Source organism: Cibotium barometz, chromosome 60, assembly GCF_041138505.1.
Source record: "Cibotium barometz isolate CiBa-2024 chromosome 60, ASM4113850v1, whole genome shotgun sequence".
Lineage (NCBI taxonomy): Eukaryota > Viridiplantae > Streptophyta > Polypodiopsida > Cyatheales > Cibotiaceae > Cibotium > Cibotium barometz.
Genome location: NC_141105.1, coordinates 37,382,044 through 37,526,222, shown reverse-complemented (window position 1 = coordinate 37,526,222; position 144,179 = coordinate 37,382,044). Strand labels below are relative to the sequence as shown.

Sequence of the window (144,179 nt, the reverse complement as noted above, 5' to 3'; positions counted from 1 at the left end):
CACCTTGCTTCCACATTTGGGTGAATATTTGATTCATTTTCCCCATCAGGCTCAGGGTCAGTTTCTTCGCTACTTTCAATGTCGGTGGAGTTTGCCACTTTCTCGCCATCAGCAGGGGTCAAGTGCATAACACCTATCATGTTTATTGGCACTAACGGTGGCATATCTTGCCCCTCAGGTGTTACCCAACTTGTGCCTCTATTTCCCCATGTGTCTATGGTTGCCGCTAGGTGTACCCAATCCACGTTATCCGACTCAGTCATACCCGGTAGGACATCCATATAAGGAGAATCTTTCCCATCATCAGTCTCTTTTTTGCATGTATAGCAATACCTTAATGGGGCGGAGTGAACAGTGGTATCCGATCGATTATCAATGATAACCTTGCTTCCTAAAGGATGTGCACGACCATTCTCAAGATCAACTCGAATGACAGAGTCCTGGAATTGTAGGTAGACATGGTTTTTCAACCAGTCATGCACCATTTGTGCTTCCCTCATGAAAGGACGTCCTAAGATCATTTGATATGACATAGGATGCTTGGAGAAATCCATTACAATGAAGGTATGTTTTACCTTGTATCCCAGGACCTTGATCTTAAGGTCCCTTAACATTCCAATAGGTTTAGCTATGGTTCCGTTTGCCATCTTAACCACTATGTTTGTGACTTCGAGGTGAGGCCTTCCCATAGATTCCCAACAGTTTTTAGTCACAATGCTCACTCCAGCACCACCATCAAGGATTCCCTTTAGAGTTAATCCCTTGGTAGTAATGGGGAGAGTTGCATTAGATTCGTCCCCTTCAAAGTACTGTCCCAACTTGTTAACAGGTATTTCAACGACCGAGTTTTCATCTAGGCTGGGTTGTAGATCCCAATGTTCCCCTTCATCTTGAAGCGTGTCGGCGGGTCTATCCATATTTGCAAATTGTGGTAACCCCGCCTTTAGTTCTCCATTGAGAAATGCCCGAAGAGCTAAGAATAGCTCAGGATCTCCGTATAATTTGGATATGATCATGGTTCTGATCTCAGAGGACATGAAATCCATTAGCTTAGACACATTCAACGGTACTTTTTGAGACATCGCCCCTTGACTAGGGACTGGTGAAGATGGAATCACTTCCTCTTCGACGGGGTCAGGCATTCCCTCACTAAACATTCTTTCCAAGCAGGAAGGGTGTTCGCCCACTTCCTGATGTCCTATCCTCACTTTCTTCCCGAATGATGCTAGGTATAGCTAACGGTTTATGGTTCCTGTGAGGCTGAACTTGCGTAGGAAACACTGTGTCTGGAATTTTGACTTTTCTCAGGTTTGGCTCCAGTTCTCTTTGTGTTTCTTCCACCAAACCCCTTAAGTGTTGCACTTGTTCAATCTCCTCAACTGGGTTTGGGTAAGTTCAAATCTTTTTCTTGAGGGTTTTTGGCCCACGTGGCTTGTCTTTGGGAGTCTCAGTCAGTTTGGGTGGTCGAGAGGGCATTAACTGACTTGGTTGTGGGGCCGAGGAAGTTTCCTGCTGTTTTCCCTTATTTAGGTACTCGCTTGATTCTCCTTCATTGAGCTCCCGAGTGGGTTCCTCCCTTAAGGTAGTGGCTTTGGTCCCCATGGTTTCTATTGAATCAGAATCATCTTCAGGATCATTCATATACACGGGGTCGTCTCCTGTCCCTATGTTGGTCTTTGAACTAGGCTTGGAGCTCGTGGCATTAAGCGATCTCTTCCGCCGTGTTTTCTTTTTCTTTGCCTGAGCGATTGATGCAGTATCCCTCTCTTCAAGAATGTAGTTTTGATTTTGAAGCATTGACCGTGTAACTACATTCGCGGGTACAACGGGTGTGGTTCCTCGTGCTTGGTTGGTGACCTCAACCAAATTCAATGGCGTAATCTTGGGTGCATTAGGATTATGTGGACATTGAGCGATCAAATGATCTATGCCACAACGATTACATGTAAGTACCGGCATTCCCGATGTGCTCCCTTGATTTGGTTGCATTTGAGTAGCGATCTTCTGTAGCCTATTAGGGCACTCTGCTACACAATGCGGTCCACCACACAATCGTAGCATTGAAGAGGTGGTCTCCTCGCCAAGGTATTAAGGTTTTGCCCTCTTGTGGCGAGAGCAGCCGCTTGATATACAGGCTTGACTTGCCCAAAATGATCCTCCATGTAGTACTGGGGAATCATTTCAAACGTATCAATCCCGTATGGAGCAGTGGGGTCTATCTCCTCTTCATAATCCCCACACGCACTATGTGACTCACAACCCATCTGGTTTATTGGGGTAATCCTTGGTGGATGTGGAGGTTGTGGTCCTAGCACTGGCGGTGGTAACGGCACAGACTGGACTACATTCGGATTCCTTGGAACTATGTGCTGTGACGGTTGCTCGACAGGTTGTGCAGGCATTAGCGCGGGTACTTGAGGTGTGTTTGACCAAGCTAGTGGTGCCTGGTTTGCCAACATTTGCTTAAGTACTAGGCAATCCTTAGATTGATGGCCGCACTTACCACATGCATTACAATTCCCATTGAATTTGACTCTGAATGTGGGACATTCACTCGTGCTATGTGGTCCTAAGCACACCGAACACCATTGTTGCTCTCTCCTTGGGTACATATGGCTATTCTGAGGAGCTCGATTACCCCTTGGAGAGCCTTAGTAAGGTCGGTCACAGACATTTCAGATATCTTGGGCTCCTTGGAAATAGGTTTTACTGTCATTGGCTCGTACCCAGATACTTGTGAACTAACGGATTTTGTTTCTGAAGACACCTTTTTACCTGCAATCATCAAGTTGTCTTCTAACTGGATTGCATTGGCAGTGACTGCTTCCCACGTTGTAAGACCTCTAATGACTAGGCCATTGTAAATGTCCTCGTGGCGCAATCCTCGGATGAATCTATCGAGGAGTTGGTTGTTATTGAAGCGTTCATCAGGAGTGCAGCGAGAATTTAGATGCTTCAATCGACTTATAAAGTCTCTCATTGACTCCCCTTCCTCGCGTTCAGCTTTTTGAAGTTGAGATGCTACTCCCCAAAGCACACCCTCACGTATGTATTCTTTCAAGAACAATCTCTTGAGAGTGGGGTAGTGAGTGCGCTCTTCAACCCTTAAGGTTCGATACCAATCTCCGGCCTTCCCACTCAAGGTTAAGCCTAAGGCTTTACACTTATGCAACTCATTGTGCTCTTCCAAGGAATCACACACGTGTTCAAAGACTTCAATGTGCTTCCTAACATCCTCGTTACCACTGAAGTTTTGAGTGAGCTTAGCCACTTGTACGGCCTTGCTTCTAGGTTCTCTCTCAGGCATGCCCCGCATGTTTTCCGCAATGGATCGTCCGATCGTCTGAGCAAACGCTGCGAGATCACCTAGGTGAGCAGGCATAACTGGTGGAGGCACTTCTGGGATAGCTTGGCTGATAGGAGTTGGCGTTGGTGGGTGGTTGCAAGATCAGGGTGCCCAGTTTTGTCCACTCAGGCACCTTGTAAACAATTAAAAAACAGGCATTTGTTTACCTTTAGTGGATAATCTCTCCTAGTAAATGAAGGAATTTTGTTTCAAGTTCTTTTGTTGAAACATCATATTCAAAGTTGGAAATATAGCTGCATAATTTGATTAACCATTAGATAGTCAAAAGTCCTCATTTTCTTAGGTACAAAGTCAATGTATACACCCTGTCCCAAATTTGAACTAATTCCATAAAATGCTAATATCTTTTACATATAAACTCATATGAGATTCCCACTTTGTACCTTATATCTTCACATAATATGGAGCTTAACTTGATTTTTTGAGAAAATTTTAAGATATTTGTCTATTTTCTTTAAATATTTCAAGGTCTTTAAAGTGTTATAATATACGCCACTTTTTGTACCCACAATAGCTACCACTTAAAATCCTCAATCTTGTAGATCAAAAGAGTGGGTAGATACTAAGACATTCGTAGAATGTGGTGGTTAGTAAAAATAGCAAATCCAATGGTTGGATTTTTAATGATCTCTTTTTCAAAATTCTTCCAGACTATCAGAAGGCCTGCAAATATTAATAATCTAATTAGTAAAATTACATTTTTGATGTGAATCATCTAAAACCTATAGGGACTAGTGTACTTCTAATGGTGCATCTATGGAAAAATAAGTTGGATCACTCTAAGTATGGAAAGATCATTTGTTTATCATTTCATCATATTTTTGATTAATTTTGATTAATTGGATAAATTTATATTAATTTAAGTTATATTGGGTTAATTTAAGGGCAAGCGTATTTTCTATGATTTGCTTAATCTCATTTTAAGTACCTTGCCCCCCCAAAATTTTCTCTCCAAGCATTGTCCCAGTCCAGCATAAACTGGATAAAACTGGATACCCTGATCTTGCAACAACCCTGGTCTGAGTAAGTTGGCAAACGACGTAGGATATGATATGTGACTAGGCCTAGCTCCCCTTGGATAATGGTTATGATAAGGTGGTCGTGGAGCATACGCCATTGGCATACTAAAAGGCGTAGGAGCTACCTGAGCATGAGTAGCGATAGGTACGTAGGGTCGATAGGCACTGGCACGCACTGTTGTAGGTACTGTTCCACTAGGTAGTGGCGTCGTACTAACTACAGTGGTAACAGGTGCGCTTTCTGTCATGCTCATCATTGGGGTAGGCATTGTGGATTCCCTAATGGAAAGTTGAGCCAAGGTTGGAAAGCTAAAGTTACTGCTCGTGCGCTCAACCTGCATTGAGACTCCAGGCGAAACAACATACGAAGGGTCTATGGGACTCACCGAGGGAGTCTCCCAATTGTGATAGGGTTGGTTGTTTGGCCTTGCCTGTATCCAAAAATCTCATAGGGCCAGTGGAAACTAAGTTCACTCCCCTATTTTGCCTCTCAATTTGGATAATTCTATGAATAACCTCACATATCATTTGCTGTTGCTCTTCTAGATTAGTGGCGCTAGATGTAGATCGTAGGACTTCTAACCAACCCACATGGTATGTGTAACCCGTGTATAGGTCCGTTAGAGTCTCTGTGTGTAGATCATATTCCCAATTTTCATTGAGAAATATCCCATCCAGACTTGGTGTGCCAAACGGTTCTCTTGAAGTGGACGCAATGTCACTTCTTAAGGGTTGGCTTCTAGGGACCTCTACTTTAGGAAGAGCATCGGAATGTGGTAGCTCAGTAGGGCCCTCATTAAACGAAGTGGGTAGAATATCCACATGGGTTCTCTTGAAGTGGACGCAATGTCACTTCTTAAGGGTTGGCTTCTAGGGACCTCTACTTTAGGAAGAGCATCGGAATGTGGTAGCTCAGTAGGGCCCTCATTAAACGAAGTGGGTAGAATATCCACATGGACACTCTTTGGGAAGGTAGGGTCCACATAAGTTGTGAATGGCGAATCTACTACCCCTCCTTCCTCATTTACTTCGCTTGTCGCATGCTCAGAGCGTGTAGCTCAGAGCGTGTAGCTCTACTAAAGGTCTCTATTGGACGACTAAACATGCTAGATCCGGGTTGTGGGGCCCACACTGGCATGTTTTGGCTTGTCTCCTCAGGGTTCTTGGTAGGGTGTCCTTCCATGGCTTCTGAGTCAGAGGACAAGTCACTATCCACTATTCGTGGATCTTGGGTTGCACTCCCTTGGGTTCCAGGCCAAGATGCCAATGTGGAGGGATTGTTTGAGCCTGCTTAGACTGAAACGCTTTCTAGTGGCTCGGACTCCAGCACCCGACCAGAGCGTAGATGCATGTGACGTGGATACCCTACGTGCGTTGGTAACTACCCTTGAAACTCACACAAGTGGTTTCTTAGGTGTTTCGCACCCCGTTTTTACTTGTTTTTGTGTTGTTTTTAACCCGTTTTTGACCCCCTTACTTACGGTCGAACTTGGACTAGGGCGTGTGATAGCTCGAAACGAGCGTATCATTCAAAGGGTCCTAGTGTGCTTTACAGCACCGTGTTCGCCTATCTAGAGCTCCTGTAGTCCTCAAAACAGTCCGTTTCCCTTGGGGGGAAGGGGCAAAAGCCTATTTGCTTGTGGAGGAAAGGGTGAGGGCTTTATCCCACATGCTCACTTTACTCCTTGTGGAGGAAAGGGTGAGGGCTTTATCCCACATGCTCACTTTACTCCTTGGGGAGTGGGCTACATATAGGGCACGACTTCCCATAAGCTCTCACTTGAAAGAAAGCTATGGAGGCTCACTCTCCTATATATATATCAAAAGTCCGAGACCGAGACCGGGGCCGGGGCCGGGGTCGTGGGTCGTGGGTCGATTGGGGTTCTTTCTTTTCAAAATTTTTTTCTCCAATTAGAAAATCTTTCCTCTCTTCCTCTCCACACGTTTCGTTCTTTCTTTAAAAATAAAATTTAATTTTTTTGTTTTTTATTTTTTGAAATTTTTTTTTAAAATTTTTATTTTCAGATCATGGATTAGGACCACCAGATGCGGTATGGACTGGAACTCACGACAATACACCTTGTTGGTAAATTCTACTCACCTTATATTTTCTACTTAGAAAAATGGAATTGTGTTAAACCTGCAACAGCAAAGTTTTAACAGTCTCTCTCACTCACTCCCCCCCCCTCTCTCTCTCTCTCTCTCTCTCTCTCTCTCTCTCTCTCTCTCTCTCTCTCTCTCTCTCTCTCTCTCTCTCCCTCTGAGGATCTCTCTGCTTTAGCTTCTTCCTCTGCTTATAGCTATGGAGCCTTTGCAATCTGTGTGTGTAGCCCCTTGTGAAGCTAGAAAACGAAAGGTTGATTTACACATTCGTATTCCTGAAGAGTATGGCAGCTCTAAAAAAACCCATCCTACTGATGCACAATCTGTCCAAGCTCGTAGGATAACTAAGGAAAAAAATGTAGATCTTTGGGTTGATGGGCATCTCTATCCAGTTGACCCTCCATTAAGAGTAAATCCTCCTTTCCGCAATTTATCATCTTTTATGCAATTTGTTGGTGAAGGAGAGCTTGGCTTGTTAGGATACTACAGAAGATTAACTACAAGTGGAGCTTGGCAAACCCATATTCTCCAATCTCAATTGCAAACATCATAATTCAGCCTTTTACAATGTCAAGAAGGACTTAAAACATCATCAGAGAAAATGAAAGAGATCCTCGCAAAGAATGTGGAGAAGGATGCAAAGATTCAAAGGCTAGAGAAACTTATCAAACGACTCAAAGCAACGCCAAATGGTGCTCCTCCGTAAATGCAAAAAGACATTGGCTGGTATAGAATCTCTTACGTTTAAAGGTGGAGCACGGAAGAAAGGATTCGTACAACAAAGTAAGTAACATAAACTTTCATTATGCACTCAATGATTTAAACAAAATAGTCATGATTTGTGTTCTACCAGGAATTTTCTACAAGAGGTGTGTGGTTCTAATGAAGAGGGATGGAAGGATTTGGTCAAAGCCATTCTGAATACCAAGGATATTCTCTCAATTATTACTGACCCTCATCATCCTAAAATACGCCAAGCTATTGTCAGCAATGTGGTGAGCGAGATTACCACCTCCATCGATTCTTCATTAATTCAACATGCTTGTGATACGGCTGGAATCAGCATGAAAGGGTATCAAGCAATCCGTCAGGTTGTAAAAGATGCATTTCTAAGACAAGGAATCACTGGCACTTTATTTCCTACACTCAAGGTGATTCACAATGTCAAGCGTATCAATAATGATGATGTGCAGCGAGCTATAGGACATTTTTATCGCGTTGAGGACACACTAACATTAGACACAGGGTCGAGCAGAAAGAAAATCAAGACAACAAGTATAGAATTTCACTATGATGTTTACAATAACATCTTTGTTCATACTTAGAGACTGCAACAAGCTATGGTGAAGTTCTATGGTCTTTCACCAGAAGGTGAGAACTTGCAATTGCTACTATTCATGTTTTTCAGTAGAAAATGAAGACGATTATTTTGTTTTGAATATTGTAAATTACCGTTTATTTGCAGTTTTGGGGAGCACACTTTCATTTGTGCCCAAGCTAGATGAGTGCCAAATTGTGAAAGGTCGGAAGCTGGAACGTATGAGCATTACGCTCATGAATGAGACCATGATCTGTGCATTGGAAAAGACTACCAAACCAAGTTTTAGTATGCAATCTGAGAACGAGGTCTGGTGGCTTGGTGCATTTAAGGTATCGAAGGAGACACATATGCTTTTGCATCCATCTTTGGTAGTGCAGACGCATGTACAAAATAGAGCATGCCTTCAAGAACCTGAAAGACACTGTAGAATCTACTACATTGCACTTGTACACATCACCTTGATGTGACCCCTCATTAACCTCCCAACCCTCTCCTAGTAATTCTTGAATGAGGTCAGATCGTACCTCCTTACAAATATACATTGTTTTTGTTTGGTGCATTGGCATGGAATTGAACATGTGCACAAAAACATATAAAGGACAAAACCAATTAAGCCCTATTGACCTAGATGCCTTTGAAAACTTGAGTGATGTCTTGATATCACTTACCATCTTAAACTTTAAGCATAAGATGGTCCAAGCATCAGGTTTGGGCCATTCGGGATTGTTAAGAGGGGGGTTGGGGATCTCTTCTAGCTTGCCAAATAAACGTGGTTTTTTATCTACAAAATATGATTGAGAAAAGAAAAAGATATTGTTATGTACAAGATCACTTGGGCTTTGAGATATAAACATTTCCTCTCCAATGGATGCATGCATAGCATAGAAAACTCCAGTGAGGCTTTGGAGTGGTTGTTCCTCAACATAATTAGAGGGGAAAATATCTACAGAGAGACATAAGAAAATGGAGAATCATAAGAAAATTTGAAACAAAAAATCCAATATTAGGATGTTGTTAAAGCTGTGTTTATGTTACACTGACAATTTGAAGGAAACCTTGGTCGTTGGCCTTGAATGTACAGGTCTCCAATGGTATACACATGTTGCACTATGGCAACCAGTCCTTCCTTCTTAGTATGCTTGAAGCTTTGTAGTCACCCCTTCCAATGATGTAGCATATTCCCTAGTTGACGCACTCGATGTGGTCCCTTAGAGCTTGGCTGCATGTAGACCCAAGCCCTAACCCTGAATCTTGTTGGAGCCCAAACTCCATTCTCATCTCTTGTGCTATGCAGCACAAGCTCTTCCACCTTCTCCCTAGTTCTTCTCATATTACTAGAAGAGGCCATGGTGGTAAGAAAAGAGAAGAAAGGAAAAGAAAAGCTTATTTTACGACAGGGGAGTGGAGAGGAGAGAAAGTTCAGGGTTTTCAGTGCAGCAATGGAAAGCTTAAAAGAGGGTTAGAGTTTGAGAATAGGCTTCCTGAACCTAGAGTGGACTAAAGAGGGATAGAGTTTCTCTAGCAATGGAGAGGGAGGGAGCTTGAGAGAGAGAGAGGGAGGGAGATTGAGAGGGAGGGAGCTTGAGAAGGAGGGAGAGCTTGAGAGGGATGGAGTTTCTGCAATAATGGAGAGCTTAGAAAAGGAAGAAAGAGGGAGAGGGAGCTTGAGACTGAGAGAGCTTGAGAGTTATGGAGTTTTTGCACAGCAAATGGAGAGCTTAGAAGAGGAAGAAAGAGGTTCAAAATGAGCTTCCAAACCTAGAGTATGTTGGGGGGAAGTTTGAGAGGGAAAACACACTTTTGGGAAAAAAAATTAAAAATTTTTAAATTTTTAGGGTTTTTAATCTACGCGATTCTAGGTGGAGGGACCTCTAAATTTGGGCCCAAGAGGTAGGGGGACAAGAGTAGTAATTAGGCCCCATTAGCAAACCAAAGCCTAGGCCCCCTAGGGTCAAAGAAGTCAAAAATGTGCACCCAGCCCTCTTCCTATTGGTCCATTCCTAATCAAAAGTTAATCCAAGAGGCCCTCTTTGGGAACAAATGGTCTTAGCCTTAATGTTTGCTTTGAATAAATTCTGCCCCTACCTCTTGCCCAAGCAATTTGTGGTGATCATTGGAGAGCCAACGTTCCCTTATGTAATGTAGCACATGGACACTTCTACCAGGATAGCAAAGTGGGTAGTTCAGATTCAGGAGTGTGATTACACTTTTACCATTGAAGATAGCACTTGGGCATGCCTGGCTGATGTCCTCACACATAGATATCATGAGAAAAAGCTTATTCCAAATCCAAAAGAACCCCCCCTAAGCCTTCCACCACAAGAAAATTTAGAGGATGCTTACACTCTTCATTTTGATGGAGCTTTTAGGAGGAAAACAGGTCAAGCTACAAGTGGTGTCATAGTTCATGATCCTCAAGGGGATGTCTTTCTCAAACAAGGAGAAGTTTTGAAAGGGATAAATTCCAACAACAAAGCAAAATATGCCACTCTTGTCATGGGTCGCAAATTATGCTTGTATCATGGGGTTAAAAGGTTAAATATTAAAGGTGATGCACTATTGTTAATTAAACAAATTCAAGGCACTTGGGCATGTAAAAATTCCAGTTTAAATTCTTGAGAAATTCTTGGCTACGACAAGTGAGGAAGCTCATTCAGGAATTTGATGTTATACAAGTCAGTCATGTGACCAATGAATAGAAACAAAGAGGCAGATGCACTAGCCAATAAATAACAGGCTAGAAATACCTTTTTTGGGAGCCGACAGATTTCAAGAACCCTTAGTGGAAGGGCCGGATCGCCTTCAAGAGATCATACAATTTTTGGAGCTAGGGGAAAGCCCAACTCACATGACAAAGGAGAAAAAACAGTGGCTAGCAAGGAAGGCAGTCAAGTATAGACTCATTAATGGTGAATTATACTGCAAGGGTAAGGATTTCATTCTAATAAGGGTACCAAGTTCTTGGGAAATTGTTGCGTGACGAGTGGTGATCAAGGCAAGGATGCAACACAAAGATGGAAGCAAGAAAACAAGAGACTTGACATTCTTATTTAGGGCTCTTGTAGAGAGTTCCAAGTTATAGGAGTGTGGGAGTGGGCTTGAGAATAATCCCACATGGGAAGTTTTGGGAGTTTTAGGAGTTTTAGTATAAATAGTGGCTCATTTGAGAGCTCACACACACTTTGGGCTAAGTTCATGCAAGAGCTCCTTTGAAAGAGCTACTCTCAAGACTCTTCTCTCACCCCATCTACATCTTTGTATGAGATAAATCTCTTCATTGAATCAATAGCAATGTCATGAGTTTTTCTCATCCTCTTCTCTAATCATTTTACTCTTATGCATGCTTTTAGTATTTCATTTTTGTGTATGTGGGCTGATTTGAAGCTTTCATGGAAGCTTGATGCTTGAGTGTGTGCATGCTTGTAGGAAGATAGGAGTGGAGTGAGGTCTTTCTCTTTGCTTGTGTGCATAGTGATTGTGTTCCTCTTGCTTGTATTTGTGAATGAATGGCTGTGTAGGAGTGAGGGCAAGTTGAGCTTGTGTGTGTGCTTAATCTAGTGTCATGTGATGGTAGCCATAGGCATCTCTCCTTTAGAGGATAAGCTTTCGTGCACCTAACCGGGTTGAGTCCCTAGCACGAAAGGAGTGCTTGCATTCCATTGGAGCTAGGCATTACCTCTATTCGCCTGTATTGCATGGTAGGGAGATAAGGGTCTTTCCAGAAATTGATCTATTTTAAGGAGTTGTCATGATGGAGTATGTGGTGGCCATTTTGCAGAGGATATCACAAGTAGGAAGATTTTAATGGCAAGTTACACTTGGCCTAGCCTACACAGGGATGTTCAGCATTGGTGCAGGGCTTGTAAGGCTTACTAGCTTGCAAGGGATCAGAGACTCACTTATGAGCCATGGAATTTCATATTCTCTTTTGGTCCATTTGAGAAATGGGAAATTGATGCCATTGGTCCCCTCCTAAGAACCCAGTCAAGGAAAGTTTAAACCCGATGGGGGGTAGAAGTGAAAAGATGCAGGGGGGAAGAGAGCTTGAGCTCTTGCAAGCACACACACACTCACAAAACCCTAATAGAGAACACACAAGGTGAGAGGCTAAAAATCTTCTTCTCTACTCAACACTCAACACACCATATACAAGAATAAGAGTACTCATAATATGAAAGGTACTCAACCAATATATACACGGGTTCTCTATAGTGTGAACCCGACTAAATGAGCTGGCGCTATAACTATGCCAGTCTCTAGAATGGCTGTCACACAGCCTGTCATCCCACTGGCCGCATATCACCCAAGATCTCACCAACCATGCCAGTGGTGTAAGTGTGGGGCCTATCCCCCAGGCAGATCATCAGTGTCCACCGCCTCACTAGACGAGCTCGATATCTCAACACTCCCCCTCGAGCTCAACTCCATCTCATGTACACCAAGTGAAGCCCTGAATCTGCGGAGCTTCTCTGTACCCAATGCTTTGGTGAAGATGTCAGCTACCTAATCCTCTGTGCTGACATAAACAAGGTCAAGATCTCCTGCCAAGACCTTCTCTCTGACGAAGTGGTAGTGGACCTCTATGTGCTTCGTACGAGCATGAAAGACTGGCCAACTGTATACTGCTAATGTTGTCACAGAAAATGACAACTTGTCTATCCACTGATAGACCCAAATCTGCAAGTAGCTTTCTCAACCAAGCTACCTCACATGCTGCCATAGCAGCTCCTCTGTACTCGGCCTCTGTACTGGATAGAGCAACCGTAGGCTACTTCTTGCTGCTCCAAGTCACAGCAGCACTCCCCAAAGAAAACATGAATCCATTGGTAGATCTTCTATCTGAGATACTACCAGCCCAATCAGCATCTGTGTACCCATGTACACATATCTCTGTCCCAGTCTCATAGAATAGTCCACAATGCAAAGTAGACCTCACATACCTCAGTATGCGTCTCACTGCATCCAAATGCGGTTTTGCATAAACTGACTCACCAACCCAACAGCATAGCTCAAATCTGGTCTGGTGATCGTCATGTAGATCAAACTTCCTACTATGCGCATATACATAGTAGGATCCTCCAAGATCTCTCCTGAATCTGCACTCAACTTGCCATTCTGATCCAATGGCACAGAAATAGGCTTACAGCCTGTCATACCATACTTGGACAACATGTCCAAGCCATACTGTCTCTGCAGTAATCCAATACCATGTGGTGACCTAATCACCTCAATGCCCAAGAAATATCTGAGCTCCCCCAGATCCTTCATCTCGAACTTCTGTCTAAGCAAGATCTCGAACTTCTGTCTAAGCAAGATCTTTACATCAAAGATCTCTGCATCATGGTCCCCCGTAATGATCAAGTCATCTACATAGATGACAACAAGCACAACTCCTCTATCACCATGTCTCACATAGAGCGAGAAATCTACATTGGCTACATGAAAGCCAATAGTGACAAGATATTCAGAAATCTTGTCAAACCATGCTCTTGGTGCTTGCTTTAAGCCATACAAGGCTTTCTTCAACCTGCAAACATGCTCGAGGTGACCCACATCCTCATAACCAGGTGGCTGCAACATATACACCTCTTCTTGCAAATCCCCATGCAAGAATGCATTCTTTACATCCATCTGATGTAAAGACCATTGCTTTGATGCAGCCACTGCTATCACAACTCTCACCGTTGCCATCTTGGCAACTGGGCTGAAAGTTTCCTCATAGTCAATCCCATATGTCTGCGCATATCCTTTGGCTACCAATCTAGCCTTGTACCTGTTTATGCTTCCATCACTGTTATGTTTAACTTTGTACACCCACTTGCATCCAATGGCTTTCTTGCCTTCAGGCAATTGCACTAAATCCCAGGTTTCATTTCCATATAGTGCATCCATCTCCTCATCCATAGCTTTCTCCCAACACATTTCCAATAGCCTCATCAATGCATGTGGGCTCTACAACCTGCACAACCTTTGCCATATATGCATAGTGATGTGCCACATAACCATCATATGTAAATCTCTGCACAGGGTTCTTCACTCTCCCTAATCTTCGTAGCTTTTCATTCATGGCTTCCATAGCCTTCTTTACACCAGGTGTTCTCATAGCTGGGATCCCAAGCTCCTCATCAAGGCTCATATCTGAGCCACTAGACTCTCCATCAACATGAGAATGCCCTGCAAAAATGTCAAGCATACCAAGGGGCTCAACCACTTTCTCTTTTCCTTTACATGATGTACTAATCACATTTGCAGGACTGGTATTATGACGCAGCAGCCTACCACTCCATGGTTTATCAATAGACCCACTAGATGAGGACTCTCCTGGTCCACTCAAAGACTGTGATTGCTGACCTGCATTCTGTGCAACCACACTTCCACTCACATCAGCCCCAACAGCTTCTTTTTCAGCAGCATACCAGCTGCTCATCTCATCAAAGACAACATCCCTGCTTACCCTCAACTCACGTGTAGCAGGGTTATAACATCTGTATCCCTTTTGCTCAAGGGAATATCCAATAAACACACATTTTTCAGCTTTTGGATCCAGCTTAGTTCTTAGCTCATCTGGCACATGCACATATGCAATACATCCAAAGACTTTCAGATGAGACAAATCTAGTTTTCTGCCACCTCTCCTCTGGAGTTACATCATGTATGGCTGCAGTTGGAGTCCTGTTCATGATGTATACTGCTGTAGAAATAGCCTCAGCCCAATAGCTATGCGGCATATTTTTCTCTTCCATCAATGCTCGCGCAATCTCAGCAATGTGCTTGTTTTTCCGCTCAGCAACTCCATTTTGCTGTGGAGTGTATCTGCATGTAAACTGTCTCCGAATACCATTCTTCTTCAAGAATTCAGAGAACTCATTGGAGAAGTACTCTCCCCCTCCATCTGACCTTAGGCACTTTACATATTTCCCTGTTTGCTTTTCAACCAAAACTCTGCAATTCTGAAAGTGAGTGAACACCTCACTCTTCTCCTTCATGAAATATACCCACACTTTCCTCGTGTGGTCATCAATGAAAGTCACATAATACCTGCAGCCTCCCATAGATATGGTCTTCGTAGGACCCCATACATCTGAATGCACAACATCTAATGTATTTCTGCTCACATATCTGTTACATGGAAACCACATGCTTTGTTTGCTTCCCAAATTGGCATGCTTCACATACTTTTTACATACCTTCCACTTTAAATTTTGGCAGCCCTGTCACAATTCCTTTTGTCTGCATAGACTTCAATCTCTGCACATTTACATGTCCAATCCTTTTATGCCACATGTCTGTGTCTGCAACAATTCCTGAACCATTTGCAAACATCGCAGCACTCATTTCACGCATGTCTACATTCAACGTAAACATTCTGCCCACTCTGTTGCCTTTTGCAACCAACCTGCACTTGTCTTTAAAATCTTCAACATAACACCCATCAGGGTTAAACCGAACCTGCAAACCCTGCTCAATCATCTGGCCAACTGAAACCAGATTCTTTGTTATGTTCGGAACGTGAAGTACATCTGCAAGGTACTTCACTTTGCCATCCTGCATAGACAATGACACATCTCCAACATGGGCAATTGGATGAGCAATGTCATCCCCTGTTTCCACAAAACCTGGTCTTTCCGGGTTTTTCATCTCCTTGAACCACTCCCCATGACTCGTCATGTGGTTCGAAGCGCCTGAATCCACATACCATACATTATCTTTTTGTGCTGCTTCAACATTTTCAGACATGGCATTCATGACATACTGCATAATAAACAACCTTTCATTATCCTCATTATTTCTGCTTGAGGATGCATAGTTGTTTTGCTGCACTTTCCCATTTTGCATGTCAGCCTGCTTCTTATAACATTCTGCCTGCACATGTCCAGGCTTACCACAATAATAGCATTCACGTGCATCATTATATTGCCTTTGCCAATTTTCACGGCCTCTTTGACTCCCCCTGCCTCTGAATTTGCCTCTTCCACCTGCGTGTTGTTGTTGTTGTTGTTGATTCTGGGACTGTTGTTGTTGCTGCTACTGCTGGCCATAATTCTGATTACCTGTTCGGCCACCTCCTTGATCGCGTCCATGGCCTCCTCTACCTCGTCCTCTTCCTAAACTCGTGTAGAAGGCCTGTTGCTCTGAACTGTTTTTGCTTTGTGAATACTGTTGGTCTTCACTCAAGCTCTTCTCTTCGATAATCAGCATAGACACCAAATCTATAAAGTTGGGAATGTTTTTCCGAGTCTGAATGCACGTCTTGAATGCCTTGTATTGTGGCCCGAGACCACGTAGACAGACTTCCACCTTATCATCATCATGTACTGACACACCAATAGATGCAAGGGATTCCACAATACCCTTTATCTTCAGCGCATAATCATTCACAGACATGCTCTTTTTCTCCACAGTATGAAGTTCATTCTTCAATTGTATCTTACGTGGCTTGGTATTTGTTTCATAGAGCTTTACCAAGGTGTCCCACACCTCCTTAGGGGACTTGGCATCCTGAATGTGCCCAATCATGGTGTCCTGTATACTAATGGAGAGCCAATACATAACCTTCCTGGCTCCTTGGTTCCAGTCTTTAAACTCTTTCACATCTGCAGCAGTCAGATTTATATCCGGTATCTCCAGTGCCTCTTCATGCTCACCTTCTATGTAGTCCCAATAGCCTTTTCCCATCAGGAAATTCGTCAACCTGAACCTCCAAGCATGGAAGTTATTCTTATCAAGCTTCTCAGCCATAATCTGAGTTATCCCATCATTTGACATCTTGCCAAACACACAATTTTACCAGAAACTGCACTCTGGTTTTTCTGCACAAACTGCTGTATTTTTACACAGCGGTACTGTAGTACTCTCAAATGTCACAACCAGTGACTTCAATGTGCATACATACACCCAATGGCAACTGTAGACCTCTTTGCAGCACCCACAGTGTCTGCACAGTCAATCTGTCTTCCTACAGTTCTCAAAACAGAGTTCTGCAGAGAATCGATGACTTACCCGCAGTGCTCGAAATCGCCTGCTTTCTGAAAAACGGAGGTCCAGACGCGCCCGAAACGCGTTTTTGGCCCAGAAAACTTCGTCCGATAGGACAGATTAGTAGCCCTATAGCTTTACTCCCGCGAAGAAAGCTCCTCAATCAGAGATCGTTGCCGGTGCCTCCCGTAGAGCTCCCAACAAGGGTGTAGTCACCAACACAAATAGGGAAGAGTAGTTGCAGCTCTTACCCTCGTACCGCTTCCTGTGGTTCTCTTGCTTGCAGCTCAGCCCTTAGCACGAACCAAGCTCTGATACCATGAAAAGATGCAGGGGGGAAGAGAGCTTGAGCTCTTGCAAGCATACACACACTCACAAAACCCTAATAGAGAACACACAAGGTGAGAGGCTGAAAATCTTCTTCTTCTCTACTCAACACTCAACACACCATATACAAGAATAAGAGTACTCATAATATGAAAGGTACTCAACCAATACATACACAGGTTCTCTATAGTGTGAACCCGACTAAATGAACTGGCGCTATAACTATGCCAGTCTCTAGAATGGCTGTCACACAGCCTGTCATCCCACTGGCCGCATATCACCCAAGATCTCACCAACCATGCCAGTGGTGTAAGTGTGGGGCCTATCACCTAGGCAGGTCATCAGTGTCCACCGCCTCACTAGACGAGCTCGATATCTCAACAAGAAGCATCTAGCACTAGGAGAATAACCGCTAAGGATGTTGGTAAGTTTGTATTTGATAAATATGCTATAGGTTTGGAACACCCTTGGAGCTAGTATTTGATCATGGACTAGGGTTCAAGGAAAATATTCTTTAGGAAATTTTGGAGACATTGAAGATCAAACATAGGTATTCCACCCCTTACTATCCGGAATGAAATGGTTTGGTGGAGAAAATTAATGGAGTTTTGTGCAAGATAATTACCAAGCAGGTGGAGAACAGACCAAGGGGCAAGCACTTGATGGCAGCCTTATGGGTTTACAGAACTTCATTCAAAGCAGCCATGCAATTTACACATTTTTACCTAGTATATGGCCAAGAGGCCTTACTGCCTCTAGAAGTGGAGATTACTGCCTCTAGAAGTGGAGATTCCAAGCCTCAGGGTCTTGGTGAGGAGCCAAGTTGATCCACAAGAGAAGTTTAAGGAATTTCTACTAGACCTATAAAGTCTTGAGTTTGATAGGGATCAAGCAATTAACTTCTACATGGAGCATGCCACCAGAAAGAGAGACAAATTCAACAAGGCCCTCAAAGACAAAGGTTTGAAGGAAGGTATGCTAGTCTTGAGGTATGAGAGTAGATTGGATAATAGGTTTGATGTAAGGCCCTTTCATTATCCACACTAAAAGTTTTTAAATGGAAAATTTTTTCTAGAGGTGGGAAGGCCCTTTCATTATCCACAACAAAAGGTTTCAAATGGCAATTATAGATTGCAAGATTTGTCTAGCAAAATGCACAAAACCCAGGTCAATGGCTAAAGGCTCAAGCCGTACTTCCAAAGGGTTCAGTTCATGAGAAGGCTACATTGGCTTGTTTTGTAAGATTCCTTCCTCCAACTTTTGAGATGTGCAGGTGTAAGAACCTCCCCTTCTCTGATCTTATAATTATTCCCCTCTCTGAAATAAAAGAAATATCCTGTTTTACCTTGTTTTGGCCTGGAGAGAGAGAAAATGTCTAGAGGAGGGAGGTAATTCAAAATTGAGATATTTTTGGATATAAAAATCCTCCTAGTGTCTAAAATGGTTTCCCCTCAAACATAAATTCAAAAAGAACTTTCCAATGTGTAATTGGAATTAATTGAAAATAGGTATAAAGGACCTTAGCCTAAAGGTCCAAATTTTCAAAAAAATTTGGATTATGTTACAATTAAGGTTCCTATGGACCAATAAGATTAATCCAAATGTAGGGAGGAGATAAATTGAAGAATAAATGAAAAACTCCCCAAAATGAGTAAATGCTCACATAAGATGAAGAGTGGACTAAGGAGGACCAAAGAAAAGAATTAAAAAATTGAATTTTGACACCTCACTGTGGGGATCTCCCCTCATGTAGTAGGTGCCTTTTTATCATCATTACCCCCAATTTTCAATCAATAAAATGAGATATTTTCTACTCTCCTCTCTCCTGTTTCAAAACTAGATCCAAAAAGTAAGCTGAACTGACCCAAAAATGGTCAAAAATTGACCAAGCTTATATGAAAAATTCTAGAATCAGTTTGCTTGGTTAGAGGCTCACTTTTTCCTATAAATAGAAGCCTCCCCCTTTGTAAAAGCTAAATGGTGTTTTATACACTGTTACTCTACTCCTGTCCTCCTAAGAGCCATCTACATTGAATTTTTTAATAATTCAATTGTTTTGGCCTAATCCTCTCTAAAGTGAATTGGTGGCCACTATTGCTTCAAACAATAGTAGAACCCTCAATCTCTCAAGCCAAAGGAGAGCTTACAAGCTCCATGTAAGCTGATTTTCTTACTTTGTTTACAAATTTTAATGAAAAATCTATGGTTTTCTTGATTTTTATGAATTGCAGATGATTGAATTAAATTCAAATGCTATGCCTTTGATGAAAAGGCCACCCCCTTGCCTTCTTTACATTCCAACCCTTCTTAATCCTAGAAAGATTAACTAAGTGATTAATTAAACTCTTCTTATTGTTTACTCTCTTGAATTTAGACAATTGTATAGATTAGAGTTCTACAATTCTAAATTGGGTTAATTAAGTTAATTATAGAAAGATAAAAATGAGAAATGGTCAGCCATACAAAGGAGGTTATGGCAAAATTTTCTAGAATTTTGTGAAAAAGAAAGTTTGTTTTTATGTTATTCCAAAAGAGTAATTCCCACCATTTTTGCATCTAAAAGAAATATTCTAATTACTCCATGTACATATTCACCTATGAATATGCATGGATATCACTGATATTAATTATTAAATTTGATTTCTATGCATAGAAAGATGCATAATGGAATTTTTTTATTATAAAAGTGCTATTCTTATTAAATTTTATTTTTATGCATAGAAAGATGCATAAAGAAAATTTTTATTACAAAAGTGTTATTGTTATTAAATTGGATTTCTATGCATAGAAAGATGCACAATGGAAATGTTTTTATTATAAAAGTGTTATTCTTATTAAATTTGATTTCTATGCATAGAAAGATGCATAATGGAAATATAAAAGTGTTATTCTTATTAAATTTGATTTTTTATGCATAGAAAGATGCATAAAGGAAGTTTTTTATTACAAAAGTGTTATTCTTATTAAATTTGATTTCTATGTATAAAAAGATGCATAATGGAAATTTTTTTATTATAAAAGTGTTATTCTTATTAAATTTAATTTCTATGCATAAAAAGATGTATAAAGAAATTTTTTATTAATATAAAAGTGTTATTCTTATTAAATTTGATTTCTATGCATAGAAAGATGCATAATGGAAAATTTTTTATTATAAAAGTGTTATTCTTATTAAATTTGATTTCTATGTATAGAAAGATGCATATAGGAATTTGTTTATTATAAAAGTGTTATTCTTATTAAATTTGATTTTTATTCATAGAAAGATGCATAAAGGAATTTTTTTATTACAAAAGTGTTATTCTTATTAAATTTGATTTTTATGCATAGAAAGATGCATAAAGGAATTTTTTTAAAATAAAAGTGTTATTCCCATTGAAGTTGATTTTTATGCATAAATACATGCATAAAAGGATTTTTTTAAAGTGTTATTCCCATTGAAGTTGATTTTTATGCGTAAATAGATGCATAAAGAATTTTTAGAATTCTCTTAAATTCTATGTTTAAATTCTATGAGTATTTGGTAAATGAATAATTAAATACTCTAAGAGAGAAATTTCTATCGTTTTATATTCACACGGATTATAAAAAGAAAATTCAGGAAATCTATTGAGATAGAAATATTCAGATAAATGATTAATTTATTCCTCATTGGAATTCGTAACTAATTTAGAAATCAGTTAAGTGAATATTCAAAGAAAGAAATTCAGTAAAATAGTAACTGAATTATCAAACCTTTTCGAGAAAGATAGTTCAGGAAAAATCTTATCCGACTCGAACCTTGAATCAAACTATGACCAAAACCAAACTCTTTCGTCAGTTTCGAGGAAAGAAGGTGTGACCAGTTTAGAAAAATACACTCAAAACTCCCGCCAAATCTGAAACTAAGTTTGAGACGCTTCGAATTGATATGTGGATCAAGGATATAGAATTCAAGGAATTCTGGTATGAAATTCAGAATTCCGATCAAGAAGTTTTGGGGATAGTGATTCTAGAAATACTCCTTGTATTCAAAAGAAAATCAAACTGAAAACTTGCATAGAAATGAGATGTGATGTGAACAGATGTCATGTGAATCAGATAGATGTGAATGAATAGATGAGATGTAATGTGATGTGAAACGGGATGTGATGTGAAACGGGATGTGAATGAATGAGATGTGATGTCATGGAAATCGGGATGTAAATGAATGATATGGGATGTAAATGGATGTGAATGTGTATGTAAAAATGGATGTGAATGTGTGTGTGAAGAATGAATATGAATGTGTATGTGAAAATGGATGTGAATGTGTATGTGAAAATGGATGTGAATGTGTATGTGAAGAATGAATACGGATGTGTATGTGAAGAATGGATGTGTATGTGAAGAATGAATATGGATGTGTATGTGAAGAATGGATGTGCATGTGTATATGAAAATGGATGTAAATATGTATGTGAAGAATGGATATGGATGTGTATGTGATGAAAATGGATGTGAATATGTATGTGAAGAATGGATGTGGATGTTTATGTGATGAAAATGGATGTGAATGTGTATGTGAAGAATGGATATGGATGTGTTTGTAAAAATGGATGTGAATGTGTATGTGAAGAATGGATATGGATGTGTATGTGAAGAATGGATGTAAATATGTATGTGAAGAATGGATGTGGATGAGTATGTGAAAGAATGGATGTGTATGTATGTGAAGAATGGATGTGGCTGTGTATGTGAAAATGGATATGAATGTGTATGTGAAGAATGGATGTGAATGTGTATGTGAAGAAAGAATATGGATGTGTATGTGAAAAATGGATGTGAATGTGTGAATGTGTATGTGAAGAATGGATGTTGATGTGTATGTGAAGAATGGATGTGGATGATGATATGAATGAATGAATGTGATGTGATGGACGTGAATAGATGTGATGTGAATTAGGATATGAATGAATGAGATGTGATGTCATGTGAATCGGGATGTGAGTGAATGAGATGTGGGGGAGCGAGGTCACTAGAGATTCCCACCTTGTGTGGCTGGTGGGTGACCATGAGTAGAGTTAGAGGAGTAGGAGGATTAAATTTGATTTCTATGCATAGAAAGATGCATAATGAAATTTTTTTAATTATAAAAGTATTATTCTTATTAAATTTGATTTCTATGCATAGAAAGATGCATAATGGATTTTTTTGATTATAAAAGTGTTATTCTTATTAAATTTGATTTTTATGCATAGAAAGATGCATAAAGGAAGTTTTTTTATTACAAACGTGTTATTCTTATTAAATTTTATTTCTATGCATAGAAAGATTCAAAATAGAATTTTTTTATTATAAAAGTGTTATTCTTATTAAATTTGATTTCTATGCATAGAAAGATGCATAAAGGAAATTTTTTAATTATAAAAGTGTTATTCTTATTAAATTTAATTTCTAAGCATAGAAAGATGCATAATGAAATTTTTTTATTAAAAAAGTGTTATTCTAATTAAATTTGATTTCTATGCATAGAAAGATGCATACATGAATTTTTTTAATTATGAAAGTGTTATTCTTATTAAATTTGATTTTTATGCATAGAAAGATGCATAATGAAATTTTTTATTAAAAAAAGTATTATTCTTATTAAATTTGATTTTTATGCATAGAAAGATGCATAAAGGAATTTTTTTATTACAAAAGTGTTATTCTTATTAAATTTGATTTTTATGCATAAAAAGATGCATAAAGGAAATTTTTTAATTATAAAAGCATTATTCTTTTAAAAATTGATTTTTATGCATAAATAGATGCATAAAGAAATTCTTTTTATTTTAAAAGTGTTATTCCTATTGAATTTGATTTTATGCATGAATAGATGCATAAAAGGATTTTTTTTATAAAGTGTTATTCCCATTGAAGTTGATTTTTATGCATAAAAGGATTTTTTTTATAAAAGTGTTATTCCCATTGATATTGATTTTTATGCATAAATAGATGCATAAAGAATTTTTATATCAAAATTAGAATTCTCTTAAATTCTATGTTTAAATCCTATGAGTATTTGATAAATGAATAATTAAATACTCTAAGAGAGAAATTTCTATCGTTTTATATTTACATGGATTGTAAAAAGAAAATTCAAGAAAACTATCGAGATCGAAATATTCAGATAAATGATTAATTTATTCCTCACTGGAATTCGTAACTAATTTAGAAATCAGTTAAGTGAATATTCAAAGAAAGAAATTCAGTAAAATAGTAACTGAATTATCAAACCTTTTTGAGAAAGATAGTTCAGGAGAAATCTTATCCGACTCGAACCTTGAATCAGACTATGACCAAAACTAAACTCTTTCATCAGTTTTGAGAACAGAAGGTGTGACCAGTTTAGAAAAATACACTCAAAACTCTCGCCAAATCTGAAACTAAGTTTGAGACCCTTCAAATTGATATGTGGATCAAGGTTATAGAATTCGAGGAATTCTGGTATGAAATTTAGAATTCTGATCAAGAAGTTTTGGGGATACTGATTCAAGAAATACTCCTTGTATTCAAAAGAAAATCAAACTGAAAACTTCCATAGAAATGAGATGTGATGTGATGAGATGTCATGTGAATCAGATAGATGTGAATGAATGGATGAGATGTAATGTGATGTGAAATGAGATGTGAATGAATGAGATGTGATGTCATGGGAATCGGGATGCAAATGAATGATATGGGATGTGAATGGATGTGAATGTGTATGTGAAAATGGATGTGAATGTGTATGTGAAGAATGAATATAGATGTGTATGTGAAGAATGGATGTGAATGTGTATGTGAAAATGGATGTGAATGTGTATGTGAAAATGGATGTGGATGTGTATGTGAAGAATGGATGTGAATGTGTATGTGAAAATGGATGTGAATATGTATGTGAAGAATGGATGTGGATGTGTATGTGATGAAAATGGATGTGAATACATATGTGAAGAATGGATGTGGATGTGTATGTGATGAAAATGGATGTGAATGTGTATGTGAAAATGGATGTGAATGTGTATGTGATAAATGGATGTGAATGTGTATGTGAAGAATGGATATGGATGTGTATGTGAAGAATGAATGTGAATGTGTATGTGAAGAATGGATGTGGATGAGTATGTGAAAGAATGGATGTGTACGTATGTGAAGAATGGATGTGGTATGTGATGAAAATGGATGTGAATGTGTATGTAAAAATGGATGTGAATGTGTATGTGAAGAATGGATATGGATGTGTATGTGAAAAATGGATGTGAATGTGTATGTGAAGAATGGATATGGATGTGTATGTGAAAAATGGATGTGAATGTGTATGTGAAAATGGATGTGAATGTGTATGAGAAGAATGGATATGGATGTGTATGAGAAGAATGGATGTGCATGTGTATGTGAAGAATGGATGTGGATGTGTATGTGAAGATGTGAATCGGGATGTGAATGAATGAGATGTGGTCATGTGAATCGGGATGTGAGTGAATGAGATGTGATGTAAATTGGGATAGATGTGATATGTGATGTGAATGAATATGATGTGATGAGATGTGGATATGGGTAGATGCGAGTGGACAAGATCTGATGCGGATAAATGAGGAAAGATGTGATGAGATGGAAAATGATGTGATGAGAATGAGAATACATATGAAATAAATGAGGATTAGTTCGCTATAGAAACTGTATTTATGACCTGTTTTTAAATGACTGTTTTATGTCAAGAATGTTGGGGAAGCATTTTGACCGTCTTGTGAATGAGGTCGTGGAGACCTAACTGATAAAGTTGCAACAGCTAACGGAGAGTCAACGGAGGACGTCTCGCGTTAAGTAAACTGGAAACTATGAAATTGGATCTCGTTGGTTGACTAGCCAGTCTTCAACGGAGAGTCCCGACAATGACACTTGATTGGAAAAGAATGGAACTAGATTTTTTTTTAGTTATGATATTTTGTAATCAATGTATTGGTGTGATATTTGGTTACTCTTCCATGTTTTGAAAGAGGAGTGTGTGCATACGAGGTGTGCGTGCGTGACTGTATTGGAAAGCTAACGTTAAGAATGGCTTTTCAATTATGGGTGTGTGAGTAACTGAATATTCCACCAAGTACAGTGGTTGGGCAGTCGGCTAACCCATGGGATTGGATGGGGTTAGGCTGGAACGGTAGAAGTTTTATAAATTAAATAATAAAAGGGTAATCTCGATAGGAGTTTGTTTAGGATGCGATCAGTAACTTAGAAACCTGGACAATCTGCTTTAAGAGATCAGATCAACGATTGTGCCTCACTTGAGGGGGGGGAGAAGCGTTGGTTTCTATAAATCAAGTATAAAGATTGTTCCTCCTTCAAGTTAGTCATCCGGGTGAAGGATAGCCTAGGCTCTTGACCCCGTTAGATAAAGTTTTGTTAGAAGATTTTCATGGAGGAATCACCTATGCTTTCTCGGCGAGAAACGTTTTTCTCGAGTTCGGTTTTGAAAGAGCCGCCGAACTAGTCCCTTACCCGGACATTCATGGGCGAGGCCCCGAGGGGGGAGCTCTACCCTGCACGTGAGGGGCCGAGGTCTTGACCATCCTCGGTTTGATTTAAATGGTGAGCTCGGTGTACGGTGGATGAGGGACCATACATTCACTCACATCCCATATCATTCATTTACATCCTGATTCACATGACATCACATCTCATCCATTCATTCACATTTATCTGATTCACATCACATCACATCTCATCCATTCATTCACATTTATCTGATTCACATCACATCACATCACATCTATTCACATCACATTCTCATCTATTCACATCACATCACATTACATTACATCTATTCACCTCACATTCTCATCACCTCTATTCACATCACATCCATCCATCCATCCATTCATTCACATCTATCTGATTCACATCACATCTCATCACATCTATTCACATCACATCTATTCACCTCACATTCTCATCACCTCTATTCACATCACATCCATCCATCCATTCATTCACATCTATCTGATTCACATCACATCTCATCACATCTATTCACCTCACATCTCATCACATCTATTCACCTCACATTCTCATCACCTCTATTCACATCACATCCATCCATCCATTCATTCACCTCACATTCTCATCACCTCTATTCACATCACATCCATCCATCCATTCATTCACCTCTATCTGATTCACATCACATCTCATCACATCTATTCACCTCACATTCTCATCACCTCTATTCACATCAAATCCATCCATCCATTCATTCACATCTATTTGATTCACACCACATCTCACCACATCTATTCACCTCACATTCTCATCACCTCTATTCACATCACATCCATTCATTCACATCTATTCACCTCACATTCTCATCACCTCTATTCACATCACATCCATCCATCCATTCATTCACATCTATCTGATTCACACCACATCTCACCACATCTATTCACCTCACATTCTCATCACCTCTATTCACATCACATCCATCCATTCATTCACATCTATCTGATTCACACCACATCTCACCACATCTATTCACCTCACATTCTCATCACCTCTATTCACATCACATCCATCCATTCATTCACATCTATCTGGTTCACATCACATCTCATCACATCTATTCACCTCACATTCTCATCACCTCTATTCACCTCACATTCTCATCACCTCTATTCACATCACATCCATCTATCCATTCGTTCACATCTATCTGGTTCACATCACATCTCATCACATCTATTCACCTCACATTCTCATCACCTCTATTCACATCACATCCATCCATCCATTCGTTCACATCTATCTGATTCACATCACATCTCATCACATCTATTCACCTCACATTCTCATCACCTCTATTCACATCACATCCATCCATCCATCCATTCATTCACATCTATCTGATTCACAGCACATCCCATCACATCTATTCACCTACATTCTCATCACCTCTATTCACATCACATCCGTCCATTCATTCATTCCCATCTATTCATAGAACTTAAGCATAGATTTTAACAAAATTCTAAATTTGATATAAAAATTCTTTATGCATCTAATTATGCATAAAAATCAACTTTAATGAGAATAACACTTTTGAAATAAAAATAATTCCTTTATGCATCTTTCTATGCATAAAATCAAATTTAATGAGAATAACACTTTTGAAATAAAAATAAATCCTTTATGCATCTTTCTATGCATAAAATCAATTTTAATGAGAATAACACTTTTGAAATAAAAATAAATCCTTTATGCATCTTTCTATGCAAAAAATCAAATTTAATGAGAATAACACTTTTGAAATAAATGCAAAAAATCAAATTTAATGAGAATAATACTTTTGAAATAAAAATAAATCCTTTATGCATCTTTCTATGCATAAAATCAATTTTAATGAGAATAACACTTTTGAAATAAAAATAAATCCTTTATGCATCTTTCTATGCATAAAATCAATTTTAATGAGAATAACACTTTTATAATAAAAATTTCCATTATGCATCTTTCTATGCATATAATTTTAATGAAAACAACACTTTTATAATAAAAATTTCCATTATGCATCTTTCTATGCATAGAAATTAAATTCAATGAAAACAATACTTTTATAATAAAAATATCCATTATGCAACTTTCTATGCATAGAAATTAATTTTAATAATTAATATCAATAATATCCATGCATATTCATAAGTGAATATGTACATGGAGTAAATTAGAATATTTCTTTTAGAATGCACAAACGGTGGGAATTACTCTTTTGGAATAACATAAAAATAAACTTTCTTTTCCACAAAATTCTAGAAAATTTTACCATAACCTCCTTTGTATGGCTGACCATTTCTCATTTTTAACATTCTATTTTCAATTTAAATTAACCCCAATCAGATGTAAAGGACTCTAATCCACTCAATTTTCACTTTCCAAGAGAGTAAACAATAAGAAAAGTTTAATTTTCAATTTAAATTAACCCCAATCAGATGTAAAGGACTCTAATCCACTCAATTTTCACTTTCCAAGAGAGTAAACAATAAGAAAAGTTTAATTAATCTTTTTGTCAAACATTCTAGGATAAAGAAAGGCTGAATTGTAAGGAAGAGAAGGGGATGGCCTTTTCATCAAGGCACAACATCAGAATTTACATTAATCATTTAGAAAACAAGAAAAATCAAGAAAACCATAGATTTAAATTTAAAAAGTAAGAAAAATTTAGCTTACATAGAGTTGTAAGCTTACATAGAGTTGTAAGCTTTCCTTTGGCTTGAGGGATTAAGGGATTGAGGGTTCTACTCTTGTTTGATGCAAGAGTGGCCACCAATTACTTTGGAGAGGATTAAGCCAAAAACAATTGAATTATCAAGAACATTCAATGTAATTGGCTCTGAGTATAGGAGTAGAGTAACAGTGCATAAACACCATTAACCTTTTATAAAGGGGAGGCTTCTATTTATAGGAAAAAGTGAGCCTCTAACCAAGAAAACTGATTCTAGAATTTTCCAAATCAATTTGGTCAATTTTTGACCATTTTTAGGTCAGTTTAGCTTACTTTTTGGATCTAGTTGAAACAGGAGAGAGGAGAGATGAAAATATCTCAATATTTTTGAGTTTAAAAACTCCTCTACACATGTGAAATAGGTGCCTCCTTCATGAGAGGAGATCCCCACACTGAGGTGTCAAAAATACATCATTTCATCTAAATATCTCTTCTTTTTTAACTAATAAACCTTGTCCTTAGTCAACTCTTCATCTTATGTGAGCATTTACTCTTTTTTGGGAGATTTTCTTTTATTCTTCAATTTATCTCCTCCCTACATTTGGACTAATCTTATTGGTCCATAGGAATCTTAATTGGAGCATAAATAAATTTTTTTTGAAAATCTGGACCCTTAGGCTAAGGTCCTTTTTACCTATTTTCAATTAATTCCAATTGTAAATTGGAAAGCTCTTTTTGAATTTCTCATTCAGGGGAAACCATTTTAGACACTAGGAGGATTTTTATATCAAAAAATATCTCAATTTTGAATTACCTCCCTCAAGAAATTTTCTCTCGCTAGGCCAAAATAGGGTAAAACAAGATCTTTCTTTTATTTCAGAGAGAGGGGAATAATTATAAGATCACAAGGGGAGGTACACCTGCACACCTTAAAAGATGGAGGAATCTTACAAACCTCCTCCCATGTGTCCTCTTGCTTCCTTCTATCCTTAAGCACCTCTAAATTAATCATCAGGATATCACATTCAAGACTCTTGCTGACCATAACAGACTCAAAGTTGACTATCCTCTGTTTGTGTTGACTTGGCTAGCTGATTCTGACATAAATTATTTAGATAATCATACCTTCTCACTTCTATGTTTGCAGAAACTCCCAAACCCAGCAAATAGTTAAGCCACACTAGGATTCAACTCTCTCGACACTCAACAGATCTTAGCTGACCTTGTGCTGCCCACTGAACCTCTGACTCAGCAGTCGAAATCAGCACTCGCTCACTCAGCAAAATCTCACTTGAATCAAGATCCTCCTCTGACACGTCCTCTGGCTTTCTCCCACCCTCAAGCACCTTTAAAATGATCAAGATATCACATTCAAGGCTCTCTAGTGACCACAACAGGCTCATAGTTGCTAAATATCCTCTATCTATGCAGACTCAACTAGCTAATTCCAACATAACTGATTCAGATGATCAGACGACCTACTCACTCCTATGTTTGTAGACACTCCCAAATCCACCAAACACTCTAGCCACACCAAGATTCACCTCTCTGGATTGGCAAGGGAGGGTGCTACTAGGGTTTGTTGCTACTCAAGCGTGCTTGGGGTGGCAGCACTTTGGTAGTTATAGGGCTCAGGTAACTCTTCCCATCTTGCGGTGTAGTAGAGAACTTTCATGAGGATCATGGCAATGTGGGGGTATCCATCACGTTCATTTCCAAAAAGTCAGAAAAGGCCTTTGATGGTAATGGTCTCTTAGTCCAGCCTTTGCTTCTTGGGGTTAGGAGAGTTGGCAAGGGAGGGTGCTACTAGGGTTTGTTGCTACTTAAGCGTGCTTGGGGTGGCAGCACTTTGGTAGTTGTAGGGCTCGGGCAACTCTTCCCATCTTGCGGTGTAGTAGAGAACTTTCATGAGGATCATGGCTGCTCCGAACGCGCATGCTGTGGAGTTCATGATGGAAATGGTCAGCCCAGATTATTGGTAGACCTTGCTTGAGGCAAGCAAGCAGAAAGAGGTTGCACTTGTTATACATGTCCATCTGTTTTGGAGGTTGGTCAGCATGGTGAGAGCACGGGTTGGGGTGAACAGACCAGGTCGAATAATGTCCTCCCATTTTACTTCATCTTTGTTGACTGGGCCCCTGATAATATCTTTGACCATTCTTATGCTCTGCTCATCTTTTGGTAAGGCTCTGTAGTGCAAGGCAGGTGCAAGGCTTCATGGACAACAAGGGCCAAGGTTAAGTCAACACTTGTAGCATCATGGACTATGCCAGTGTTGAGGTGGGTGTTGTAAGAGAAGATGAATCTAAACCAAGTGCTGAGGTCAGGGCCCCAAGCCTGAAGAGCTACCAACCCATCAAGTCTGAGTTTGTGCAGGTGTCCATAGGAATGTGGTAGGACTCCTTGGTGTAGTAGGTAAGCTTCTGCTCCATCTTCCTGTAAGATTAGATACAACTATGAATCACGTGGCCACTAACTTCTCGGAGTAGCTCCACTCCTAGTGGGGAGAAGTCGGTATAAAAATTTGTGGCCACAATTCATTCCCTTATGAGGAGGATGAGGCTCTCTCTCATGGTACCTAGGGGAGTCATCAAAGCTCCTACGGATGTAAATAGAGAAACCCAAATTTTTCATAATTCTAACCATTAGTTAATTACAGATTTTATACTTGCTTAAAAATTCAGCCCAACAAAGCTAAATAAAAATGATAACTTACATGTAAAAAGATATTATCATTAGTGGTGGATAACAAAACAAACCAAAAATGGCCCCATCAAAACTACGTAGTCTTGCACATAAGAGTCCATCCCATCAAATCTCTTGCATGTGAAACCCAAGTTAAACCAAAATGAGCCCTCATAATGATCTCATAATCAACCCGAGATAGGAGATGTATCAGGATCAGAGATGTTTGGTATGTGGATTCTGGCACCTCATATTCCAAGATCTTGGACCTTGGTGGCCTTCCTCTTCTTGGTGGGTGTGAGGAGCACAATATTTGAAGAGGTTTTAGATGCCATGTGGTAGCAGCAGTAGTGTGGAGGATTCAGAGGGCTAGAAGGTAGGGAGGATTCATGATAAATTGGCAAGAGTTTGGCTAGCTAGAGAGGGAATACTAGAAAATGAGAGAGGGCCCCTTTGTTTTTATAGTATTTACCTAGAAACACACGTACATAGGTGGGTACGTACATTCATAGACCATTCTTGGAAACATGCATATGCTGAATGGTGTACGTGCATTCTCATCTTTGAACATGCGTGCTAAGATGTGAACGTGCAAGTGCATGTGCAAAACCGAGGAAAAGTGTGTGCATAATGAGTATGTGCATGCACGAAAACGTGCATGCGCAAATGAGTATGTGCATGTGCCCAATGAGAACGTGCATACGCAGATGAGTATCAGCGTATACGAATAAGAGCGTGGAAACATGCATACATAGATGAGAACGTGCGTAGATGAGTATGTGCATGCATAAATGAGAAGGAATATCTTATCCAAGGTATGTTTGGAGATGGTCATGGGGCTCCATGAATTGGTCAATATTTGCCTTACCCTTTGCTAGGTTACACCTGGGTTTCCGTGTTATTGGTAGCCTTGGGTTGGCATTGCCATCTCTCCTTATGTAGTTGTCCCCTCCCACGATGCCAACATTCAGTCGGGGGGTTAACATACTAATAAATTTTTTTGAGCTAATATGCACCCAAAACGTTTTTTTGTGATTAATTAATTAGTTGGTGTGTACAAACCTTGGGTTCAACGCACCAAAATTTTGTTATGTTTGTTAAGGTTTTTTGTAAGGTCAAAAATGGAAATGGTGTTGGGTCCACATGCTTTCTATTTTTGCTTTCTTTCTATCTATGTTAGCCTCCATTACTTTATATTTTTAAAGGTTGATGTCCTCCATAATGTTTCTTTTTTTTTTGGGCTCATGATGTCCTCCATAATCTTTCTTTTTTGGGCTCACGATTTTCTTTAAAAAGGCAAAAGGGCTCATTCTTTTTCACTTCAAGGGGAGAGGTAGGGAGAGAGGGATACCTTAAGGTATAGGGTATGTATTAATTAAAGCTTTGGCAATAGAAAATGTAAATTTTGTCACCATAGACTTTAAAAGGTTTGCAACCTTATAAAGAGGTTTGAGTGAATATGCACCACCTAAAAAGAATTAATTAATGTTATCAAGCTGACGTATACATGAGTGAGAGAGAGAGAGAGGGTTTTGCAAATTGACTTGCGATGGATCCGCTGGTGGGCTTGATCAGCACCCTCTTGCTCCTCTTCCTCGTTCCCTTGCTTCTCTTCAGTCGCCGCCGCCACCGCCATGCCGCCCAACAAGACACACGCGAGGTTAGCCCGAATCTTTCTTCTTGCTTATGCTTAAAACATTTTCCAATTCATTAATCATACGCTGCACTGCCAATTTGTATCAAATCGTCAAATTTCCCCCCGTTCCCTCCCCAACCCCCATCCGGCGCCGCGGAACACCATCCTCTCCTGCAAAAATTGTTCATATCTTTGCCGCCAATTCGCATCTTATTCCATGCTCTTGTGCCTACCCTTTTGAAAATATCTTGTTTGGCTCAGTTCTCTGGTTTTTGGTTTTAACCTATTTGCATAAGTATACATGCAAGTGTGTGCTTTGAAAATCTTTTATGTAATTTTAATATCATAAAATATCAATGACCTAAGCCCTTCTATGAGTGCATAATCTGGTTAATGCCTTTTTGTCACAAGTTTATGAGGGAAGGGGAATGTTGCGACCTCAGACCTTAACTTTCAAACCAACCAGACAACACTTGCTAGAGAGATTAACTTAAGAACCCAGAGATCAGCAGCCACACGGTATCACCTATCCAACCATAGCTGTGGTAGCTCAGGACCTGTGGCCTTCACATCTCTAAACCATCTTTCACTTAGGCAAACCACCTTACATGTTCCATACCATGCACGATAGCCACCACCAACAGAGTTCGGCAATCCACAACCCAATTTATGGGCTAGATTTTTAGTCCCAGATCGCATACAAGATGCATGCCACCGGTGTATACATTAGTTCAACTCTCCATGTATTCAAGGGGCGTTATGGGCAAATTAGTTCACTTATTTAGACCCTTGGCCATATCGATAGCACAGAAATATTAATCCTCTTCATAGGTTGATTGCTAACTCTTTGTTACTCCCAGCAGTGATGTGACAGGGAAAGGACAGGCAGCATGGAAGTAAAAACTGGCATTATGGCAGGGGAGGAATAGCCTGTAGTTTTTCATCATTTGTTTTCCAAGTGCGAAACTTTAGAATCAATGTTCTAACTCATCAGTATCTGTGATGTGTATTGGCCAGCGCATGACTTCTTATTCAATTTGATGGATTAGTTCATGTATTTTAACATGATATATATGTTTGATAATGTGTGAATCTTGGCCATTTGTATGTTCAAATTTGAGCAAGAATCACAACTATCAACTCAGTTTGATGCCTCTAGAGGAGCGCTAAGCTGAGTCACATCCACTCCTATAGCTTCAAATATATTTTAACCTTTGCAATTTGAATAGGTTGGTGTAAGGCCTGTTTTTTAAAGTGCAAGTGAATAACAGAAATGAAGCAGCAACAGAAGGCTTGTAGTAATTCACTAGCTCATACAGATACCTTAACTACTGCAAACTATATTACTTTTAAATGGCGTTTGTACAAGCCTGCCATAAACTATGGCTGAAGGTGGAGATTGAAAATAAAGAACTTGCATAGGTCTCTGTAAACCTCTGTTAACAAATGAATGCTGGCTGCTGCAACTGAAGGGGAACCGATCTTGCTACGGTTTTGCTGATGTTCTGGGGCCTGAAGGAATGGCTGGACAGCAAGGGCTGAAATCAACAACGGAGCTGTTGAAGAAAAGAAGCAGGGGAGGCTTTCAATAAGTGGGCATTCTGCAAGTTGGCTGCATATGCACTGGTCGGGCTGCTAATGACATACTTTTTGCTTATGCTAAGGTTTAACACTGCTGCTTTGAACAGTCCCCATTCACATTGACGGGAACATGAAAAACAAGCTAGAAACTATCATTGAACAAGAAATCGAGATGTCAGTTGTGATGGTATGTTTTGTAACATGCAGAAGCTTCGGGGTTGAATCGGTAACTTTAATGCTCAGAATTCAGCAATCTTTCATGATGAAAATAACGCACAAAACTGAAGTAGATGTGCAGAAGAGAGAGAGAGAGAGAGAGAGAGAGAGAGAGAGAGAGAGTAGGAGAGGACACAATATTGGGTCCCAAATACCCTATGTAGTGCCCCCACCACGAATGGTGTATTTGCTTTATTAGAATGATGCAAATCAGAAAATAAAGACTGAACTTTGACCTGTTTTGGCTGAGGTAAAACCCCTGCCCTTGACCTTCAGCTTTCACCCTTTGTGTTAGCTTCTCCCTTGGCTGTCTGGGCCCTTGAGATGCTTCAGCACTTTGTGATTGATGAGATGGAATGAATGAAATCATGGCTGACCTTTTACACCCTCTCAGGTACCCAGTTGGCCCAGCAGCATGAAGTTTGGTGGCAGCATTAAATGCTCACGACTTGTGAAAAATAGCAATAAAATGTTTTAAATGCCTTCATACTATGCAAGTGGGCTGGCCACTCTACGCATAGGCTATTGGCTGCTGGGCAGCCTTTGTGGGCTCCCGGCTGTCCCACACCTGGCCGACAGCCCTTGTAGGGCCTGGGGCCAGTCGGCTGGCTGCCTACTGGCCATAGGGCTGGCCGACAGTCCCTTCCAGTCCAACACATGGCTGGTAGGCATAGCCGGGGCCCTCGTGGCCCCTTGGGGGTGGTTCTACACCTCCCCCATGCCCACACTAATGGTCTTGGGGTAGCCCTATGGGATGGCCCCATCTCTACATGCAAAACCTACATGCCTACATAGAGGTATGGCATCCAGTAGCATACCAGATACACATAACAACTAACATCATCCGAGAGGGAGACTCACAGTGCAGATTGGCACTGCTTCATGTGCAGGACAATGCACACTTGACCTTGGACGCATACAGTGGAACCCTGGCTGACTCGTCCCGAACTAGGCTCACATGGGACCAGTTTCCACTCCAGGTCCTGCACCTTCTTGTTCAGATATGTCCACGTGGCATCCGAGTGTGGAATGCACGTGACATCCCCTTTTGCTTAACTTGACGGAAGCTGCATAGCCTCCAAATAGTCCGTCAATAAAGCCGGATAGCCGTCGAAGAACTCTTTGTCAGGCCATACCGCTTCATGGGTCCCTCGGTCCTGAAACTTTGTGAGGAACTGTCTTTGTCTTTGACCTGAGCCATGCTTGAAGCGGTGCAAAAGGATTTGTTCTGGAACCATCACTTCAGCTTCATCAATGATATCTGGTTCTGCTTCGTCTTTCACTTCTGAAGGGATTGGACCTGTGTCACCAATTGGCCGACCATTTGGTCCATCTCCAGTTTTTGCGTCTCGTTCACTTGAGGCCAGGCCGGTGTCTCGTGTGAAGAGGCCAGTATTTTGCTGACATGGACGGGAGCCAGACTGGTGCCACCCGTGTGTTAGCAGGATGGTGTCGTATGGACGGGAGCCAGACCAGTGCCACCCGTGTATGACCTGGACTGTGTTCGACCCATGGGATTGTCACACCATGGAAGAGCCAGTATTCGTGCCGTGTTTTGCCTATGGGACTGTCACACCATAGGGAGACTCGTGCCTGGAACTGTGTCTTACCTATGGGACTGTGACTCCATAGGAAAACCAGGTTTTTATGTTTTTATGTCGTGCCAGTTTTGTGCCGACAGATATTTTGTACTTGTTCCATGAACGGGAGATATGTCCATGTTACTATTTGCACATGCATACATATTTTGCATGTTTGAAACTGTTTTCGCATGACATGTATTTGTGTGTTTGCCTGCTTGACGTGTTACTTACTGAGCGGGGACACCTGTCGTGAAGTCTGCTCTGTATTCTGACGAGTTTTGGTGCATGTGAACAGGTGGTAAGTATGTTGCACACGTTGTTTTTATTATTTTATTTCTAACCTCTTATTTTATAAGGTTAGGTGTTCACATTTATTTAAAAGTGGGCACCCCCTTTGGGCACCCACTTAGGGGCCAAGGTGGGGAGCCCCACTTTTAAGTGAGTGTGGGGGTGGGCATGGTCACCTACCCACACTAGTCCCCCCACATGCATGCGTGGAATTCACTAGAGAAGACTCCACTTTAATTTTATTAAATCGCTTCCATCCTTCAAACGTGGACACACCACCCGACGGATCATTTCAACCTTGCGCTCGTTCTCTAACCGGCGACCATTCCTTTGCGCATGTTTTCTTCTCCATCAGTGCTGGCGACTCCACAGGCTAGAGTGGCTGCGCATGCCTTTTCACTGGCGATTGCTGCGCATGTGCTACTATAGGCGGCTGTACCTCCAGAGACTGTAGGCGACCCTTAGCCAATAGCTGCCACCTGCGCTTCAGTCCTGCTACAGCCGGCTGTTTGGCCATATTCTCTTCCGGTCATAGCCAGGCGACTGTATACTGCAGCCAGGCCATTACAGCAGCACAGAGGCGACTGTTTCTACTCAGCGTGCTGCCTCTGCTCCTACAGGCGACAGAATAACCGCTGGCTGCGCTGCTTGTTCCTTTTTGCAGGCCATCGTGGGTCACCTCTCCAGCTAGCATCGCATCTTTTCTTCAGCAGACTGCACCCGTTTGCCCACAGCATAGTAGGCGGCTGCACACAAGTGGCTGTGCACAGCAGCCAGTCAGCAAGTCATTACTTCTTCTCCAGGCGACTGTACTCTACATGTTGCACTTCCTTTTCAAAGGCGGCGTCTTCCGTCTTCAAGTGGCTACAACTGGTGTTTTTTCTCTCATGTAACTGTACACATGAGTATTGGACTTCCTCAGCCATCCACAAGTAAGTGAATTTCAGATTTTAGTAAAGTATTTTGTATTTAAATCTGATAAGGGGTTCCCGACTCCCTCTACGGCCACACCCGTTCGGTGCCGGGTTGTCCAAGCTCTATTGGAGAACCTCGGTCCAAAGGTGCTGAGATCGGGAGAGCCAGGCGTTAGTACGAGAGCGCCTGTTTGTGCGTGGTCTCGGAACACCAGTGAGGCGCTCTCCGCGGAGTCCAGTGAAAGCACAGGACCGTAGAGATTGGACCACACTAGTGGTCGTTCTGCTTCAAGCTTCTACATCGAAATTCGACTTCGAGCCTATTTGTTTGGTACTGTTTTCATATGTACATGGACATTATCTGGTTCTTGGAACCCATGGAGCATTGTATTTATTAAATACTCCCAATAAATATATCATATATTGAGGGGGATCGGCCCGTTCCGGCCCCAGTGCTGGTGTCCATCTTTCCATTTCATTTCATTTAAATTTCAAGTTGTATTAAGTTGTCCATTTCAAATTTGTGGTTTTAAAGTTGTGCTATTAAGCGTGTGGGTGTCCAACGGAGTCTTTCCCACTCGACGGGATCGGTTTCAACCTGCATACGGTTTTAGCCAACTGACACGGAACACATCATGTATAGTCCAGCTCGGAGGCAGCTTCAACTTCATTGAAACCTCGTTAATCTTTCTCTGGATGGGAAAAGGTCCGAAGCTCTTGAATGATAGCTTTGGGCATCGCTTGCCCACCTGTTTCAATCTTTACTTCATGATCTAAAGATAAACCCAATCTCCTTTTGAGAACTTCATATCCCTTCAGTCTTTGTTGGCCTGTCAAGTGTAGGCCTCTTGTGCTTTAGCCAACCTGTCTTTCACTGACTCCAAAATCTCCTGGTAAGACTCCGGCATTTTATTCGCTTCAAATACTGAAGACGAGATTCTCGTCAATAGCAACTGGAATGGTCTTCTAAACACTGCTTCGTATGGAGTTTGGCCAATTGGTTGTAGATTTATGTCTGGTCATCAGTTTGTGGGTGAAATGTACTGGAAAAATTCAATTTAGTACCAAAGTTATCAAACAATGTCCTTAAAAAATGATTGGTAAACTTGGCATCTCGGTTTGACACTATGGTTCTAGGGATCCCACCAATCGGGTACCGATGTTGAATAAACAAATGGGCAACATTCTCGGCGGTTACATTGGCCCTGCAAGGAATAAGCATAACAAATTTGCTAAATCTATCAACAATAGTCAAGCATTGAGTATTATGATGCTTATCTAGACTGGGAGGTAGATTCGTGACAAAATCCATGGATATATCTTGGAAAGGTTCTTCAGGAATCGAAGAAGATAGGGTTGTTATAGCCTTTACCCCATGAGGAGCTTTCACTTTCTGACAAATGTCACATTGTTGCACATGTGTAAACACATTTCGCCTCATTCTTGGCCAATAATAATGCCTTTCTAACTTCTCCAGAGTCGAATTCATGCTCCGATGACCACCAGCGATGGCGTCATGGGCATCATGGAGAAGAGCTGCCCTGAACGACTTCATGACACAAAGTCGGCCGAAAAGCCAACCTTCGCGTATCAAAAAGTGGCATGGTCCTGTGGTCTCCAATTCCTGTTCCCACTGTGTGCCGAATTCCTTGGAATCTGAGTACGTGTGCTTCATGTCATCTAGTCCTGTACTAGCGAGGTCGAGTCTAGTGGGCTGAATCAAAGTCACTTATCCCTTCCTGCTCTCAAAGCATCGGCTACTGGGTTGGCCTTTCCTGGAAGGTACTCGATCATACCACCAAATTGCTAGAAGATCTGGCTCTAACGGTGCTGTCGGTCACTCCATTGTGTACTCGGCATTGTTTGAAGCCAACGTAATGCCTGATGGTCAGTGCGAACCTCAAATTCACGGCCATAAAGGAAATGTTTCCAATGTTTCCAACGTTTCAAGGCCTGAATGACTGCGAGGAGTTCTCGATCGTAGACCGAGTAATTCTTTTCTATAGGCAGTAACTTACACATGTAAGCTACTGGACTCCTAAAATTTAAGAGAGTTGCTATTTTTGGCCTGACTTCGATGGAAATTCTGTTCACGTCATTACATCTGGAATTGAGCAGATACCAAGAGTTGGCAAAGTGCCTATGACAGAATGTCTACCAGTTGGGATATTTTTAGAGAGAAAGTTTATGGAAGGATCCATCTCTTAGATTGCGACATGTGGCAAGAAAGTGGACCACCAAAGTGAGACAAGTGGCTTGACACTTGTTAGAAAGTGGATCAAAGTGAGACAAGTGGCCTCGCACTTGTCACTTCAGCTATTGTGTGGCTCTCCACTTGTCATTGTAGCCTTCTCTTGCCATTTTAGCTCATGGGAGGCCCAAATCTATAAAGTGGAGCCCTCTCTCTTCATTAATAGAGGCTCTCTTGCTGCACACTAGCCTCTACCACCGTTACAGGCTGCCCTAATGATGGCTACTCTCTTTCTCTCTCTCTTGAAGGCTGCCCATGAAGAATACGGGCTGTTGGGGACTGTTTTGGAGGCTTCCATCGTGAAGAAATACTGAAGGCAAGGGTATTTAATCATTTATTATGATTTCTAGTCATTGTACTTGTTGTACCAGCCTTTGTACCTGTTGTACCAGCCATTGTATTGGATGTACCAGCTTCTGTACTTGCTATACTAGCCATTGTACCTGCTGTACTAGTCACTGTACATGCTGCGCCAGCATTTGTACTTGCTATACCTGCTGTACCAACCATCGTACCTGCAGTACCAGCCATCGTACCGGCAGTACCAGCCATTGTACCTGCTGTATCGGCTGAATGGAGTTGTACTTGCTGTACCAGCTCTATTGCATGAAGACCCGTGGTTTTTGGGGAAGAATCAGTACCCACACGGAGGTATATGGATTATATTGTTGGCTCGGCATTTCTACAGCCTATGTTCCGGCTTGGTTGCCTCGTGTTGGGCTGTGTTATGGCATTTGTATATGGATAATCCGGCATCTCCCGTGGGGAGAGTAAGGCCCTCAAAGCTTGTACATGAAATTATTCTCCTTGGGTAATAAAATACTTCAAGGGGGGGGTTGGCCCATTCCGGCCTCTATGCGGTGTCACCATTTTCAGCATTTGTGGATGTTTTGTCCAGCTTTTATGTTTAAATGTTTAAATGTTTTAATATGCATTGATGGTATCAACAAGTGTGTCAAAGGCCCTAGTCCCCTGGGCACCGCCGCGAGATACAGCACTTTACTGTCCTTCTTTCTGTACCGGCTGCTGGTGTTGAAACAGGCTGCCTACAAACAGGTGAAACCCTTCCCTGCTGCTACTGAACTGGACGTTTTCATCTGTAGTGTTCCTCTGCGTTTTATCACGAGTTGCTGCTGCTGGTCCATGGTGCATATATCTGCATTTTTCACCACAGCTTACTTCAGCGTTTTTACATCAGCAACCATGAGGACACAAGTGCTTACATTAGCGCTCACATCTCAGCCCTACATCAGGGATACATTAGCGCTTACTTCTTAGCCCTACATTAGGCATATATCGGCACTTACATCAGGCTTACTTCGGGATTGTCATCTGCGTTTTTTGGGACAGATTTTTTTTCATCGATCCCTATCACATCATATCATTCCCACATCAAATCACATCCAATTGCATCATCCACACGTCATCCACATCAAATCACATCCAATTGCATCATCCACACATCAATCCACATCATCCATACATCCATCCACACCAACCCACACCAATCCACATCATCCATACATCAATCCACACATCATATCATTCCCACATCAAATCACATCCAATCGCATCATCCACACATCAATCCACATCATCCATACATCCATCCACACCAATCCACATCATCCATACATCCATCCACATCAATCCACCTTCTCTGCTCGTTCGGAGTCTCACATAGAGCTCCCGTAGTGGACTTCATCTTTTATATACATATCACCATTGCATGCGGTGTAATTTGCTCTGATCTTTCATATATTTGATCCTTTGGTCTCTTTTGCCCTCACATGGTATTAGAGCTATCGTGAGCAAAAGGATTGAAGACCTCGAGAGTACATAGCATGGATCGTCTACCCTCGATTCTGGAGAACCAGCCTTTCATACCAGATATTGACTCTCCTTATTCTGATATAGATCACACGGAGGATGGGACTCCTCATTCATTGGAGAGCCCTGTTCGAGGTCTTTCATTGGGAGATGACCAGCCATAGCCACCAACAGAGAAACTGACAGACTTCAGCCCTCTTCTCATATCCACAACTTCATCGTCTCTCCTTTTCTTCTTTCTCCCAGTTGCATACACGATTCCCCTCATAACTACATTTCACGTTCTCTCTTTCAAAAGATGCCCGTTTAATGCCACCAGCCACTTCCCATAAATAAGCCATGAGTTGTACAACCGTTATGACCAAAAAAGGATAACACCCAAACGACTATGACAAAAAGGTAACAAGCAAATGACGCCCTCAACAGCGAACTATCTTCCTAGCCTCTGGATCCCATAGTCTGAAACCCATCTCACCAGGTTCTCCATAGCCTAGAAATATACATTTCTTTGACTTTGGTGCCAGCTTATCTCTAAACTCTTTAGGAATGTGGCAAAAGGCTTTGCCGCCAAAGACTCTAAGATGCTTGTAAGAGGGTGGCTTCCCAGACCATACCTCTTTGGCAACCCTCGACTCTAACTTCTTGTTAGGTGACCTGTTAATTAGATGAACCACTGTGGCTAATGCTTTTGCCCAAAACCCATTAGGCAAACCAGCATTTGACAACATGCTTCTGATATTTTCCTGTATGGTTCTATCCATCCCCTCTGAGACACCATTTTGGGGTGGATTGTATGGAGCGGTGAACTCCCTCTTAATCCCCTTTGCATCATCAGCCGTTACTTCCAGAGGAGGGTACATGCCCACAGCCAGTGTGCCAGTATTGGACCCAGGTATTCAGCCTCAATTAGAGAGCTCTACTTCTCATTCTAGTCGACAAACTGGACTTCGGTATGGGACTTTTTCTCAGGTCGCTCGGAGATCCATCATCATCCCTGTCGGTGACCGTGTCAGGTTCGTATGTGCCTTTTAGTACGTATGTTCCTAACTCTACCTGGGTATCTTCTTCTGTAGCACAGGTTCAACAAACGGTACCATCAACTACCCTCAATCCCTGGCATTTTGTGAACCCACCAAACAGAGGAGGGTCTAGGAGTATAATTCACTCTCCGACTTCTGGTGTTCAAGGAGGTAACATTGTTTTCTCCTCTGGTTCACTTTTTGTTCCTACTTCTAATGTGTTATGGAAAACTGCTCAAATTCAAACACAAAACCCTCCTTCCCAACCCATATCTCTTCCTACTTGTGTTGGCATGCAGTCGTCACTGCCTGCACCTCCTTTGGGTCTTGAGTATGGGTTCTACCCATCCTAGTTATCTTTCAGCATTATGCTCTCTGGCACTGCGGTACCACCTAGCATTCCGGGGTATCAGGTGGTTTACCGACCCATCTCTGGCACTAGTGTTTTTCCCAATTATGTGCCCTCTCCAGGGTTTCTGACCATCAAAGTTGCTGAATATCGGCACCTTAACGCCGAGTATGCCACTACTGGTTCTGCCAAGTCCCAGGAAGATTAGGTTATCACTTTACTAAACAAGTTGCTGCCTAGCTTCTTTACTTTTGTCACACAAACCATTAGTTTAGAACCTATGCCTAACCTATATGAGTGTGAGTGCCAACTCTTGCGCTTTGCTTGGTTGCATGACCAATTTCATCGCAAGAAGTCATCCTCTTCCTCCACTCAAGAGGGGGCCCTTGTGTCCAATGCCACCTCTACTCAAAAAGGACAGCAAGGGAAAGGGAACAACAACTTAGGAAATCAAGGCCACAAACCTCCCGGCAACAATACTGATTCCAAAAATCCTGCCTCAACACCCACTCCCCACTGGCAAAATATTCCCAAAAAGAATAGATTTTGCACTTATTGCCAAATGCTTGGACATTTTGATGATGAGTGTGTTTTTAAAGCCAAGGAAAATAGAGGCAACACCTCCAACCCCACTACCTCCACCCGCCAAACCTACCAAGGTGGTAGCAATGCCCCAAATTGGAGATCCAGAGGGGGTAGTAATCCAGCACCTACTCTGCCAGGCTCCCCTCCAAGGAACCAGCAACAAGGAAATGGTTCTACTTGGCTGCATTCCTCTCAGCGGCGATCCACTAGTCGGGTTGCTCAAGCCCCACCTTCCCAGTCAGTTTCTTTCGCCACCCCTGAAGAGATGTCTGACTGGTCTTCCCTTACACCTCATCCCGGCCCCTCGGCCAATATTGCTTAGGTCACATTTAAGGTTGATTCTAGCCACTACTCTAGAAAGAAGAAACAAAGGCCTAAACAAGGCCATCCGTGGGGGAAAGCCTCTGCCTTCATTCAGATCTATCAGTTACCTGACAATCCTTATGTGCCAATCATTGAGGCCCATCCAACTCTTCCTTGTGGTCATCCTGTCACTTGGGTAGTTGACAGTGGAGCTACTCACCATATGGCACGCAATGCTGACATTTTCATCTCTCAACGTTGTCACATGCACTTTGCACTCAGTGCATGGTGACAAACTGGCTCATCATCAGCAGTGCAACAGTTGTACAGTATTAGAACCCAGTAGGATGATATTTGTCGTACGCCGTGACCCCATGGTACATCCTCAGTCTAGGATAAGTCAGGCACGAGCTACGTAGGTCATTCCTCAGCCTTAGCGGGTCAGTCAGTCAGTCAAGTCCCTTAACCCACTTGGAGAGAATCATTCATGCATGTAGAGTCAGTAGAAGCCTTAGGGTTTGCATCAGAAAGCACTCTGCATCCTTCATAATATGCATTCATATGCCTGTGCATCATTTAGAACATCCCAGAAGCCTTAGGGAATTTACTAGGATTTATCTGGTATTTTTTTCATATTTTCTGGTATTTATTTAGCATTTATTGTCATTTATAAATATAAACTTTATTAAATGACCAACCAACTTGACCAACCTCTAGTTAGTATAAATAGGCTTGCATAGGGCTTAGTTTCTCATTTAGTCTTCAGTGTGCTAAGAGCTTTCCTCCTCAGCCCTAGGAGTTCCCTTGCCTTCAGCACTAGACTAGTCTCATCCAGCCCTTGGAGAGCTTGAGTTTGCTTCAGCCAACCTTGGTTCTCCAACGCATGCTATTCAGCAGTCCCTACAGCCATAAGCGCATCAGATCAGCCCCAAATCAGCATAAGATACCTGCGTTTTCTGCATGTGAACAGTTGCCTGCTTTCAGCATCTATTCAGGCCAGAATTCAGTCTACAGCCCTGTGTTTTCTGTCCAGCATCAGCATTCAGCTTGCGTTTTCTGTCCAGCATCAGCATTCAGCCTGCGTTTCAGTCCAGCATCATCCCTACAGGTCTGCGTTTCAGTCTACAGCAGTCCCCATTCCCACAACATGCTACTCATCGTGCTTCGAGAATCCTCGGGTTGATTCATTTTGACTTGAGTGGCCAATCCCCAACCCCTTCCTTGAATGGATCTCTCTACTACATGCTGATTGTTGATGATTATTCAAGGTACATGTGGGTATATTTCCTAAAGCATAAATCTGACGCTTTCCAATACTTTTCCACATGAGTTCGGTTAGTCACTAATCAAATGGGCGTCTCAATTGGGATTGCTCGTAGTGACAATGGTGGTGAATTTATCTCCCATCAATTTACTAAGTTCTGTTCACATGGGACCAAGCAAGTGTCCCATGTGAAAGGGCCAGTCTTTTGGTGTTACATGGACAGGAGCCAGATTAGTGCCACCCGTGTGTGACCAGTGTTGCGTCACATGGACGAGAACCAGTTTCGTGCCACCCGTGTGTGACTTGCTTTGTGCTGTATGGATGGGAGCCTGTTGGTGCCACCCATGTATGGCCAGGATGGCGTCTTACCTACGGGACTTTCACTCCATAGGAAGACCAGGACTTATCTTTATATTTCTGTCATGCCAGTTTTGTGCCCGACAGGAACTTCTTGTAGTACAAGTTTCATGAAAGGGAGATTTCGTCCATTATATGTGCACATGCATTTATGCCTGCATGCATAAATTTGTTTTTGCACGACTTGTTTGTGTGTGTCTGCCTGTTATGCTATGCCAATACACTAGACGGGGACGCCCCCAGTGTACCGTGGAGTGCTGTTTGTTGTCTCAGTGGTGTGGCGTGTGAACACCTAGGTGGTAAGTATTTTCATTTTGACCCTTTTAAAAGATAAAATCCATAAACTATGGTAAACCTTAATATTTATAAGGTAATGTGTTCACACACATTTTAAAAAGGGACTGGACATTTTCTTTTGAGGGTGCCCATAGTATTAAAAGTGGTTTTAAGGTTTTATAACCTTTAAAAAAAAGGTATTGCATGGGTTATTAACTTTTTAGCCCCACGTGGGTGGTGGCTGGACTTGCCCTCCATCACCTGCTCTTTCTCTCTCCATCGCCTGGTTCTCTCCATCCTCTTGGTACTCGCCGGCTGCCCCTATTGTACCTGCAGCACTTGCAAACTGAACCGGCTGCCCTATTGTACCTGCAGCTGTACTTGTCTGCAGGGCAGCACCCGCTCGCCGTACTTGCAGTTGTACCTGCCTGTAGGGTTGCACACGTGTCTGTACCTGCTGCACACATACCCGCCTGTTGTACCTGCTGTAATAGCTGTACCAGTAGCACCCATTGTACTTGCAGACCGTACAGTACCTGCTGCCTAAACATCAACTGTACTTGCTGCCCATACAAATTCAGTTTTCAGCCCTGCCGCTCCTGGCTTGTGTACACCTGGTGATGTTGATTTACTTGCATATGGTGTTGCAAATGGTGTTATCTACAGCCTATTAGTTGTACAAACTGCTACTAATGAAACCAAAGAACGAGGCTCCAAAATAGAGGAAGGACTCTTCCATTGTTTTATCTGCAACCAGCTACTCCAGGTGCTATGTTTAAATTTATGCAAAATTTAACTTTTAAAATTAAGTTTGAAGTTCTACAAGTTTTGTGTAGTGCAGGAACAGAGAATTTCTTCTTCATTTCCATTCCTTGGAAATTTTCTTGTTGGTTTGTTTTCCCCGAAGTGTGCGTGCTAACCGCGCCCTCAGGTTCAGAGGGCTAGTGAAGGTTAGCACAAAAACATAGGGGAAAAACCGGGTGCAAAGCTTATCTGGGAGAATCGGGAAACGTTTCCTCTGTGGTGTACCACTTTGCCTGCGTTAGTATGGGCGTGCTTGTTTGTGCACGGTCCTGGAAGACCAGTGAAAGGCAGGTGTGCACCCAGTGAAGGTGGGAATGAGCCTGTGATTTGAATCTACTCCTACCAACACATCTTTATCGACTTGAACCAGTTTGTTTGGTTGTTTTCACTCCTTGGTGGAGAAATTTGGCCTATCAGGCCCGTGACACTTGCACATATAAATACTCCAAGAAATACAAAATGTATTGAGGGGGGGGTCGGTCCTTTGCGGCTCCAGTGCTGGTGTCATGTGTATTTTCAGTATTTCCAGTATTTATGTTGCTGATGTTGTTTCCATTGTTTAATATCAGTTAAATTAAGTGTTCTAAATATGTGTATATTGTCTTCTGATCCGTAGGCCTCCTTTAGGAAGCGGTCACATTGGTATCAGAGCCCAATCGTCTCTCTTCCTGAAGAGGAGACACGAAGTTTTGAGATCGGAAGCAAGTACGAACACTTGACTCAATGGACAGCCAAGGCAACCCATTGGAAGTGCCGAATTCGAGGGGCCAATCAAGTGCTTCATTGGATTACGATGCATTGCATGGAAGGCATAAGTCTCTAGAGAGAGTCTATGACAGTGCATTCATGGGACAGCCATCACATGGTAAAGAACCCATGCATGAGGAGAGCCCAATGCATTGAGGGCTGAGTCGGAGCACATGAAGAGGCTCTTGCAGGCAAAAGAGCAAGAGCTGAAATTCTTGCATGAAGACTCCCATGTACAAAGTGTCATAGAAGCCAAGAAAGCTGATGCTATGGGACATGACTTTTGAGTCTATGGCTCGAGAAGTGGGCAAAAAGCCAAGGGAGTTGGCACTCTCTTATCTTATCCGAAAGGGTGACCTACAAGAGGAAGAGGATGGATAGCTTATGTTCAAGAATCCACCCCGTTTGAAGCATGGAGACCCAGCCTCTCAAAGGCTGAGATCATTTTTGCATAAAAAAGCAGTATCGGTCACTTCTCGCCATGCATCCACTCCTCATGGCACAGGAGGAAACAGATTCATGCATGCTGAAGGCCATATGGATTCCAAGTATGTACATCATGGGGACAGTGGTCGGCATGCAAGCCAAAAGACCTTGCCTATTGAGTTGTCTCATGGCGAGACAAGGCATCTTTCAACGAGGTTACACGCAGTGGGGCCACAAGAACCAAAGATCCATGTCACTTTGGCTTAGTGAAACACCTAAGATTGCCCTTGAAGCTCATGCAGAGAGAGCTGCCCCGTTGGACAAGGGCAAGAGAAAGAGGCAAGAACTTGAGTCTCATGCCAAAAAGCTCAAGGAGTTCAAGGCAGGGAACAAGTTAGTGACGTTTGGTGCGGGAGTTTGATGCCTCTAAGGTGTTTGCTTTTGTGGCTCAGTTTGATATTGCATTTAGTGAAGAGGACTTCACTGAGAAGTCCAAGATCCGTCATGCAAGCATGTTTTTGAAGGGGATAGCTGTCCATTGGTGGATCACTGAGAAGACCACCAAAGACCCCATTTGCACTTGGAAAGAGTTTAAGGATAGATTTTATGCCCAATTCTTGCCACCAAATGCAGAGCATACACTCACCTTAAAGTGGGATAGACTTGATCAAAAGGATAATGAGAGTGTGCAGCAGTGTGTGGGCAAATTTTGGAAAGTTTTGCCGGAGGTTACTTCTTTCATGCAACTCTTCAAGGATGAAAAGAAAAGAAAGTTTCGTTCTGGGTTGCAACCAGCCTATCGTTCGGGCATTGAATTGCACCCGAAACACACTTTACAACAGCTTATAGCATCTGCTCTTGCTACGGAGCAATTGGTGCTCAAAATCAAGCAAGATCAAGGTGGTTCCAAGGGCAAAGAGAAGGCTGTCCCAAACCTGCAAAAAGGTGGACAGCCACCTAAAAAGAGCTTTCGGGAAGTCCAGAACGGAGGTAAAGTTGAAAATACCACTTCCAAGGATCATGGGCCAAAGAAGAATAAATTTGGCTTGACTCCCGAGCAAAGGGAGCAATATGCAAAGGAGGGGAAATGCTTTTCTTGTGGCAATAAAGAGCATATGTTTAGGCAACGCCCCAACCGCAACAAAAGCATGAGGACAAGCAACCCAAAGTAAATGTGCATGCAGTTCTCGATGTGCAGGGAAACACGAAGCATGATGGTAAAGAGAGGATGGTATGCAAAGCATGGGGTCAAATTAAGGATCAGCCCGCTCTATTTATGTTTGATGATTGTGCAACAGATAATTTTATCTCTACCCAGATGGCAGCCGCCTTGGGCATTGATGAAGTTGAGTACATGGGGCCTCAAATTGAAGCAGAAGCTGCTTTGTTGGTAAAGAGGTGCAGGTTACCCCACTTATTGGGAAGTTGCGCATACATATTCAGGGTTATCTTGATCATGAGCATCTCTTGGTTGCTCCACTTAATGGATGTGATGTATTGCTTGGTAAGCCATGGCATCATAGGCTTGAGCCCTGCAAAGAGTACAAGGCAAACAGAATTTCCTTTATGCATAAAGGCCACATGCATGTTATCGATGCTGGCAAGGAAGGGGATTCTATTCCAGTTGTATCTCACATCCAAATTAATAAAGCAATGAAAAAGAGTCTTTCAGCGTACTTGGTTTTTGTTTGTGATAACATTGAACCAAGTCTTGAAAATGTGGATGTTTTGACTCAGGATAGGTTGAATTTTCTTCATGCGTACAAAGATTGTTTTGTTGATGCATTGCTAGGTGAACTACTTGCTCAAAGGCTCGAGGATCATCGCATAGATCTTGTGCCAGGTAGTTCTCCACCTAACAAACCCGCATATTGTGTGAGTGCCGCACAACAAGAAGAGATTACGAAGCAGGTTAATGAGCTCTTGGAGAAAGGTTTGGTTCAGCCAAGCTCCTCACCTTTTTGATATCCCGTGCTTCTTGTACAAAAGAAAGATGGGTCATTCCGCATGTGTGTGGATTATAGAGCTCTAAATAAGCACACCATCAAGAACAGATTTCCAATCCCGCGCATTGATGACATCTTGGATAAGCTTGATGCCTTGGCTTGTTTCATCCGTATTGATTTGAAGAGTGGTTATCACCAGATACGAGTGGTGTCAGAGGATGTCCACAAAATTGCATTCAGGACAGCTTTTGGATTGTATGAGTTTTTGGTGATGCCTTTTGGTCTCACCAATGCCCGAGCCACATTCAATCGTATGATGGATAGGATATTCCGACCCCATCGAAAATTCACAGGTGTATTCTTTGATGACATCTTGGTTTTCTCCAAGAATGAGCAAGAGCATAGGACTCATTTGGCTACAGTGTTTGAGGAGTTGTGGAAGCATAAACTCTTCATTAATGCCAAGAAAAGTGAGTTCTTTCTTTCAGAGATACACTATTTGGGCCACATTGTATCCAAGGATGGTGTAAGAATGGATCCTGCCAAGATTGAAACCATGTGAAATTGGCCAGAGTTGCAAAATGTACATGAGGTACGTAGCTGTATGGGATTATGTTCATATTATAGGTGCTTCATAAGGCATTTTGCTATGATTGCTACGCCTTTACATGATCTCACAAAGAAGAAAGCCACTTTTAAATGGACTTCAAAGGAACAACATGCCTTTTTGCAACTCAAGAATGCTATCATATGTGGACTCGTCTTGATTGTTCTCGACTTGCAAAAGCCATTCACGGTGGAATGTGATGCATGTGGGAATTGTATAGGGGCTGTCGTAAATCAAGAAGGTCATGCAGTTGCATATGAGAGCCGTCGATTGCATGATGCCGAGCTTTATATGGACATCTATGAAAAAGAGCTCTTGGCTGTAATTTATGCCTTACAAATATGGAAGCATTATCTTCTTGGGGCTGAATTTATAGTCAAGACAGATCATCAAAGCTTGAGATATTTTCTATCTCAAACAAAGCTTTCGGAGAAGCAGTTGAGAATGGCAAACTTCCTTTCCATGTTTCATTTTCAGATTGTACATACTCCGGGAAAGAAGAATGTAGTGGCAGATACATTGTCCAGGAGGCCTTATGTGGCTGCAGTTTCAGTGGCCTCTCATGGGGACTTATTTACTATGCGAGATTTATATCATTTGGATGCTGATTTTTGCCATATATGGACTGATTTGATAGCTGGTTACTCACATGCCTCTTATGTGATCAAAGAGGGTTATCTTATGAAGGATAACTGCTTATGTGTGGTGAAAGATATGCGTCCAAAGGTTATGGAGGAATGTCACGCTCCACCTTATGCTGGTCATAGAGGTATCATGCCTACTACACGCATGATTGAGAGATTTCTTTTGGCCAAGCATGCGTAAAGACATTGAGGCATATGTACGAGCATGTCTTACTTGCCAAAAGGTGAAATTTGACAGGCAAAAGCCTCTAGGTTTGCTTCAGCCATTGCCTATTCCCTCGTAGCCATGGGAAAGCATTACTATGGACTTCATTATGGATTTACCTAGATCCCAGCATGGGAATGATGCTATTTGGACCATTGTGGACAGGTTTAGCAAGCAAGCTCACTTCTTGCCTATCAAGAAAACCATTAAAGTTGATCATATGGTGAAGCTTTTTCTTGCTCACATATTCAAGCATCATGGTTTGCCAAAATCCATCATTGGGGATAGAGATCCCAAGACTACGAGCCTCATTTGGAGGGCTTTATTTGATAACATGGGCACTAAGCTTGAGTTTTCATCAACTTATCACCCCCAAACGGATGGCCAAAGTGAAGCTGCAAATTCAGCCGTGTTGGATTTATTGAAGTGTTATGTCGCAGATCAAAAGACTGTGTGGGAGAAGTATCTTCCACTTGTAGAGTTTGCCTACAACAACACAGTTCATACCTCCACGGGGAAGGCCTCGTTTGAGATTATTTATGGCAGAGTGGTCTTCCCACCCATCCTTCGTACAAAGGATGAGATTTTTGCCAGCTGATGAGTATGTGCGTGACTTGGATGTAGCCTTTGCTTAGGTGCGAACAGCCATTGTAAGGTCACAAGGCAAGCATAAGAGGGCTGCTGACAAGCATAGAAGAGACATGCAAGTCAAGGAAGGAGATTGGGTATTGTTGAAATTTGAGAAAGCTAGTCTTTGGAAGAGGCTAGGTGTCACCATTTGGCCACCTGAATGGTTCACTCTTGCTTTCACACTATGTACATATTGGATTGGTGTCCATGGCTTATGGAATGTGCCTATGCATGTGATTGACACGTGTCATGCTGTATAGTTGGATATGATATTCCGCTGGGACTTGACGTATCATGCTCGGAATATCTGGAGGACTTGGCTTTCCGCTGGGACTTGTGCCTTTGTGTACATGCCCAGAAACGCCTGGAGGATTGGCTTTCCACTGGGTTTGGTATCGCATATACTTGCCTGGAAACGCCTGGTCTTATATGGTTTCATGAACGGAAATTGCTCATGCCAATGTTGCATTGCATAGCATCTTTATGTGCTTGCTTGCAATTGAAATTGCATTCTGTTTTCATGCTTGCTTACCAATGTGTAGTTCCGGGTAAGGGGACGCCCGCCCGTGAACCGTGCGTGTGAAACTGTCTGCTGACATGGTTGTGTGGCATGTGAACAGGTGGTAAGTATTACCCAATCTAGGCTCAAATAGCCCTTAGGACTTAGCCAATATTTATAAGTGAGTGCGTTCCCACTTCATTAAAGTTTGGGCGCCCAAAAGTCACTTATAAATTATGACCGCTTCCAAGTTCACACTCACTGAAGTCCCGAGACGGACAAGACTCAATGTCCAGGACCTGATCCTCCCTTTTTACTCATAAATGGGCATCTCCCCATGTCCCTTCACTTGATTGGACCCCAATTCACTTACTTATTAAGAGAAAATTCGTGTTTCTCTTCATGAGGATTTTTGGAGGTTGAAAACTTTGTTCTCTCCATTTCGAAGCTCTCCATAGCCATACCCAACTTGCTAGGGTGTTTTCCAAGCTTCCAAGAGTGTTTCCAAGTGCTAATCACTCTCCTACTCACTCCCAATGACTGAAATTCAGCAAAACAGCTCTCATTTTTGCTGTAATTTTTGGTCTTTTTGCTGAAAATCCTAATTTCAGCCTTCCTTTCTCAAGTTGAACCATAGGGGAAGCTTTCCCAGGGTTCCCTTCATCCTCTTGAAGACTTTTGTTGCGAAGGATTGCGGCAAATCGAAGATATCAACACTTCTAAAGCTTCCAACGTGAAGGCTTCCGCTTGCAACAACTTCTATGAAGACTGGTAAGCTAATTGGACAATGTGTTGTCATCACTTATTCAGTAGAAGGGCAGGACTCCTTGTTTAGCCGCCCTGTGTAGTATTTCTCTTGTACTATGTGTAGTATTTCTCTTGTCCTATGTGCTCTTGAAGATGTTGCTACCTTGCTTGGTAGAACATAGAGCCAATGGTAGAGAATATGGGCACTGAAGTCGGGCCGGGCATCAAGGCAGCTCCTTGGTGATCTACATCGACATACCATTGTTTTCTAAATGCTGAATTTCATATGCATTGGCATGGAGGATTTGGCAATGGATGCCCGTGAAGCTATGTATTGAATTTCTCCAATAGTAATACAATTTACTCAAGGGAGGGGTCGGCCGTTCCGGCTCATTGTACGTCTCTTGTCAATTCAGCAATTTACTTCTTGTATTTGAGCAAGTGTCCTTCAAATATTAGTGTAAAGTGTATTGATTAGCATTGTGTTCAACCAAGTTACACTAGGACGAGAGGGATCGTGTCCAAAGCTTTGTACTCGATATTACGGACCCTTCAAAGTGGTTGACAAGATCAACGAAGTGTCCTTCAGGCTTGCTTTACCCAGCCATTGGAAGATTCACAATGCTTTTCATGTGAGTCTTTTGCGGAAGTATGTGGAGCGAGATCGAGAGGAGCCTGTCACAGAAGATCCGCCAGAAGTTGATAAGCTTGAGGAGATCCTTCAGCCAGAGCATATTGTATTTCACAAGGAGAGAAAGTAACCACATGGGAAGCTTTCCAGGAGATACCTTGTGAAATTTAAAAATTATTTGCCAATTGATGCAAAGTGGGTAGACGAGGATTATTTTGCTGACTACCCTCAGCTTTTGCAGGCATATCTCGAGGCTTTTCAGTTGAGGACAATTGTTTAGAAGCCCGGGGGGATGTCACCATTTGGTTCATCTCCATTTTTGGAGCCACTTCTACGGGACTGTCACTCCATAGAGTGGCCAGATTTGTGCCATGTTCACATGGGACCAAGATAGTGTCCCATGTGAAAGGGCTAGTCTTTTGGTGTCACATGAACGGGAGCCAGATTAGTGCCACCCGTGTGTGACCAGTGCTACATCACATGGACGGGAACTAGTTTTGTGCCACCCGTGTGTGACATGCTTCGTGCTGTATGGACGGGAGCCTGTTGGTGCCACCCGTGTATGGCCAGATGGCGGCTTACCTATGGGACTGTCACTCCATAGGAAGACCAGGACATATCTTTATATTTCTGTCATGCCAGTTTTGTGCCCGATAGGAATTTCTTGTACAAGTTTCATGAAAGGGAGATTTCGTCCATTATATGTGCACATGCATTTATGCCTGCATGCATAATTTTTTTTTTTGCATGACTTGTTTGCGTGTGTCTGCCTGTTATGCCATACCAGTACACTGGATGGGGACGCCCCCACCAGTGTATCGTGGAGTGCTGTTTGCTGACTCAGTGGTGTGGCGTGTGAACAGGTGGTAAGTATTTTCATTTTGGCCCTTTTAAAAGGTAAAATCCATAAACTATGGTAAACCTTAATATTTATAAGGTAATGTGTATACACACATTTCAAAAAGGGGCTGTACATTTTCTTTTGAGGGTGCCCATACTATTAAAATTGGTTTTAAGGTTTTATAACCTTTAAAAAAAAGGTATTGCATGGGTTATTAACTTTTTAGCCCCATGTGGGTGGTGGTTGGACTTGCCCTCCATCGCCTGCTCTCTCTCTCTCCATCGCTTGGTTCTCTCCATCCTCTTGGTACTCGCCGGCTGCCCCTATTGTACCTGCAGCACCTGCAAACTGAACCGGCTGCCCCTATTGTACCTACAGCTGTACTTGTCTGCAGGGCAGCACCTGCCTGCTGTACTTGCAGATGTACCTGCAGCTGTACTTGTCTGCAGGGCAGCACCTGCCTGCTGTACTTGTCTGCAGGGCAGCACCTGCCTGCTGTACTTGCAGATGTACCTGCCTGCAAGGCTGCACATGTGCCTGTACCCGCTGCATATATACCCGCCTACTGTACCTGTTGTAATAGCTATACCAGCAGCACCCATTGTACCTGCAGACCGTACAATACTTGCTGCCTAAACATCAACTGTACCTGCTGCCCATACAAATTTAGTTTTCAGCCCTGCTGCTCCTGGCTTGTGTACACCTGGTGATGTTGATTTACTTGCATATGGTGTTGCAAATGGTGTTATCTACAGCCTATTAGTTGTACAAACTGTTGCTAATGAAACCAAAGAACGAGGCTCCAAAATAGAGGAAGGACTCTTCCATTGTTTTATCTACAACCAGCTACTCTAGGTGCTATGTTTAAATTTATGTAAAATTTAACTTTTAAAATTAAGTTTCAAGTTCTACAAATTTTGTGTAGTGTAGGAACATAGAATTTCTTCTTCATTTCCATTCCTTGGAAATTTTCTTGTTGGTTTGTTTTCCCCTAAGTGTGCGTGCTAATCGTGCCCTTAGGTTTAGAGGGCCAGTAAAGGTTAGCACAAAAACCTAGGGGAAAAACCGGGTGCAAAGCTTATCTGGGAGAAACGGGAAACGTTCCCTCTGCGGTGTACCACTTTGCCTGCGTTAGTACGGGCATGCCTATTTGTGCACGGTCCCGGAAGACTAGTGAAAGGCAGGTGTGCACCTTGTGAAGGTGGGAATGAGCCTGTGATTTGAGGCCACTCCGACCAACACATCTTCATCGACTTGAACCAGTTTGTTTGGTTGTTTTCACTCCATGGTGGAGAAATTTGGCCTATCAGGCCCGTGACACTTGTACATATAAATACTCCAAGAAATACAAAATGTATCGAGGGGGGGTCAACCTTTCGGCCCTTTTCGGCCCCAGTAATGGTGTCATGTGTATTTTCAGTATTTCTAGTATTTATGTTGCTGATGTTGTTTCCATTGTTTAATATCAGTTAAATTAAGTGTTCTAAATATGTGTATATTGTCTTCCGATGTGTAGGCCTCCTGTAGGGAGCGGTCACACCAACTCTCCCTCACAAAATGGAGTGGTTGAACGCAAGAACCGAACTGTGATGATGGATATGGCATGTGCCATGCTTTTTGTCGCTGAGCTGCCTGAACGCCTCTGGTCAGAATTGGTCAACACTGCGGTGTACCTTCTGAACCATTGCCCCATGGTTGCTGTTCCCCACAGGACTCCGTTTGAGGCATTTTTGGGCGAAAAGCCAACCGTTTCCCATTTTCGTGTCTTTGGGTGTCGTGCATACACCCACACTCCGAATGATACAAGGGGCAAGCTTGAGCCAAGGAGTGAGTTGCTCATTTTTGTGGGCTACTCTTCTGAATCAAAGGCTTACAAAGTTTTTGATCCATGATCAAACAAAGTTTTCGTTCGTCGAGACGACGTCTTTGATGAGCGAGACTTACTTCGCCTTCCGTTGCCCATACCAACTGAACAAGAATCTCAGACTGTGCCAAATGAACCCCATCAGTCACCTACAACTTCACCTCTTGAGGAGGCTTCCTCCTCCCGACAACCACCCCTTTACCTCGCTGGTGGTATCAACAAACCATGCGTGATTTGGCATGCTTCTCCTTGATATCCCTTTGGGGACGATCCTCGTCGGTCCACTGGTGGATTCACTCCTCGTGTCTCATTCGTCTCTGTTTTTTCCGTAGACTATGTGGCGCATGATGAGCCAACATCGTGGAAAGATGCTATCAAACTTCCATCCTGGAAACAGGCTATGGAACTAGAACTCGAAAGCATTGACCGTAATGGCACATGGTCCCTTGTGGATCGCCCTTTTTATAAGGTCATTGGAACCAAATGGATCTTCCGCACCAAATTTAAAGCCGATGGTACCTTGGACAAATACAAAGCCTGGCTTGTTGTGCAAGGCTTTTGCCAAAAAGAAGGCATTGATTTCGACAAGACCTTTGCACCCACTGCTCGAATGACGAGAATCCATCTTTTACTTAATCTGGTTGCTCACCACAAATGGTGTTTATCAGATGGATGTTAAGAGTGCCTTTTTAAATGGCATTCTCAAAGAGGAGGTCTACGTTGACCAACCTCCGGGTTTCCCGCTCCCCGGCCTTGTGTCACAAACCCCTATATTCTAGGGACATGCGGATGCGTGTCAGGCCTAGAAGCATGCGGATGCATGTATGTATTATACCTGGGCATGTGTATGGATCATATGAGTGGATGCATATGAGTCCAAGGACATGGCAGGACATTTGTGGACTTTCGGGCGGTGCCCGTGTGGATTCCGGCCATGCACACATGGTGTGTTATGATGGCAGGCGGAATATTTTCAAGTACAAGAATGATGATAGGTGGTTCTCCAAGTTTACATGTGCACAATGCATAAATGATGCATGCCATAACTTTATTTTACTTTGTGTGACATTGTCTTGCTGCCTGGACAATGCTTGTTATTTTGGCTTGTGAAGTCCGAGGGACCGGGGACGCCTGGGCACCTTGTGGACACGTGTGTGCACTCCTGTTTGGGCCTAAAACTGTGGGCTTATGGGTTTTGCAGGTGGTTAGTGCGTCCACACTCAATTTACAGCTTAGTTGGAGCTTTGGGAGTTGCTACAGGGCTGGTTGCTTGCTTCCCGGACTCACACAAGCTTGGATAACGATCCCCACACTCTTCTAAAGGGCTGGTTGGTAAATTTCAGACCTGCAATTTCTGGTTATTGCGAGTTTTGGGCTGGTTACAGGTGTCCAAAATCAACTTGGACAGTACAGGACAGCTCTAGGGATCTCCACAGGGCTGTAGGACCCTTTACAGGTGGAATTCTCGCGATAGAAAGTTGCTGTTTTGGACTGGTTATTGCACAAAACAGGCCGGACAGCAATGGAATATGTGAGCATGGATGTGTCTCAAGGTTTCCTGGTATAACAGGTGCTTAGGGCAAGCATTGGGGACACTTGCTCGCGGAGAACACAGGTTTCTGGATCAGTTTCTCGCGTGGAAATAGGGCCTAAAGATCCATTTACATCTTGTGCAGGGCGGAGTACCTGTGAGGATTGTGATACTCTTGTGCAGGGCGGATGTACCTGTGTATAGGGCGGATGTACCTATAGATTCTCTTGTTTGAAATGTATTCATTCATGATGTATTTGGAAGAATCAGGTGCAGGCTGGTGGTGAATCCCCAGGCACCCGTAATCTTGTACTTTGCAGACTCTTTTGGTAATATAACCTAAAGGGGGGGGGGTCAGCCTATCATCGGCCCCTTTATGTGGTGTACTGTCAATTTCAGCTTTGTGGTTGTAATGCTCAAGTTTTAAGTGCTCAGAATCTTGTTCACAATTCCAATACACGTATCCGCCTCCCGTTACATTGGTATCAGAGCTCAGTTTTTCCCCTCATTGGAAAACGGTCTGAGGCTTGGAATCATAAGTGGTGACCTGATTTGAGTGTCATGGACAGCCACATTTCTGACAGTGTGGAGAACACACAGGACCGTGAATTTCATGGTACAAGGGATGCAAGAGATGCTGCAGGCAATGATGTCTATGGAGATGCAGGTACTCATGACACTATGCATTCTGATTTGGAATCTTTGAGGCGTCAAGTGCGACGCTATAGGGCTGAAACCGAAGAGCTTAGGTCATTGAAAAATGACCCGGATGTACAAAAGGTGTTGGCTGCGAAGGCAAAGGCTTCGGTCCATGAAGTCACTTTTGAAGCAATTGCAAAGGAAATGGATGTTGAGAAACCCCGAGAGCTTGCACTTGCATACCTAATGGTTAAGGGTGATGTATACACTGAAGCAGATGGTAGTTTGGCTTTCAAGAAGCCACCCCTCATGGCTGCCCGTGGTGATGCACATGATGCACAACAAGCAGAAAGAGCACAGCAAGTGCCAAATGTTGAAAGGACAAGAGTCCCTGGTGCTAGGCTTGATGCAGGTCAAGAGAAGAGTAAGGATGAGGGATCCTCTACTCATTCCCGCTTTGCTCCAAGAAGACATATCCGTTCTCGTGTTGAGCTTTCCACTCATTTGGAGAGTGTGGCTCAAGAGAGAACGAAGAGGGATTGTGAATCTTCATCGCGGCATCATCATCATGCAGATGAACAGGATGTACATAGGGATGCATATAGAAGGAAGAAGCCTCGAGAGTTCAAGTCCGGTGACAAGGATGTAAAGTTTGAAAACTTTCAGGGACGGATGGACTCTACCAAAGCACTTGCTTTCATTAGACAGTTTGAGATAGCTTTTTGCAATGAAGACTTTTCGGAAAAGTCTATGCTCAGGCATGTGGGAATGCATCTCAAGGATACGGCAAGTGATTGGTGGCTTGCAAAAATACTTGATGGAAGTGCTGCCCCAACTTGGTCTTCTTTCAAAATTCAGTTTTATGATCAATTCTTACCACCAAACTTTGCAAAGGGTGTACGCAAGGAGTGGGATTGGCTGTCCCAAGATGAGGGAGAGTCCGTTGCTTCATACATAGCAAAGTTTTGGAAAATCCTTCTCAAGGTTACTCCCTTTATGAATATTGGAGAGGACGAGAAGAAGAGAAAGTTTGAATCGGGGCTCCATCACATCATTCAACAAAGCTTGGGAGTGTACCCAAATAAGACCATACAAGAGCTTATACACTCAGCCATGATTGCGGAGAACTTGCACATAAAAGCACCCACAAATAAGCCATTTGCAGGTCAAAACAAGAGCAAATTCAGGGCTGGTTATGACCAGAAAAAGGGTGGACAGCCACCTAAGAATGCTCCCAAAGATGGCCGAGATGCAAAGGATGACTCCGAAAAGAAGCCGGGGGGTAAACGCCACAATTTTGGGCTCTCAAAACAGCAATTGGAAGAGTACAGGAAGGCTGGAAAATGCTTTAAGTGTGGCAGTAAAGATCATATATATCCTAAATGCCCACAGAATCCTAAGAATACTGAGCCTAATGTGGAAAAGCCTCTTGTGAATGTTGTACCCGATGTGCAGGGTAATACAGGGCATGAGCCCAAGAGTAGAGTCATATGCAAGGCTTGGGGCAAATTGAAGGATCAGCCCGCTTTGTTTCTTTTTGATGATGCTTCCACAGATAACTTTATATCCGTACAGATGGTTGACGCCATAGGTCTCAATGTGGAAGACATTGGAATGCAAATGAATGCAGATGCCGCCTTTGAGGGCAAACAGGTTGATGTAACTCCGGTCATTGGTAAGCTCCGTGTACATATACAGGACTACCTCGACCATGAGAGCTTTTTAGTGGCTCCTCTTACAGGTTGTGATGTTTTGTTGGGGATGCCCTGGCATCACCGTTTAGAGCCTATTAAGGCTTACAAAGAGAAGAAAATCAGCTTTGTACATAGAGGTCGTGAGCACTCTATAGATGCTGGTACTACTGGAAGTACCATACCTCTTGTAAGCCATGTACAAATTAATAAGACAATAAAGAAATCAGCTTGTTCTTACTTGGTTTTTGTACGTGATACCATTGAACATTCTAGTGTTGATGTTAGTGCATTAGATCAAGACAAGCTTAACTTTTTGAATGAGTTCAAAGATTGTTTTGCAAATGCTTTGCCAGCAAGGTTGCCACCAGAGAGGCCGGAAGATCATTGCATAGATCTAATTCCCGGTAGCTCTCCACCTAATAGGCCACCATATAGGGTGAGTGCTAGTCAACAAGAAGAGATTATGGCACAGGTGAATGAACTTTTGGAAAAGGGTTTGATTTGACCTAGTTCCTCGCCATATTGCTCGCCGGTACTTCTTGTTCAAAAGAAGGATGGTACTTACAGGATGTGTGTTGATTACCGTGCCCTCAATAAGATAACCATCAAGAATCGGTTTCTGATTCTGCGCATTGATGACATCTTGGACAAGCTTGAAGGTTCGGCATGTTTCAGCCGAATAGACCTCAAGAGTGGGTATCATCAAGTGAGAGTGGCACCTCAAGATGTACACAAGACTGCATTTAGGACAGCCTTTGGTCTTTATGAGTTTTTGGTGGTGCCTTTTGGCCTTACAAATGCACCCGCTACCTTCAACAGGATGATGGACAGGGTGTTCAGAAAGCATAGAAAGTTCACGGGTATATTCTTTGATGACATAATTGTATTCTCAAAGAATGAAGCCCAACATCGTGAGCACCTGGCTATTGTATTTAAAGAGCTTAAGGAAAATTAGCTCTACATAAATGCAAAAAAGAGTGAATTCTTCCTCCCAGACATTCACTATCTTGGTCACATTGTATCAAAGGATGTTGTGCGCATGGAGCCCGCAAAGATACAAGCCATGCAAGAATGGCCAGAGCTGAAATCAGTCCATGAAGTGAGGAGCTTCCTTGGTTTATGTGCTTACTACATGAGGTTCGTCAAGCATTTTTCTTTCATTGCCGCTCCGTTACATGACTTAACGAAGAAGAAAGCAATCTTTAAATGGACACAAGAAGAGAGAGATGCCTTTCAAAAGTTGAAGAGTGCAATCATCTCGGGACCGGTACTCATTATTCCGGATTTGCACAAACCTTTTGTGGTGGAATGTGATGCATGTGGGGACTGCATAGGGGCTGTTTTGAACCAAGAAGGACATGCCATTGCCTATGAGAGCAGACGCTTGCAACATGCAGAGCTTCACTTACAGGTTTATGAGAAGGAGTTGTTGGCTGTAATTCATGCCCTTACTATTTGGAAACACTATCTTTTAGGGGCTGATTTTATGGTCAAAACTGATCATCAAAGTTTGAGATACTTTTTGACTCAAAGTAAGCTCTCAGAGAAGCATATGAGATGGGCAAATTTCCTCTCAATGTTTCATTTTCAGATTTTACACACTCCAGGGAAAAAGAATGTGGTGGCAGATGCCTTATCTAGACAACCACAGGTTCATGCTATTACAGTTGCATACCATGAGGACTTATCGGATATGCGTAATACTTATCATCTGGATGAGGATTTTGCACATGTATGGGCTAAATTACAAGAGGGTATTGCTGTCCCATCTTATGTCATGAGAGATGGATATCTCATGATGCAAAATCGTATGTGTGTGGTAAAGAACCTTCGCCATAAGGTTATGGATGAGTGCCATGCTCCTCCATATGCAGGTCATAGAGGTATTTTGGCCACAGCACAAGCTTTGGAGAGGTATTTCTTTTGGCCAGATATTCGCAAGGATAGTGAAGCATATGTACGTGAATGTATGGTATGTCAAAAGGTCAAATTTGATCGACATAAAACACCTGGATTGCTTCAGCCTTTGCCTATACCAAATGAACCATGGGAAAGCATTGCTATGTATTTCATTATGGATTTGCCAAGGACGCCACAGGGAAATGATGCTATTTGGACCATCATTGACAGGTTTAGCAAGCAGGCACATTTCATTCCCGTGCGCAAGACAATAAAGCCAGATCATATGGCTAGGATGTTTTTGGCACAGATATTCAAACACCATGGCATGCCAAATCTATTGTGGGGGATAGAGATCCTAGAACCACAAGCTTATTTTGGCGCGCATTGTTTGACAATATGGGTACAAAGCTGAACTTCTCATCAGCTTACCATCCACAGACAGATGGGCAAAGTGAAATAGCAAATTCAACCGTTCTCGACTTGCTGAAATCTTATGTATCCGACCGCAAATCGGATTGGGAGAAGTATTTACCACTTGTGGAGTTTGCCTACAACAATACGGTACATACTTCTACGGGCAAGGCGCCCTTTGAGATTATCTATGGCAAGGTGGTACTACCACCCATCCTTCGTACAAAGGATGAGATTTTTGCAGCAGATGAGTATGTCAGAGACTTGGATATTGCATTTGCACAGGTACGGACAGCCATAGAGAGGTCTCAAACCAAGATTAAAAAGGCAGCTGATAAGCATAGAAGGGATGTACAATTCAAACAAGGTGATTGGGTCTTGTTGAAATTTGAAAAGGCACGCCTTCGGAAGAGGCCAGGGAAAGAGGGAAAGTATCCTAAACTTTCCAACAGGTACTATGGACCTTTTCAGATCTTGGAGAAGATCAATGATGTTGCATTTCGGCTTGTACTCCCAGATCATTGGAACATGCATAATGCTTTTCATGTGAGCCTATTGAGGCCTTATGTGGGACCGACACCGTTTGAGCGGGTTTTGGAAGACCCACCCGAGGTGGATGAGCTGGAAGAGATTCTTCAACCTGAACAGATTGTTTTTCACAAGGAACGAAAGCTTGCGGGAGGCAAACTTGTTCGTAGGTACCTTGTGAAGTTCAAGAATTATTCAGCTTTGGATGTGAAATGGATGGATGAGGCCTACTTCGAGGATTACCCAGATCTTTTGAGGGCCTATCTGGAGGCTTTTCAGTTGCGGTCAACTGATTAGAAGCCGGGGGGATGTCACAAACCCCTATATTCTAGGGACATGCGGATGCGTGTCAGGCCTAGAAGCATGCGGATGCATGTATGTATTATACCTGGGCATGTGTATGGATCATATGAGTGGATGCATATGAGTCCAAGGACATGGCAGGACATTTGTGGACTTTCGGGCGGTGCCCGTGTGGATTCCGGCCATGCACACATGGTGTGTTATGATGGCAGGCGGAATATTTTCAAGTACAAGATGATAGGTGGTTCTCCAAGTTTACATGTGCACAATGCATAAATGATGCATGCCATAACTTTATTTTACTTTGTGTGACATTGTCTGAAACTCGCACGCAGGTGCCCGGGGGACTAGGGCCTTTTACACACTTGTTGATACCATCAATGCATATTAAAACACTTAAACATGGCCACAGCCTTAACACATATCCATCATCTTTTTGCATAAAACATAAAAGCTGGACAAAACATCCACAAATGCTGAAAATGGAGCTTGCACACGTGACACCGCATAGAGGCTGGAATGGGCCGACCCCCCCCTTTGGAGTATTTTATTACCCAAGGAGAATAATATCATGTACAAGCTTTGAGGGCCTTACTCTCCCCACGGGAGATGCCGGATTATCCATATACAAATGCCATAACACAGCCCAACACGAGGCAACCAAGCCGGAACATAGGCTGTAGAAATGCCGAGCCAACAATATAATCCATATACCTCCGTGTGGGTACTGATTCTTCCCCAAAAACCACGGGTCTTCATGCAATAGAAAGGGTACAGCAAGTACAACTCTCCATTCAGTCGGTACAACAGGTACAATGGTTGGTACAGCAAGTACAGAAGCTGGTACAGCCAATACAAGGGCTGGTACAGCAGGTACAGTGGCTGATACAGCCGGTACGGTGGCTGATACAGCAAGTACAGCAAGTACAGAAGCTGGTACAGCTGGTACAATGGGTGGTACATCAAGTACAGAAGTTGGTACAGCCAATACAAGGGCTGGTACAGCAGGTACAGTGGTTGGTACAGCCGGTATGGTGGCTGGTACAGCTGGTACGGTGGCTGGTACAGCAAGTACAAAAGCTGGTACAGTCGGTACAATGGGTGGTACAACAAGTACAGAAGCTGGTACAGCCAGTACAAGGGCTGGTACAGCAAGTACAACAAGTACAAATGTTGGTACAACAAGTACAATGGCTAGAAATCATAATAAATGATTAAATACCCTTGCCTTCAGTATTTCTTCGCGATGGAAGCCTCCAAAACAATCCCCAACAGCCGGTATTCTTCATGGGCAGCCTTCAAGTGTGAGAGAAAGAGAGTAGCCATCATTAGGGCAACCTGTAACGGTGGTAGAGGCTAGTGTGGAGCAAGAGAGCCTCCATTAATGAAGAGAGAGGGCTCCAATTTATAGAGTTGGGCCTCCCATGAGCTAAAATGGCAAGAGAAGGCTACGATGACAAGTGGAGAGCCACACAATAGCTGAAGTGACAAGTGTGAGGCCACTTGTCTTACTTTGATCCACTTTCTAACAAATGTCAGGCCACTTGTCTCACTTTGGTCCACCTCCTTGCCACATGTCCCAATCTAAGAGATGGGTCCTTCCATAAACTTTATCTCTAAAAATATCCCAACTGGTAGACATTCTATCATAGGCACTTTGCCAACTCTTGGTATCTGCTCAATTCCAGATGTAATGACGTGAACAGAATTTCCATCTGAGTCAGGCCAAAAATAGCAACTCTCCTAAATTTTAGGAGTGTGGTCCTTTGTATTCTAGGATAATCCCCCATTCCCAAAGCTTGTACTTTCCAAATATTTAAACATCCTGGAGTCCACCAGACCCCTTTCAGATTGGGAAATGTCCAGGCTGGTGACATCCTCCCTAGCTTCTTAAAAGTTGTCCGCAACTTTGAGCTTCAAGCCATATATTCAAGATATAATCATGTCCCATCGATTGGGCGAGACGACACAGCCTCAAAAATCCAATATAACTGAAGAATCCATGTCCCAAAGAAATGGGCGAGACTAAATAAGTCTCCATAATACCAATATCAAAATCATGTCCCAAGATAAATGGGCGAGACAAAAACAGTTCCATAAGTCCAGATATCATAATCATGTCCCAAGATAAATGGGCGAGACAAATCAGTCCCATAAGTCCAGATATCATAATCCATGTCCCAAGTAAATGGGCGAGACAAAACAGTCCCATAAGTCCAGATATCATAATCCATGTCCCAACTTCCAAGTAAATGGGCGAGACAAAATAAGTCTCCTGCCAACAAGACATCGGTCCACATGACCCTTGGCATAGACATAAGTCGCGTCATGTCCACTTTACCACTTGCACTCCGTGTTGGTACTCTGACCACACCTTGGATGAGAGGTGGGCTCAAGTAACAAGATAAAACAATCACTCGCAGGCATAGATAACCTGGTGTTCCATAAGTATTTCTGCTACACATAGTTTATAGGCATTTCGGCCACCAACTCACACTACCCTCTCAAGTGCCCATGTTCCCTTCCATCTGCTCTCTATTGTTCCACCCACACATGGTAGAAACAATCTTCAAGAGAGCACGTAGGACAAGAGAACACTACACAGGGTATGTTGTGCTTGTCATCACTACCCTTTGAAGTGCCCATGTTCCCTTCCATCTGCTCTCTATTGTTCCACCCTCACATGGTAGAAACAATCTTCAAGAGAGCACGTAGGACAAGAGAACACTACATAGGGTATGTTGTGCTTGTCACTACCCTTTGAAGTGCCCATGTTCCCTTCCATCTGCTCTCTATTGTTCCACCCACACATGGTAGAAACAATCTTCAAGAGAGCACGTAGGACAAGAGAACACTACACAGGGTATGTGAACAATGAGTTTCATAAGTCCAATGCATCCCAAATAAAGGGAACCAAAAAGAATAATCCATCCCAGTAAAAGGGAGCCATAAACATAATCCATAAACCTGAGGATGGATCCAAATTCCTAGAAAAGAAGTCCAAGAATCCATAGACCTGTATACCATAATCCTTGTATACCATAACTCTTATCACATACTCTGTGCTAACCACACACCTTGGAGTAGAGGTGGACTTTATCCATAAAAGCATCATATCCATGAGATATCCAAAGATTTCTTCTCTATAAACTCGGACAGATTCGTCCATAGAAATTGCTTGTGAAGCCCAATATCTATATAAATCTCGTCCAAGAAAGAGATCTCCATCCCAATAAAGGGAGCCATAAACAATGTTTTCCCTGAAACCATCTCAAGGCAAACAATAACACCTTTCTCCTTGCATAGCTATACAAGGGTTAGTGAACATCAAAAACACTTCATAGCAAAAGCACTAACTTTGCAAACTCAAAGTATACTTAGCTTTTCTTTGCCAGGTTGGTCATGAAGCCAAAAGAATTATCTCATCTCCATATCCTTAAGATATCCTGAGATATATCTCCATATAGCTTGCTTGTAAGCTTGATAATATAATCCACAATATCCATATACTAAACGTGTGCACATAAAGCCAACTCCATACTTCCAAGATAAATTTTGTGAATTCATAAATCCTTAGACCAAGCTGTCTATTGTTCATGCTCTTGCTTCATAGGCTATGAAGCGGTTGGCCATGCTTAACAGCAATGATGGTAAGTGTGGTCCCCACTTGAGATCTTTTCTCTTCCTTATTGATAGAAGGAAGCCTCCGCTTCCAAGAAAGCCTATGCTCTGATACCAATGAAACTCGCACGCAGGTGCCCGGGGGACTAGGGCCTTTTACACACTTGTTGATACCATCAATGCATATTAAAACACTTAAACATGGCCACAGCCTTAACACATATCCATCATCTTTTTGCATAAAACATAAAAGCTGGACAAAACATCCACAAATGCTGAAAATGGAGCTTGCACACATGACACCGCATAGAGGCTGGAATGGGCCGACCCCCCCCTTGGAGTATTTTATTACCCAAGGAGAATAATATCATGTACAAGCTTTGAGGGCCTTACTCTCCCCACGGGAGATGCCGGATTATCCATATACAAATGCCATAACACAGCCCAACACGAGGCAACCAAGCCGGAACATAGGCTGTAGAAATGCCGAGCCAACAATATAATCCATATACCTCCGTGTGGGTACTGATTCTTCCCCAAAAACCACGGGTCTTCATGCAATAGAAAGGGTACAGCAAGTACAACTCTCCATTCAGCCGGTACAGCAGGTACAATGGTTGGTACAACAAGTACAGAAGCTGGTACAGCCAATACAAGGGCTGGTACAGCAGGTACAGTGGCTGATACAGCCGGTACGGTGGCTGATACAGCAAGTACAGCAAGTACAGAAGCTGGTACAGCCGGTACAATGGGTGGTACATCAAGTACAGAAGTTGGTACAGCCAATACAAGGGCTGGTACAGCAGGTACAATGGTTGGTACAGCCGGTATGGTGGCTGGTACAGCTGGTACGGTGGCTGGTACAGCAGGTACAGCAAGTACAAAAGCTGGTACAGTCGGTACAATGGGTGGTACAATAAGTACAAAAGCTGGTACAGCCAGTACAAGGCTGGTACAGCAAGTACAGCAAGTACAAATGCTGGTACAACAAGTACAATGGCTAGAAATCATAATAAATGATTAAATACCCTTGCCTTCAGTATTTCTTCGCGATGGAAGCCTCCAAAACAATCCCCAACAGCCGGTATTCTTCATGGGCAGCCTTCAAGTGTGAGAGAAAGAGAGTAGCCATCATTAGGGCAACCTGTAACGGTGGTAGAGGCTAGTGTGGAGCAAGAGAGCCTCCATTAATGAAGAGAGAGGGCTCCAATTTATAGATTTGGGCCTCCCATGAGCTAAAATGGCAAGAGAAGGCTACGATGACAAGTGGAGAGCCACACAATAGCTGAAGTGACAAGTGTGAGGCCACTTGTCTTACTTTGATCCACTTTCTAACAAATGTCAGGCCACTTGTCTCACTTTGGTCCACCTCCTTGCCACATGTCCCAATCTAAGAGATGGGTCCTTCCATAAACTTTATCTCTAAAAATATCCCAACTGGTAGACATTCTGTCATAGGCACTTTGCCAACTCTTGGTATCTGCTCAATTCCAGATGTAATGACGCGAACAGAATTTCCATCGGAGTCAGGCCAAAATAGCAACTCTCCTAAATTTTAGGAGTGTGGTCCTTTGTATTCTAGGATAATCCTCCATTCCCAAAGCTTGTACTTTCCAAATATTTAAACATCCTGGAGTCCACCAGACCCCTTTCAGACTGGGAAATGTCCAGGCTGGTGACATTGTCTTGCTGCCTGGACAATGCTTGTTATTTTGGCTTGTGAAGTCCGAGGGACCGGGGACGCCCGGGCACCTTGTGGACACGTGTGTGCACTCCTGTTTGGGCCTAAAACTGTGGGCTTATGGGTTTTGCAGGTGGTAAGTGCGTCCACACTCAATTTACAGCTTATTTCATTTACTACTAAAGTTTATTGGTTTGCAGGTCCACACTCATTAATAAGTGGCTGGACAACGTATAATGCGTTCGCATTTGGTTGGACCAAAATTAATGAAGTCCGGACAGCTTATGGCCATTTCTCATTTGGTTGGACCTAAACTTATACAAACAGGACAAATGGAGCACTATGGGCTGGACACCTACCTGGACACCTTATGGGGACACATGTCAGCCTGTATGTGTACCCACCAAGCCCCTTAGGTGGCACTGGAAAAAGGCGCCTCCCTCAAGAGGCCTTTTGGGCTGTTTTATCCATTATTCAACACATTGGAGAGCTGGTTGGAGCTTTGGGAGTTGCTACAGGGCTGGTTGCTTGCTTCCCGGACTCACACAAGCTTGGATAACGATCCCCACACTCTTCTAAAGGGCTGGTTGGTAAATTTCAGACCTGCAATTTTTGGTTATTGCGAGTTTTGGGCTGGTTACAAGTGTCCAAAATCAACTTGGACAGTACAGGACAGCTCTAGGGACCTTTACAGGGCTGTAGGACCCTTTACAGATGGAATTCTCGCGATAGAAAGTTGCTGTTTTGGACTGGTTATTGCACAAAACAGGCCGGACAGCAATGGAATATGTGAGCATGGATGTGTCTCAAGGTTTCCTGGTATAACAGGTGCTTAGGGCAAGCATTGGGGACACTTGCTCGCGGAGAACACAGGTTTCTGGATCAGTTTCTCGCGTGGAAATAGGGCCATTTACATCTTGTGCAGGGCGGAGTACCTGTGAGGATTGTGATACTCTTGTGTAGGGCGGATGTACCTGTGAAGAGGCTTGTGCAGGGCGGATGTACCTGTGTATAGGGTGGATGTACCTACAGATTCTCTTGTTTGAAATGTATTCATTCATGATGTATTTGGAAGAATCAGGTGCAGGCTGGTGGTGAATCCCCAGGCACCTGTAATCTTGTACTTTGCAGACTCTTTTGGTAATATAACCTAAAGGGGGGGGGGGGGGGTCAGCCTATCATCGGCCCCTTTATGTGGTGTACTGTCAATTTCAGCTTTGTGGTTGTAATGCTCAAGTGTTAAGTGCTCAGAATCTTGTTCACATTTATACGATTCCAATACACGTATCCGCCTCCCGTTACACCTTGAGGACAAAGTCTTTCGCTTACATAAAGCTCTTTATGGGCTTAAGCAAGCACCCCGGGCGTGGTATCATCGCATCGACAAATTTTTTCACAGCCAAGGTTTTCAACCATCTCACTGTGACCCCAATATCTACATTTACACTGATCAAGGGATGGTTTGCTACCTAGTACTTTATGTCGATGACCTCATTATTTCAGGTTCTCATCAAGCCAAAATGGCTGATATCATGGCACAGCTCAGACGAACTTTTGAGATGACTGATCTCGGTCTTCTCTCATATTTCCTTGGCATGGAGGTGATGTTTTCGTGTCTCAACAGAAGTAGTGTCTCCAACTTATTACTTCCTACTCTTCTGATGGTGCTATCCCAATGGCTACTCCATGGGATCCCACCGTTAAACTGTCAAAGGAAGTGGACCCACCTCCACATGAAGAGCGAGCCTACCGACAAGTGGTTGGGAAACTTTTTTGGCTCACAAATTCTCGTCCTGATATCTCCTATTGCACATCCATTTTAAGTCAGTATTTCAATGCTCCTAAGGGGCCACATTGGAGTTCAGCAATGAGGGTTGTTCGCTATCTAGCAGGTACCTATTTGTATGGACTTCACTACAGTCGTGGGATCACCCTGCGTGGTTACATGGACTCCGATTGGGTTGGTGATCTCGATTCCCGACGTTCTCATGGTGGTTATTTGTACTCCCTCGGATCTGCCCCTTTCTCTTGGTCTAGCAAAAAATAGGATACCGTTGCTGGTTCTTTCGCAGAAGCTGAGTAACGGGCCCTCGATGACGCCACCACTGAGGCTATGTATCTTCGTCAGCTTCTTTTTGACATGCGCGTCCCCATTGACACCGCCTCTATCATCTTCGTCGACAGTCGAGCGCGATTCCCTTGTTGGCGACCCAATTTTTTCTAACCGTACCAAGCATGTGGGTGTCCATTTTCATTTTACGAGGGAACAGGTTGAGCTTGGTACCATCCGACTCCAGTACATTCCCACGGCAGACAACCATGCAGACATCCTTACGAAGTCCGTCAACCGCCCCATTCTCGAGCGTCTTCGCAATCAGATCGACATCGGTCCACCACCATCATCCTCCGCACATTGAGAGGGGGATCTTTCCTCCCTTCATATTTATCATTTTTGTATTGGGCACATGAGTCAATGAAAACCCCATGAGGGCACGGCTCATGTGAAAACCAACTGCATTGCATTTTTTTCCCATCCTGCATTCCCTTTGCACAGCATTCTGTTTTTTGTGTTTGGGGCGCATGTATGAATGAAAACCCAAAAATGGGCATTCATGCATGTGAAAACCTCTTGCATTGTGGCATTCTTCTAGTACCTCCCAATCCCAGAAGCCTCTACTCCGGTCTCAAATCACATGAATCCTCATCTTCGACAACGAAATCTGTTTTTCCCCCTCATCTTCTCTCATGATCCCTTTTGGTCTGAGAGGGTGTGAAAATATACCCAAAAAGGGTATTTAACCCAGCCCAAAAAGGGCCACTTTTTCTTTTATATTATTTATCTGCTGGCTGATTGCTTATGCTGGCCGACCAGCATCCTGCCCTCATATAAATATGAGGCGCCTCCTAAAGCTCTCCACCAACTCACGATTACTCATCGGCTGGGCGTCTACTCCAGGACTGCTCATCAGCATTTTACTCTCCCTTCTCCTGCTGGATTGATCGCCCAACAGCATTCTGTTTTTTGTGTTTGGGGCGCATGTATGAATGAAAACGAAGCCTCTACTCCGGTCTCAAATCACATGAATCACATGAATCCTCATCTTCGACAACTAAATCTGTTTTTCCCCCTCATCTTCTCTCATGATCCCTTTTTGGTTTGAGAGGGGGTGTGTGAAAATATACCCAAAAAGGGTATTTAACCCAGCCCAAAAAGGGCCACTTTTTCTTTTATATTATTTATCTGCTGGCTGATTGCTTATGCTGGCCGACCAGCATCCTGCCCTCATATAAATATGAGGCGCCTCCTAAAGCTCTCCACCAACTCACGATTACTCATCGGCTGGGCGTCTACTCCAGGACTGCTCATCAGCATTTTACTCTCCTTCTCCTGTTGGATTGATCGCCCACTTCAAGACAGCACTTCAGCGTCATTCTGTATCGGCTGCTGGTGTTGGAACAGGTCGCCTACAAACAGGTGGAACCCTTCCCTACTGCTGTTGAACTGGACGTTTTCTTCTGCAGTGTTCTTTTGCGTTTTATCACGAGTTGCTAATGCCGGTCCATGGTGCATATATCTGCGTTTTTCACCACAGCTTACTGCAGCGTTTTTACATCAGCAGCCATCAGGACACAAGCGCTTACATCTCAGCCCTACGTCAGGGATACATGAGCGCTTACTTCTTAGCCCTACATTAGGCATATATCGGCGCTTACATCAGGCTTACTTCGGGATTGTCATCTGCATTTTTTGGGACAGCAGCCTTCTCTTTGCTCGTTCAGAGTCTCACATAGAGCTCCTGTACTGGACTTCATCTTTTATATACATATCACCATTGCATGCTGTGTGATTTGCTCTGATCTTTCATATATTTGGTCCTTTGGTCTCTTTTGCCCTCACATGGGCTGCTAATGCCGTACTTTTTGCTTATGCTAAGGTTTAATAGTGCTGCTTTGAACAATCCTTATTCACATTGATGGGAATATGAAAAACAAGCTAGAAACTATCATTGAACAAGAAATCGAGATGTGAGTTGTGACGGTATGTATCACCATTGGTTGACAGAGGATTGATTGACCAAATCGAGCTTGTTGATCAGCCACACCATCATCCCAATCAGCCCCAACATTGCCATCCTTTGATGCATACCAAGCACTCATTTCCATAGTCACAGGGAATGGGCATTTTTAGACTCGGGAATGTTGGGGATGGCAGCATCTTCTCATTCCCATCCCCGTCCCATGTCAATGTATAGTCACAGGGAATGGCCATGTAGGCGTTCTTAATGAAGGCCAAGGTCATCCATTACTTGTTACTGGCAATGGGTGCTGCCTTGTCCTCTACTCAGCTGGCTGCACTTATCCTCACGAAGCTTCCTTCGGAGTATGATGTGCTTTCTCGGGCTTTGCGGTGCCAAGTCACAGAAAGCAAGCTGGATTTGATGACCTCAGGTTCCTTCTTTTGGAAGAAGAGTCCATCCTCGTTTCATAGAGTAAGGTCACGATGTCTCTCAATGGTCAGGATTAGGCACTTGCTACAGTGTAGAGAAGAAAGGTTGGAGCCGGTGCTACTCGTGTGGGAAGAAAGGTCACTTGGCAAAGGATTGTTTGTCCAAGAAGGACAAAGCCAAGGTCAAGGACAAGTTATTGAGACCGCTCCCTACAGGAGACCTACAGATTGGAAGACAATATACATATATCTAGAACACTTAATTTAACTGTTATTAAACAATGGAAACAACATCGGCAACACAAATACTGGGAATACTGAAAATACAAATGACACCAGCACTGGGGCCGGAAAGGGCTGGCCCCCTCCTCAATACTTTTTGTATTTCTTGGAGTATTTATATTTGTACAAGTGTCACGGGCCTGACAGGCTAGATTTCTCCACAAGGGAGTGAAAACAACCAAATAAAACTGGTTCAAGTCGATGGAGAGGTGTTGGTCGGAGTAGCCCCAAATCACAGGCTCATTCCCACCTTCACTAGGTGGACACCTGCCTTTCACTGGTCTTCCGGGACCGTGCACCAACAGGCACGCCTGTACTAACGCAGGCTAGGGAGTACACCGCGGAGGGAACGTGGCTTGGTTCTCCCCGATGAGCTTTGCTCCCAAATTCCCAGGTGAGTCTAACCTTCACTAGCTCTCAGAAGCTCCGAGAGCGCGGTTAACAACACCACACAGGGAAATATACTAGCCACACTAGGAAGAATTTCCTGAACATGGTCAGCATATACATGCCATGCTCTTGCACTACACAACTTAAAGCATTCTTTGAATTTAGATTAGCAAATTTCAGAATTATACAAATGAGAAAAAAATATGAGAGCACCTGGTACGGTGAGTACAACCTAGATACAACCGGTACAATTTGTAGGAGGTACAAGCAAGCACGTCAGGAACTTCACATGTGTGCAGGTACAGCTAGCCAATTAGTATTCGGGTTTTATACCTTGCAGCAGATACACCAAGTACATTAAATGCTTCACACGTGCAAGTACAATAGGTATTGTTTGTACAGCTGGTACAGTGGGTTCAGTAGGCAGGTACAGTCAGGTACAACAGGGGCAGCAAGCACATCAAGTACTACAGGCGGGTACAGCTGGGGCAGCAAGTACATCAAGTACTACAGGCGGGTACAGCTGGGGCTGTGTGGCGGGTACAACATGGCTGTAAGGCGGGTACAACAGGGCTGTGTGGCGGGTACAGCACGACTGCAAGGCGGGTACAGCAGGGCTGCAAGGCGTGTACAGTACGGTTGTAAGGTGGGTACAGCAGGTACAGGTACGAAGCAGCCGGCCAGTACCAGGAGTGAAGGAGAGAGAGAAAACCACCAACCTCACACGTGGGCAATTTCCAAAAAGAGTCCATGCAAAAGCCGTTATTTTTTTTAAAGGTTATAAAACCTTAGATTCAATTTAATACTATGGGCACCATCAAAAGGAAATGTCCAGCCTCTTTTTTTAAATGTGTGTGACACATTAGCTTATAAACATTAAAGTTAACCATAGTTTATGGATTTTACCTTTTAAAAAGGCCAAAATGAAAATACTTACCACCTGTTCACACGCCACACCACCAAGTCAGCAAACGGCATTCCACGGTACACTGGGGGCGTCCCCGTCCAGTGTACTGGCACGACATAACAGGCAAACACACGCAAACAAGTCATGCAAAAATAAATTTATGCATGCAGGCATAAATGCATGTGCACAAATAATGGACGAAATCTCCCTTTCATGAAACTTGTACAAGAGGTTCCTGTCGGGCACAAAACTGGCACGACAAATATAAATAAATATGTCCTGGTCTTCCTATGGAGTGACAGTCCCATAGGTAAGACACCATCCTGGCCATACACGGGTGGCACCAACAGGCTCCCGTCCATACAGCACGAAGCAAATCACACACGAGTGACACGAAACTAGTTCCCGTCCATGTGACAAGGAGATTATGGGCGTGGTATGTATGTCAGCTCATCATTCTATACTTGGAGTTCACTACACGCTGGTGTGGAAGTTTGGAGCCAAGCAAATTTCTTTGTTGTTTAGGGTGCCATTGTGTTTTGAGGAGATAGGTGGGCAAGTGCATCTTCCGTGGTGTATCCAATATTTGCAATGCTGGAATGTCCATGGTTGCATCTTCATCAGCTTTTCTTCTTCAGACATTTGCATACTATGAGCTGCACACAGGGGGTGTTAGAATATGTGCATCTCATGTGTTGAATGGGAACTAGGCTTCGTATTGGGTTGGGCATTTATCATATGCTATATGTAGATTTATGCTACTCGTGGTTGATTTATGCCAGCCGGCCAGTTTCATGGCCTCCTATATAAAGGCCTCCTCTCCTCTCTTGCATTCATCCATCCAGAAGGCATATGTCTTCACTCATCTGTTGGCTAGTATAGTCCTTGTAAACCTCATGCTGGTGATCTTGTCTGATCTTTCTCTCTCTCTGCCTCTCTCCCTCTCTCCTATGTTTTGCTTCCGCATTGTGCAACTTTATTAAAGACTACATCCCTGCTTATCATGAACTTCTTTATTGTAGCATCTATAACCCTTATGGTCCATAGAATATCCGACGAAGACACAATTTTCAGCTTTGGGGTCAAGCTTTGATGTCTTTTCATCTGGAATATGAACATAAGCACTTCTAACTGTCCCAAATCCGGCTTATAGCCTATGAACTTTTCCTCGGTAGGTGTCATATACTGCACCGCAGCTATGGATGTCTTGTTCATTATGTAAACTGTTGTATGCACAGCTTCAGCCCAATAATAGTGAGGCATGTTCCTCTCATTCATCATAGCTTATGCCACCTATGCAATATGGCTATTCTTCCTCTCAGCAATCCCATTTCGCTGAGGGGTGTACCTGCAAGTAAGCTTCCTAGTGATCTCATGAGTTCTTAAGAATGCATAGAACTCATTAGATATGTACTCACCTCGTGAAGACTGTTGGTTCTGAGATTGTTGTTGTTGGTGAGATTGGCCTTGCCATTGGCCACCACCTCTACCTATGCCTTGTCCACGAGGGGAGGATCTTCCCCTGCCTCTACCTCTACTAGAGTAGAGAAGGCTTGGGTCTGGCAAAGTTGGGTGTATCAAGAAAATGCCACCTTTACCAAGGGAAAGAGGGGAAAGGCCCTCTGACCATGGTTGCATGAAATGAAAATGGTTAATGTCTATGCAACGAAACCGGCCTGAAACTAGGAAACGGCGTTGCTTTAACATTATCTAGTACATGAAAGGTAAAATTTCAAATTTAAATAGAAATGAGGAAAAAAGTTGGAGAAATGTTGAATGGATCACAATTTGGAGAGATGGGGAGGAAATATGGGCAAAATCAAAATCTAGAAGGTAAAATTTGCAGGGGAAATCATTGAGTGGAGATTACGGTGACTCCAGAGAAATGGTGTTTCCGCATGTTTGGATAGGAAAGGGCCGTTTCCAGTTACTATGCCTTGACTCTTGCACCAGGCAGAGAGAACCCATCAACCTGCATCCCGTAGTGCCCAACCAAAGATCCTATACACACCCCATTATCAAAGTAGGTGCCCCCTTCTTCAGAACCTAAGAGGTCCACTTATGAAGCAGCAAGAGTGTTGCAATTTTATTCCTCCTCTCCGTGTTTTTAGTAGTTTTATCTTAGCTATTAGGGAAATTTACGCATCACTAGACCCCACCCTCTAGCGACTGTTCAATACAAAGTTCGACAAAAGATGGGCGATTTGAATCGTTATAGCACGTGCGGTTGAGGACAGGTGCATGTGACATAGACGTAAGTTTTGAACATGCGTTTCTTGATTGTGCCTATTTGGTGCCTAGTTTTTTCTAATCTATAGCTGCTTCCAGAACTAGCTACTGACAGATTTGTCTTATCGCAGGATGCTGCAGCTGTGGAAGATCAGCCTGTACCACGTCCTGCTGGTACTCGCAGGATGCGAAGGAGAAACTTGGATGGGGCTTCTTCATCAATGGCTGGTATCACCATCTTGCTGCCTAACTGATGCTTCTTACCTTTATCTAGAGAAACTTCATGATTCTTACATAGCACGTTTGCACTCTCAATATAAAAGTACATCAAGAAGATGAGGCAGAGGAGGAAGAGCTGCAGCCTGCTTATTATTCCTCGAAATCCTCCAAAAAGAAGGAGATGAAGAAGCAAGAAAAGGAGGCTCGGAGGCAGGTTAGTTTTCTTTTGCTGCAAGTTTTTAACATCTCTTCTGAACAGAAATAATCCCAATCTGTTGTAGCAGGCTGAAGATACTTCTCGTGATATAAGGAAGCAAAAACAAGACCGATATGATGAGATGCGGCGGCGCAAGGATGAAGAGAGGGAAGCAGAGGAGCTACGCAAGGTATGCTTTATGTGTGATTGCTAGCTAAGTGTCATTATTCTTTAGTACTTGTTTCCATCATCTTGTCAACCTATGGTCTCTAAAATATTGCTTGTTGTCAAAGGAAGAGGAAGCCAAGGTACAAAGGATGAAGGACGAGGAGGCTGCAAATGCAGAATTTGAAAAATGGAAGGACGCCTTCACAGTCGACACCGAAGGAACAGTGGAAGAGGAATTGCAGGAGGAATCCCGTGGCTTGTTGAATGATTTCGTTGAATACATCAAGGTTTTTGGAACCCTTTTGTTTTAGTCTATAAGTTTTAAGGAGTTTATAAGGTTCAGTATCCTCAACAGGTGTGCATCTGCATGTTTTGTTTGAAATATACATTTGGGCCTGTGCTATGTAATTATTGGATGTCAATGCTGAGCTCGCTGATGTGGCTTTTCGCATTGCTTATTCATGTAGCTCAGCACAGGGTGTCATCTAGACAGGAGAGTGTTCTAGAATGGATAGAGGGTCGTCTTGAACTTTGTACATGCCGATGAGCACTGTGCTCTTTTCCCATTCTGGAGAGGGGCATAGCACCTTACGGATGCTTATGTAACATGGACTTTGGAGAAGGACAGATAACTGGAGTAAACCATGGTTAAGATCTGTTACACTAGCCCTAAAGTAGTAGAATAGTGGAGATGGTGTGTAGGGAAATGAAAAAACTGAGATTTCCTAAGAACAAATAATTTCAGGCTGATTGATATCCATATGAAGCTCTTTTCTTCAGGGGCTAAAATAAGGCGAATCATTTTGGATGTGAGTTGCCACGATTCAGCAGCCCCCTACCCCACCATTCCCTTGGGCCTGCCTGAACGTTAAAATAAGGCAAATCATTTTGGATGTGAGTCGCCACGATTCAACAGCTCCCCACCCCACCATCCCCTTGGGCCTGCCTGAACATTGAGACTAGTGTGAATGGCTATGTCCTCTTTTATGCAGGGAGACAATGATTTAGTAATCCTTGTGTTTTTCTTCTAAGCCTTTCTTTTATAAAAGGTTGTGTGTTTTTCACATATATTCCCTACTTAGAACCACCCATTCCATCATCGTCTAAGTTGGCAGATGAAAGGTTTACTACTTTGATTTTCCATTTTTTCCACTTATATAACTAGGTTTACCCTTAAAATTTATCTTTTTTTAGTGAGTGTAACAATTTAATCGGTTATTTTCATTAAAAAACTAAGATCAAATTTAAGGTATTAAAATACCATTACATTTATAAAACCTCAAAAAAATGGCAATGCTGTATAACAGCTAAGAAACAGGTATTTATTTACAGGACATGGGTCCAGTCAGATCAGCTTGTATTGTGATTATGTCCATGCTGAGGGGTGGACTGATGAGGGAGTGTAGGGATTCGCGAGTCCATAGTGTGGAGTATGCAATAGACGCTGTTCTAGGAGCATGCCAAGCACAACTGCCTGACACAGTAAGGGATGTAAGGATGCTTCTATTGCCACCTTAGGGAGGGCTCCTTTGCAAGGTCATTCATTATGGGGATCAGAGTGCATTTAACCTGACATTTGGGAGGGGAAAATGAAGGTTAAACTGTGTGTTCATTAGAGTGTTTTTGAATACGATCAAAGCATTCCCTTATTGAAGACTTGATACCTGCAGAAACACAAGTGTGTACAGTTGGAAGATCTTGCAGCTGAGTTCCATCTCCGCACACAGGTAAGTATCCACATGGTGGATGCATATTCTGATATGTTTAATCATTCAAATCCCTTGTGTGCATGGCAAAGTTTCAAAATCTGTTGAGGTTAGATGACCAATGTTAGAAAAAGTTGGGAAGACTCACGTGCTAGAATGGTGCTTGCCATGCAGGATGCCATTGGTAGAATTATATCACTGGAGCAAATGGGTAAGTGCCCTTACCAACAGATTTGCCTGTCTTGCCAGTGTTGGCTTCCCAATGTAGTCAATATGACTATGTGACAAGGAACTGTTTCTAATCTGGTGCTGTGATGATCTTCATGTTTTGAAAGGCCGCCTGTCAGGTGTAATGGATGATAGAGGGAAATTCATTTATATTTCGTTGGAGGAAATGAAAGCAGTGGCAGAATACATCAAAACGCGTGGCCGTGTAAGCATTGCCCACCTTGCCAGCAAGTCAAATGAATTTATTGACCTGGAACCCAAGGCAATTGAGGGAGATGGGTGTGATGTTATTGCCTAGGTCCTTTTTGCAGGAGTCATGCATATTTTTCCCCAAAGATATTACCCTGTACTAGACCTGGGAGTAGATTGAGGTAGAGATATTCGGATCCTATGAGGGATTTCACATACAACACAAAGATGACAGCATCCAAGAAATTCTTGGTATCCAGCTTTGTATGATTGATTGAGAAGAGACAACTCCAGCCAACATGATCTATATGCTCATCAATTTCTTTCTTTCTTGTGTTCATGACACTTGATATTGGGTTTTGGGCTGCTCTCTCAATCAAGGCAGATGATAATTTTGAAAGATCCCAAATGTAAATATGGACATGATGGAATTTCTTGGCATAAAGTGTCCAAGGGCTTAGAAAGCTGCTTTTGTGTGTGTGGAAAGTTAGCCTGTAATCTTCGGTTACACCAACCGAATTGATGAGGATAATAACTTACATTGTTGTTTTCAAAAAGAGAGGTTCGTGATTCTGTTTTGTTCCTTGCGAGGAGAAATTTGAGCTTTTAGAGGTTTTTACGAGCTCATGCTATCTGCTGTGGCCCTTAAGCACCTGCCTTCAACTTTCGGAGGAGAGGTGTTTGAAGTACTTTTTTGTTGTCTAGTTCTTTCAACGAGTTAGGTAAACTCTTAAGTCTTGCTTTTCTCAAAAAGCTGTTTTTTTTGTCCATAAAAAATGAGAGATTCTTCTTCCTTCTTTGAATTCACAAGTCAGTGGATCGAAGTACAAAGCATTAATAAGAGCTTGTCTAGTAATATTACAGAATGTTTTTTTAAAAAAAAAATCGAAGGAACACATACATGTAGAATCCTCCACTTCACCAATAGCTGCAAGGAACACATGTAGAATCCCCCATGTCACCAATTAGAAATCCAGCTAGTGGTCACAATAGTAATCCAATTTTATGAGCTCAAAACACCAATATGCTATGCATTAGCGGCTACAAGACACACATGCATAGCCTCACGCATACACTGGCAAACATCTTGGTACTGGACCATCATTGGGGAAGCTGAAGGAGAGATTCATGTTGGGGAAGGGTGGAAGTACTTCTAATAAGAAGTTGGTTACCTTGACATACTCAGTGATATTTGAGGTAGGGATGCATTCACATGAGATGTATAAGCCTCATGTGGAGGAGAGAAGTGTGAGGAGGAAGAGAGGTGGTGTGGATCGGGGATTAACACACTCCGAGCAACCGAAATCGAGCAGGCATTATCTTTGGGCGAGTGCAAAAAATTTTGGAGAACAATTTTGCCAATGATATCAAAGTATACATTCTCCATGTTAAATACAAGAAGCCAATAGAGCTCAACTTCAACATCAAGAAAGCATCAAAAAATATCATTGGCTTGGATTCATTGTCACCCTTGACCTATGCAAGCTAGAAATATATCTCAATCGCATGTCAAAAATGGAACGTTACACCATCAAACAAATAAAACTACATCCAACACTACAATATAACCCTTACTTGCCTTCATATTTCTCCCAGTCCTCATAGAAGCAATTTTTTTACAGCTCCATATTAGCCAGAGATTCATTGCTAGAAATAAAAATCCATTGCTGTGGAACATCTCAAAAGCTACTGCATTTGACCTCAATACACTCTATGCATAAATAGTCTACAAGGATTTCAAAGGAACAATCCATGGACAAACAACCAAAAACTAAAACTTACTTCCATCCAACACCATAAAATTAGACTCATTTGTCCTAATAACCTTCTCCACAGGGGTTTATGAAGCCAAATCCAGCATTAAGGCATATTGTCAAGACGCAGTGTGAGACGTGAGTCTTGATAGCGCTTAGAATAGCTCCACCTTAGACAGAGCAGCCTAATGCATGAAGGAATGAGTTCGTGCAGCATCTAAATTGAGCACCTGCAGGGACACAAAGTACATGTGTTTCCAAGGTAAAAAAGTAAGGTGTTTGCTCTCCTGTTTTTGAAAGTCATCATCCACAAAGTGCAACGAGGGAGCTCCAAAACTGTGATTGAATAGTTCACACCCTTGCTTTGTGACCCCTCCGTGCTAACATAAAATATGTGTGATCCATTGCACAAGATGATTTCTTCCCGAACCACTTCAGCCACCCCAGAGATTTTTACCCTTTTCAAGTTTTTCATTGAACCCCTCTATCAACTTCTCCCTTCATCGAACTACCTTATCGTCTTTATATTTAGGACGTACACTACTGATTGACCTTGGAGTGGTGTGGTGATCTCTCTGTTGATTGGAGGTTGAGCTCCCTCTCTCCAAAACAAAACCACTTGCATGAAGATCTTCAATCTTAGCGATAGTGAGGCTTGTCCCGGCGGTGGCAACTGGCCAAATGCCAGGAGCTGGACCAAGTGTCCCCAAGACCTTGGACGTATCCACAACCCATGAGTGTGTGTTGGTGGAGTTGTAGAACCATATAAAAGTCTCAACTGCACCACCGGGGTATCGACGAGACAACGACCCCAAAAACCAAGTGTATGGACCATCAACTTCATACAAGGAAATGTGATTTTTGAATCCCACACTTGTTCTCATGCTAGAAAGCTTTGCCTCGACCAAATTTGTTGTTGGCCGCACAAACAAGTCGTAATCATTTTGCGTAAGAAACCATGACCTCCAATGGAAGGCCCTAACATCCCACCATGCTAGCCAAGTTTCTAAGCAAGGAATCTCTTCCTTCATAGCATGATTATTTTGCCAAAAATTTTGCAATTCTTGCTTGCATTGTTCGGTGCGGCAACCTCTGTGGAGGCTTCTTTCCATTTTTTGCACAAGATCTTGTGGTCCTCTCGTGAGAGAATGCATATAAACATTTCTTTGTATGATTGAGTAGGCTTTGCTCCCAATGGAAAACACAAGGTCTCTCCTTACCTTGCATGATCTTTTTAGCACTGCCATTATACACAAACCGCACAATTAACCAATTAGCACTAGCCTTGTTGGCCCCATGAACCCTTAAAACTTTGGAGTTCCAAAGCCACACTTCTTAACCACTAAATTCAACATATTCCAAAACTCAATCTGGGCATTTCTATCCTCGATCTTGAACTCACATGTGGCTATTGTCAATAACTCATGGATAAAAGGGTCATACACATGGGCACCCATTGTAGACTAGCGTTGAACTCGATGCACATGGTCAAAGTGAATACACATCTCTTAGAGATTGCCACCAAGATGCATTCTATTCACAAGGTCCAAGCCACTCCCTGGTCCCATAGTGGACATTTTAAATACATGCAGTTGGTTTGAGGTCTCTAGTTGATTAGGAAACAAAATGCTGTGAATAAATGGATATCTACATCTATTTTTTAAGATCCAACACTGCATCCAATCCCTTTGAACTAACCGAACTTTCTCTCTTTGCATCCTCTACACACTTTTAAATCCTCATGTTATAAAAAGGGGAGTCATTACATCCAAATGCTCTTTACGGTCCTGGTCTCCAAACTCAGCAGTATTTGTAACCCCATCACCTAACAACATTTCCATAACAATGTTCGGGGCCATCGTAACCCCTAATTGCAGTGAGAGGATTGAATTGTGCATGCATTGAAATCTTGTCCAAGGCCACAGTAACCCCTAATTGTTTTTGAGTAGCGAGAGGATTGAATTGTGCATGCATTGCAATCTTGTCCTCCATTTTTTTTTTTGGCCTAGATGAACCCTCTTCATAAGGGTGTTCATGAAAACCCAAATGAATAGCACATCTTGTAGTTGAGAAATGGTCACTAGGTATGGAATAGTGTATAACTGTTGTTGGACAAGTCCTAATACACTCAGGCATTTGACCATAATTTTTGCAAGATCTAGACTTCCATATTCAGGACCAACAATTCCTATTGGGCATGTTCTTTTAAGCCTTCCTTTCCACTGTGTCAAGTTAGTGCTCATCATTCTTACCAGGTATGGGCAATCAAGATTCATGCATTGCAAATGACCAGTACGCTTGTTGCTAAGCCTGATGGCACCATCAAAACAATCTGATGTGCAAGTAACGTATTTTGTCCAAACATGCCCATTGTGCTTTTGATCCATACCTATCATTGTAGAACATGCTCCACAAGGAGGAAGCTCAAATGCATTGTATCCATCAAATATAGGAGGCAACTCCTCCACTTGCAACACTTCTTTTGCACTACACAGAGCAACATGCTCCACAAGGAGGAAGCTCAAATGCATTGTATCCATCAAATATAGAAGGCAACTCCTCCACTTGCAACACTTCTTTTGCCCATCGTGCTTTTGATCCATACCTATCATTGTAGAACATGCTCCACAAGGAGGAAGCTCAAATGCATTGTATCCATCAAATATAGAAGGCAACTCCTCCACTTGCAACACTTCTTTTGCACTACGCAGAGCAACATGCAAACTACTATGTAATGGCAGGTTCCCTATCAAATCCAACACACTCAAAATAGAAATATTTTGTGCATGTCCTACAGAACCACAATCATCTTCAAGAACAATCAGAGTTGCTTGTGTCCATTGTTTAAAAAAACTTTATAGAAAGAATGAGTATCTGCATCAAGAACAAAACCAACTTCCCCATTTAGACGTGTTGTTATTTCTATATTCACCTTCTCACTACCCAGAAACAATGGCCAAAGTGTAACAGAGCATCCCACTAACTCAAAGTGTTGAAGAATATCAACAAGCTTAAGATGACAATATCTTGCCTCATTCATAACAACAAGCTTTTTTCCAGGCACACATCCGTAAACAGTAATATGCCTAGCCATACAAAATCCTTCAAAATGGTAGAAATACAAGAAATCACTTGCAAAAGATAACATTCAAAACTTGGGGGGTCATCTTTATATTTCTTATCACTATAACAAACTCTGTCAAATTTTGACAGAAGTGAAGATAATGATTCTTGACGGGTGCAGTAATCATTTTGGACTTTAAGGTTCACAGTTCATAGGCTTTAAAGAGTATCAATAAATATTTCATTTAAGCTCATCGAATGACGGATGTATCAAATATTCTACTATGATTGCCAAGCCAAGAAAATCTTAGCAAAAAATCAGCGTTAAGTCAATACATAGGCTTTTAAAGTCTTACAAAGTGCAATACTTAATATTTCATTTATGCTCATTGAGTAAAAATGGATGTCCCATTTATTAGATGTTTTGTAATGATTCCCAAAAAACGTAATATCAATTTGAGTTCAGCCAACTAAATTGCAATTTTGACTTTTAAGTGGCCACTATATACATGAGTATTGTACAAATTGTTGACTCTAATTTTGATAAGTGTGTAAATTAGACCTAATCACCCTACTTATTGCATGAATTATCAGAGTATTTAATAAAGCATTATTATATTTTGAGTATAGATATGGCCCAAATACCAGCACAATCTCGAAAAGGTATGTATGTGTAACATTATAGGCTTCATTAAACATAACAAAAAATATTTTGCATCTTATGTGTAACATTATAGGCTTCATTAAACATAACAAAAAATATTTTGCATCTTATGCATAAAAGGTTATTATAATAGGAAATCAAACAGCTCTACTAGACGTGCTCATAATTCTTAATTTGTGTAGTCTCAAACTTGCTTCCCCTAACTTCATCATAATTTTATGTTATATATTTTCTCTTATCCCCTATGGCAGAGAGAGAGAGAGAGAGAGAGAGAGAGAGAGAGAGAGAGAGAGATACTTTTCAAAGTGGTTGTGTAAGAAAAAAAATAAATTTCCTCCACTTTTTGCTTGCATGCTTGCCCTAACTTGGAAAGAGAGGAAAACACCCAATGCCATCGCCTTCTTCTTCAAGGTTTACTCATAGTTTGTCACCCATCGCCCACTAGGTTTACTAACCAGGTTCGCATTCTATTTTGGTTTGCATTGTATTTTGATTCATGTTGTATTTTGCTTTGGGGCTCAATACTATTGAAAAGCAGCCCGCATCGATGTGGGATGCTTCCCAACAGTATTGGCTAGCCATGTGCTTGTCAATAATGCTTGTCTAACTGCTATGTGATATTTGCTATGTTATGTGATATGTTACCACATGCTTTCAAAACGCATAAAATATCCTTCTTTGCTGCATATGTGCTGGTCTGGGTGGACACCTTCTTGCTGCATGTCTTGGAGGCCATATGGGGCTTGACCATGGCCAATACTATTGGGAAGCAACCTGCATCATCTGACGCAGGTTGCTTCCCAAAAGTATTGACCTGTGCCAAGCCATGGCCCTGGCCATGTGTTGAAAAAATTAAGGTTTCATGATGCATTTATCAAGACATTGGGTGGAATGGTTTCTTGATAAAGGACTATTTCAAGGTTAAACAAAGGAGTTAATGGTAATGGCAGTCATGTGCAATTGATTTCAAGATGGCATATTAGCAAAGCATCTGCATGTTAAAGTTGCTTAAGTTCTTATGTTAAAGCATATTAGCAAAGCATCTGCATGTTAAAGTTGCTTAAGTTCTTATGACTTAACCCTTTGAAGGCACAAGGTTTTCAAGCAATTTATTTTATAAAACCTTTGCTTGCTTATTGTTCTAAAGCTTTTTACTTCTTCATAAATCTAGCACCAAAATCATCGTCCAATTTCTGATTTTTGAAATTCACAAGTCTATCAAAGGTGACTTAATTCTCAATCGCACTGAATCAATCGTTCCTCGCATTAAAGTTTTTAGGCTTTCCATACTATTACTTTTTATAAGTGGAATATTCGTAACTTGTATAAGCACAAGTATAATACAAGAGACTTTTTAAAAGTCTTAAATAACATATTGAATAACCTTTGAAGCATATACTAATCTTATATAATTTTGAAATTCCATTTATGATAGAGAAGCAACATCTATGAGGTCTTTGAATATATACCATGCATGATGGCTAAGCCTTGGCCAATAGTGTTGGAAAGCAGCCCACGTCGACGTGTCGACACGGTCTACTTCCCAACAGTATTGGCCATGGCTTGGCAAAGGCTTAGGGATCATGACCATGAATAATGGGTACAATATATGTGTATTCCATGCATGATGGAATAAGAAAAGTCTATGGGGTCTATATGTGATTAAAACATGCATGATGCCAAAAGTAAAATCAATGGGACCTACATGCAAGCATGATGACGCTTGGAAGTTTAGCACTCAGCCTTACTGTCTTGAAATTTTGTGTGACCCAATATCTCAGACAATGTTATTAGTGGCTTCTACTTGATTGTATATGAGGATTATCTTGAGATTTTTTGTGACCCAAGCCATGGCTTGGCAATGGCCAATACTATTGGGAAGCAGACCACGTTGACATGAGCTGCTTCCCAACACTATTGGATATGGCTTGTACATTGTGTTGATTGCTGCATCATGGAGAGCAGAGTGAAAGGGATTTTCTAGTGTTGCTTGCTTATAGTTGTTGAAATATACAAGTGAATAGGGTGTGTGCGGGAACAAGCCCTTATCAAGAGGCTGTAAAAGAGAATCTATAAATGTGAGAGAACCTGTGAAAGGGTTAGAAGTATCTACTGGGAGAGAATAAAGGGTAGCATGAGGAGATTTAGGAGGTGTGGAGATATTCTGGGAGAGATGGAGAGAATCAAGCAAAAGAGGTGGAGTGAATCAAGGAGAGATCAGTGGGATCAGATGCTTGGATGTAAACTCTATAAATTGAGGCATTGGCCTAATGAGAATTTGCTAGTTTTTGATTATCCATGCCTACATTTAGCTATCAGTAATTGCTCACTAATCACATCTTAATTACTGTCCAATCTCTTTGTTAATGATATTGATTCTAGTATTTGATCCACCAAAGCAAATTTAACATGGTATTAGAGCCTAGCCTAGAATCCATCAATTTGTGAGCCCATTATCTTGCTAATTACTTGGTCAATTAGGATTAGTAGATAATTAGATTTTTAACCTCTTTTTTTCAAGTAGCCTCTGTACCCCCAGAGCTGGTGAAGGAGCTCTCTCTCCCTTCACACATAACATTGGCCCAAATGCTTCTAGCCAAATGTAGCTACTCCCCCACCATTCAACCCATCTAATCGGCGCGCCAAACCGCCTTCTACAGCTGCTGCAGTTCTTCGCGATTTTGCAGGCGTCGCTTTTCTAAAGCAAAACTGAGATTTCTTCTGTAGTACCAAATGAAATGGATCTAATTCCTCTTGGCCTTAGGGGTTTTCAAGGGTGCTCTACAAATTGGTGAGGACAGATTTTGATTTGATCAACAAGTCTACAGTGAGATCCAAGCTCTTCATCAAATCTGTAAGTGACTTTGGTAAAACAGAGATTAAGCATTCAATGTTTAGTCAAATCTTGTGTTTCTTGACTTAATCCTCTACTAGACTAATTGCTATTGATGGCCTTGAAAGGATTTGAGCTCATTTGAACTCTAAGGCCTCAGATCTGGACTCCTCGCATACTCTGTTTTTTGTACACAAAACAGAAGATTAATTTGCTAATCAGTACTAATAATTATATTTTGGCATAATTGAGGGTTCATATTAACCATTGGGTATTAACCATATTAACCATTGGGTATCTGATATAGATCCCTATAACTTCAAATTGCAATTCGAAGATGGTTTGATACTCCAACCATTCCGTACAGATTTGTTACCCTTGGTTTAATGTAATTTTTGGTGATTTTATGCTGATAAATCTGTTGTAATCATCACCTAAACACCAGATTGAGCTGTAAAAGGGTAGATGCTACCCTTGAATCTTGAAATTGGATCAAGAGGTAAGACTCCCTTCACATCATCATGAGTACGACACAAGAGATAACCCAATTTACTTGGGGAGCAGTTTTACACAAGAGATAACCCAATTTACTGGGGAGCAGTTTTACACATAGCAAACAAAAACCATGTATCTGCTCACGAGGAAAAATCTGTGGGGGCTAGTTGAGGGAAGAGATGAATGCCCAGAGGTGAGAGGGGAAAATGAGTGGAAGAGAAAGAATGAAAAAGCATTGGGACTTATTGCACTCAGTTTAAATGATGAAATCATTCATCACATCACAGGGATACAATGGGCAAAAGATGCATGGGATGAACTCAATAAATTATTTGGCACACAAACTACAAATTCAAAGATAAATCTGTTAATGCAATTCTACAAATTGGATATGAAGGAAAGTGGACCTTTAATCACACACTTGAACATATATAAAAGCATTAAGCAACAACTGGCAGCTATTGGTAAAAAGGTAGAAGATGATGAGGCACTACCAGTGCTTCTGAAGAGTGTGGACAAAGGTGAATATGAAAACATTGTAGCAACACTAAAGAATGTACCTGAATTGAAGCTACACGAGATAGAAGGAGCTCTACTAGAGCAAGAGACCAGAGGCAAAGAGAAGAAATGGCTGGACTCAACAACAGGAGAAGAAAACACATTCTTCACCCAAGGAGGATTCTCTCTAGGACGAGGACGAGGACGAGGCAGAGTAGGAGGAAGGACCTTCACTTGCCACAACTGTGGAAAGCCAGGACACATGGCAAGAGACTGCTACAGCAAACCCAGTGGAGAAGGAGCAACATCAGCAAACTTCATGGAGGCTCCTAAAGGAAGTGGAGTCAGATCATCTTTTGAGAGAGAGAGAGAGAGAGAGAGAGAGAGAAACCCCACAACCCAATGTAACCTGCTCCAACAGAGTAAAACCACCTCTGAGCCACTGATGATGTAGGCCATGTGGTAGATGTATGTGTGAGCACTTTAGTCAAGGTCACGGGCACTTGTAGTAGCCTTGGACACATAGAGAGAGAGAGAGAGTGTGTCAAGGACTATGAGTTTAGGGACTTGAGGCACTGGTCGCGGACTATCAAGTAAGAGGGAAACTTGGTATAGGGTCCAGGTGTGCTAGGAGTATTCACTTGAGGGGAGGTGTTGAAATATATAAGTGAATAGGGTGTGTGCGGGAACAAGCCCTTAGCAAGAGGCTGTAAAAGAGAATCTGTAAATGTGAGAGAACCTGTAAATGTGAAAAGGTGAGAAGTTGTTGCATGACGAATGAAGATCAATACAAGGATGCAACAAAAAAGACACTTAGGGCTCTTGAAAAGAGTTCCAAGTTGTGGATGAATGTGGGAGTGGGTTTGACAATAATCCCACATGGGAACTTTTGGGAGTTCTAGAATTTTTGTATAAAAGGTGGCTCATTTGAGAGCATGGACATTGGGCAAACTCATGTTTGAGCTCTCTTGAGACTAGCTCTCCCTCTTCTTCCATAGAGGTGCAAGCTCTTCTCTCTCCCCATCTACATTATTGTAAGTTCTATTGTTGTTAATTCAATGCAATGAGTGATGTTTGTGTCTCTTCTCATGTCTATTCTCTAGTATGCATGTTTCTTTGTTGATAGCTTCAAGGTTTGTGTGCATGCTAGGGAGTAAGAGCTTGAGAATGAAGGATGCTTTGAGCTTGTGTATGCAATAGCTTAGCTTTCTTCTTGTTTGGATGCATGAATGAGTGGGATGATGAGTGAGTGAGTATGGCAAGATTGAGCTTGAGTGTGTGTTAAGTCTATGTCAATAGTAGTAGTATTCCTAGCATTCTCTCCATCAAATGGATAAGCTTTTGTGCACCGGTACGGGTTGAATCCCTAGCTCCGAAAGGGATGCAAATCCCATTGGATTGAGCTAAGTGTGGATCATACTACTCTTGCTACAAGTGAGAGAGTTTTCCGTCTCTCCATTGGCGCCGCTGCCGGGGAGAAGACTCAAAACCGGTTGAGAAGCTTGCATTACTACCACTATTTCTTTTTGTTTTGAGGTTTAGGGCATTGAGTGTGTGATCTCAAGGGCGCCTTGTGTGTTTTCGTTTTTTTGATGAGAAGCAAGAAAAAATTTAAACCCCATTGCGGTTGAGTAATCCCGCCATTAATCAGAATTTAAGTACTTTCTGTTTTTGTATTTTTGTTGCAAGTTGGCGAGAGATAGGTAGGAAGTAGTGAAGCGGCTTTCTTTCCTTTATTGTTTTGTTGTTTTGTAGTTTTGTGGGGAGTCGTCAGCAAAGAAAAAATAAATAAATAGACATATATATATATATATATATATATGTGTGTGTGTGTGTGTGTGTGTGTGTGCGGCTGTTGGAAGGCCGGTTGAAAGGAGAGCAGAGGCGGTTTTAAGAATATATATATATATATATATTCTATGCGTTGACGTGGCCGTGGAAGCAGCTGGCTGCGGGGCAAGGAGGCGCTGCTGGGCGGCCGGCAGAAAGCGAAGTGGGAAGTGAAGCCTGCAGATGGCAGCACTGAAGGGACAGCTGGAGCGTGAAGGTGATGTGAGCAGCCGGCAGAGGGCGGGGAGTTGACTGGCCGGTGCGAAGGAGAGCAAGGAAGGTTGTGTGGAGAGGCGACTGAATTTGTGGCCAACGCAGGTGAGTACGTAGAAGGAGAGGCTGCGTGGAGTTGCGAAGGGCTGTGGGGGGGCGTCTTCATCGAGCGCAGCAACAGTGTGAACGCGGACTGTGGGAGGTAAAAGGCCCAACAGCTGGGCGCAGCATGCAGACGGTGGCTAGAAGACGCGCGAGCAGAGCGTTGGTGTGAGGAGACACGGCTGGAGCTCGCGGAGAGAGAAGGCGTGGTGGCGTCGGCAGTGGAGGTGGTGAAGGCGCTGCGTGGAGTGGGGGGCCGTAGGAGAAGGTGTAGGCGGCTGGTTGAAAGCCAAGGCAAAAGCGTGTGTAGCTGTGTGAGGCGGAAGACAAAAAGCTGAAGAAGGTGGGAAGCGTCTGCAAAAGAAGCAGCGCATAAGCTGAGCTTTGCGTGGGCGGAAGCGTGCAAGAAAAGGTGTGGGAGGCTGAGGCGGCTGCAGAGTTGAAGCGGCCGAGGGGAAGAGCTGCAAGCTGGCAGCATTGAAAACGGTGAGGCGGCGGGAAATCCGGCGAGCGGCGAGGGATAAGGTAGGTGTAAATTTTTATTTTTTTTATTTTCTTTATTTTTTATTAATTTTTCATGTTTGTTTTATTTTTTAAATAAAAAATAATAATAATAAATATAAAAAAAATTTTAGACAAAAAAAAAGAAAAAAAAAAGAAAAACCAACAAAAGGAGAAAAAAACAAAAGAAAACAAAAGAAAATTAAAAAAAAAATCATAAATTAAGTGTTTTTTTAGGAGTCTAATTTTTTTTGCATATTTTGTAATTCTTTATTTTTTTTAATTTTTTTGCATAATTAGTATAACCTGTATTTTTTTAAAATTTATGTAACTTTCTGCATAATTAGTATTTTTTTTAATGTGATTCATAATTTTTGTGTAAATTAAAAGAAAAAAAAGAGAGAGTAAAAATCATAAAATCATAAAATCATAAAAAAAAATATTTAAAAAATAAATAATAAAAAAATAGGATAGATAGTTACGCTACACATACTTATTTTTAGTTGCCTTTAGTGGTTAGGTAGGGTAAAAATATATATATATATATATATATATATACATATATATATATATTTTTATCAAAAAAACAAAACACAAAAACCAAAACCAAAACAAAAAAACAAAAACAAAGACAAAAACACATAAAAAACCAAAAAAATTTGACCTTATGCACTTGCGGTAGAGACGTCTTGTAGATTTTGCCATAGGGCCTAGGGCACCTTCTAGAGTACCTACGCAAGAAAGTGGGACCCAATCGGTAGGAAATTTGGCAGATATTGCTGAAACCCTTTCTGAATCCCAATCCGATACCCTTTCCTCTAGAACAACTAGTTCATTGTCCATGGACAATCTAGGGCCGACAAATAGTCATCCCGTAGCCCTAAATAAGACACCCGCAAGATCCTTTAATCCATTTGAAGCCGACACCATGGGGTTAACACTCAATGTGAGACTCCAATATGTCTACACAAATGCTCAAGGAGCTGAGATCTTTAGGGACCCACAACAACGGTATCTTGTTAAGATCCCAGACATTTTCTCAGAACTTGATAGAGCACCTCTAGTCAATGACCAGGGTAACATGTACATGGGTGGAGATGGTGTTCGCTACGAAGTCACCTACCATCCAGAAAAGGTAGACAAATTAGGGGAGCTCTCTAGAACCGAGTTCTTAGACTTATTAGAACTTTCCAGAGCAAGGGAGTCTAGAGATGATTGGCTCATTGAACCGGACATGCCTGGACCTTCCAATGCCCAGTCCTCAAGGCCATCCATAGATGATTTACTTCTTGTAGATTTAAGTTTGGAAAGGGATAGGAAAGGCAAGTGTAAAATGGATCAGGGGGCTGAATGCCAATGGGAGTTTGTACGAGAAATTCCTGTGACAAAGGTCTTACAGGATGACCCACTTCAAGAGGTCTATAAGGACTCGTTAGAGGGATATTATGCCACAACTAGATTGCCACAGCTGGATCTTCCTCTAGCTCATGTGGTGGTAGTTGAGAAGCTTGCAGGACACATGAACAGAATAATTGATAAATGGGCCAATGAATACCGAACCTTAGATTGGAAAGAGATTCGGGAACTCACGTGGAAAGGACAACCATTATTTACGGAAGTGTTCTCAACAAATACAGCCAAACCAGGAGAGACAGCCTTTCTTGGAGAAACTGTTGCTCCTCCCCTACGAGAGTTCACTAGAGAGGGACCTTCAACATCTAAGTGGACCACTGCTAGTAGCCCAACTCTAGCACCAAGATATCGTCCTACACCAAATGTGCGACCACAAGTCACACCACACCAACATCTTTCTCATTATAACAATCGGAGGGTAGGGGAGCCAACTCGGCCTCCCATTAATGCACCTCCTGAAATGCGGGTGACAAGATCTTTGGAGGGGTTTGGTGAGGCTGGTAATAGGGTACCCACACCAATTTTAGAAACATGTGGACCATCTTTCCAAAGAGAGGAACAATTCCCACTGAGAGTAAGAGGCCGTAGGCCCTATGATGAGTATTCAAGACAAGTAAGGCCATCAACTCTTCAGAAACTGGTAAAGAAGTATGAAGGGTCGGGAGATCCATACGACCATGTAGCAGCATTTAGGCAAGCAGTTCGAGCTGATCAAGTGGCTGATAAGCATACTCAAATTGAAGGATTTAGACTCACTCTTGAGGGAAAAGCCCTGGCTTGGTTTCAGGCATTAGAGGCTTCAGACAAATCTTCTTTACGAGTTTTGGAAGAGAGATTCATTGCTGCTTTTTCCTTGATGGGAATTCAACATGACACGGTAGCACACATCTACTCTTTCAAGCAAGGCGAGAATGAGAGTGTTAGAGACTGTGTAAATAGAATGAAGCAGTACATTAATCGTTGCCCAGAGGATGAGAAGCCCGCCCAAAGTCGATTAATTTCTCTCTTCTTAAAAGGACTCAAAAATTCAACACTGCATACACATCTCTATGCGAAGAAACATACAAATTTCAATGAGTGTTGCCATGATGCTATGGATTTCACCGATAACTTCAAGTTTCAAGATGGTTCTGGCCCAGAGGTGAAACCTAGAGATCAGTGGGGAGACGACCAAAGTTCAGGGTCTAGCGCGCTAGTAAATCCCGACCAGATAGCTAACCTTGTACTACGGAGATTGGGACAGACCTATCGTCCACCCATGCAGCCACAACAACAGCAGCAGAGAATGAGGAGTGTACTTTCTACAGGTCCTCATCTTTGTGGAGCATGTGGCGGTAACCATAAAACAGAGGATTGTAATACCTTTTCTCCTCTAGTCACAAACCAACCCACAAAAAAGTGGTGCCAAGCTTGTGCTTGGAACTTTACCCACACCACACAGGAATGCACTCGCATTGCGAGAATGAGACAGGAACGTGAGCAGCCAAGGGGTGGAGTGGCTCCACAAATGTATCAACAGTATACTAATTTTGAACGTAAGCCACCGATGGCACAAGAGCAACCACGACCTGTTCTTGGTGCTCAACCTCCTGCTCCAGGGACTGCTCCTGTGAGGGTTGTTGACTACGACAATTCAAATATGTGTAGAGAATTGGTAAACCCAGGCTATGTGGAGGAAGAATATGTATCATATTCATCCAAGGAAAATATCTTTGAAAGTCCCGCATACCCAAGCCCAGCACTAGACGTTCAACCAGGGGAACAAAACTCTTTAATGTTGCTAGGCGGCTACCAACCAAGGACTCCAGGCCCCTCGGGTCAATGGCAGCCAAGGAAAGTAGAGGCCAAACCAATGGGCCCCTGTTATGAGTACCAAGAGCATCAAACACGCCCCAATAGTCCACCTATCATGCACACAAATTAGAAAGGGGGGAGACATGCTACGCTTACAAAGATCAAGGAGGAGCAATCAGCACAAAATCAGCAATGCATCAATGCAAACGAACAACATCAACAGGGCACTACAACAGGTGTATTCAAATCTTAATCTTTATTTCTTTATGTGCTCTTATCTTTCGAATATATGGTTTGCATGTTCACACAATGTTGGCTGCTTAAAGTTTTTGATTAGTTGTTAAAATATGGTGAGTGAATTCTAGAGTCTTAGAAGACTTAGGAAAAGATATTTCTATCTAAAGACAGTGTAGGATATATACCAAGGGAATATGCCAAGTTCTTATGCTTTCAAGGTATATTAGTTATCCCTAGTGGTGGCTACCTCTTAGATATGAGCTAGGTGCTAGGAGTAATAAAAATTTACGAAAATGTACCCTAAAAAAATATATATCTAAAGTAAATTGAGACATGAAGTGTCTACAGCCATGAGAAATGCTTGGTAGGACCTGGGGTTGTCTTAGTACCTTGGGGCCGATGCCTTGGTTTCCATGGGGTGAACACTGGTGTCTAAAAGCTTCAAAAAAAGACCTTTGAGGAATCTATCGCCTTGATAGATGTTGGTAGGACTCTCGGGTACACTATGGGCCTTCGAGACCGATGCCTTCATCTTCATGGGGTACTCCTTAGGTCATAAAAGAAAGAAAAAGGGTCTGTCGCCCTTGAGATACTTAGCGGTCTTTAGATTCTCTTGGCAGAGGTCTCTGGGCCATTGCTTGGGTCTCTTTGGGATGGAACCTTAATCTTTATCACCTTCTACACACACATATTATAAAAAAAGAAAAAAGAAAAAAAAGAAAAAGAGAGTTCCAATCACCTTTGCTCAAATTTAGGAGTAGGTTTGCCACTTAGGAATAACTTAAATACTTGTAGGACATTGAGACTGCGGTCATAACCGGCGGTGTACAAAGCACACTTGCCTTTGCATAGCACTATCTACCACTTAAGTCTCACTTTGACTAGACTTTACTCACCTATTTTAGTACTCATTAAAACTTTAATCAGCCTTGCACTTGTATGCTCACGTGTGAAATTATCATTGCTGGTTTTTCTTTTCTTTTCTTTTTTTCAATAAGAGACTTTATTTGTATCCATTGTTTTTTTGTTGCAGCTCTTGCTACTACCGCGCTCGAGGACGTGCGCAAAATAGGAAGGGGGGAGTGTTGCATGACGAATGAAGATCAATACAAGGATGCAACAAAAAAGACACTTAGGGCTCTTGAAAAGAGTTCCAAGTTGTGGATGAATGTGGGAGTGGGTTTGACAATAATCCCACATGGGAACTTTTGGGAGTTCTAGAATTTTTGTATAAAAGGTGGCTCATTTGAGAGCATGGACATTGGGCAAACTCATGTTTGAGCTCTCTTGAGACTAGCTCTCCCTCTTCTTCCATAGAGGTGCAAGCTCTTCTCTCTCCCCATCTACATTATTGTAAGTTCTATTGTTGTTAATTCAATGCAATGAGTGATGTTTGTGTCTCTTCTCATGTCTATTCTCTAGTATGCATGTTTCTTTGTTGATAGCTTCAAGGTTTGTGTGCATGCTAGGGAGTAAGAGCTTGAGAATGAAGGATGCTTTGAGCTTGTGTATGCAATAGCTTAGCTTTCTTCTTGTTTGGATGCATGAATGAGTGGGATGATGAGTGAGTGAGTATGGCAAGATTGAGCTTGAGTGTGTGTTAAGTCTATGTCAATAGTAGTAATATTCCTAGCATTCTCTCCATCAAATGGATAAGCTTTTGTGCACCGGTACGGGTTGAATCCCTAGCTCCGAAAGGGATGCAAATCCCATTGGATTGAGCTAAGTGTGGATCATACTACTCTTGCTACAAGTGAGAGAGTTTTCCGTCTCTCCAATGTGAAAAGGTGAGAAGTATCTACTAGGAGAGAATAAAGGGTGAGAAGTATCTACTAGGCTGTAAAAGAGAATCTGTAAATGTGAAAAGGTGAGAAGTATCTACTAGGAGAGAATAAAGGGTAGCATGAGGAGATTTAGGAGGTGTGGAGATATTCTGGGAGGTGTGGAGATATTCTGGGAGAGGTGGAGATAATCAAGCAAAAGAGGTGGAGTGAATCAAGGAGAGATCAGTGGGATTAGATGCTTGGATGTAAACTCTATAAATTGAGGCATTGGCCTAATGAGAATTTGCTGGTTTTTTATTATCCATGCCTACATTAAGCTATCAGTAATCACATCTTAATTATTATCTAATCTCTTTGTTAATGATGTTGATTCTAACACGATCCACCATAGCTCATCACATTGCTGCAAATTTAACAATAGTGTGGCTTGAGTTTTTTAGGTCCACCAAGGTGAATGCCAAGGCCGAGAAACACTATTGGCTTCTACTTGATCGTATATGATGATGATCTTTAAACATGCTTACAATCACTTCTATGCCCAACAAGTATTGGCCAATAGTGTTGGGAAGCAGTCCGCATTGACGCGGGCTGCTTCCCAATGCTATTAGCCATGGCTTGGACAATAGTATGGCATGGCCATGGCGGTTTCTTGCACATAGTGTTGTTTGTATGAAGTGTTGCAGGTTGTATCATGGAGCACATAATGGAAGGAGTTTCCTAGTGTTTCTTGCTCATAGTGTGGCTTGAGTTTTCTAGGTCCACCAAGGTGAATGCCAAGGCCGAGAAACACTATTTGCTCCTACTTGCTCGTATATATGATGATAATATTTAAACATGCTTACAATCACTTCTATGCCCAAGCCATGGCCAATGGTCAATAGTGTTGGGAAGAAGCCCGCGTTGACGCGAGCTGCTTCCTAACACTATTGGCCATGGCTTGGACAATGGTATTGCTTGGCCGTGGCTATTGCTTACACATAGTGTTGTTTGTATGAAGTGTTGTAGGCTGTATCATGGAGAGCATAGTGATGCTTGCACATAGTATTGCATACATTGACAATGCTTCACGCTACCACATGCTTTCTTGGCAGCTAGAAATGTGACCTTGTCTGAAATGACACCCTGATGTTGCATTCTTCCAAAAAGTTCAAGTGCTGCATTACCATTCCCATACTAGGCATATCCTGCAATCATGACCCCGCATGATAGTACATCTTGATGATTTGATAATCGGTCAAATTCTCTCCTTGCGTCCTCTAGAATCCCACACTTGGCATACATATCAATCATGTTATTTGCATATACCATGTCTAAATCAAGGCCATATCTTATGAGTTGCCTATGTATCAGCATGCCCTGAGGTAAGGCTCCTACACCACCACAAGCCTTCAAAATGGATGAGAACACAATAGCACTTGGTATGATGCCTTCTTGTTGCATTTTCTCATACAAGGCTAGAGAAGAGATACTGTGTCCAAGTTGCACATATCCTGTAATCATGGCACCGCCCCCACGACACCACATTTTGCTTCTCGACATTATCAAAGATCATGTTTGCTTCTTCCATGATCCCGTACTTAGCATATTTGTCAATAAATGTAGTCCTGTGACAACCACATGTGATTAAAAACAATTTCTAATGATCAGTTCATGTAAGAACCTGGCCTGCTCTAAAGCTCCAATGTTGCCACAAGCTTTCAAGATACTAGAGAATGCGATCTTGTTCGGCTTAACCCCCTATTGCTACATCTTACCAAAAAGCTCAAAAGCCATATGACCATTCCCATTTTTTGTGTATCATGCTATCATTGTGCACCATAGTATGATATCTTTATTTACCAATTCATCAAAGACCTTGAGGCATCCTCTAAGCCCCCAAATTTTATGTTTATGAGAGTTTGAATTGTTTTCTCATGACTTGTTTTTTTGTATGGAGTCCCTTTTAAGTTCTTATGTTGTAGTTTTTTTTGATGCAGAAGGTGGGCTACCTGTTTTCCATGCGCGATTGTGTGGTATTTTTGTTTTGTGTTCACATGATGGAGAGCAAAACTGGTGGGAAACAAAACAAACAATAAGAAGAAAGAGCAATTGAGTGTTTTTCAAGGATTGCAACAAAGAAATTGTGGAGAAAGTCCTCCAATGATTGATGAGTTGAAAGAGGCTTATGGAGATGGGAGTGGGATGGATGAAGCGGGGGAGGGGGGGGGAGCAAGTTGAAGAGACTCAAATTGCAATGGAGGCTTCCCTACAAATCGTGCCATATGTATCCACCTCTAAAAATGAGCCAGGGGCCAATGAGGAAGGTGACATCACCATGACTCGTGGTGTGGTGAGGACATCATAAGGAAGAAAAAGATTATGAGCTCTACAGTCTATCCACCTATTCCTTTATGTCTCTTGATTCCACATGCCCAAGTCCGTGGACTGCGAGATGATGTTTCTTCTCTTAAGGCATCATTTCAACATGAGGGTTACATGCAGGAGAAGGGAGTTTTTGTAGTGTCCTTGTGTACATCAATAGGGGAGGAGAGCATGGTCACTAATGACATTGAGCAAAGTTAGGATGAGCTCTGGAGGGCTGTCAATACAAAGTTTGAAAATGACATCGTGCAGAGTTGGGATGAGCACTGTGGATACAGAGTTTGAAAATGACATCGCGCAGAGTGGCGAGCAAAAAATCTTATCTGGACACATGTTTTATGTTTGGGAGGGAAATCATAGGAGAGTGGCATGGTCATCAATCATAACAGAGAAGTTCTCTAACACAAAGAGTTGACATGTGAGAGTGTTTTGCACAATCATTGATCCTAGGAAGGTCAGTGAGATTGCTTTATTGATGGGACTTCAAAGAATGAATATGTAAGTCTCTTGGCATAATATTTTTTGTGTTTTGTAATATTTTGAGAGTGTGGTAAGTCTCTCGGCGTAATATTTTTATGTTTTGTAAGATTTTGAGAGTGTGTTCTATTTTTGGGTTGCTTGTCAAAAATTTACCTTCCTTTCTTGTTTTTATTGTGTAGTCTCTCGATGCATGCCCTTGTGGTGCTCTCACTCAGAGATGAGATTGTCAACACTGAAAATATTTACTCGGTTAACTCATGATTTTTTGAGACAGCTTCCCAATTTGAATGTGAGGACAATAGATGCCATCCATCGGCGGAGAAACACCAAGGGAGTTGAGCCATGGTTCCCTTTGACACGGGAATACCTTGGAAAGCTTGTTTATACTATAGGTTTCCATGCACATGTTGGATAGCTAATGTAGTGTTGTGATTTTTTTTGAGTGTGCATGTGTGGTCTATGTAGATGCAATTTCAAAATGCATTGGAGAAGAGGCTTGGTCCTCTCAAAGGTCAAGTTTCCAATGAGGAGTTTGCTAAGTTGGAGAAGAAAGAAAGTGAAAACCTCACTCAAAAGTACTTAGAAAGAATAGGCAAGGTATATTATAGGTGCATTCTTTGGCTTCTACCTTGCAATGTATGTCTTGAAAGTCATTACCACCCTGGAGTTGAAGATTACTTTGGTTTTGACAGATCTTGAATATTTTGGATCCAAAGTTGGGTGATGAATGGAAGAAGGCAGTACTCTCTTTGAAATGGAGTGAAGATAGTTTTGTTTCATTGGAAAAGCTTAATTTACTTGGTTTGTGTGATGTGAGCACGAATGTGAGGTTGCGATGGCTTTCACTTTTTGAAGCAAAAAAGACTACAAAAGTTATGTTTGCTCTTCTCAAGGGTGACCATGAGTAGAGAATGTGATCTTACAACTTCATTGGCTCTATGGGTGTTTCTTTTCATGATTTATTGTTGCATATTGGTTTGATGTGTTTTGGTGTGCTGTCCTCAGGTGGGTCCCAAGGAAACTTATTTTGGACACAAAATCTAGAAATGTTCTCTAGAGATTTTGGCAGAATATGTGTCCATCTTGGAGGACATTGTGTTTCCATTTGATAATACACTCCAGGATTACTACGAGGAAGTGAAGATAGAAGCATGGAGATACATGTTTCCATTGGTGACAAAGATTGAGGTCCGTTCAAGAGATAAAGAGGTGCAGGCTTTGAAGAAAGTGGATATGGTGCAAATGGCTACACATCATCTAGTGTTCAGGTACATACAACCTAGCCTCTCCACTTTGGAGCCCGATTTGCACGGCTTTGTATATTAGTTGTGTTTTGGTCGAGTTTTGCAAGCAACCTGACTGTGCATTGTTTTTTCAACAGATATTTACTTTGTTTGAAGGAGAGCTCGCTTTTGGGTGGTTTACCTGCCTGGGAAAGATAATGGATCTTTATGGCTAATATGGAAACCACTATGTACCCCCAAAATTTCCATTCGTCATCGCTGGGAGTTGGATAATTGTCCATGGTGGTTGAACATGGAGAAAGGCCACATCCTAGAATGAGAGAAAGTGGCATTCACAAGGCGCATTCTATGATGAGAAAGGATACATCGGGATGATCCCCCATTGTCAACACAAGGTTCGTTTTGGAAAATTTGTGAAAACTTAATGTGAAGTATGTTATTTATTCTTCCTAAGTTTGTTTGGGGGCTTGCAGGTGAAACAAAAAGAAAGCGGGGAGCCAATGTTGTTGAGCCGCATGTGGACCACATTGATGATGACTTTCCTGCCCCAATGAGGATGAGTTGGCTCGTATTGGTGAGTGGGTGGCTTCCTCCTTTTATAATTCTTATGAACATTACATCGTGGTGTTTTTGTGATGGTTTTTTTTTGTGCTCTTGTGGAGGGATAATTCCTTCATCTGCATCTACTTTGAAGCTTCCCATTTCGTTCGTTTTTTTGAGGGAGCACACTATACATTTTGATGGTGTCTCTCCGTGCATGGCTGTTCATGGGGACTACATTGTGATTGGCAAGGCTTTTGCTAGTGGTGGTCACGTACACACACATCCATGAGTTCTTCACATTGAAGAATAACCCCATGAGTGGTGTGCACACTAGGAAAGGAAAGTAGGTCCCATAGGCGGTAGACTTTGTTTTTCTAGACCTCCCATTTGGAGGGAGTCTCCATGGAAGTGCACAGAGGCCTCCATGGGATATGTTCATAGAGAGCAACATGTCCATTGCAGTCTGTCTTTGGAGGCTGTTGCTCTTTCCAATAGTGGTTGGTTGGTGGTGGTGTCCTATATGGCAGGTTAGAGCTTTCCTTGAAATCAATTTTTTGTTCACCAAATACTTGTTGTAGGATCCAACTTGGTCAAGAGGTTTGTGCAGGAGATTCTATGGGGTGGATTGAATGCTACTTGAGAGTATATGACATGGAGATTTGGCGATGGATTGTTGTGTTTCATCACTTGGCATATGGTTACATTGAACAAGAGGGCAGCATGATAGAGGTAATGTGACTTGATCTTTAAATGTCCTGCGGCAGTTGCATTGCTGTTTCTATGGTGTTATGTAGCTAGATTCTCTTGCATGGTTGAGTTTATATGTGTTTCTTGAATGAAAATGCAGTTTCAGACTTCTATGATGTACCTTGTTCGCAAAAGAGGGATGTTTGCACCCACTTTCACTCTAGCAGACCATTGTTTGAGGCATTACGAATGGGAGCCATGGACTCATGTGTTATGCCTTACCTGCCAGTGAGTGAGCACACTATCAATAATGGAGGATTGGAGCTTTGAGGCCATATATTTCTGTCATGCTTCTTGGATCTTCTTTGTCATCCATGGGGTAATGTCTTGGAGTTAGGATGTGGCACAACACCCGCTCTAAAGGCGTGCCTCCGTTTAGAGAGATCATGTGTTTCATTGGACATAGTTGATGCCATCATCTCTAGATACATAGATCTGTACTTGCACAGCTACACGAGTGCAGGATCTTCTTTGAGGATGATAATGGATGATCACTTGGAGGATGAGATCAATACTCGTGTAGGGTTGAACCCCTATGAAGACTAGTGAGCTTTGATAGTCCCTTTTTGACTTCTTTTGCTCCTTTTTGCTACTTTGGGGTGGATCTTTTCTACTACATTGACATTCCCATTATTACTTTTTGTGTCTTTATCTATATCATATGGACTGCTCCTTGTTCACTATATGTGGCAATGGATGACTATTTTTGTGCCGTGTTTTGGGTATTTGACTTGTCCTTGGCACAAGTAGTTTGGACACCGTCACTTAATTTTATATCAAAATTAGTGATTTCCTTTCTATCAATCTCTTTTTAGTTGTTCGATTGAAATGGAATTAACAAATATACCCTTATCCTTTTGGGATTCAATGCAGGCTTTGTATTATTAACACGTGTGCTTTTGTTGTCATTGTAGTGCGTTTCCCTCTTATGCGGAGGCTACAACTCAAAGAATGGTTGCTGACAAGAAGTATGATAGGATGTCATGAGCACGTCAATAAACATCGTGCTTTAATGTGGATGATGATGTGAGAAGGGCTAGATAGTGTGCTAACAACCATCCTCTCGAATGATGCGTTTGCTGTCTTTGATGTCATGACATGTACACTTTGAATTCCATTTGGTTTTTATTTGGTTCGTGGCTCTTGCATGTATTGGTAGATTATCAATATGAGTCAATGCTTGAAAACCACATGTTCGTAGGGTGAGAAAGTGTTGATTGCTTTGTCTATTTTTGACTCTATTTTTATGCTCTGAGTATGTTGCGTGATTTGCCTTTTATGGTTGCATGTTGATTTGGGAAGACTAAAATGATTTCAAAATATATTACAAAGACTAAAATGATCTGGAGCACAATAGGGTTTTTGCCATCGCTCAAGTTTGGGGCTTGCTCGGTTTTGTTCACTCGGTGTATTGTAACACTTGTGCGGATCCTAGAGTAATACTTCCAACACACAGTCAACACATAGTCATAGACCAGATTACTCAATAGTCAGGATAAAAAGGGTGGTTGGGGGACAAAGAAAACCAAGACAAGTGGAATATCAGCATCTAAAAATATGCAAGGAGAGTATTGTCCTACCATTGGGCATAAGAACTTGTGACCATCGAACCACCCCCTCTCACATACATGATTTGGATAACAAATTGTGAGCCATATTCCAAAGTAGAACCATATGCGGATGTGACAACCACATGTTATCATTGATCGACATCATGACTAGTTCATTTACATTCCCAAGCTCCTTTCTCAACACACAATACACTGCCCTTTGTTGCACTCATCGACAAACATTGTAATATTGACAATGCCATGTATCTAAAAATAGCTAACACTTCTCACAAAAAAACACCACATGAGGTCAGGCCTCTGAGAATTCATCATCCACATAGAAGGACATCATGTTTACAAAGTGACAAAAGGTAACACAGCTCACAATAAAACATAACATCAACATCAGGCTTGTGAGCATTCATTGTCCACGTAGAAGCAAGGCACAAGTTTCTTTTATTTTGCAGCACCATCAAACCATTTACTCTAAGCCATCTCTTGTGCCATGTCATCAGCATAGCATGGCAGGATGCTACCAAAAACATAATAACGAGAAGAAGGAAACCTTGAGTCAATCCCATCAAACATAATAGCATCACTCAACGAAGCTATAACTATTTCAACAAACCTAACCTTACACAATAGCACAATGTCTGGGAGTGCCTAAAAAAGAAAGTGAATAGACACAAAGTTAATCCATGCCCAAACAAAATCTATCCATGGTAGTAGAAAGCAAGAATGAAAACATGGCACTGTATGTTCAGAAGAGTATTGTTGAGTGTGGATCCTCACAAATCATCAAATAGATTACCTAGGATGGACACCTTGTAGGCATCACCCACATCCTCCTTCGCATGAAACTCCAAGCATGCCTTCTTAGCACACTAGCAGTATGTACCAAAGGTTGTACCACACCTTTGATTATGCCATCATTCTCATCAAAAGAGAAGCATGGTTGTGCAGAGGCCTGACAAGCACGCATCATGGGAGCTGTGCCACACCGCATCTCCAACATAAGACCACTATGGGGACATATAAGGTGTAGAATGCAAGAAACAAAACTTGTGGATCGCTTCACAACACCACACCAAGTATTGGTTGATGAGGGCATGACCATCTTACGTGCCTCCGGGAGGTAGTGTGTCCAACAACCACTACCTTGCTGAAGCTGCAACCTCCTAAAGAAAGACATGCTCTCCCCTAGATACACTAGAGGTTGGAAACCAACTCGTCATGCAAACACCAACAAGGATGACCTCATTCGCATGAAAGAGATCTATAAATCATGTGACAACGATCAAATGTGCTTCATTGGAGCAATGCAGAGAATCTTACCACCAGTTCGATACTAGCTTAGAAATCATATCCATGTGGCAATTTATCGTGGACAAAGATGCGACGCCCAACCTCAAGTCCCTAGACATTCAAGTTAAGCTCCAACCAACTTACTACTTATCCTAAGCAGCAACACAAATAGTTTAGTGGATTAGTCGAATAAATTTTAATAAGGAAAACAATGTGTAAGATTCTTCCCTCCAGCTTTTGAGGTGTACAGGTGTAAGAACCTCCCCTTTTGATCTTATAATTATTCCCCTCTCTGAAATAAAAGAAAGATCCTATTTTACCCTGTTTAGGCCTAGAGAGAGAAAATGTCTAGAGAGAGGTAATTTAAAATTAAGATATTTTTTGATATAAAAATCCTCCTAGTGTTTAAAATGATTTTCCCTGAAATAAAAATTCAAAAAGAACTTTCCAATGTGCAATTGGAATGAAATGAAAATAGGTAAAAAGGATCTTATCTTGAGGGTCCAAAATTTTTAAAAATTTTGGATTAAGGTTCCTATGGAACAATAAGATTAATCCAAATGTAGGGAGGAGATAAATTGAAGAATAAAAGAAAATCCCCGAAAAATGAGTAAATACTCACATAAGATGAAGAGTTGACTAGGGACAAGGTTTATTAGTTAGAAAAGAAGAAATATTTAGAGGAAATGATGCATTTTTGACACCTCAGTGTGGGAAATTCCCCTCATGAAGGAGGCACCTATTTCACATGTGTGGATGAGTTTTAAACTCACAAATAATGAGATATTTTTATCTCTCCTCTCTCTTGTTTCAACTAGATCCAAAAAGTAAGCTAAACTAACCTAAAAAAATTCAAAAAGTGACCAAACTGATCTGGAAAATTCTAGAATCAGTTTGCTTGGTTAGATGCTCACCTTTTCCTATAAATAGAAGCTTCCCCCTTTGTAAAAGCTTAATGGTGTTTACGCACTGTTACTCTGCTTCCTGAGCCATTTAACATTGAATTTCTTGATAATTCAATTGTTTTTTGGCCTAATCCTCTCCAAGTGAATTTGGTGGCCACTCTTGCTACAAACAAGAGTAGAACCCTCAATCCCGTAAGCCAAAGGAAAGCTTACAAGCTCTATGTAAGCTTAATTCTTACTTGTGAATTTTTAAATCTATGGTTTTCTCAAATTTTATGCTTTGTAAATGTTGAATTAAAATTTGATGCTATGCCTTGATGGAAAGGCCACCCCCTTCTCTTCTTTACAATTCAGCCCTTCTCAATCCTAGAAAGTTCAGTTAAAAGATTGATTAAACTCTTTTCATTGTTTACTCTCTTGATTTTTGAAAAATGGAGTAGATTAGAGATATTAGAATTCAAATTGGATTAATTTAAGTCATAAATTGAAGGATAAAATTGAGAAATGGTCAGCCATACAAAGGAGGTTATGGCAAAATTTTCTTAAATTTTTGTGGAACTAAAGTTTATCATTAGGTTATTCTAAAAGAGTAATTCCCTCCGTTTGTGCATTCTAAAAGATTTATTTTTATATCAAAAGTTCTATTCTCATTAAAATTGAATTTATGCATAGGAAGGATGCATAAAAGATTTATTTTTATTTCAAAAGTGTCATTCTCAATAAAATTGAATTTATGCATAGAAAGATGCATAAAAGATTTATTTTTATTTCAAAAGTGTCATTCTCATTAAAATTGAATTTATGCATAGAAAGATGCATGAAAGATTTATTTTTATTTCAAAAGTGTCATTCTCATTAAAATTGAATTTATGCATAGAACGATGCATGAAAGAGTTATTTTTATTTCAAAAGTGTCATTCTCATTAAAATTGAATTTATGCATAGAAGAGTTATTTTTATATCAAAAGTGTCATTCTCATTAAAATTGAATTCATGCATAGAACGATGCATGAAAGAGTTATTTTTAGTTCAAAAGTGTCATTCTCATTAAAATTGAATTTATGCATAGAACGATAAATGAAAGAGTTATTTTTATTTCAAAAGTGTCATTCTCATTAAAATTGAATTTATGCATAGAACGATGCATGAAAGAGTTATTTTTAGTTCAAAAGTGTCATTCTCATTAAAATTGAATTTATGCATAGAACGATGCATGAAAGAGTTATTTTTATTTCAAAAGTGTCATTCTTATTAAAATTGAATGTATGCATAGAGTGATGTATGAAAGAGTTTTTTCTATTTCAAAAGTGTCATTCTCATTAAAATTGAATTTATGCATAGAAAGATGCATGAAAGAGTTATTTTTATTTCAAAAGTGTCATTCTCATTAAAATTGAATTTATGCATAGAACGATGCATGAAAGAGTTATTTTTATTTCAAAAGTGTTATTTTTCTTAAAATTGAATTATGCATAAATAGATGCGAAAGAATCTTTATATAAAAAATTAGAATCCTCTTGAATTCTATGTTTAAATTCTGTGAATAGAGGTGATGAGAATATGAGGTGAATAGATGTGATGAGATAAGATGTGAATCAGAAAGATGATGATTGGATGGATGGATGTGACGTGAATTAGAGGTGATGAGATGAGAGGTAAAAAGATGTGATGTGAATTAGATAGATGTGAATGGATGGATGGGTGTGATGTGAATAGAGGTGATGAGATGTGAGGCGAATAGATGTGATGAGAGAAGATGTGAATCAGATAGATGATTGGATGGATGGGTGTGATGTGAATAGAGGTGATGAGATGTGAGGTGAATAGATGTGATGAGATAAGATGTGAATCGGATAGATGATTGGATAGATGTGATGTGAATAGAAGTGATGAGAATGTGAGGTGAATAGATGTGATGAGATAAGATGTAAATCAGATAGATGATTGGATAGATGAGATAAGATGTGAATCAAATAGATGATTGGATAGATGTGAATAGAAGTGATGAGAATATGAGGCGAATAGATGTGATGAGATAAGATGTGAATCAGATAGATGATTGGATGGATGAATTAAAATTTGATGCTATGCCTTGATGGAAAGGCCACCCCCTTCTCTTCTTCACAATTCAGCCCTTCTCAATCCTAGAAAGTTTAATTAAAAGATTGATTAAACTCTTTTCATTGTTTACTCTCTTGATTTTTGAAAAATGGAGTAGATTAGAGATATTAGAATTCAAATTGGATTAATTCAAGTCATAAATTGAATGATAAAATTGAGAAATGGTCAGCCATACAAAGGAGGTTATGGCAAAATTTTTAAAATTTTTGTGGAACTAAAGTTTATCATTAGGTTATTCTAAAAGAGTAATTCCCTCCGTTTGTGTATTCTAAAAGATTTATTTTTATATCAAAAGTTCTATTCTCATTAAAATTGAATTTATGCATAGGAAGGATGCATAAAAGACATCTCGCGTTTTGTAAGTGGGGTAGGATGTAAGATTCCTCCCTCCAGCTTTTGAGGTGTACAGGTGTAAGAACCTCCCCTTTTGATCTTATAATTATTCCTCTCTCTGAAATAAAATAAAGATCCTCTTTTACCCTGTTTAAACCTAGAGAGAGAAAATATCTAGAGGGAGGTAATTCAAAATTGAGATATTTTTGGATATAAAAATCCTCCTAGTGTTTAAAATGATTTTTCCTCAAATAGAAATTCAAAAAGAACTTTCCAATGTGCAATTGGAATTAAGTAAAAATAGGTAAAAAGGATCTTATCCTGAGGGTCCAGATTTTCTAAAAATTTGGATTAAGGTTCCTATGGACCAATAAGATTAATCCAAATGTAGGGAGGAGATAAATTGAAGAATAAAAGAAAATCCCCCAAAAATGAGTAAATACTCACCTAAGATGAAGAGTTGACTAGGGACAAGGTTTATTAGTTAAAAAAGAAGAGATATTTAGAGGAAATGATGCATTTTTGACACCTCACTGTGGAGAATTCCCCTCATGAAGGAGGCACCTATTTCACATCTGTGGATGTTTTAAACTCACAAATAATGAGATATTTTCATCTCTTCTCTCTCCTGTTTTAACTAGATCCAAAAAGTAAGCTAAGCTGACCTAAAAATGGTCCAAAAGTGACCAAACTGATCTGAAAAATTCTAGAATCAGTTTGCTTGGTTAGAGGCACACTTTTCTATAAATAGAAGCCTCCCCCTTTGTAAAAGCTTAATGGTGTTTATGCACTGTTACTCTTCTTCTGTCCTGAGCCATTTAACATTGAATTTCTTGATAATTCAATTATTTTTTGGCCTAATCCTCGCCAAGTGAATTTGGTGGCCACTCTTGCTGCAAACAAGAGTAGAAACCTTAATCCCTCAAGCCAAAGGAAAGCTTACAAGCTCTATGTAAGATTAATTCTTACTTATTGTGAATTTTTAAATCTATGGTTTTCTCAAATTTTATGCTTTGTAAATGTTGAATTAAAATTTGATGCAATGCCTTGATGGAAAGGCCACCACCTGCTCTTCTTTATAATTTAGCCCTTCTCAATCTTAGAAAGTTTAATTAAAAGATTGATTAAACTCTTTTCATTGTTTACTCTCTTGATTTTTAGAAAATGGAGTAGATTAGAGATATTAGAATTCAAATTGGATTAATTCAAGTCATAAATTGAATGATAAAATTGAGAAATGGTCAGCCATACAAAGGAGGTTATGGTAAAATTGTGGAACTAAAGTTTATCATTAGGTTATTCTAAAAGAGTAATTCCCTCTGTTTGTGCATTCTAAAAGATTTATTTTTATATCAAAAATTCTATTCTCATTAAAATTGAATTTATGCATAGGAAGGATGCATAAAAGATTTATTTTTATTTCAAAAGTGTCATTCTCATTAAAATTGAATTTATACATAGAAAGATTCATGAAAGAATTATTTTCATTTCAAAAGTGTCATTCTCATTAAAATTGAATTTATGCTTAGAAAGATGCATGAAAGATTTATTTTTATTTCAAAAGTGTCATTCTCATTAAAATTGAATTTATGCATAGAACGATGCATGAAATATTTATTTTTATTTCAAAAGTGTCATTCTCATTAAAATTGAATTTATGCATAGAACGATGCATGAAAGAGTTATTTTTATTTCAAAAGTGTCATTCTCATTAAAATTGAATTTATGCATAGAACGATGCATGAAATATTAAAATTGAATTTATGCATAGAACGATGCATAAAAGAGTTATTTTTATTTCAAAAGTGTCATTAAAATTGAATTTTATGCATAAACTCTTTCATGCATAGAACGATGCATGAAAGAGTTATTTTTATTTCAAAAGTGTCATTAAAATTAAATTTTATGCATAAACTCTTTCATGCATAGAATGATGCATGAAAGAGTTATTTTTATTTCAAAAGTGTCATTAAAATTGAATTTATGCATAGAACGATGCATGAAAGAGTTTATGCATAGAACGATGCATGAAAGATTTATTTTTATTTCAAAAGTGTCATTCTCATTAAAATTGAATTTATGCATAGAACGATGCATGAAAGAGTTATTTTTATTTCAAAAGTGTCATTCTCATTAAAATTGAATTTATGCATTGAACGATGCATTAAAGATTTATTTTTATTTTAAAAGTGTCATTCTCATTAAAATTGAATTTATGCATAGAAAGATGCATGAAAGAGTTATTTTTATTTCAAAAGTGTCATTCTTATTAAAATTGAATTTATGCATAGAAAGATGCATAAAGGATTTAATTTTATTTCAAAAGTGTTATTTTCCTTAAAATTGAATTATGCATAAATAGATGCGTAAAGAATATTTATATCAAAAATTAGAATCCTCTTAAATTCTATGTTTAAATTCTGTGAATAGAGGTGATGAGAATATGAGGTGAATAGAGGTGATGAGAATATGAGGTGAATAGATGTGATGAGATAAGATGTGAATGAGATAGATGATGATTGGATGGATAGATGTGATGTGAATGAATGGATGGATGGGTATGATGTGAATAGAGGTGATGAGATGAGAGGTAAATAGATGTGATGTGAATCAGATAGATGTGAATGGATGGATGGGTGTGATGTGAATAGAGGTGATGAGATGTGAGGCGAATAGATGTGAATCAGATAGATGATTGGATGGATGGGTGTGATATGATGAGATGTGATGAGATAAGATGTGAATCAGATAGATGATTGGATAGATGTGATGTGAATAGAAGTGATGAGAATGTGAGGTGAATAGATGTGATGAGATAAGATTTTTAATGTTTTTATTGCGAGTTATGCATAGCTTTGTGTTTAGAGTAGGATTATTATAAGTTTGAGTGAAAAAACTTGAGATTTGGGTGATAAGAGAGCCTAGTCAAGAGGGTTTTGCTTAAATCTAAACTATTTTTCTTAATTTTTACCTTAATCTTATTTCTTTTGCTTAATTTTGTATAGGTATATTAGCAATGTATAGGTAATTTTTACCTATACATTGTATAGGTAAACTATTTTTCTTATTTTTTACCTTAATCTTATTTCTTTTGCTTAATTACTTTGTATAGGTATATTAGCAATGTTAGATAGAACCCTGATTCATCAAAAAACCCCAAAAAAACCATAAACTATCTCTATTATTTTTACTAATCTATTGGTTAGTGTGATTAGTGAACTTAAAGAGAGTAAAAAATTACAAAAAAATGAGTCTAATTTCTTGTAATCAGACTAATTAGAAGGAATTAGTGTTCTAAACACTTACCTTGACCCAAATCCATGTTTAGTCCATTCTTATTACGCCTGAATTAGTAAGAATTAGCACCAATTAGGTCACATTTACTTGATTTTCTCTCTTTTGAGTGGGTTAATTAGAGACCTAATTAGAGCTATTAATTAGGGATGATCACATCATTGGATTAGCTTAAACATTGCTTATCCACCTATCAAATCCCCATCCTTAAACTCCTCACCATTAGGGAGTAATTAGAGACCAAAGAAGAGGATTAAAAGGTGATTAACAATGGAATTAAGAAGGATTAATCTTTAGTTAAGTTAGAGTGCCTCTAAATTAGTCAAAATCCACTAGTTTAGAGGTAACCTCTAACTTTAGCCTTTTCCCACCTACCTTGCATTAATGAGGAGATCTTAGTTGTCCCCCACTCACTTCCCTCCCAATTTTGAAATTCAGAATTCAAACTTGCATGACCATTCACACATAAAGCGATGAGCTACGCTTCTAAGCATACGGTCTTACCTTCCCAAAAATTTACCAGATGTACCTTCCTAAGTGTACGATCATACAAACCTAAAGCGTACGGACGTACCTTCCTAAGTGTATGGGCATACCGTCAAAAAAAAATTCAAAAAAAATTACCACGACCGTACCTTCCTAAGCGTACAACCGTACCGTCTCCAAAAAACTTTTTTTTTCAAAAAAAATTTGCCACAGTCATACCTTCCTAAGCATATAGCCATACCAACCTAAAGCGTACAATCGCACCTTCCTAAGCGTGCGACCGTACCAATGTAGAGCATACGATCGTACCTTCCTAAGCGTACGATCACACCGTCCCCCAAAAAATTTCTACAGGCGTACCAACCTAAAGCGTATGGTCGTACCTTCCTAAGCATACAAACATACCGTCCCAAAAAAAATTCAACATCAAGCCCTTTATGATGCGCAGGTGCCATACACGGTCACTTCTGTCAATAGTGGACGAAGTGGACCATGACTGGCTGAAAATCCTTGCTACACTTGACACTCTCCCAGATCGCAAACTCGGCATGCAATTCGTGCTCCCAAACGGCCATACCCTTCATGAACCTACAAGGCCATTGCCTTGCTTCACACACTGAGTGTAAGTGTAGCTCCCCAACATGAAACGACCACCCTTCGGGTATGGCTAGATTTCCTTTGGCAAAAATATGCAACAAAAGCGTGCCTTGTTGTCTTCCATAGCTAGCCACAATCTTTTGCCATGGGAAACCTAGGTCTCCCTAGGCAAACCATCTCTTAAAACTACCCATGCCAAAATTCAATTGCCTAGTGGACAACACTAGTGGACAACATATACAAAGCCTTAGGTCTTTTACACAAACTATACATACTGCTCTAATCGATTGGCTTGTAAGTTTTATGTGGTTCCCACAGGTGAGACAAAAGAGGCAGTCATCCCCTCAAGCTGGGTCCAGAACGCTACAAGTACAATCAACTCCGCTAACTACACAACTACCCTCACGTATCCCCAAGGCAAAGTAACAATGATCCTTTAGGATGGGGAGTGCATTGAATATGATCCTCTACCCGCACCAATTGCTTCCACAAAGGGTACTCTCTCACCCTCAACAATAACTAGTAAGTCTTCCACTACCCTCGAACTCCCGAGAGTGTTCCTAAAATTTCTATAAGAAATAACCAGTTGGAGTGTAGATTTCACGTCATAGATGCAGGTACACTCCAAGGCCATATTATCATTAGAAAAGAGTGGATTGATACCACTCACTGCCAAATCAATTGGCACGAAGAAACGGCCACCATGGAAATCAACGGCAACAAAAAGGCCACTATCCTCTTGTGTCCCCAAGAGGAAATCATCCACACACTCTCACCCTCGACTGCCCTCCCCCCTCATGCCCCATCCTCATCACCTCACTGGCAGTCTCCATTGTTACCACACCCCATGCCTCACCAAAGTCAGTCGATCGGGCATTGTCGATACCCTCCAACAATCACAATCAAGCCTCACCGCCCCTCAGCTCTACATCCTCGAACCACCCCCATTGTAAAAACCCTAACCTCTTACCTTTATCATGACAATCAATGGTGGGTGCCCAAGAATCTTCTTGCTGCTCAGGGCTTCTATGAACTCTGGATCCCCAAAGGGCCATCTCTGAAACCCAATTGCAAGAAGCCAACTAAGCTAAAACCAACCCCAAGCCACAGCTTCAACGTTGGCTAGTTCCCGACCGCCCGTTTACAAGCACAAGGCTACTACGAAGGCAACACTTGCCTTTGGCTACCCCCAAGAACGCCGCATGTCCTCATCAACCATAATAACTCCCTAGGAATCTATGACAAGGGGCCCCATGGCCGCCGGTTAAGCAACCCCAAGCACAACAAAGCCAACAACGTTGTGTGCCTACCAATGTGCTCAAAGCTCAAGGCTTCCGTGAAGGCAACACACACATGTGGCTCACAAAGCCACGATCAAAAGCCTGTCCTTAGCATCGACAAACTACTCCTAGATCTCAAAGCCTCATCGACCAAAAACCAAGAAGCCTCATCGACCACAATGGACCTTCATCGCTCGACAACAATGGGTGCTGCCCACATGCCACTTAGAAGCCCAAGGGTTCCTTGATTGCAACTCCATCATTTGACTCCCACAGCAAAACCCTCAGCAATTCGCCTGAACCACACCAACCAAGCCAATACCTGTCCAATCGACGAAGATGGTTTGGCAAACAATGGGCAAGCAAGTCCCCTCTTCCTCAACTCCATCCTACATACTTGCCCACACCTAACCCATGGGCACTCAAACTCCTAATTCGCCCAGCCCTTTCAACCATAGGAGCCTCGTCCACGATGCTCCACCCTACCCCTCGACTTCATCACCAAACCAAGGGGCAATGCTACAAATGATAGAGCATATCTAACCACTCAAAGATAAACTCAAAGGTAAGCTCACAAATCTAGCCACTTGGGCTAATCAATACAAAACCCTCTTTAGGGGTGCTGATCCATAAATACATGTAAGTCCTTACCCACAAAAAAAAAAGAGTCTCTAGGTGATTAGGAATATCTAGGTGATTAGGACCATGAGCACACTTTTGCCCTCGCCCCATGCACAACACTTGCAATTCTCACAGAGCTATGTCCTATGCACACACACCACACAAAGCTTCATCATCGGTAGCCATCCAGGTACATCCCTGGATGGGGGGGACCATGGTGGGTGCAAGTGTGGTCAATGGTACGACCCATCACGTGGATCTTCTTAATAACCCCCACTTCACCCCAATAATTGTGCTTCATTGCCTAATCCTTCCTACCCACCATAACTTCTTCAGCTCAACACCTATGGATCCTCACCATCAACTACCACTCCTATCAACACAAGATTCTAGTTCCATCGATATATAGCATCTCAAAGCGCAAGCGGTTTCCATGCCCATTGCCTCTTTCTCCTTCTGGAATTCCCCCTCGCCAATTACTTACTAACACCATTATTTTACTAACCCCTCCTTAATAATACCACCTACCACTTGGATATTGGTCATTAAGTATTATGTGCTAGTCTACTCACTCAAGTACTCTCACTCCTATATAATGAGGATATCCTGCCACCAAAGGCGACAAAACAGAAAAAACACCAAAAATAAAATAGAGTATTACTGGGCACATACAAGAAAGCGAATTCATAAGAGCCCATTAAACTAGTCGAATACTTCGCCCGTACTCCACTAACTTCTTTCCATCTTACTAACTCCGCCACCCCCTCTCATTTCCGGAGAGACAGGAGAACCTACCAAGTGTGACACCTTCTCGCATGTGTCGGCAACCTCTTACTAATCACAAGGATGCGGTCGAGTTTAGGAAGGGGAGTATTTTAACCACATATTGATTAACACATTCCTACGACAACTATGTCCTCACACTTATGTAATATATTGGTTAACACATTCCTACGACAACTATGTCCTCACACTTATGTAATATGTGTTAACCACATATTGGTTTTAACACATTTCTACGACAACTATGTCCTCACACTTATGTAATGGGTGGTGGTAATATATTGTAAATCCCGTCATTTGATGAGGGAAATGCCCTCCCAAGTATTGAGCTTTGAAGGACAAACAAGAGGATCTTGGTCAGTTGGACAAACCATAGAGAAAAGCCTTGTAACTATGTTTTGGGCGCCTCAAGTCACTTACTCCCGGGTGGCCTAGTGGAAAAAGGCTTGGAACTATGAAAGCCGATTTCTCTTGTTTGTAACTCATTCTCCCATTTGTGCAATAGAAGTGGGGTTTTCTCTCTCTGCCTCTCTCTTGCAACTCCAATCTAGCATGTGTGATGTGCTTAGGGTTAGGGTTTAGGAGTGATTAGTGCTAATCACGTGTTTCCTCATGCTTCCCTCTTACTTTTTCTCTCCCTCTTGCTTGAGTGATTAGGCTACCAACGCGATCATTTTTGTGGAGATCCCACATGATCTTCGCTCGCGAGAGAGGTTGCACCACCCGTTGGATTAGAGAAACTGCCTCAGGGTGACAACGAGTGCAGGAGAACGGCAATGACGAGCGACTACAGTGGAGCTCTTGAGCATTGCTCAAGCTCGACGGATAGGCAACTTCCCACGACACATTAGGGTAGGGTTTCCTTAATAGTCGAAGGCCATGCCCTATTAACCTTCATTAAATGCATGCCCTATTAACCTTCATTAAATGCATGCCAATCAAGGAACTCCACCAAAAGGACAATGATGAGCCTGAAAAGGTAGATGGTATTAGAGTTTGGCTCTAAATCATAAGGTTAGAGTAACATTCACATTATACAAAGCATATTGTTAATCCAATTCTAGGATTAACAAGAGCTATCGCCATTATCTTACATCAAGGAGTCACGATAGATACACCACGGTACATACACCAAAGGGTCATACATTCATGATATGAAGCAATAGTGTCCAAAGCTACAATAGTATTTATGGCGTGGTAGCAAGTTAGGATGAAGTCCTAAGTGATGTACTTCATGGATATATTATGAGAGTAGTCATTGTAATAGCATTAGGCCTCTTATGAGCCTAAAGTGCTCGGCCGGCCATAGTTTAAGTGAGTGTGAATACTTATGGCTATGTATATAAATGAATTTCTCTCATAATACAACATTCTCTCCCATTGTGCAATTGAGTCTTGCTCTTGCTAATCTCTCTTCCTAATGCACGCTAGTGAGTGTGAGTGAAGTGAGGTGAGAAGAGGGACGAGGACCCGTAGTGCAATGCAACGGTGTGACAATGCTTTGCGGAGACGCAGTGGAATTGCTTCTCAAGGAGTTATAGAGCTTGGAGACCTCGAGGGTTACGAGCTCGGCCATTGGGAAGATCCTCACGATTTTTGCGGTTCACCAGGTAATCTCATGGAATTGCTTCTCAAGGAGTTATAGAGCTTGGAGACCTCGAGGGTTATGAGATTGGGAAGATCCTCACGACAATTTGCGGTTCACCAGGTAATCTCTTTTTGGATGTGTTGATGTGTTTCAAGGAGGGTTAGGGTGAGCCTTAACTTTTTTGGCATCGTTTTGCTGGAGAGCCATCCCTTGGCTTTTTCCATCGTTTTGTCTCTAATCTGTGCATAACCCATTGTCCACTATCTTAATTAGTGATTTTTCATGAAAAAGATGTGGATTTGATGGTGATCTATATGAGATTTGGTGTGGAATAGCTCTCTTTTTTGTTTTTGAAAAGAATACTTTTTACTTAATTTTTAGATTAATTTGTTGTTTTTGTTGTTGTTTTTCATGTTCTTAGGGCTTACACATAGTTTGTATTAGGCTTAGTTTGCATCCATTGCATCAAACAATGTAAGAGTGCATTTTTTAGTGAATGTTAGCTCTCTTTAGTTTAAACATAGATCTAAGATCATTAACTTTAGTTTAAGTGTGTGTTTTTTGTTGAAATTGTTTGGATCAGAGTGTTAGCAAGAATTAGGAGTAGCTTAATAAAAAAATTCTTAAAACCATCAAAAAACCCTTGAATTTGACTAATTTCTCTTAATGGTTTGGTTTTTGTCATTAAGAGTGATTAATCTTGTTCAAACAGGCTAAAAATTTAGAAAAAGTGTTAATTGGGGTCTAAATTGATCATTTGAGTAATATGATGGAACAACAGACCCTGTTCAATTCATTCAAAAGTTTAAACAGAGATGTGAAACCTTTGGAAATCCCAACTGCCCCACTAAGGTACATGCGTTGAACTTATGCTTAGAGGTAAAAGCTAGTCGATGGTTCATCGCATTGATGCCGGTGATCAAGACCAACTTCAAAACTTTGAAATCAACCTTTATACATGGCTTTTCCAGACAAGGTGATCGGTGGAGTGCAACAACACAACTCTATTCAATTGAACGTCAACCAAATGAATCCATTAGAGATTTTATCCTTCGGATAAAACTCTTGGACTCACGTTGTGAGTCATGGGAAAAATTAAACGATGTTCAATTGAGGAGGTGTTTCATGATAGACTTAAAGAATAACAGCTTACACAACTTGATCATTGTATCCAATCCGGAAACATTCGATCAATGTTGCAAAGAAGCAATACGTTTAGATGACAACATGCTAGAAGATGATCATGCTATGAGATGTTCCTCATCTAAACCAAGTGAAGCAATGGTAAAAGAAAGAAAGATCTCGGAATTGACATTTCCAGAATTTTATGCAGCCTTGCTTAAAACCTTACAGCCAACATCTCTAAGAGAGGATGAAAACCTTCAAAATCAGACATCCTTAACGCCTATTAAAATGACAAGCGAAATGCCTTGTGTTGAATGCAATCACTATGACCATCCCAATCCTCATTGTGCATATACAAGGCACCTGTTTTTCTATACTGCATCTATTGTAAAACCTTTGACCATGATACTAAAAAGTGTCCTGTTTTATCCACGATGGACTCAAAACCTCCCGTGCACAAAACAGAAACAGTCCAAAAAGGGTAGAAATTGCTCAGGAGGCAGTTAACATTCCTTCATCGGTGTACCTACAGCATCATTGGCAACCAGAACGCTTACCACCTATCCACTCAGGGGCCTTTTCATTCCTAGCTCATAGTAACCGGCAATATATTCACATATCAAAAATGGAATCTCTGTTGAAGATCAGCAAGATCAACCAACGGATCCATATAAAAGAGCCATGGACTCATCTGTTGTGAGGACCAGCAAGGTCAATCAACTAGATCCATGCCCGAATTCAGAAAACAACTCTTACTCCTTGTTCCAATATCTTCCATGACACACGTGTGGGTATCGTCGGCGACCCAAAGCTCGAGCACCATATGACCCTCTAGGATCCTTCGCAGGTGACCTAGCGCTTCACTCATAGGCCACTTCCTTGGTCCCTCATCCACCGTACTGGAAGCTCACCATTTTAATCGAACCGAGGCTGGTCAAGACCTCGGATGGACCTTGCTACGTGAGACGTCCTCCAATGACTCTCCATCAGCTGCTGCAACTTTATCAGATTAGGTCTCCACGACCTCATTCACAAGATGGTCAAAATGCTTCTCCAGCATTCTTGACATAAAACAGTCATTTAAAAACAATTCAAAAATACAGTTTCTATAACGAACTCTCGTCTTTCCACATTGCTCCACATCAAACCACATTAATTAATTCCACAACCATTTCATAAGTATTCCTATTCTCATCCAATCTTCTCATCCAATCACATCATTTTCATCTCATCATATCTTTCCTCAATTTATCCTCATCAGATCTCATCCACTCGTATCTACCCATATCCACATCTCATCACATCACATTCATTCACATCTCATCCATTCAGACCACATCACATTCACTCACATCTCATCAGATCTCATCCACTCGCATCTACCCATATCCACATCTCATCACATCACATTCATTCACATCTCATCCATTCAGACCACATCACATTCACTCACATCTCATCCATTCTTCAGACCACATCACATTCACTCACATCACATTCATTCATATCCATCACATTCACTTTCATTCATATCCATCACATTCATTCTCATCACCATTATATCACATCTCATCCACTCGCATCTACCCATATCCACATCTCATCACATTCACTTTCATTCATATCCATCACATTCATTCTCATCACCATTATATCAGATCTCATCCACTCGCATCTACCCATATCCACATCTCATCACATCACATCTCATCACATCACATTCATTCACATCACCATTATATCACATCACTTCTATCCACATCATATCTCATTCATACACATTCATTCTCATCACCATTATATCACATCACTTCTATCCACATCATATCTCATTCATACACATCTCATCTCATTCATCCACATTCATTCTCATCACCATTATATCACATCACTTCTATCCACATCATATCTCATTCATACACATCTCATCTCATTCATCCACATCCATCCAATCGTTTACATGTACGACTACTCGCATCTATCCATACATTCATATCTATCACTTCACATATTCATGTCACATCTCATCTCTTTACATCACATCACATTCTTTCACATACACATCTATATCCATTCTTTCATATACATCCATATCCATTCTTTCACATACTCATTCACATCCATTCTTCTCATACACATTGACATCCATTCTTCACATACACAAACATCCTTATCCATTCTTTCACATACTCATTCACATCCATTCTTCACATACACATTCACTCACATCTCATATCATTCATTTACATTCTGATTCACATGACATCACATCTCATCCATTCATTCACATTTATCTCATTCACATCACATCTCATCTCATCACCTTCACCTCACATCTCATCACCTCTATTCACATCCATCCATTCATTCATTCCCATCTATTTGATTCACATCACATCTCATCACATCTATTCACCTCACATTCTCATCATCTCTATTCATATCACATCCATCCATTCATTCATTCCCATCTATTTGATTCACATCACATCTCACATCTATTAACCTCACATCTCATCACCTCTATTCACATCACATCCATCCATCCATTCACATCACATCTCATCACAACTATTTATCTCTCATCTCATCACCTCTATTCACATCACACCCATCCATCCAATCATTATCTATCTGATTCACATCTTATCTCATCACATCTATTCACCTCATATTCTCATCACCTCTATTCACACCACATCCGCCGTCCATCCATTCTTTTCATCTATCTAATTCCCATCACATATTATCACTTCTATTCACCTCATATTCTCATCACTTCTATTCACATCACATCCATCCATCCATTCGCATCTATCTAATTCACATCACATCCATCCATCCAATCATCATCTATCTAATTCACATCTTATCTCATCACATCTATTCACCTCATATTCTCATCACTTCTATTCACATCACATCTATCCAATCATCTATCTGATTCACATCTTATCTCATCACATCTATTCGCCTCACATCTCATCACCTCTATTCACATCACACCCATCCATCCAATCATCTATATGATTCACATCTTATCTCATCACATCTATTCGCCTCACATCTCATCACATCTATTCGCCTCACATCTCATCACCTCTATTCACATCACACCCATCCATCCAATCATCTATCTGATTCACATCTTATCTCATCACATCTATTCGCCTCACATCTCATCACCTCTATTCACATCACACCCATCCATCCAATCATCCATCTGATTCACATCTTTATCTCGTAAACAAACCATGCTCCATAGGAAGGATCACAAGGTGGTATTCTTCTCGAGTTTGATTTTACAATAGTTGTGAGGCCTGGCAAGAAACATGTCATGGCGGATCATCTATCTCGCATACCTAATGTGGCGAAGCACCAATTGGGGTTGATGACGAGTTACCAGATGCTATGCTATTCAAGGTTGAGGCTATTCCAGAATGGAGTGAAAAAATCGTTAACTTTTTGGCTAATGGTTTTTGAGAATGAAAATACTCTTCTTCCATTTTGGGAAAATATCAATGTGGTGAATTATACACATAAATATCTAAAGACTGCTAAGTTTCTCTATTATGAGAACAATATTAAATGCTTTGGATGTCCATTTGAGATAGTGAGTGATCAAGGTAAGCATTTTATCAATGATGTAATCAAAAATCTCACTAGCACATTCATGATTTCTCATCGTAAGTCAACGCCATATTACCCACAAGAAAATGGCCAAGAAGAGAGCACCAACAAGGTTCTTATTTTAATAATGACAAAGACTATTGAAGCTCGATGCACTGACTAGGAGTCTAAACTCATAGCAGCTTTATGGGCCTATCACACATCATACAAAGTTACAATTAATTGCACACCTTTTAAGATAGTGTATGGACTTGAGGCAGTAATGCCTTGGCTAAGAGTTCATGATTCCTAGCTTAAGGGTAGCTGTAAGTGAAAAGTTTGATGATAATGAATTGGCTGACTGGCTATTTATTTTAGAACAACTCACTGAGGAGTAACAAATTGCAGCATAAAACATGCTGACAAAAAAGAAACGAAGAAAGAAGTGGTTTGACAAAATCCTCAAGGACAAGGAGATCGAGGTAGGGGATATTGTACTTATTTATGGCATCTATGTAGTGAGAAGAAAAAGCTTAAATATACCGAAGGGATCATTCAGGGTTTGTGAAGTTACACCACAAGGTACTATACGTGTTGAGACTCTTGACGGGGTTGAAACTGTTCGTTTCCTTAATGGAAGTAAATTAAAAAAATACTATGGGCCTCTTACCGAAGAATCCGTACATGCTTCACATGACAAGAAAGCCACCAAGGAAAAGGCCGCTCAAAAGAAGACACAAGCCTAACAGGAGGCAAGAAAGTGCAAAAACAATGAGAAGGAAACCTTACACCTGTTGCACAAGCCTTTGTGGGCGAAGTTGAAGGAAACACAGAGGAGCACATAGCGTCCCTACGAACATCCATTCAATTTCCTAGCCCTTATGGGTGGTAAAGTGCTTTATAATGCATTACTTGATATACGAGGGCTAGTCATAATCTAATTTCCTTCAATGCATGGAACCAATTGGGAAAACCCCATCTCAAAAATACCTCTGTAAAGGTGAAAGGTATCCATGGTAGAAATACCAAGGTTCTTGGGATATTACAAACAAAGATATATTGTGATGGCAAACAAGAAACTGGTCTAGAAGACATCATGGTTATGCCTGCTAGAACATTACCTACACCAATAATACTTGGTTGTACATGGATGAAGGCTGCGGGATGTATGATTGACTGGTCGACAGGGAGAGTCTCTGTGGGTGACACCACAACTAAGCAATCTACTCATAAACCCTTGCAACCTCTCACTATTCTAGAGGGTCGCAAAGAGGAGGAAGCTTCAACATCCACAAAATCTATGAAAGCTTCAACCCCCTCAACTTCAATGTCCAATATCCAAAAGACTCTTAATCCTTCTACCTCCACATAGTAGACACCTGCATATGAAAAGAATAAACGGAGTCGATGAGCTCCAAATGCTCACAGGAGAAGGCGAATGGAAAGCTACCCATGTTGGTGTTGTGATCTTGGAGACCTCAAGGGTTACAAGCTTGGAAATATCCCCATGACATGTTGAGGTGAGTAGAGGTGAATGGTTCCCTAGAAGCTATCTCTTAGCCTTAACACCATAATCATTTTACATAAAGTGCATCACGCGATCCAAAAGTATGGCTTGAAGAAGTTACCACGTGTTTTGAAGTAATGTTAGCCAATGTAGTTAACATACCCCCCTCCCTAATCATGATTCTGTCCTCAAAATCAGTAGTGAATATTTGTGGGGGCTAATGGTAAAAGCTACTAAAGTTTTAGAGTAGAAGTCAAAGCGAGACTTCATGTACTTGTTGCTGGTTTGATAAAAGGCTGTGTAGGATGTCCAAAAGGTTGTCTTGCTCATATCTTTGAATGTGAGCATATGCGAGCCTTGCATCCACTGTACTTGCTTATGGTAGCCAATTATTTGGTTAAAGAGTTAGACCCTTGTTTTTGTCGATATTAACCACATATAGGTTAACACATTCCTACGATAACTATGTCTGCACACTTATGTAATGTGTGCCGATACTATATTGTAAATCCTAGGATTTGATAGGGAAACACCTTAAAGATGCTCCCAAGTATTAAGCTTCGAAGGATAGACAAGAGGATCTTGGTCAGTTGGCCAAACCATAGAGAAAAGCCTTGTACCTATGTTTTGGGCACCTCGGGTCACTTACTCCCACGGGCGACCTAGTGGGAAAAGGCTTGGAACTATAGAAGCCAATTTCTCTTGGTTGTAACTCATTCTCCCATTTGTGCAATAGAAGTGGTGTTCTCTCTCTCCCTCTCTCTTGCAACTATAATCTAGCATGTGTGATGTGCTTAGGGTTAGGGTTTGGGAGTGATTCACTTGTTTCCTTATGCTTCCCTCTTGCTTTTTCTCTCCCTCTTGCTTGAGTGATTAGGCTATCAATGCGATCGTCTTCCCTCTTGCTTTTTCTCTCCCTCTTGCTTGAGTGATTAGGCTATCAATGCGATCGTCTTCCATAGAGATCCACACAATATTCGCAAGAGAGGTTGCACCACCCGTTGGATTAGAGCAACCACCTCAGGGTGACAACGAGTGCGAGAGGATGGCAACGATAAGCGGAAGCTCTTGAGCATTGCTTAAACTCGGTGGATAGGCAACTTCCCACGACATGTTAGGGTAGGATTTCCTTAACATCTTTGGCACCGCTGCCTCGGAACACCAATCCGCTGCTTGTTAAAGCTTTCTTTGATTCTAATCCGATAGAGTCTCCATAGCTCGGTACCAAAAGTAATCTCTTTGGTGTGTGGTTTTTTAGTTTTTTTATGGCTTGTATAAAGGATGAGCTATTTTTGCATAGAAAAGGATAAACCAACGGTAGTAGCCTCCATGGCCCATGAATCTTTGGACTCCCTTGGTGTTCCAAGATGACCTTGATTTTTATCTCAATAGTGGAAATCCCATTTTTGGACACTATATGCCCAAGAATAACTCCATGTTTCACCCAAAATTGGCATATATAAAGGGTTAAGGATATGTGATAAAATAGACATCTTTCAAACACCTTTTTTAGGCACTCTTTCCAAGACAAACAAATGCACAAATCATCCAAGAAAGCTTGAAGAAAATGTCTTAAGAAGTCCTTAAAATCGGTATTTATAAGTCTTTGGAACGTGGCTAGTGCATTGGTTAGACCCGAATGGCACAACTCTATATGCATATACACCATACTCAGTGACAAAGGCTGTTTTAGTTTGGTCCTCACTCAGGGGTAATTGAAATTTGATTATAGCCTAAGTATCCATCCAAAAAGCTATAGGCCTCCTTTCTTGCAACTTGTTTGAGCACCTGTTTTGAATATGGCAAAGGGGTAGTGATCCCTACGCATGTGGCAGCATTCACTTTCTTGAGATCAACACACACTCTAAGTTTTCCATTCTTCTTGGGCACACCCACAATGGGTGAGATCTGTTTTGAGTGTTCAATCTCATAGATGAATCCACACTTAATGAATTTATTGATGTATTCCTTGATGATGCTTGTATATTTAGGATTTATTGGATAGGGTTGCTGTTGGACTAGTTTAACTTCGGGGGGATGGTGTGTTATACCACCTCTACTTCATATCATGGTATGTCCATGCAAAGCAATCCTTATACTCCTTGACGAGAGCTACAAGATCAGCCTCCTTGGCCTTGTTAAGTCCTTGGCTATGTAGACAGGATTAAGATCTTCTCTTGGTTCATCAACCAAGTCTACTTCCTTGACCTCTGTGTAGGCCTGACTCCTCCACTTTCACTTGTGGGGTTATGTTTGGCATTATCAAACACTAACTTGCTATGGTGTATGACTTGTAATGCTCAAATGGTGCTCCACTCAATCGGGTTGTTATATCGTACTCATTTGTGAGGCCATAATTCTAACAATTTGGGAAATTTAGAGGTGTGTTCATGACCTCCTTTCCATAGGTAGGTGTTGGTGAGACTGGAAAATTCATTTCCAAGATGGGCTTAGCGTTTCCATATGGTAGTTGTCCCTTGAACAAATCAAGGATCAAACTATGAGAAGTGGAGGCCTCAGACTCTTCCATGATGACACTCGACACATCTAGAGGTTTGCAAATCTCAGTAGTAGGCATTAGGGTGCTAGGGTGTATAGTATCTGAGACTCTCACTTGCTTGGGTTTTGGTTCAAGCTCCTCTTGGGATTTTATAACTAAATCACAAAATTCTTGGAGTTGCTCAATTTCCCTCTCTGAGGGTCAGGATAAGAGCTAAGTTTTGTCGTGTATAATTTAGTCAGGAGTCGCATGTTCCCATGGGGTCTCCTTCCCCGTGCTCTTGGTTTTGGAGGTTATTTTCCTACCATGTTCAGAATCAGCCCTTGTGTTGAAGGAGTCCGAGTCCTCATCTAGGTCCCTAATGAAGACTAGCTCTTGAGGCATCCCGAGATTTTTCTTTTTGGTTTCCTTTAATTTCCCATCCTTCATAGACTTTTTTCTCTCGTTTTTCTTCTTCTTCTTAGATTGTACTCAACAGAGGCTACAGATCGTTGCTGGAGAACATGTTGGTTTTGGGCCTGTAGCCGGGTGATACATTCAACGGTGTGTAATCTAGATTTTTAAGGATCAGCCTTTGAGTTTTATTACTTACCCCCCAATCATGTTTAAGGGTGTGATGATGGATCCTATTTGTGGACTTGTCATCACCACAATCTTGTTGGGGCAATCCTTAATCCAATGATCTATGCCACAACAGTTTATAGTAGGTAGCTGGTGGCATGTTTGAGGAGACTACTTGGTTGAGATGAGGAAACTTAAGAGGGAAACTCGAAACTCGATGGGGGCCTTGACAGTGGTAGCATTGTGAAGAGGCATTCTTCCAGCTATGACATTAATGTCCCAGCTCCTACCCAGTGCAGCAAGTTGGTAAACTGGCTTGACTCCCCCTCTACCATCCACTACATAATAGTCAGGATGAAGCTCTGTGGGGTCCTCAAAGAGGTGGGGGTGGGTTCGACATCTATATCTACCTCATATTCTTGGTAATCAATAGACTCCTTGAAGCTTACTTGACTAAGAGGTGTGATCCTCGGGGGAGGTGGTTTGAGGTCCCAAGACTGGTGGAGGTAACGACATATTTTGTGCATTGTAATAAATCCCCCTTGTAATGGGTTTTTATGTCATTTGATCGACATTAAATTGAGATGTTGCTGGAGGCATTATGACTCATGGCTGTGATGGGGCTAGTAAAGCCAATTGTTGAGGCCTAGAAGCATTAACAACAAGGGTTTGCAAATGTGTGCAGCACCATGAAGCCTCGTGGCCATACCATCCACAAAAGGTACAATTACCATGATAGCGTGCCCTTAGGACTGGTCGCTCACTAGTTGAATGTCCTTGCCGGCAGATTGAGCACCATTGAAGCTCTTGCCTTGGGTACATATGTACGTTTTTGAGGGTTCTATTGGCCTTCATTTCCTCTTGGAGTGCTTTCATGAAATATGTGAAATTCATTTCTGCTAAAGTGTTGCCTTTAGCAAGGGGTTTAATTGTAGAAGTGCTCTGTCCTGTGACCCCGGAGGCAATAGATTTAGAATCTAAGGCTTTAGCTCCTTTGACCATGAGATTATGGCATTTGTTGTGACTTTATCCCATGCACAGTGATCCCTCTAATGACTAAGCCATTATAGATCACTTCATGGTAAAGTCCGTGGATGAATCTACCCAACAATTGATTATTTGAATAGCATTCATGCGGAAGGCAATGAGAGTTCAAATGCTTGAGACGACTAATAAAATCTCTGACTGACTCCTCTTCCTCTCTCTCGACTTTGTGTAGCTGGGAAGCTACACCCCATAAGACTCCTTCATGCACAAATTTCTTCAAGAAGAATCTCCTAATAGTGGTGAAGTTCAAGCGTTCCTCAACCCTGAGAATTCTATACCAATACCCTGCCTTCCTAGTAGAGCTAATGTTAGAATAAAGGCATTGGTCTTGGAAACCTCATTTTGTTCTCCTAGGGCCTCACACACTTGATCAAAAACTTCCAAATGTCTCCTAGGATCACCATCGCCAGCGAACTTGTGGGTTAGCTTGGCTATTTAAGAAGCCTTCCCATGGCTCTGTCGACAACCATCTCTCACAAAACTGGTGCTATGCTTTTCGCTATCGCTCTTCCGAAGGCATGTGTGCAAAAGCAATTGTAAGATCCCCCCAGGCTCTCAAGATGTCCAGGATCTTCCCCTATAATCAAATCCCTCTTCAAAAATATAAAAGATTTTTTTTCTACCAGTTTTGGCCTAGAGAGAGAAAATATTCTAGAGAGATAATATTCAGATATTAAATATTTTTGGATAGAAAAAATTCTCATCTTATTAAAATAAGTTCCCCTAAAATAGAAGTTCAAAAAGATTTTCAGAAGGTGCATTAGAAATTAAGTATAATCTGTTCAAGAGAGGCATTATCCTGGGGGTGAAGATTTTTTCAAAATTTTAAATTAAGGTTCCTATGGACCAATAAGATTCATCCAAATGTAGGGAGGAGATAAATGAAGAAATAAAAGAAAATCCCCCAAAAATGAGTAAATACTCACATAAGATGAAGAGTTGACTAAGGACAAGGTTAATAGTTAAAAAAGAGAGATATTTAGGTGAAATGATGCATTTTTACACCTCTGCATGGGGGAATTCCCCTCATGAAGGAGGCGCCTATTTCACATGCTTGAATGAGTTTTAAACTCCCAAATAATGGGATATTTTTTATCTCTCCTCTCTCCTGTTTCAGTTAGATCCATAAAGTGACCAAAACTGACCCAAAAATGGTCAAAAATTGACCAAATTGATCTGGAAAATTCTAGAATTAGTTGGCTTGGTTAGAAGCTCACTTTTTCCTATAAATAGAAGCTCTCCCCTTTGTTGAAACTTAATAGTGTTATGCACTGTTACCTTGCCTCTCCCAAGTGCCAAAAACAGTGAATTTAATTCATAATTCATTAGTTTTTGACCCTCCCTCTTCCAAAAGATTGGTGGCCACTTGTCTCAAACAAGAGTTGAACCCTCAAACCATCAAGACAAAGGAAAGCTCTCAGATTCATTATTAGTAAGTTAGAGATTCTTCTCTTTCTCATTCAATTCATGGTTTTTTTATGATTTTTGTCTTCCCTATCTTGCAAATGATGTTATGCCTCCATTCCCCTCTCTTCTCTAGTAAATCAACCCTTCGTTATCCTAGCTAATTGATGGAATTAAACTTTTTATAATGTTTTCTCTTGTATAAGTGAATTTTGATTAGTATAGATTACTTTAAATCAATTAGAGTTAATTTTTATGACAAAATCAAGTAGGAAAAATTGAAAAATGGTCAGCCATACAAAGGAGGTTATGGCAAATTTTTTGGAAATAAGAATTATCTTTTATTATGCTAAAAGAGTAATTCCTATCAATTCTATACTCTAAGAGTGTCATTTTCATGCATAGAAAATGCATATTGATTATTATTATTTTATGCATAAAGGAATAATTTTCTTTTATTATGAAAGTGTTACTTTCATCAAAATAGATTTTTATGCATAAAGGAATAATTTTCTTTTTATTATGAAAGTATTACTTTCATAAAAAATAGATTTTATGCATAAAGGAATAATTTTCTTTTTATTATGAAAGTATTACTTTCATCAAAAATAGATTTTAAGGATAAAGGAATAATTTTCTTTTATTATGAAAGTGTTACTTTCATCAAAATGGATTTTTATGTATAAAAGATATTTTTTTAATTATAAAAGGATACTTTTTATCATATTTGATTTTTATGCATAAAAGTATACATAGAAGATATTTTTTTATTATAAAAGTGTTACTTTTATCATATTTGAATTTCATGCATAAAAGTATGCATAAAAGATAATTTTTTATTATAAAAGTGTTACTTTTATCATATTTGAATTTCATGCATAGAAGTATGCATAAAAGTTATTTTTTAATTATAAAAGTGTTACTTTTATCATATTTGATTTTCATGCATAGAAGTATGCATAAAAGATTATTTTTTTATTATAAAAGTGTTACTTTTATCATATTTGATTTTTATGCATAAAAGTATGCATAAAAGATTATTTTTTTATTATAAAAGTGTTACTTTTATTATATTTGATTTTCATGTATAGAAGTATGCATAAAAGATTATTTTTAATTATAAAAGTGTTACTTTTATCATATTTGATTTTTATGCATAAAAGTATGCATAAAAGATGATTTTTTTTATAAAAGTGTTACTTTTAACATATTTTATTTTTATGCATAAAAGTATGCATAAAAGACTATTTTTTAAATTATAAAAGTGTTACTTTCATCATAAATGGTTTTTATGCATAAATGGGTGCATAAAAGATATATTTTTTATATTAAAAGTGTGATTTTCATCATAAATAATTTTTATGCATAAACATATGCATAAAAGATATTTTTTTATATTAAAAGTGTGATTTTTATCATAGATGATTTTTATGCATAAAAGATATTTTTTATATTAAAAGTGTGATTTTCATCATAAATGATTTTTATGCATAAATGGGTGCATAAAAGATATATTTTTTATATTAAAAGTGTGATTTTCATCATAAATGGTTTTTTATGCATAAATGGGTGCATAAAAGATATTTTTTTATTAAAAGAGTGATTTTCACCATAAATGATTTTTTATGATGATAAAAGTGTGACTTTCATCAGAATCGGATTTTATGCATAATTAGATGCATATAGAATCTTTATAATTAAATAAGGGTTCTCCTTAATCCTCTATTTAATTTTCACAAAAATTGAAAAAATGAATAAGTAGATAATCTGTGAGACCGTAATGAAAAAAATTCAATAAAACTATCGAAGTCAGAGATCGAGATAAATGATTAATTTATTCCTCTTAAGAAATCCATGTTTTAGAAACCTGTAAGCAAATATTCGTCGAACGAAATTTAGAAAAAGAGAAATTTAAATAGTACCTTCGAGAGAGAGAGTTTAAGAAGAACCTTTCCAGACCCAAACTCAGATTCAGACTATTGATCAAGACCTAATTCCTTCGTCAAATTCAACCAATGACGATGTGCCCAGTTCAGGAAAAATGTACTCAAATCCCCATCGAATCTGAAGCTAAGTTAAGACTTTTGATTTTGATCTGAGGATCAAGTTAACAGAATTCGAGGCATTCTGTTTGGAATTCAAACTGGATCTAGAAGTATTGGGATATGGATTTAAGATTTATTCATGGTATTCAAACAAAATCAAAACTATAAACTTGCATAGAAACCCTGTTTTCTTAAAAGACTGTCTTACGCCAGAATGTTGGAGGGAGCATTTGGCATATATGTTTATCTAAGGGAAGTTCGGTTGCAATAGCTGGCGGGGAGGTTCGAGGGACAGCTCACGCGGCAAAGCCTGCCGAGGTCTTGACCAGCCTTGATATGGTTAAAATGGTGCGCTTCCGGTGGTACGATGGACGAGGGCCGACGAAGCCTAAGGAGTGAAGTGCTAGGACACCTAAGGAGGATCCTGGAGGGTTCTGACCAGGCGATGCACGGGCTCGCGGTGCCGAGGACACCCATACGTATGTCGAGGAAGATATTGTATGACAGACCAATGTTATTGTAATCTATCACTGGATCTCGTTGTTGACTCGCTGGTCTCAACGGAGAGTCCAGAGTGATACCGTTTTGTGAGAAACAAAGACTCAATGGAAATTTTGAAGTATGATATGTGTAACCAGTAAATTGTTTGTCAATGGATTGTTTTTAAAGTTTTAAAGAGGAGTGTGTGCGTATCTGTTTTCTAAAGCTAAAGTTAAGAAAGGCATTTCAATTATGGGTGGGTGAGTACTTGTTTGGTTCCACCGATTCCACTGGTAGGGTGGTGGCTAACCCATGGGCCGGATGGGGTTAGGCTGAAATCATGGAGTTTTAATAATCAAACTGAAAAATCTTAGGATTACGCTAGGCTTCGAGTAGATAGTTAATGCCCTGATAAATTTCTCGATTGAGTGGATCAACGGCTGTGCCTAATCTTGATTAGGAAAAAAGCGCTGAATTGCTCAGATGATCAAATTATATCAGTGATAGATTCCTTCTATCTGGTTTATTCAGGTGGAGGATAGTTTAGATTTTGATCTCGTTAGAAAACTCGTTAAGAAAAATTCAAAAAGGTGGAATCGTCCCCGCATTCTGAGCATGGGAAATTTTCCCGGTTTCGGTTTTCGGAGTGACCACCAGCCTAGTCTCGTGCCCGGACATTCGAGGGCGAGGCCCTGAGTGAGAAACCCTGCCCCGCGCATGAGGGGGCTGCTTCTGCTGCCAGCTATCGGCGGATGCACGGAGGGGGCAGAGGGATCTCACAGTTGGTATCAGAGCTTTGCTAAAAGCTAATAAAGATAAATAAATTCTTATCAGAAATTTATAATAAGAACTCAGAAAAAGCATTTTCATAATGTATTTTCATTCCGTAAGCTTCTTTAATGAAGAATTTTTAATTAAAGAAATTGTTTTTATAGATGGAAGTTCCCTATTTATCTGGTATTCCCGACCTCACCTAGTCTCAAGATATGACTGCGTTCGCCTTCGAGCATCTCGTCTCTTCCGCTTCAACTCGAACAAGCCGAGCAAGACTCGCACGCCATTTCGAGGATTTATATTTTCCTAACCCACCAGTGGAGAGACTACAGCATAAGTGGTTTGCAGGGCAATATGTCCATGCCTCTTGCGACTGTGCAATGCTGTGGTAGAACCTCTCATTGGCCTATGATCCTGTTAAAGCTGAAAATGGTGCGTGGCATCATTCTATATCATTCGACGCCTCAGAATTTCAGACTTTCATGCCAAGTCTACAGACTCCTTAGTTACTTTATTCCTAAATGGAAGATAATAGCTCCCTTGTCAGTAAGTGGATATTTGTATCAGGGCATGGCTATGGCCCAACAGTACCATCGTCATATGCGTCTCCCGAGGAGATTCTGAATTTTGGAGCCGAGCTGCTCCATGTACATATTGCAACTTTTATTTAAATAAAGAAATGTTTTTCGGAGAAAAATTCCCTGTTGAATAAAGGATTGTTTATGGACGATCTGATAAAGAAAAATCTGTCATCGGACATATGTCATAGATCTCCAATAAGATCATTGTCATGTTTAAGAAATTGTTTTCCGAACTTCTTAAGTCTTAGGATCTCGTGGATAATATCAAAATAAAAATTTAATAATATATAAATTTTTGGCAGAATCATGAGACGAGGAAACCGTGGCCGTCAGCCAGACCCTGTCTCTGAAGATGACGAGCTTGACCCTGATGTTCGCAAGGCTCTTCATAGGACTCAGCCAGGACCCTTCAAAGGAGAAGGGGAGAACCTGGGCGAGGCTGTGGAGAAATGGGTAGAAGCCATGGAAGAATATTTTGACGTCACAGGCTACAATGAGCGGAGCAAAATGGCTCTTGCCCGGCTGAAAATAGTGGAAACAGCCAGGGTAGCATGGAGGAACCACTGTGACACCAACCGTCTGGACAGAAATACTCAATCTTGGAATGATCTAAAAACCTATCTAAGAAAGAGATTTTGTCCTCCTGGATTTTTGGAAACCAAAATGAACGAATTTTTAGAGCTAAAGCAGGAGAACAAAACCATCGAGAAATATCACCAACCTTTGCTCTTCTACTCAAATATTCACCACCTCTAGACGAAGAACAACTCATGGCCAGGTTCATTCGGGGAATGAACGAACCCTTGGACACACTGGTCAAAAATTCCAAGCGAGTGTCCATGGCTGAAGCAGTAAGAATGGCAAAAGATTTTGCCAAAGCGTTTGTAGTAAAGGTCCCGCCGAAGCCTGAACCCTCTAACTTTAAAAGATTCCAAGCCCAGGGAAGTACTTCAAACTTTCCACCCCCGAAGAGGCAGCAAGGCCCGAATCAGAATCAGGATGCAGGAAGATTCAGAAGTGAAGGAAGACCCTTCCCCCAGAATACTTTCTCAGGAGCCTCACCTCTTTCAAGAAATCAGAGGGATGAGCTCAGAACTAAAAACCGATGTTTTGGATGCCAGGGTTTTGGTCACCAGTCAAAAGACTGCCCGACTCGTGCCATGTCAAGGGGACAGGGAAGTCAAGGACCCCGAATTCAGAGACCAACCCCTTCATACCAGTCTAATCAGGGTCCGTCTCGCCCAAGCCAGGGAAACCCCAGAAGAACTCCAGCTCAGCCATCTACCTCTGTCCAAAGTAACCTCAAAACTCCTTCCCAGAACTGGGGCAACCAAAGAGAAAGAGTTCCACCTCAGACTGCAGTAGCCAGAGCAGTCACAATTTCAGATGTAGTAGAAGAGGAAAGAGGGCAGATCTATGCTGTAGAGTTGAAAATCAAGGGCCTAACCAGTTCTCCGTCATCCATACTCCAGTAGAGTATCAGGGTAAGCCTTTTAAGCTTTTGATTGATTCAGGTAGTTCTCATTCATTCAAGGAAATCAAAGTAAGACAAATGATGCCAGAAGATAAAAAATATATCTTTTATGCATCCATTTATGCATAAAAAACCATTTATGATGAAAATCACACTTTTAATATAAAAAATATATCTTTTATGCACCCATTTATGTATAAAAATCATTTATGATGAAAATCATACTTTTAATATAAAAAAATCTTTTATGCATAAAAATCATCTATGATGAAAATCACACTTTTAATATAAAAAAATATCTTTTATGCATATGTTTATGCATAAAAAATTATTTATGATGAAAATCACACTTTTAATATAAAAAATATATCTTTTATGCACCCATTTATGCATAAAAATCATTTATGATGAAAGTAACACTTTTATAATAAATAATAATAATCTTTTATGCATACTTTTATGCATAAAAATAAAATATGATAAAAGTAACACTTTTATAAAAAAAATAATCTTTTATGCATACTTTTATGCATAAAAATCAAATATGATAAAAGTAACACTTTTATAATAAAAAAATAATCTTTTATGCATACTTCTATGCATGAAAATCAAATATGATAAAAGTAACACTTTTATAATTAAAAAATAATCTTTTATGCATACTTTTATGCATAAAAATCAAATATGATAAAAGTAACACTTTTATAATAAAAAAATAATCTTTTATGCATACTTCTATGTATGAAAATCAAATATGATAAAAGTAACACTTTTATAATAAAAAAATAACTTTTATGCATACTTCTATGCATGAAATTCAAATATGATAAAAGTAACACTTTTATAATTAAAAAAATATCTTTTATGCATACTTTTATGCATGAAATTCAAATATGATAAAAGTAATACTTTTATAATAAAAATATCTTCTATGCATACTTTTATGCATAAAAATCAAATATGATAAAAGTAACACTTTTATAATTAAAAAATATCTTTTATACATAAAAATCCATTTTGATGAAAGTAACACTTTCATAATAAAAGAAAATTATTCCTTTATGCATAAAATCTATTTTTGATGAAAGTAATACTTTCATAATAAAAAGAAAATTATTCCTTTATGCATAAAATCTATTTTTGATGAAAGTAATACTTTCATAATAAAAAGAAAATTATTCCTTTATGCATAAAAATCTATTTTGATGAAAGTAACACTTTCATAATAAAAGAAAATTATTTCTTTATGCATAAAATAATAATAATCAATATGCATTTTCTATGCATGAAAATGACACTCTTAGAGTATAGAATTGATAGGAATTACTCTTTTAGCATAATAAAAGATAATTCTTATTTCCAAAAATTTTGCCATAACCTCCTTTGTATGGCTGACCATTTTTTAATTTTTTCTACTTGATTTTGTCATAAAAATTAACTCTAATTGATTTAAAGTAATCTATACTAATCAAAATTCACTTATACAAGAGAAAACATTATAAAAAGTTTAATTCCATCAATTATCACTTAGCTAGGATAAAGAAGGGTTGATTTACTAGAGAAGAGAGGGGAATGGAGGCATAACGTCATTTGCAAGATAGGGAAGACAAAAATCATAAAAAAAATCATAAAAAAACCATGAATTGAATGAGAAAGAGAAGAATCTCCAACTTACTAATGAATCTGAGAGCTTTCTTTTGGCTTAATGGTTTGAGGGTTCAACTCTTGTTTGAGACAAGAGTGGCCACCAATCTTTTGGAAGAGGGAGGGTCAAAAACTAATGAATTATGAATTAAATTCACTGTTTTGGCACTTGGGAGAGGCAGGGTAACAGTGCATAACACTATTAAGTTTCAACAAAGGGGAGGGCTTATATTTATAGGAAAAAGTGAGCTTCTAACCAAGCCAATTGATTCTAGAATTTTCCAGATCAGTTTGGTCAATTTTTGACCATTTTTGGGTCAGTTTTGGTCACTTTTTGGATCTAACTGAAACAGGAGAGAGGAGAGATAAAAATATCCCATTATTTGGGAGTTTAAAACTCATTCAAGCATGTGAAATAGGCACCTCCTTCATGAGGGGAATTCCCCCATGCAGAGGTGTCAAAAATGCATCATTTCACCTAAATATCTCTCTTTTTTAACTATTAACCTTGTCCTTAGTCAACTCTTCATCTTATGTGAGTATTTACTCATTTTTGGGGGATTTTTCTTTTATTTCTTCATTTATCTCCTCCCTACATTTGGATGAATCTTATTGGTCCATAGGAACCTTAATTTAAAATTTCGAAAAAATCTTCACCCCCAGGATAATGCCTCTCTTGAACAGATTATACTTAATTTCTAATGCACCTTTTGAAAATCTTTTTGAACTTCTGTTTCAGGGGAACTTATTTTAATAAGATGAGAATTTTTTCTATCCAAAAATATTTAATATCTGAATATTATCTCTCTAGAATATTTTCTCTCTCTAGGTCAAAACTGGTAGAAAAAAAATCTTTTATATTTCTAAAGAGGGATTTGATTACAGGGGAAGATGCTGGACATCTTGAGAGCCTCGGGAGGAATCTTACATTCTCTCCCACTTGAAAACTCTCTCCCACTTGAAAAACGCGAGATGCCCTCATCTCGCAAACTGGGGATAATCTCGCAATAGATCGGCTTCATTCTCCCAGGTGGCATCTTCAAAAGGATAGAACTTCCATTTTACCAATAATTCTCTGAGAATTCTGTTCCTAAGAATCTTTTCTCAAACATCAAGAATTTCTTCATGTTGGAGTTCCATCTGCCCTTGGGTTGAAGAGGTTAGGATTCCATCATCAAGCACATGACTTGGGCTTGGCACATATTTCTTTAGAAGGCTTACATGAAATACATTATGAACTTTGAGATGAGGAGGCAGAAGCTCGTAGGCTAAGTCACCTACTTTCTTTGTAATCAGATATGGCCCACAATATCTGGGGGAAAACTTCTTGTACTTCACAAGAGATAAAGAACTTCTTTTGGGCCGTACTCGAATGAAGACCATATCTGCTTCTTTGAATTCTCTGTCTGTCCTCTTCTTATCTGCATACTGCTTCTGTCGATCCTGTGGGCAGCTTTAATATCTTTACGAATTGCCTGCATCTGCTGCTCCATGTCATCAAGCATTTGTCTAGACATCTCGACCCTAATCAATGGGTTGGACCAAGTTAATGGAGTTAAGCAATCTTGTCCATACAAAGCTTTGAAAGGGCTCATCCCAATACTTCTGTGATAAGAAGCATTGTAGGCGAACTCGACTAGGTGCAGATAGCTTAGCCACTTCTTGGGTTCTCTGCCACCACAGCATGACCGAAGTATATCTTCGATTACTTGATTTACCCTTTCAGTTTGACCATCGGTCTCAGGGTGATAAGCTGTGCTGAGATCCAAGAAAGTTCCCACTGCTTCGAAAAATGCAATCCAAAACCTTGAAGTAAACTTTGGATCTCGATCACTTACTATTCTCCTGGGTAGTCCATGCAATCTGAAGATTTCTTTGAGGAACACTCTAGCCACATCCACTGCAATGTAGGTTTCTTTTACTGGGATCAGATGGGCAACTTTGGTTAGTCTGTCAACTACCACGAAGATGGAGTTGTAACCTGATTGCACTGAAGGTAAGCCAGTAATAAAATCCATACTGATACATTCCCACTTCATCTGGGGATGTAACTTCCCAGGCATTTTTACTCTTTCAGCTTTGACTTTCTGGCATGTCAGACATTGACGTACATGATTCAGTACATCCTTTTTCTGACCAAGCCAAAAGAAGCTTTTCTTTACAGACATGTAGGTTTTGATGAAACTTGGATGTCCTGCTCTATAAGGCTATCATGGGCTTCATTCAGAATTTGATCCTTGGTTCCCACATCATTGGGGATGCATAGCCTGCGATTTTATAATACATAATGCCATCATCCAGGGTGTACCCTTGAACTCTGTTCAACTCCTGAGGAGTTTTGCTTTCCTGCATAAGTAGGGTAGCAATAAGGCCAAAGAATCTGTCCTGCACGATCTTCTCTCTTGCTTCAATAATCAAGGGATTTGATAATACAGTAATTGCAAGCAAGGAGGCTTTTCTACTGAGGGCATCTGCTACCACATTCTCTTTGCCGGGGCGGTACTTGATTTCAAAATCAAATTCCTGTAGGGTCTGCATCCACCTTCTTTGGCGCATGTTGAGGTCCTTCTGAGTAAAGATCCACTTTGGCGCATGTTGAGGTCCTTCTGAGTAAAGATCCACTTTAAGCTCTGATGATCTGTCTCATCAAAGTGAATCTTTTTCCCAGTAGGTAATGTCTCCACAACTTTAAGGCATAGACTACTGAAAGTAATTCCAGGTCGTGGATAGCATAATTCCTCTCATGCGTTCTGAGCTTTCGGGATTCATAGGCCACTGCATGACCTTCCTGCATGAGTGCACCTCCCAGGGCAAAACCATTTGCATCAATTATTACCTCAAAGGGTAGAGAAAAATCTGGCAGCTTCGGAACGGGACTGGTTACCAAGGCGGTCTTCAGCTTATCAAAAGCACTCTGACACCTGGCAGTCCACTGAAATGGGGTATTTTTCTTGAGAAGATTAGTCAGGGGGGAAGCTATGAGGGCATACTTTGGTATAAAAATCCTATACCAACCAGTCAATCCCAAGAATCCTCTGACTTCTTTCACTATCTTTGGTTCCGGCCAATCTATGACTACTTGGACTTTTACGGAATCTGGAGAAATTCCATCTTTGGATACCAAAAAGCCCAAGTATTTAACGTGGTTGGTAGAGAAAGTGCATTTGCTCTTTTTGGCAAAGAGTTGATGCTTCCTTAGAATCTCAAGAACTTTTATGACAGCTGCATTCCTTGAGTAAATCAGAATGTCATCAAAGAAAACTAGAACAAAATCATCCAAGTATTCTCTGAGGATGTCCTGCATTAGGCGATTGAATGTAGCTGGGGCATTAGTTAATCCGAACGGCATGACAGTAAATTCATAATGCCCATAGCGAGTATTGATGGCTGTTTTTGGTATATCTTGATCATTGATCCTGATCTGGTAATACCCGGATTTGAGATCTATCTTTGTGAAGATCTAGGCTCCATTTAGCCTGTCCAAAAGCTCATCAATTCTTGGGATAGGATACTTATTCTTAACTGTCAGGCTGATTTAGACCTCTGTAGTCCACACAGAGTCTAAGCGTTCCATCTTTCTTTTTTTGAAAGAGAATTGGCACACCCCAAGGTGAAACACTGGGTCTTACAAACCCTTGTTCTAATAGCTGTCTAAGCTGTTCCTTGAGTTTGATGCCAGAAGAGAACAAAGTAAGACAAATGATGCCACCTCAAATGATGCCACATTCTTCTTACATGGACAAGGGCAAGAGACCTATGGGTGATGCTTCTTATGAGAGATCAAATGCCAGTATTCCAAGAACTTCATCCTTTATGCAAGATGCAAGAAGAGGGTATGAACAGAAGGGATTTAAAGATGCAGGTGATTGGCAATTGGAAGATGAGCAAATGCATAGACACTTGGGTGAAGGAAGAGGATTTGATGATCCAAGAGCACGGCAGAGGGGTTCAAGAATGCATGGTGATTTTGACAATGCTCTGAAGGACAAAATCGCGTTGATATAAAGATCACCAAAATCGGATACCGTTTGAATAGAGAAAAAAAAAATCAAGTAAGTGGTCTTTGCAAGGAGGGATCAATTACGCGCATGGAAATGACTAGAGGAGGTCAAAACAAGGGAGCCCGGAATGAAAATGATCAAAGACAACCGGAAGCAATGATGGCAACGAGTTCATCAACGAGGAATGAAGAAAGTTCAACCATAAAAGCACCATCTCCAGATGAATCTCAGCCAGTGGAAATGCCTCAATCTTTGGGAACTACTCCGCTAACAGTGGACATGATGTTAATGGCTATGGAGAGTATGTTTCAAAGGATTGAAAATAACCAAACAAATCGGCAACAACAATTTGGTGAACACCTCATGGAACGGTTCGACAAGCGACACCACTACCTGGATGACGTGATGCAAAGAGGGTTAAAAGACTTGAGAGGAGCCAATTCACTAATGGCTTTCTCCAAGTCTTTTAACCCTCTTTGCATCACGTCATCCAGGTAGTGGTGTCGCTTGTCGAACCGTTCCATGAGGTGTTCACCAAATTGTTGTTGCCGATTTGTTTGGTTATTTTCAATCCTTTGAAACATACTCTCCATAGTCATTAACATCATGTCCACTGTTAGCGGAGTAGTTCCCAAAGATTGAGGCATTTCCACTGGCTGAGATTCATCTGGAGATGGTACTTTTATGGTTGAACTTTCTTCATTCCTCGTTGATGAACTCGTTGCCATCATTGCTTCCGGTTGTCTTTGAACGCGAAGCATTGATAGAGCAATATGGGTTGGTGTAAATTCAGCCACATGGAACATTCTTCTCCGAATTTTGGGTATTCATTTGAGGTTTCGAGGACGAAACCATTGGGGAAGGGATGGTTTATAAGAAAGCATTATGGGCCCAAGGCCATGGACAACTAGTAAGTAGGTGTGAACTCTTGGGTGGAGTATAAATACCAATGTAAATGGGATTATGGCTCATTCATGATAATGTTATCTGTTCCAAGAATCAATGGTGAGCTTCTCCCGTGAGATGCTAAGTGGTGACTCCTTCATGAGCCACTCCCTTGGTGAGGGACTAACCCACCCCTGTTACTTTCTTTCATTGGTATCAGAGCATGGCTTTTGATCCATGATTTTTAATTTTTCTTTTCTTCTTCTCATTTCATGAAATTTCTGCTTCATTTGATTCATGGGGGAAGGGGATATGGCTAAGGTAGAGTTTGTGGTTCAAATCTGAGCACATGGACCTATTTTTTTTGAATGAGTGGACCAAATTGGGGAAAATTCACTAATCTTGATTAGTAGTTGTTAATCAAAAACGTTTTTCTGTTTGGGAGCTTTCTTGCAAACCCTAGCCATGGAATCTCAACATGAGCAAAGGGCATTGAGTCTCTCATGTATCTAGCAATGTTTTATGAAGTATTTCACCTATTTTCCATGAGAAATGGGGCTCCCAATGTGGCTGAAAATCACTACCAAAGCTGCCCACGTTTTTCACCAAAGTGACCCTAATCTTCATCTCCTTCAACAAATTCAAGCATTAAGGCTTCCCGGGTGACATTGGTGAGTTGCTCCATCACTTCCTTACCATTTTGAAGCATTCTTTCAAGCTATGGAGTGAATTAGGATTTTATTACACATAAAATCCTAATTTTCAGAAATTGGACTTTAATCATGGCCATTCATGCTGCTCTTTATGCATTATGAATGCTTGAATGCTACACATAGCCATTCAATGCTATGCCTTGCATATTGGCATAAGTGAGCATAGCTTTTGGCACATTTGGGGGATTGAATAAAATGTTTTGGGTTGGAAGCCGCTTTTTGGTGACACCGTTTTCCATTGCCGGTTGCACGTTTTTGGTCATAACTCTCTCATACGAACTCCGTTTTTGGAGTTCTAGTACTCAAAACGACCGGCTCGTCGTTCTCTTCTTCGAGACGAGCTATAGGTCTTGAGGTGCAGGATTCAGCAAGTGCTCTCTGTTTTCACTTTTGTACTGGATTTTCTAGTCCCGAGCGGGAACTCGCGCCCAGAACGCGACCAGAGATCATCGCTTCGTGACACTTGGATGTTGTTGATGTATGTGGAAATGTATTGACATTGCCATGAGTGGATGTGATGAAGGAAGCACTATGAACCATGTATTATGATATGAATGAGCATGAGTCATGCTATAAATCAATTGTAAGTCAACTCTACTCATTCATTTGAGCTTGTAACCACATTCCACTCACGATTGTACCCCACTTTATTCCTAGAATCTAGAATGAAGTAAGGGTACCTTGGCATTTGGAGGAGAGGCCAAGGGGAGAATGTCTTGAATCTTCCTTGCCGTTAGTGCCGGGTAACGCGGTAAGGAAGAGGATTAGGTACTTGGTGGTAAAGAAATGGCCTCAACCTTCACCTTGGGGATATAAACTTGGTGAAGGGGTGAGAAGTGCTTGGCCGGGAGATCGGCAAGCATCTATGTGCTTCATCGACCACTTCATTCGACTTGAGCAAACAAGCAAATCCTCTACATCGACTTCTTATGCAAAAGGACAAAATTGATGCCATAAGGTCACATGCTCAGATGGAAAAATGATTGAGGCTTGATTTGCTTACAGTGGTCAAATGCATAAGGATTTTAATACTTGATTGAGATGCTTTGATTTGATTGAGATTTGGTGCAAAAAGAGGGGAGACTATGGCAAAATTTTTACAAAATTTGCCTACTTGCAGCCAGGACAAATCCTTGAATTTCTAGGGTTTTTCAAAAGCTTTTCAAATCTGTCCTAAAAGCCCTTCAATCTACCCGAAAACCTCTTTCAAACAAGCTAAAGATCACTCAAATCGGAGTAGTATTGAGCGGTCAAAGTCAAGAGTTGACTTTCAGCTAGAATAGTTGACTGGTCAAAGGCTGTTGACTTTTTCAAATATGTTTTTGGGGATCCTTACTCGTCTCGTCAAGAGCTTCGCATCGATATAAAGATCACCCAAATCGGATAAGAATTGGGCGGTTAACATCAAGAGTTGACTTTTAGCTGGTACAGTTGACTAGTCAAAGGCTGTTGACTTTTTCAGATTTGTTTTTGGGGATTCTTATCTCGTCGAGAGCTTCGCGTTGATATAAAGATCACCCAAATCGGATACCGTCTGAATAGAGAAAAAAAAAATCAAGTAAGTGGTCTTTGCAAGGAGGGATCAATTACGCGCATGGAAATGACTAGAGGAGGTCAAAACAAGGGAGCCCGGAATGAAAATGATCAAAGACAACCGGAAGCAATGATGGCAACGAGTTCATCAACGAGGAATGAAGAAAGTTCAACCATAAAAGCACCATCTCCAGATGAGCCAGTGGAAATGCCTCAATCTTTGGGAACTACTCCGCTAAACAGTGGACATGATGTTAATGGCTATGGAGAGTATGTTTCAAAGGATTGAAAATAACCAAACAAATCGGCAACAACAATTTGGTGAACACCTCATGGAACGGTTCGACAACAAGCGACACCACTACCTGGATGACGTGATGCAAAGAGGGTTAAAAGACTTGGAGAAAGCCATTAGTGAATTGGCTCCTCTCAAGCTCAATCAAGAAGCCGATATGAATGGAATGGATGGTGTACATTATAATGCCAAACATGATGGAAAGCCTTCTATGCCAGAAGAGAACAAAGTAAGACAAATGATGCCACCTCAAATGATGCCACATTCTTCTTACATGGACAAGGGCAAGAGACCTATGGGTGATGCCTCTTATGAGAGATCAAATGCCAGTATTCCAAGAACTTCATCCTTTATGCAAGATGCAAGAAGAGGGTATGAACAGAAGGGATTTAAAGATGCAGGTGATTGGCAATTGGAAGATGAGCAAATGCATAGACACTTGGGTGAAGGAAGAGGATTTGATGATCCAAGAGCACGGGAGAGGGGTTCAAGAATGCATGGTGATTTTGACAATGCTGTGAAGGACAAAATCATATTTAATAAGTTCAAAGGAGAATCAAATTCTATCGAAGACTTTGAAGAGTGGGCAAACAAGATGGATCTCTACTTCGAAATCAGCCCAAGGAGCGAGATTGCCAAAGTCTACTTCGCCTCACTTCACCTTAAAGGTTTTGCTCACACTTGGTGGAGGAGGAAGCAATCTCATGGTTATGTCATCACTACTTGGGAAGAATTCAAGAATGACATGGCAGAAGAGTTTGCTTCTCGCATGCAAAGGGACAATCACATTGTGGAATGGGATAAGCTAGAGCAAATCACTACCGTGAAGGAATATTCTCACAAGTTTCTAAAGCTTCTATTATACTTGGACGACTTTGATGAGCATTATCTTGTTGTCAAGTATATAAGGGGCTTGAAAGCTCCTATTGGTGGTGATGTCAAGTCTCATGAACCCGCCACTTTGAAGAAGGCAATGATGCTTGCAGAAATTCATGAAGAGAAGTACTTGACAAAGTGGGCTAGCAAAGGGAATATCAAAGGGGAAGTGATCACAAGGACTGACATGGGTTCTCATGCAAACACAAGACCTAATCTTCCAAGATTTCCTACCGTGTATGGTAGAGGGTCTAATAGACTTCCATTTAAACCACCATTTATGTCCAACAAAGCTACATACAATGAGTCCAAGCCAGCAAATGGGGGTTCAAAAAGCAAGGTTATCAAGGAGGACCGTTTGCATGAAATGAGGCTCAAAGGTCTATGTTTCAAATGT

At 40.9% G+C, this 144,179-nt stretch overlaps 1 protein-coding gene across 1 annotated transcript; it reads left to right on the top strand.

Moving 5' to 3' along the window:
• Positions 1–32,471: 32,471 nt before the first annotated feature.
• On the top strand, positions 32,472–79,926 carry LOC147605318 (DDRGK domain protein). Its single transcript, XM_086793855.1, has 8 exons — positions 32,472–32,655; positions 76,735–76,831; positions 76,927–77,036; positions 77,107–77,208; positions 77,312–77,473; positions 78,857–78,913; positions 79,067–79,103; positions 79,228–79,926. The coding sequence occupies exons 1-8, from the start codon at positions 32,545–32,547 to the stop codon at positions 79,416–79,418; spliced, it is 867 nt and encodes a 288-aa protein (XP_086649981.1). The 5' UTR covers positions 32,472–32,544; the 3' UTR covers positions 79,419–79,926.
• The last annotated feature ends 64,253 nt before the right edge of the window (positions 79,927–144,179 follow it).

Coding starts and splice junctions, on each gene's coding strand:
- LOC147605318 (XM_086793855.1), top strand. CDS start 32,545: ATGGATCCGCTGGTGGGCTTGATCAGCACCCTCTTGCTCCTCTTCCTC. Junction 77,474..78,856: donor ATTTCGTTGAATACATCAAG/GTTTTTGGAACC, acceptor TGATACCTGCAG/AAACACAAGTGTGTACAGTT. Junction 79,104..79,227: donor TATATCACTGGAGCAAATGG/GTAAGTGCCCTT, acceptor ATGTTTTGAAAG/GCCGCCTGTCAGGTGTAATG.